Source organism: Nothobranchius furzeri, chromosome 1 (genome assembly GCF_043380555.1).
Source record: "Nothobranchius furzeri strain GRZ-AD chromosome 1, NfurGRZ-RIMD1, whole genome shotgun sequence".
Lineage (NCBI taxonomy): Eukaryota > Metazoa > Chordata > Actinopteri > Cyprinodontiformes > Nothobranchiidae > Nothobranchius > Nothobranchius furzeri.
Window position 1 is genome coordinate 86309860 of NC_091741.1, and position 123203 is coordinate 86433062.

Sequence of the window (123203 nt, forward strand, 5' to 3'; positions counted from 1 at the left end):
GTGGAGCAGAAGCGGTCGGGCCACGGCAGATGAAACGTTCCTAGCCTACATGAAGGGAAACTGTTTAATTGTAACATTAATGTGTTACTGGACACGCTGGTCTGGTTGGTTAGACCAGTGTTTGAAGTGGAAAACACACACACACACACACACACACACACACACACCAATTAAAATATAAAATAATGCTGATAGCGTGGACTAGAAGACAGGTGATGGTTTATGTATTTAAATGATGATCAGGCTGCTGTAAAATGTAATCTCCATCCACATCCAGACACAATTATCCTCTAGTCTTTCTCTAGTCGCTCTGCTCTTGTCTGGGCTGATCAGCTGATGGTGCGCGCGCGCCTAACTAGCGGCTGATGCACATTTTACGCATTTGGAGAGGTGGGCTGGATGCTTTGCGTTTACTGGAAGATGGTCCACTTAACGCACGGGTGTAGACTACATATTAATGACAAATGAATGAAAATTAAATTGTGAGTTTTTAGTTCATATTTTAGAAATAAAAATGACGGGGGAACACATTTATGACATCTTTTTAAACGAAATTTTCTAGCGCGACCTGCCTGCTTCACTTAAGTCACTGCTTATTAAGGTCCGTCCAAAATTACCGTGGGAAACGGGTAATAATGGTTCTTTGATGGGAACAGGGTGCCGACCCCTGGATAAGATCTGAGCTGGTAAAACAAAAATCCTCATCAGCAGGCGTTTTTGAAAGTGGGGGGGACACAGCTACCAATCACAAATTTTGCCGGGGACATGTCCCCGGCGTCCCCGGTTAAAATGACGCCTATGGCTATCTCCCTCCCTTTCTGTCTCCGGCTGCAGCACTGGAGCCATGAGGAAATTGCCCATAAATGAAACAACTGTTGACACAAAGAGAATTATTATTTTTACCCTTGCTTCACTGTACGGGCAGTGGATTATAAAATCCTGTGATCCGCCCTGAGTCCTCAGGCCTCGGTAAACATAAGCTGACACGTGGGGAAAAGGAATCCCCGTAGCCTGAGGGCCAGACTGCCTCTTGCCAAAATAAGCTGCACCACACCACTTTATTGGAAAATGGATAATAGGAAAAGGGGGCTGGGTTCTGAGGGAGAATTTATCTTAATTATGCAGTTAATACCAACATTAGCCTAGCAGGTTATCTTAGATAAAATCAAATCTTAAAGTACCTGAATAGAAATAGAAACATATGTCAGATCTAACAATTTTAATTTAAAAATGTAACTCAGAGAAATCAGAATGGTTTTCTTCCCTCTAATGCAGTCATTTGTTAGCCTTGTCATGAGCCGGGTGAGCTTCACTTCATTCACAACCTCTGAGCTCTGGTTGCAGGAGAGGGAGCAACAGCTGTTCCTCATCAGCGGGCCGGCTTTATAAGGAAAAAGGTGACCATGCTACGACGCCAAATGATTGCAACTAACTGGTAGTCACTTGCCCTTCGAGATTTGCTAAGACTGCTTAAGATTTTTCGTGTTTGGATTTTTGATTACTCGCTCATGTGAATTTTGGTACTTACCTCAGGTTTCTGGATCCTTGGATTACTCGCACTCTCTAAAAGAAGATCTCCAGTTCGTTTCCTGCTTCACCTCTCTGCCAGTCGATCTGCTCTCCACCATGCTCACGCTCCCTCTCCTAGTCAGCCTCCTCAACCATCCTCCATACATTCATCCTCTTGGACCGCAACCGCACTTTGGATATCACCCCGGCTCACTCCCCCTCCATTTTCCGGCTGCTCTTCCACACAGTAAGTCTTCACTACAAACAAATTCCCAAGAACTACAACTCCCATACTCACCTGTTTTTCCTGCAGACGCCGCTTCCTGATTTGAAACCGCTGGACTTCAGTGCGCCCTTAGGCCCTGTCCACACGTAGCCGGGGATCTGCCAAAACGTAAATATTTTTCTACGTTTTGGCCTGTCATCCACATGAAAACGGAGTTTTTTCACACGAAAACGGATCTTTTTAAAAACTCCGGCCAAAGTGAAGATCTGCGTTTTCTCCGTTTTGGGTGTCTGCGTGTGGACAGACAAAACCGAAGTTTTAAGGACCGCAACGTCACTTTCCGCGACAAAAAATGCTGACATCACGTGTGCGACCTGTGTTTACACTAGCCGACAGCATGGATGCCCTCAGAGCTGCGCTCGCTTTATCAATTGTCCAAGCGCTTTTTGCTTGTTTGTTTTTGCAAGCGGAATTACTGCTCCTTGCGGAAGACCACAGACGAAGGACGAGGTTAAGAACGGGGGAAGTACTGCCGCCTACAGGTCTGGCATGTCCTTAACAACGTATTTATCCGGGTTCGTGTGGACAGAGTTTTTTTTTTTAAAACTAGGTGGTGTGGATGCAAGTTTTGGGAGGGGCGGATATTCGTTTTAAAAAACCCCGGCTACGTGTGGACTAGGCCTTAGTTTCTCCTGTCAAAAATAAAACATTTTACTTTTTACCTTCATACTTGCCTTTGATCTCTGATTCTGCATGTCTTGGGTTAAGCACATACCTCAGAACATGACAAGCCTGGCAAGCCAGACTAAATAAATGTATTATTTACTTATATTACAATTAAATTACTTATAATTACTTAAATTATTATAATAATTTGTATTATTAAAAACTTTGCAAAGCAAGAATTTGGTCTAGTTCACTAGGCTAGTCATTTGTGTTTGTGATCAACAATCAGACAGAAGGTCAAAGCTTGCAAACCAATAATCATCGCCTGGTGGCTCGTTTCCAGCCTGAAAGCTTATCCCATCTGGCCCACAATGTATTAAATTATTAATAAATTATGCACAATCTGATGGAGTTCATTGTACTCCTGCTCAGAAATGGTTGATGACAGTAGTAGCTCGACCGATCAGAGCACTCGAGCACTGCAGTGATCATGGTGAAACCGTGATAAAAGGAAATGGAAAAAGAATCCCTGTTTTTAATGAAAACAATGAAATCTGTGTTTTTCTTTCTTGTAATTATTTGTCCGTTATCCTTTGGCAAGGTAAAAAAAAAGCAACAAGAATATTGACCTGCTTAAGAGTCTATGTTAGTACATAACTGTAGACGTACATTAGCAGTAGCAAAAAGATGCTACTGTGTAGATCGGTCTAGCCGCGGTCTCATCCGAACCAGGTGACACCAGCAGCAACAAAAACAGGTAGGGATTTGGCTTTTTTTTTTTTTTATTAATCAGCTCCAGTGTAAAGTGAATGCTGTTCATCACTAATGTTAAAAATCCAGCGGGCTGAATTATGGCAGAATCAGCAACATTAATTATTTATTTATTTTTTTAAGCACAAGTTTTAAAGAAACAAAGTTTCTTATACAAAGCACAATAAAAAGAAAAGAAAGACAAGTAAATAAACAATATTAAATTAACATGCATGGAGTGTTAGAAGCCAAAAAGGCTTTTGAAAACACCACTTATTCTCAAAAAGATAGACAAACCACAATTTCTACTAATTTATGAAAACATTATTCTATAAGCTTACATTTAAATAAATGCAACAAGACAGAGGAGAAAAAAGAAAATAATCAAAACAGATATTGTTCAAATCAAATCAACCAATCAAAGATACTTTATTAATCCCAGAGGGAAATTAGAGGTTCAGTACACACAATTCAGAGATCAGACATACATGGGCAAGACACATGACAAGAATTGGTGACTGTGGTCATTCACAACCTGAGTTGTGCTACTTTAATAGAGATGGTAACATGAGGATTGGTTCAGGAGGAGGGAAAAAAAGGCACTTCACAGTTTCCCTCCCACCAGGAGGGCAGCTTTGCTCTGCAAAAAACCACCTCAAAAAATATGCAACAGAGCTCATACAACACAACATAACATGAGACTCCAATAGGAAGGGGGGGGGGGCTGGGATCCTGTTTCCCCCAGCTAGAGCAGCCATCTACGGCGCTCATCTGCTGTACAGTAACAGGTGGGAGGGAGATCTTGAGAGAAGCGAAGAGCACATTGACTCCTGCAGATTGATGACCTCGCCAGGCTGAAGTCCACCAATCCGAAGGCGGGGTAGGTCTGGTTTTCATAGCATCTGTCTGCATTCCTTCGTGGGGGTTTGTTGCCCGCCGCTCAAGGCTACCAGGGCGTCAGATTCAGATAACAAGAATTTGTTTGGGTCAGGCTGAGATAATTTTCCTCTCTGCCTTCAGTCTTTAAACTGATCATTCCAGTCCTTCAGTGAAGCCAATTTTGAGTTTTTAAACCTGTCCATACCGTCCGGTGACTCTCTCCAAGATGACATCCATTTTGCGCACTAATGCCGGTATTGCAGCGAGAACATTGTCCAGCTTACGATTCACCTCGAGTAACGTCCCAGTCTGAGAAGTCTCCACACGGACGGTGCTTTCCGTGGGTGCGCGTCACCCTCCAATCGCTCCCGTCTTCCCAAATTTCCAGAAAACCAGATATCCTCCCACTCCAATCAGGAAAAATCCAGTGATCATCAGGCCGAATATCCACACGTCTTCGATATCCTCAATGGATAGCTGGCTGAGGCATATGATCTTCCACTCCTTCCAGGAATCCAGCATATATCCCACCGGGTGTGTCCGCTGTGGACATGTGGGAGCCCCCTGCTCCGCTCTCATTGTTGAAAAAATCTTATCAATCGCATTGAATGACCAATTTATCAAATCCATGGTTAGTAAAAATAGGGTTTTTCAGAAGAAATGTAGAGAAACGCTCTGTGGGCAGACAGGACAAAGAGCCTTGGGAAAAAAAAAAGATAAGGGAGCAAAAGAGAGAAGCGTCTGTACTCCGCGAGTGCCTTGAAGAAAGAAAAGTAATGGGACAATTGGCTTCTCAGCTGTTCCATGGCCAGGTGTGTGTTTTTCCCTCATTATCCTAATTACAATGAGCAAATAAAAGGGACAGAGTTCATTTTAAGTGTGCTATTTGCATTTGGAATCTGTTACTGTCAACTGTCAAGATGAGATCCAAAGAGCTGTCACTATCAGTGAAGCAAGCCACCATTAGGCTGAAAAAACAAAAAACAAAAGAAAGAAACCTATCAGAGAGATAGCAAAAACATTAGGCATGACCAGAACAACAGTTTGGAACATTCTCAAAAAGAACGAACACACCAGTGAGCTCAGCAACACCAAAAGACCCGAAAGACAACGGAAAACAACTGTGGTGGATGACTGAAGAATCCTTTCCCTGGTGAAGAAAACACCCTTCACAAAAGTTGGCCAGATCAAGAACACTCTCCAGGAGGTAGGTGTATCTGTGTCAAAGTCAACAATCAAGAGAAGACTCCACCAGTGTGAATACAGAGGGTTCACCACAAGATGTAAACCTTCGGTGAGCCCCAAAAACAGGAAGGCCAGATTAGAGTTTGCCAAACAACATTTAAAAAAGCCGTCACAGTTCTGGAACAACATCCTAAAGACAGATGAGACCAAGATCAACTTGTACCAGAGTGATGGAAAGGGAAGAGTATGGAGATGGAATGGACCTGCTCATGACCCTAAAGCCTGATTTATGCTTCTCCGTTTGCATCAGTGCGGAGACACGTAACGCCATTATCGGTCCTTGCGTAGGGCTCTGGCAGGCATGCAAGTACGTACAGAGTCGAGCCCACTTTTTAAACATCCGTCGAACGAGACGGATTACGCAAGCTTGTGATTGGTCAGGGCGCCGCTGTTGTTTACAGCGCCGCCATTGCAAAGAGAGCCGAGGATAACTAGCGGCAGACACGGAGAAGCTTGAAGAATACCTCGCGAAAAAACTCTAAAAATATGAACGTTTCATCCTCCCGTGACTGGAGGAGTGAAAAGATGCGCAGCAAGTGTTTTATTTGTGGACGGAAATGACAGGAAACGTGGGTTTAGAGGTGGGGAGCGCATGAAGAGGTGGGAGAATGAGAGACAAATATGTCCGTGTTAAAAGTCTCTTATATACACAAAAAACAATATAAACCCACTATCTTGGACCGATACATGACAGGATACCACAGAACAGCGCTACGCCCTCTGTTGTCCTGCCGGGCAATTGCTTTGCGACACTCTCCAGGAGACTGAGAAGTATGAAAGCAAAACGCTTCCGTCAATCCGTGCGTGTCTGTCCCTTGCGGAGCTGATGGAGAAGCATAAACCAGGCTTAAGCATGCCACCTCATCAGTGAAGCATGGTGCTTGAAGTGTCATGGCTTGGGCATGTATGGCTGCCAGTGGAACTGGTTCTCTTGTATTTAATGATGATGTGACTGCTGACAAAAGCAGCACGATGAATTCTGAAGTGTTTCGGGCAATATTATCTGCTGATATTCAGCCAAATGCCTCAGAACTCATTGGACAGCGCTTCACAGTGCAGATGGACAATGACCCAAAGCATACCGCAAAAGCAACCAAAGAGTTTTTGAAGGGAAAGAAATGGACTGTTTTGCAATGGCCAAGTCAATCACCTGACCTGTGTGTGTGTGTGTGTGTGTGTGTGTGTGTGTGTGTGTGTGTGTGTGTGTGTGTGTGTATTTATGTGTAATGGAAAATAGTAGAGTAAGGTGGGCTAAATGAATTGCTTTAGAAGCTATTTATTTCTATTGTCATTACATATGACCAATAGCTGTAATACTCTATTAATTATAGAATATCACCTTGCTTGGTCTTAGGATAATTATTTAGAAGGTTCTAGGATTCTTTTAGTTATTAGGGGATTGTTCACACTTTGTTTATGATTCAAGAACCAGTCAGTGTTTGCAAACAAATAAGGATTTGTTTTACAAACAATTAAGACTTGACAAATGGTTTAAACTATTATGCTGTAAGTGGATGGAACTAAAAGATGGGTGTCTGAAGACTATATGTGAATATGAGATGATTAATCAGTGTCTCCGTATCTTCAGATAGGTGTGTTCTGGATAAAAGAATTTGGTTTGCATCTAAACTATAAAGTTGCTATTTTCAGAACCACATGCAGACGCTATCTCGTTGTGTCTACCTCACCCATTTGGAGACCCCGACTGGATCCAAGATGTCCAGGAGCCGACGACCCCACTCCACCTAGTTCGTAGAGAAACCTCGATGCGACCAAATCAGTCCTCAGATGCCTCTGGGTCACAACGATAGATGAATGGAACCAAGCGTCTTAAAATTAACTCTGAAGGAGTTTGAGTCAGCTTTGTTCTGCAGGAAAACTATCTTGATGTTCAGCTTTGCAGGTGCGAAATAGCTTTGAGCCATTCCGAATAGTTCAGAAGGTCACAATTGAACTTATTAATTAACTTGTTTACATCAGTGAACAGCGGCAGGGACAACATTAGCTAACATTTGTAAGCTAGCTAACATTTAACAACACCCTCTATGAGCCCTACTTAATTGTGTTAAATCTTCCCACAAAACTGGGCTTGAACCATTAGAAACCAGGCTAAAAAATACTCTCAGTTGCCACTTTTCTTCTCTGTTCAATAGGTCTTGTGATCACACGTTGCATTCTGGGATGTGTGTGGCCATGTTGGAAGGCTGACGAGTGTAAACACACCATGAAACAAATGGCACTGTTAAAGAGAGGAAGCGGATTTGGGTGAAAGAAAGTGTTAAACATCATTATAAAATCCCCAAAAAAAGGATGCAGAATACACAGGGATAGGTTAAATAAAGACGTTGGGGACCGGTATGTGAACAAAATCAGCATTATAAATGGATTTTATCCACATAAAAGACCCAAGACTGGAGCACTGATGATATATTGTTGCCACCGCAGTTCTGCATAATGGGCATTTTTGGCTTTCTTGTTTGTGGTGTGAGCGGGTTACTTGTTTTTATTCTATTGTGCATGTTTTTATTGATGGTGTGCTTTTAGTTTGTTTGGTGCAACATTGCTTTCTGTTCTGTGTTAATTACCCCAATCAACTACACCTGTGGCAGAGTGTGGCCTGGACTGCCAATCAATGAACAGAACATGAACATCCATCAGCTCCCTGCTCAAAAAGGCCCAGCAGAGGATGTACTTTCTGCGGCAGTTGAAAAAGGCCAAGCTGCCGGCCCAGATGATGGTGCAGTTTTACACGGCCATCATTGAGTCCATCCTCACCTCCTCCATCACTGTGTGGTATGCTGGAGCCACAGTTAGGGAGAAAAATAGACTGCAGCGCATTGTGCGCTCCGCTGAGAAGGTGATTGGCTGCAGCCTTCCATCTCTCCAGGACCTGTACATCTGCAGAACTCGAGGGCGTGCAGGCCGGATAGCAGCTGACCCTTCTCTCCCGGGACACAGACTTTTCGAGCCGCTTCCCTCAGGCAGGAGGTTACGGTCCATCCAGACCAGAACCTCCCACCATAAGAACAGCTTCTTTCCATCTGCCGTTAGACTTGTGAACAGCTTATAAATACACAACCATGTTCGTCTGCTGTACTTGACATAACGTCACGTTATCGGCCATATTACCATTACCTGCCTTTTTTATAGCTGAATGTTTTATGCTAGTTTTATTTTATTTTATTCTACTTATTCTATTTTTGAAATTTATTATTTATGTTATATGTAGCACATTAGTACCAAAACAAGTTCCTAGTTTGTGAACTGCTTGTTCACTGACAATGGCAATAAACCTTTTCTGATTCTGATTCTGATTCTGAGATGCAGGCAGGAGGCGAAGGTGGACAGGGTTTTATTTAGGAAGGAACGTGTGGACCAAGGAGAGAGAGACAGCTGGGATGGCAGACAGGAGGGGGTTCACCAGCAGCATGGGCAGCAGCAGCAGCGGAGGGAGATCCACGGGCAGAGAAGCCAGTGCATGAAATGGTAAATGGCCTGTATTTGATATAGCGCCTTCTAGAGTCCTGGAACTCCCCAAGGTGCTTTACAACACAATCAGTCATTCACCCATTCACACACACATTCACACGCTGGTGGTGATGAGCTACAATGTAGCCACAGCTGCCCTGGGGCGCACTGACAGAGGCGAGGCTGCCGAGCACTGCCGCCACCGGTCCCTCCGACCACCACCAGTGGGCAACATGGGTTAATTGTCTTGCCCAAGGACACAACGACAGCGACAGACTGAGCGGGGCGCGAACCTGCAACCTTCCGATTACGGGGCGAGCACTTAACTCCTGTGCCACCGTCGCCCCAACATGACAGGTGGGCAGAGTTACTTTGCCCCCACGCGTAAGTAATTGATCAGTGTCTGGCAGTGTTTGGAGTTCGCTGTTGCGCTGTGCGTGGTCTGGTGCCGGGGACCTTTTATTGGCGAAGTTTTTGTGTACCCACAGTGGCTGGGCTGAGGAGGAGGATTGGATCCACCGTGCGGCGATCCTGTGGCTCCCTGAGGACGACTCGCACAGCAGGAAGGCGGGGTCGTAAAGGCTTCCCTGTCGAGAGCTCAGCAGGTCTGGACGGGACTGCTTTGTCCCCTGAGGCCCAGCACAGACTTATTTAAGAGTTTATTTTGGCATCATCATCATCTGAGCTTTTGGAATAATTTTCCTTTTAATTTGCTTTTGTGGTTGCGCTGCTTGCCTTGTTTTAGAACACTTTGATAGTAATATTTTAATTTTTGTACCTTTTTTACTAGTTTTATCAGAGGACCAGTCTTAAACTTTGGTGGCCTTGTAGATTTTTTTTTTTCCTAGAGGTCCCACTCCTGTCACATTTAGTTGCCTTCTAGCTGTGAACCAAGTGAGCCGCCTCTAAGCAGGAAAACGGTGAAAAGTTAGCTTGTTTTCCACCTTTATTCCTCTGGCGATCACGGGAAGCCCACAACACAGCAACGATTTACTATAGTTGCGTAATATAACTGATAAACCGAATAATAGATTCATTTAAGCCACAAGAACAAGACTGAGCACACCGTTTACAGTAGCAACAAGCAAAAAGTAAGGACTCACACACTTCTAAAAGGGTGGACGCGTCGGTGATTACGTCACAATCACAAGCCCAATACTCCCATAATTCACTGCTGCCCCACCTACATACTTCATCCAATAACTAAATTGGGCTTGAACCATTTGAAGCCATGCTAAACATCATAAATAACAACGACAACAACAACAAGACAATCTCAAGGGCTACTTTTCTCTTTGTTCAATGCTCGTTTTGCACACTGTTTACTATGTTCTTGCCATCCGATATGTTGGACCCATATGATCTGGTAATGTAGGTACAAAGGGTTTATATATTTGTTTATTTAGGATGCCAGGCTAAGACAATGTGGGTGAAGGTCTAAAAACACATTGGGTTGCTTAGTCTCTGAGTAATTCTTTTATTTTTCTTATTTGATGGTTATTTTTGTTCAAGATTTTGCTGTATCATTCTTTCACGCTAAACCCTAGCTAATATCCGTACTTAATAACGGTTTAAATTATTCTGATGTCATGATTTATTTCTGCAAGTACATTTCTAACATCCTTAACAGTTTCCACTTTAAACTTGTTTGTACAATTTAAGTGTTAATTCAAATAAGCACGAAAAAAATCCACAAGTCGTTTGCTTTTCTTTGGTGTTTTGACAAGAGACAAGGGGCATCCTGTCTGTTAAAACATTTTCCATCTTCCACTCTGCCACGATCAAAACTGTAGCTCACTAACTGTTGGGCGACAACGCTGATCTTTCTATAAACCCTCTGCAGATCATCTTTGGCAAAGCAGTAAAATAATTATGCGGTTTCATTTTTGGTGTTAGAATAAATATTTGACTTTAAGTTGTCTGTTTCATACGAACAGTGATTATTGGACCATTTTTCCCATCTTTGAGCACAAGTAGCTTGTTTAAAAACAACTCCTGGAGTCAAAAAAGGTTTTACATTTGACTAGAAGTGAGGTAAGATAATCAATTTAACATTTTAGTTAATCAATGGAGACATTCTGACAGAAGCACTAATCCTTAAAGGAGTTTGTCAGAAAGCAGTAACACAACCTGTTGAAATGCTTCCTCACAGAGGATTTATTATAGCAAGTTGTATTGTGTTAAAAGGCAGAAGAGCATTCAAAACAAAACAACACAGAAAGGTGGCTAAACCTTTCACTGCTTTCATACAGATTGAAAGGCACTGACTCCATTTTAGTAAAAGTAGAAAATTGTATCCTTTTCACTTTAGATTATTGCAGTGAGCAGCAAATTTGTATAAATAAACAAATGACCTCAAACATTATCTCTATTAAAAGCTACATGAAGGATGTGAAAGCAAATCAACAAGCATCCCATTAAATTTAAAAATGTCGCACAAACAGCATGCTGTCACAAAAAAATGATTAATTATTAATATGATGAACCGCTAACAACAGCAGGGCAAAGACACAATATACATGGTTCAGCACAGCTGATTTTACATTTTAAAAGCACTGGTTTAAAGGGATAATTCAAATCTTTTGAAATGACGGCTTGTATAAAGATCATGAACAAGGAATGACTCATGTTATACGACACTTTGTGAATGACGTCAATGTGGCCTTATGTCCATCCTCTGCTGATTCCGGTGTAGGTACCATATCTGTTCGGGATGCCAGATTGGTTCGGCGTCCTATGCCTGCCGATGACGTCACACCAGAGGTTTGGCAGGCCTTTTGAACATTACATTACTATATCTGTAAAAGTTACGTTAGCATGTTGAAAATTAACCCTTTGATGCATAATGGTCACTTCAGTGGACAGGTACTCAAAATTGTTATTTATTTATTTATTTATTTGCTATTAAGCACAGCTGTTCAAGACTTAATTGCATTTGAGCCCATCCATTTGGACTTCAGTAAGTCAAGCCAACGTATTTCATGTTCAGAATACACGCTGTCCACTGAGGTGGACATGTAATGAATTAGTTGTAAATTATTAAATGTTACAAAAAATATTTTTTGAAATTTGTTTCATTCACACCTAAAGATGAATGAAAATATTTGTTTAAAAAAATCATGGTTGAAGATTTCATAATTCATGCATCAAAGGGTCACGATTTTGATTGGTTCGGACAAATTTGCGGTCATAGTTCTTCGTAGGAAACTTAGACAACTTTTACAAAGATCCATCATTACTAAAGCTTTTGTATCCACCCACCGATCCATTTTCGGCCGCTTTTCTAGGGTCAGGTCGCGAGGGCTGCAACCTAAGCAGGGAGGCCCAGACTTCCCTCTGCCCAGCCACTTGGATCAGTTCTTCAGGAGGAATCCTAAGGTGTTCGCTGGCCAGCCGTGAGACATAGTCTCTCCAGCGTGTCCTGCGTCTTCCTTTAGGCTTTCTCCCAGTTGAAAATGTCTGGAAAACCTCACCAGGGAAGTGTCCAGAAGGCATCCCAACTAGATGCCCGAGCCATGTCAACATGCTCCTCTCGATTTGGAGGAGCAGCAGGTCTACTCTGAGCCTCTCCCAGATGACTGAGCTTCGCACTCTAAGGAAGATCCCAGCCACCCCGCAGAGAAAACTAATTTCAGTCGCTTGTATCCGCGATCTCATTCCTTTTTTTTTATTTATTTTTTTTTTACTCAGTATCTCATTATCTCTCAGTCTTTCAGTCACTACCCAAATCTCATGACAATAGTTGATCGTTGGAACGTAGATGAACCGGTAAATCAAGAGCTTTGCCTTGTGGCTCAGCTCTTTCTTTACCATGACAGATTGGTACAACGACAACCAGATCGGTACAAGCAGATGCAGCGCCATTCTGCCCTGTCAATCTTGCATTCCATCTTTCCCTCACTCGTGAACAAGAACCTCAAATTCCTAAACTCCTCCACTTGAGGCAGATGCTCATCCCTGACTCAGAGAAGGCATTCTATGTTTTTTCGACTCAAGACCATGGTCTCGGGTTTGGAGGAGCTGATTCTAATCCCAGCTGCTTCACACTCAGCTGCAAACTGCTCCAGTGAGAGCCGGAGATCACATTCCGATGAATCTGCAAAAAGCAGAGACTCAATCCTTTGGCCACCAAAATGGATCCCCTCAACATGTTGGCTGCGCCTAGAAATCCTGTCCATAAAAGTTATGAACAGAGTCAGCGAGAAAGGGCAGCCTTGGCGGAGTCCAAATCTCACCGGGAAATGAGCCCGACTTACTGCCGACAATGTGGACCAAGCTCTGGAACCGGTCATACAAGGACCTAACAGCCCATATCAGAGGGCCTGGTACCCCATTTTCCCGAAGTACCCCAAAGAGCCCCCAGAGGGACACGATAGAACCATTTCTCCAAATCCACAAAACACATATAGATCGGTTGGGCAAACTCCCACGCACCCTCCAGGACCCACTATAAGGGTATAGAGCTGGTCCAGTATTCCATGACCAGGACGAAAACCACACTGCTCTGCTCTGCCTCCAACATGCCTCCATCTAAAATACTAGGCTATCCAGAGTTATCTCTGTAGTTATGGTGCTATGTGTGTGTGTACACGCACTTGTTTATGTAAGGTTTCTCTATAGGAGCGCCCAATAGAGAGTGTGAGGGGCCACAGATCTACCTCCTAACCATGTGAAGGAGACGGAGGGAGATCCAAGTCCCAGAGATCCAGGAGCTGCCCCAGAGCACAGGGACCCCAGGGAGACTGCGACCAGAAAAGCCCCCGCTCCCCTCAAGAGGCGCAGAGGATCGCCCCGGGGGGCCATAACCAGCAGTCGGCAGAGTCCCGGGAGATATCGGCGGCAAGCCCACAGGCCCACCCGCAGCCTCCCACCCCCTAGCCGGCCGAGCCCGGGACCCAATGACCCGGGACCCAGGGGTGACCACCCCCGCTGGGGACCCAGCAGAGCCCAGGGACCCAGACCCCACCACGCAGCCACAGTGATTGGTCAGGCAGATGCCAAAAATCTTAAACTCCCTGACCCGGGAGCCGTGACCCAGGCAGACAAAGGCAATGCACTCCACACCAGGTGTGGCAGGAAGAGGGGAGACGAAGATCTATATCATCAAAATAAGTCCCAGGAGAAGGGAGGAGTCAAAGGCCCCACCTGACATATACAGTTTATGGATGCTGTTAAGTAAACTTTTCTGTTTGTAGCATGGGACTGCCGCTCAGTAGGAACGGGAGAAGAGAGCTGTGAATGTATGTGTCCCTGTCCTCTGCATCGGAGCTCTTGTCCCAGCGAGCCAACAGACAGCTGCTCTGAGGAGAAAACAGAGTGTAACTGTTTATATAAAACAAAGCTGTCAGTTTGCCACAATGCCGTATTGGCATCATGGACCTTTAGATTGTTTATAAGTAGACAGACCGTGGTGGTAATGTGGCGCGATTGTGTCTTTTTTTTTTTTATAAAAGATTAGGCGATGGCGGCATAAAGAGGGTATGGGGCAGTTCCTGTGATGCTGCAGACCAGTTTATCTTGGACATAACTTGCTTTTTATTGTGATTGAAGCCATGATCATTACATTTTTTTTAACAAGCCGCTCCTAAAGGTGTCCATCTCCATCAATCCCTGTGCAGTCTCTGGTGTTTTGAGCTTCAGCTCTAACAGAGAGACGCTCGTGGAGCGTTGTGGCGCTCCAGTTTGCTGTCTCAGCTGATTTTGTTCAAAAAGTGAAACTTATTGCCCCTGTTTACTTTCATTTTCAATATATTCTCCTGCCAGAGCTCGGCAATAACTCCCCACGTCATCACAACACCCCCTTCTGTTGCGCCATGTCGCAATGACCTTTTATTGCACAAACCATTACCACAATATTACTACCAAGCGAGGTGGAACAAATGCAGCAAAATTCGCACAACACCATGCACGAATGGTGCATTTAAAACACACACCAATGCGGTAATATTACGCCAATTTGCCAGCATGGTGTGTCTTGTAAAAAGGGCTTGTGTGTGGTCTGCAACAGCTGATGACAAGATTATGAGAAGGGCACGCACAGCATGTTAATAAAATAATGTGGTTCAGTCTCCAAAAGCAACACAGCTCATGCCCGCCTTTGTTTATCTTATTATGGACACCATGGACTTCCCCGTGCATTACAGAGAAGTCTTTCGGATTTATATGTGAACACTACACCGCCCGTACCAGACCAAACTCATGCCATTCAGCCCCGTCAAGCCCCAACCGTTCCGACGCTAATGTGTAAGCGGCATTAGAAAGACCAATTAACCTGACAGTCATGTTTTCAGACTGCGAGAGGAAGCCAGAGTACCCGGAGAATACACACGCATGCACAAGGAGAACATGCAAACTCCTTGCAGAAAGCCCCTGGGCTGGGATTTGAAGCCAGGACCTCCTTGCTGCACAAAATGAAACCCACTCTGAAAAGTTGACATAAATTCTTACTTTTTGAGATATAATTTGTCTGGGTAGTCCAAACGATTTGAGTGTAGCAAAAATCTGTTTACAGTAGATGTGAAGTTCAGAAGTTAGAGTGCGGAATCTTCAGTCAAAACTTTAGAGTGGGTCAGAAACATTTCTTAAAATTTAAATATTCTCTTAACAAATGACTGCTATGACCACAGTTTTTGGAGTACATTCGTGAATTATAGCTCTAAACAAAGGTAGCTGTAAGCCAGCATACTTCTCATTTGAATCTGACCTATGGTTCTCTCAGCACAATGCCAGAAATGGAGCAAAGGAGGGTCATGGCTCCTATCTCTTCACATTCATTTTTGTGATTTTTTTCTGAAAATTCCAAGTCGTACCTCATCTTCTACCTGTTATTTTAGAAAAATAAAATTCGTAAAATATATCAAGAAGATATTTCTACAAGTTACAACCAAAAGTCTTTTCAGTGTGTTAAACTTTGAATGAAGTCTCTAAGGTAAACTTGACCCTATAGAATTTTAGGTAAAAAAAGGTGACTGAATTTTGTGGAAAATTGACCAATCCCATTCATTTCAACGGGGAAAAAATCTCAGAAAAAGTCGAATAACTCAAAATATATTAAAGATATCAATGCCAAAAGTAATACCCAAAAAGAACTTGATGAGCTGAAAGTTTTGATACCAAATTTGCTGAAATAGCAGAAATTTTGAAGGAGTTGAAACTGTTCAAAAATGTACAGAAGCTGAATAAAGAAAAACAGGATCACTCTAGTTTGAATTCTGCAAACAATGAGCACAAAAAACACCTGAGCTATTTCATTTGGTAATTTTACAATCAATGTGTGTTTTTTTTTATGTAACAACTCCCAATTCCCATTGGATCAAAAATCAGAAGGTGAAAATACATTCTGCTCACCCCAGACCACTTGCTACCAAATGCACAATTAGAGTATACTAAACAGCATGATGCACTTTCCAAGTCTAAGCGCTCATTGCACAGAGGGATTTGAGTCTCCCAAGGAAGTCAATCCTCTTTTTCCCCACGTTTTCGCTTACAAAGATATCTGCAAAAGGAGCTGCCAACCTCCTGCAGCACCTTTCGCCACCTTTAACGCCAAAGGCTTTGAAGACAGCTAATATTCATACTAATTTCTTTCTTTTCCTCCTCCCCTCACCATAATTCCAGACCAGGTGTTAGGCAAGAAGACATGTGTCGCTTGATCTAATGGCGGAGGTCTAATTGCATTCTCGGATCCATGTCTCGAATTCCAAACTTTCAAAAAAGAGAGAGCAGGTTGTGCAAGTAGTTTACATGCAACATGGAGACAATTAATAATCATCCTTCAGGGGAGAAAATCTGGACTGTCCAGCTTCCCTAAAGAGTGCACAGCTGCCTTTATTGATATCTGTAGCCAGAAAGAGACAGGCCTGACAACCCCAGGCAGTGTGACCCCACTGGGGCTCCACTGTGACTAGACTGTTATGAGGCCAACTTAGCCAGCGTGCTCCAATCATAGGAGCACAAACAAGCCCCTAACCACACAGAATGCTAAGCCAGATCAGTCTCGGGGGTGGTTTGTCAGGTTTTGCAGGGATAACATAGCATGAGATTATTTTCTCTCTCCACCGCTCATGCTCACTGACTCTCTCCCTCCTGTTCCATCTCTGTGTCTGTTATTTTGAATTCATATCTCTCTGTGGAGTAGAATGCCTTCTTGACACATGCTGACACACATGCACGCGCGCACACACACACACACACACATACGCTCTCGCTCTCTCTCTCTCTCTCTCTCTCTCTCATCCAGTGGCATGGACACACACATGCCTGTGTGTGCTTACACCCACACACACTCTCGCATCCTATCTACCCTCAACACAAGCAGCCGAAGCATTCAAGGTCTCCATTTCTACGGTTCAGCTGTGAAATTAAGATGAGGTGTTGACAAGCTAATGTTGAAATAACTAGACCCACTAATTTGCGGCCAGGCTTATGGAGCCCGTGTCATCAAATGTTCCTGAGGCCGAGTATTAAGGTGATGAAGTGTAACGTTTTAAACTGGCACAATCATAGGGCAAAGTCCTCATTACCACAAGCGCACTGGTGGCGTATCATGAAGAGCAATAAACGTGAACCTCCCTCACACTTCCGCATCTATCAGACAGACAACATATGGGTTCCCACAGGGGTGGCTATACTTACCCGCCTGGGGTTTGCAAACAACACTGTCATGGTTGGTGTAGAAACCTGCTTTTTCACCAGCGTGAAGTCAACTTTTGTTCGAGTGAGACACGATGTTCTTGCTAAGATCTTATTGTAAGTAAAAATATGTGCGTCTGTTCGAGATGTGTTTGTGAGATTGAAAAAAAAAACACCTGGTAGAGCTGGTGTGTGTGTGTGTGTGTGTGTGTGTGAGCACTCCTGTTGAGAGGAGAGATCTCTCTCTCTCTCTCTCTCTCTCTCTCTCTCTCTCTCTCTCTCTCTCTCTCTCTCTCTCTCTCTCTCTCTCTCTCTCTCTCTCTCTCTCTCTCTCTCTCTCTCTCTCTCTCTCTCTCTCTCTCTCTCTCTCTCTCTCTCTCTCGCAGCCCATTCAGGCTAGTCAGGATTTAGAGTATTACCACGGCTAAACCAGATGCAGCCGCTTAAAACATTTTGGATATTAGATGAGATGGACAGATTAGGGAAGGGGGAAAATCCCAACAATATGTTTTCATCTTCTTGCATTTCCCAGCTTTTAAACATACAGACCTTGTTAAACATATTTTACCCAAAACTGACACACATCGCCACCTGTATCACATGGTTGACCTTAGCACCAATTTACAGGCACAGCCAGAGGCAGTGACCATGACGTCTCCGTTCACCGCCTCACTCTGAGTGAGCGAAAACGGTACACAGCAAGACTAATTTGTCTTGACGAGAAAACAGCTGTAAACACCCCCATGGGGGCTGACAAGATAAGTGGCATGTTGCTGAGATAGCATCAGTTTGCAACAATGTCCCACCCAAACTACACTTTCGGGGGTTCTAGCCTCCTTGTTGTGCCTTTTAATCAGAGCTGCTGGATATAAAGAAAAACACAAAGTTAATTATCATCACACCAGGTGGAAGGGAATGTATGGATCTAGTTGATCATGTTGGAGTATTGGGTTTGATTATCTTTTTCTGTTTTCTCTTACGTTTTGTTTCTTCTTTCATGTGGGCCTAGGGCTCCTAACAGACAACTGATTTTGCACACTGGAGTAATCAGATCAACGTGAAATCCCGAGCTCAGGAGGATTGTGTCAGTGATTACATGCATTGTGCTTCATGCTATGGAAACGGGGAAATGATGTTAACCATCATAGATGTAAAAGCCAGGCATTCAAAAAACATGCAGCTCACACACACACACAAAAAAAAGAAAGAAAACTGCAGTCAACAAATCAGTGTTGCTTTAAACCACCAGGACTGGAGCTTTTTACTTCTTTACCAGCTCGCTTCGCCTAAAGCATTCTGAGCTGTGAAATTTTAATTTTCTATATCTGGAATGTTTAAGAGAAACGTTCAAATAGGTCAGTTTTTATCAGGGGAAAACAACCATTTAGTTTTGTGGAAGAAATTAAATTATGCAAAACTGTGAAGTTTATCCCATTTTTTTTTACATTGTGGAGAGCTGCAGGTCATATGTCCTGTGCTTCTGAATATATAATCAATCTATCTCAAGCTTTTTTGTTGTTTTTGTCACTCTAAAAAACCCACAGGCATTTCCATGCTACCAGGCTAATGTCTGTGTTTGTGAAAATGAAAATGATGATGTTGATGCTACTGAACTCATCCACTACATTATTCTGTTTGCAGTAACTGTAAAATAGACATTTTTGTACAAACATGCCACACATTGAGACAGTTACTCTCAAAAAACCAAATGGATGTTTTGAATGTAAACAGGTTTTTAGCATGCAATTCTGAAACTGAAACAGTGAGGCAACATGTAGTTGAAACCACTAGACGGTAAACACAGTCTATTAATTGCCAGCTAATGGTGTAAATTGTTAAACGGAGTATGCGCAAATTAAACAACTTGTCTTGAATGTTTCATTTCAGAAGCAAATGGGTCATTGAGTTACAAATTATTAATTGTTAAAACATCAACATACTGCATATTGAATTAGTGCAGCGTTTGATGATCAACAGACACATGCAACTTCAAACAGACATGTTTGACAATTTGCTCATTTGCATGTGCATGTAACGAGAGGCACCTTTGTTCCAACATGAGGCCATCTGCAACTAATTTCTGCTTAAAAAGCTACTCAATCATCTTTGTTGAACCTAACCAAGTAAACATTTAACTGTAAATGATCATGGATGAAAACCTTACAGCAGTTTTTAAGAGCTGAGGAATGATTTGAACTGAGTCAGCAGGAGCTCTGAGGGGAGTTTTGTTCTGTACTAACGCTTCAGTAAATACGACTAGACCCTGCAGCAGCTTTTAAACAGTCTGAATCTGTTGATATGTAGTATTTTTTTCACTTTCTTATGTTTAGAGGCATAAAAATAAAAAATACCTGGGAGCTTTCTAGTTGCAAAAGGAAAATAATTTCCCTTTAGGCAGTGGGAGGTGTCCAGGTCAGCTCGTTTTTCACTTTTACTTCCACTCACACTTTATCCAAACAGGTTTTAACACTAAAAAAATAAATAAATAAGAACATGTCAATGTTCCAGCAACTCACGAAACAAATGAAATCTTGATTTCGTTTAAATATCATTTACTCTAACATTTAAAACTGACAACTTAAGATGTTTTTATAGGACCATAGCGTTTGCAAAACGGGATTTGCCGTGGCTCCCTGGGGAGGATTTTGGCATTTATAGTAGCAAAGCTGAAGCTAGAATAAACTGCCATTGGACACGTCAGACTGATGGAATTTCTTTTTCAGGACCTTTAGCTTTGATGTGACCTGCTTTTTGTTCCACTTGATGCCCCGCTCAGCCAGTGTTTTCACCACTCTGTCTACTAGCTGGCTGTCTCTCACCGTTCCCATAAAAAGGCGACTAATCTGTTCGTCCGCTCGCACGGCTAAAAGCTCCATGGTCTCCGCGTCCGTCCAGTTTGCCATGTTTTAGGTGGTTGAAAGATACTACTGAGAGGCCATGTTTATCTGTGTTCATATCCCTTCCGGCCGGCACTTGGCGCACAGTATACATCACTAACGCGACCACCCTCTTTGAGGCGGGGCCTCCCACAGTCGCTCCAAAGGGATTAGCTGGGCTGACACGCATTTAGCTGTCAGAGGCGAGGGGCTCATGCGGCAATATTACTATGAGGCTAAGCGCATCAGAATCGAGTTTTATCACCTTTCCCCTTTGCTCCTTGCCGTATTTACGAGACCCACAAATTCGGATTTATCACTCTGTAATGACACGATGGTCTGTCGTATAAAAGAGGCTTTAGAAGCCGTGGAGGAGGCATCAGGTTTCACCTCTCCAGCACCTACAAGGCAGTTCTAAACCTGATTCCAAAACAGCTTCAGGTTAAGAGTATTCAATTAGATTTTTTTGTTGGGCCAAATTGCCATGAGGCTTTTCCCAGTGGGTCGCTCATTTCCCTGTACTACATCTCTTGTATTATACCATTGTCTTTTCTTTTTAGTCGGTGTGCATACAATTTAGAGAGATGTTGTAGCTTTCCAAGTGAAAATCACACAACTTCGCTTGTAGTTTCGAGTCGTGTTTAATTTTGTCTGTTGAGTCCCTGAGTCTGGTGGATATTCATTACCAAATTTGGCGCATGTTGTCTTGAAAATTGTCTTCTTAATCTACCGAATAGATGACGTGATGGACAAGGCCTGTGGGTTTTCCCATAGCATTTTGTATGTGTACGTATTAGTCCAGTCGTCATTAGTTTTTCTATTTTTGCTGTCAACTGTATGTCTCTTCTCTTTTGGATGCAATTTGTTTTCCTAAGAAACCGCTGTTGTAAACTTTCCATCACCAGTGCAAACTGCAGCATTACATGTGTCAAAATATAACAAAATGTTGTAAAATGTTGTGCTTACAGTTAAGTCTTAGCTTAGCAGCAGTAGCTCAGGTGGTAGAGCGGGTTGCCTCATGATCGGAGGGTCATGGGTTCGATTCCAGCTCCCGCCAGGGGTTTCCTGCTGTTGTGTCCTTGGGCAAGACACTTCACCCAACTTGCCTGTGTTAGTGGTGGTCAGAGGGGCCGACGGCGCCAAATGGCAGCCTCGCCTCTGTCAGACCTCCCCAGGGCGGCTGTGGCTACAAAGTAGCTTACCATCACTAGCAGTGTGTGAATGTGAGTGTGTGAAAGCGTCTTTGGGTGTCTAGAAAAGCGCTATATAAGTTCAATGCATTATTATTAAAGAAATAATTTAAGAGGCATGTGGGCAACAGGCCAATTCAAAACAACTGATGAGCCAGTTGTTGCCCTTGGGCCACCTATTTAATAGGGCTGGTTTAGTTCTCAGCCTTCTGCACATAGTCAAACAACCATTCTAACACAATAGGTCTTAATGACATCAACGACTCCCCAGGAGGTAGGGAGGAGGGGTATTCATATGTAGTCTCTGCTCGCTAAGCAACAATAGACAGCAACAGTTTATAAACTTGCCTCTCCCATATTCCAGTCAGAATTGACAAAACTCCTTGGTTGAGAAGTGACAGGTCTTCAAGAAACCAAAGAAGTCCAGTTGCCTTGATTAGAACCCTTCGGATTACCATGACGTGGATGACTGAGAACCTTCACCAGCAAACTGATAGAAACTCCTGTTTATTTCCAAAAGGGGTTACAGACTTTATTTGCACATATGTTGTGAAGACACAACATAAACCTTCTTTTTAATGGTTCCATTTAGGTTTTACTGAGTGTCAACAAAGGAGGTTTGAAATGATCTGTAGAAGTAGAAAAATCTTAGAACAGAAGGAAGCAAAAAGACACAACCATATTCTTGATTTCTGTTCCATTGTTCACAGAAAAAAGGGGGGGGGGGGCACAGATGGTATTGAGTTGCATTAATAGAAAGCTAAGCTGTGCCTGCTGTACTCTTCCTTCCTTAACTCACCCAATGGCTCTAGGCCAGGGCTTCAGGGAAATTAGGATTAAAAACAGGATTAAATTAAAACTCAAACAACAGTCACCAATGCAACAGAAAGGAGTTGCTGAAAACCCCAAAAATAACATATTTTCCTGTCGAATCACACTTTAACCACATTGCTTTGCCCAGGGGACTCTAAACTTTCAATAAATGGTCAAATTTGATACTAATTAATGAATGTGGAATGAAGTAGAGGGCATGATGTCATTGACTAGAGGCCCATAGATTAAGCCTGTCAGTTTCCCTTCCTGCGCCACTGGCAAGAGGGGCTCAAGAGGAATAAATGTTTTAAGTAGCCGTATGGGTGAGGATCATAATAATATCATCATCTTCAGCTGCAGCCAAAATAAGCATGACCATCTTGCTCATTCAGAATCAATGTGCCAGTGTCTCTGTCATCTTACCCTAGCTCCTCTGCATCTTTGCACGGGCCAAGATCCAGAGGCATGCAGTACTCAGTAGAGGTGATAACGCAAGCATCAGTCAGAGGAGCTTAGATATTCCTTTCCAAGCAAGCAGTAGGGACAGACTACAGACGTGTGCCATTTCTTGGCAGCAGAGGAAAAAAAATACTGATATGAAATAGAATCAGTCATTCTGTGTGTGCTTTCAACTGCACTGGTTCAAGCTTCCCACCACAAATGCTTCAAATATGCTCAAAACTGAGGCAAGGTTCAGAAATTCCCATGGACTTCAGTAGCACTGCTCTGCTTTCTGTCTTCAGGTTTTACAATAAAGCTCTGCAAAGCTCTAAATCACACTCAGCACAGTACCATGCTATCTCAGGAAATACATGGAGATAATATCTTGAATTTCACGTGAAAAAACTACCCTGTGATGATTGATGGTTGAGTTTTTCCTCTAAAATATAAACTTGCATTGATGGACAGAGGAGAGTTACACATATCTCAGTGATGTTAACACTCTTCAGATAATTTTATTCCTTCTCTGCCTGTTTTTCATCCGCTAAACACTTCAAAGCTCCATCAAGGAAGAAAAGTTTTCCTCATTTTTTCCCCCATCACAGTCTTGATCAGCAGTTATGACAAGTACGTAATAGGCATTAATTGTGACTTTGAAACTTCACTCAGTTCTACAATTTGTTGTTTGTTTTCTTCATATTTTATATTTACATCAAGTCTTCTGCAAAGGGAGATAGACTGTTAGATTGTGAGAAACAGAAATGAGATCAAGACAAAGTATCTCCAGCTAGATTCTTCAAAGCTCTACAGACTGACAGTTTGATGAAACGTTAGAAACATCCAAACAGTTGATGATAAACTGTCAATTCGAGTCTGCTGAAAATGTAGGGATTTTAAAATAGTGGTAAAATCAATAAAAGACACAAAGGGATGTCAACAGAAGGAAATACAGCCTGGTGGATTGTAGCCCATAAGTGAAATACAGCACTGAAAGGAGGAAACATGCATTGTTGTTAAATTACTGTCGTAGTTTATGATCGTCCGAGCTGCTCGGGCCTGTGTTGGCTTGGCTGCAGAAGGAAAAGCATCTGCAACATTTTTAACCCTCCTAGTTCTCCTTGCTGCATGGTTGTCCAAATGTGAGAAGAAATTTAACCTCAATAATTTGGCTGATTGCAACTGCTGATGGATGCAGCTCTGTAGTATCGCGAGGACATGGGGGGCAGTTCAACTGGATTGGCAGTCCGGAGTGGTGGTCCCCCTATTATAAAAGTTTGACCGCAGGGTGTGTTCCAACTACAGGGGCATCACACCCCGGAGCCTCCCTGGTAAAGTCTATTCAGGGCTTCTTGAGGGGAGGGTCCGTCGCAATCTCGAATCTCAGATTCAGGAGGAGCAATTTGGTTTTTGTCTTGGCTGTGAAACACAGGACCAGCTTTGTACCCTTAGGGGAGTCCTGGAGGGTGTGTGGGAGTTTGCACAACCAATCTTTTTTATTGTGGATTTGGAGAAGGTGTTTGATCGTGTCCCTCGGGGGACCCTGTGGGGAGTACTTCGGGAGTATGGGGTGCCAAGCCCATTAACAAAGGCTTTTTGGTCCCCGTATGACTGGTGTCAGAGCTTGGTCCGCGTTGCCGGCAGGAAGTCAGACTCAATCCTAGTGAAAGTTGGACTCCGCCAAGGCTGGCCTTTGTCACAGATTCTGTTTATAACCTTTATGGATGGGTTCTCTAAGCACAGCCAAGGTATTCGGGGGATTCATTTTGGTGGAGTAAGGATTGAGTATCTGCTTTTGTTGATGATGTGGTCATGTTCGCTTCATCGGATCGAGATATCTAGCTTTTGCTCGAGCGGTTTGCAGTCGAGTGTGAAGCAGCTAGGATGAGAATCAGCTCCTCAAAATCCCAGACCATGGTTTTGAATCAGAAAAGGGTAGAATGCCTTCTCCAGGTCAGGGATGAGATCCTGCCTCAAGTAGAGGAGTTTAAGTAACTCAGAGTCTTGTTCATAATTGAGGGAAAGATGGAGCGTGAGATTGACAGGTGGATTGGTGCTGCATCTGCAGTGATGCAGGCATTGCACTGGTCTGCCTTGGTGAAGAGAGAGCTGAGCCAGATGGTGAAGCTCTCGATTTACTGGTCAATCTACTTTCCAACCCTCACTTATGGTCACGAGCTTTGGGTAGTGACTGAAAGAACGAGATCACTGATACAAGCAGCTGGAATGAGTTTTCTCTGCAGGGTGGCTGGGCTCTTCTTTAGAGATAGGGTGAGAAGTTTGGTCATCCGGGAGGGCTCGGAGTAGACCCGCTGCTCTTCCACGTCGAGAGGAGCCAGTTGAGGTGGCTCAGGAATCTGGTCAGGATGCGTCCTGGACACCTCTCTGGTGAGGTTTTTTGGGCACGTCCAACTAGAAAGAGGCCTAAAGGAAGATCCAGGACACGCTGGAGGGACTATGTCTCTTGGTTAGCAAGGGAACTCATTAAGATTCCTCTGGAGGAGCTGGTCCAAGTGGCTGGGAAGAGGGAGGTCAGGCCCTCTCTTCTTAGGCTGCTTCCCTCGCAACCCGACCCTGTTATGATTCGCCCCTTTTTGTGTTTGTGTTTAACTTTTTCTCTGTTGTTTTTGTTCAGGTCAGCTGCAGCTCCTCTCAGGAATCCTCCCCTTCCCTGTGAACCTCCTGGAGTGCTGTAGCTGAACCACATCATCTTGATTGCCCTCACCCTATTTCAGGCCACTGCTGCCAGTCATCAGTGTGGAGTTGTCTTTGCTGAGTTGTACTTGTATGGATTGAGTTTGGTTTTGGTTTTTGGTTCCCACAGTCAGTGGAGGAAGTTTTGTTTATTAAATCTTTTTTGAACTCTGGATAAAGGATCTTTATTCCTGCAAATGGGTTACTGCAGAGGCAAACCGTGACATTACAACTCCACCAAGATGTCTGACCCAGCAGGAAGAACCCAGAGACAAGACCCTTCCTTACCTGCCTCTGGTGAGAGTGCTGCAGAAGAAGCCAGCCTTCCTGTTCTGACCCAGGAGCTCCGCAGCTGCATGTCAGGGTTGCAGCAGTTGCATGGACGTGTAGCCAGACTGGAGCAAGCGCCTGCTCCCCCTCGACAGGTTCGTTTGGGTCGTCCTGAAACTTTTTCTGGTACCACAGAGGATTGTCGACCATTCCTCACCTCCTGCCGGCTCCATTTTGACTTTAATCCAAGCGAATTCCCCTCGGAGCAGAGCAAGGTGGCTTTTGCCTTGAGTTTCCTGATGGGCAGAGCCAAGAGGTGGGGGCTGGCTGAGTGGGATCGTGGAGCGGAGGTGGTTCGTTCCTTCCGGGCCTTTTCCACTCAACTCCTCGTGGTGTTTGATCCCTCAACACCGCACCGCGCGGCTGCTTCTGAGCTGCTCCGGCTCAAACAAGGAGATGACAGCGTGGCGTCCTATGCAGTACAGTTCCGGACGCTGGCGGCAAGCTCCCGCTGGCCTGATGATGCACTGGTCGACGTCTTCCTTCAGGGGCTCTCCAGCGAGCTCAAGGACGAGCTAGCCGCGAGGGAGGTTCCTGAGGAGCTGGAGGATCTTATCGATCTGGCTGTACGCATCGATCGGCGGAGGATGGAGCGCCTTCATGATGAACTCCGCCCACTGACTTCTTCACCTCGTCCTCACCCGATTTCTGTGAGTGTTTCTCACCTGGGCAGTGACGCCCCGCCCTCGGAGCCCATGCAGCTAGCGGGTCGGGTGTCATCCTTTTCTCCGCCCTCACGACCGCCCACCAGTGTGCAGTTGACATATAGGACGAGACACGTGAATATGACAGCCTTATTGACTCCGGCTCTGATGGGGATCTGATGTCCCAGGCAGTGGTAAGCGAACTTTTGATTCCAGTCGAGGAGGTGTTTCCTGCATTGTCCATCCATGCTGTAAATGGTTCCCTTATCCACAAGGTGACTGCACGCACTGTTCCTGTCACTGTGACGGTCTCTGGGAACCACACAGAGCGGATGTGTTTTTTTGTGGTTGACTCTTTAGTGCCTCCTGTGATCCTGGGTTACCCCTGGCTAAGCAAACACTGTCCCCATATTGACTGGGTTTCTGGCCGCGTGTTGACGTGGAGTCCTTTTTGTTTATTGAACTGTTTGTCTGCTGCTCCTGTTCGCCCTGTTTCTAGCCAGCCTCCCTTGGAACCACCTGACATCAGTAATGTCCCCCCCCGAATATACAGACTTGGCTGCGGTGTTCAGTAAGGTTCGTGCTAAGAACCTGCCCCCTCACCGTCCTTACGACTGTGCTGTGGACCTCCTTCCTGGTGCTCAACCTCCTAAAGGCCGTCTCTATCCTCTGTCCATCCCTGAGACAACAGCCATGGAGGAATACATTCAGGAGGGCTTACAGGCAGGCATTATTCGGCCATCCTCATCACCTGCGGGGGCAGGGTTTTTCTTTGTGGGCAAGAAGGATGGGGGTTTACGGCCGTGTATTGACTACAGGGGTCTGAATAGCGTCACGGTTCGTAACACTTACCCCCTGCCTCTCTTGCAGTCTGCCTTTGACCAGATTAGAGGGGCTCGGGTGTTCACTAAGCTGGATCTACGGAACGCTTATCATCTGGTGCGCATACGGGAGGGGGATGAGTGGAAAACTGCCTTCAACACCCCGTGCGGCCATTTTGAATACCTGGTGATGCCTTTTGGACTGACAAACGCACCAGCTGTGTTTCAGTGTTTTATTAATGATGTGTTGAAGGACATGATTAACAGATTTGTGTACGTCTATCTGGATGATATTTTAATTTTCTCCCCAGACCGTAAAACACATGTGCAGCACGTCAGGGCCGTTCTGCAGCGCCTACTTGAGAACCAGCTCTTCTGTAAGGCTGAAAAGTGTGAGTTTCACACCACCAAGACTAAGTTCTTGGGGCATGTGATCACGCCTGGAGAGGTACAGATGGACTGTGACAAGGTCAAAGCGGTTCTCGAGTGGCCTACACCTACTGGTCGGAAGCAGCTTCAACGCTTCCTGGGGTTCGCCAACTTCTACAGGCGCTTCATCAGAGGTTTCAGTGGCGTGGCTGCACCCCTCCACAGACTCACCTTGGCTAAGGTACGTTTTGTCTGGGACACTGCTGCCGACATGGCCTTTGCTGAGCTCAAAAGACGGTTCTCTGCGGCCCCTATCCTGACCCAGCCTGACACCTCCAAGCAATTCATTGTGGAGGTTGATGCGTCTGAGTCAGGGGTGGGTGCTGTGCTGTCACAGAGAGCGTCTGATAATAAAGTACATCCCTGCGCGTATTTCTCCTGCAAGCTCACTCCTGCAGAGAGAAATTACGACATAGGGAACAGAGAGTTGCTAGCTGTTAAGCTAGCACTCGAAGAATGGCGCCACTGGTTGGAGGGTGCTGAGCAGCCGTTTTTGGTGTGGACCGACCATAAGAACTTGGAGTATGTACGGACTGCCAAGCACCTTAACCCCCACCAAGCACGGTGGGCTCTGTTTTTTGACAGGTTTAACTTCAACCTCTCCTTCCGTCCGGGCAGTAAGAACATTAAACCTGATGCCCTGTCCCGCCAGTACCAGCAGGAGGGTGAGGCTTTGGAGTCAGAGTCCACGTTCATCGTGCCGCCCGACTTGGTCCTTGGGGTCTCTCGTTGGTCCTTGGAGCGCAGGATCAATGCTGCAGTCCGAGACCCCACTACCATTCCGTCTGGATGCCCCCCACACTGTTTGTTTGTTCCCCCAGGTTTTCGCCCGGCGGTGTTGAAATGGGGGCATTCATCACGCCTGGCCTGCCATCCTGGGGTAACCAGGACTGCCTTCCTGGTAGCGCAGCGGTTCTGGTGGCCTACGGTGTCGTCTGACGTTCGAGCTTTTGTCTCCTCTTGCCCAGTGTGTGCCAGCGTCAAGTCACCCAGAACTCCTCCGGCTGGACTCCTGCAACCTCTACCTGTTCCCTCCAGACCTTGGTCCCACATTGCAATGGACTTCATCACTGGACTACCCAACTCTAAGGGTAAGACTGTGATCCTGACTGTAGTGGACAGGTTCTCAAAGATGGTGCATGCTATACCCCTGCAGAGATTGCCATCGGCTCAGCAACTGGCGGAGGTGGTGGTGCGGCATGTTTTTCGGCTGCACGGACTTCCGGAGAACATCACCTCGGATCGAGGACCCCAGTTTGTTGCAGCTTTTTGGAAGGAGTTCTGCAGACTCCTTGGAATAACGGTCAGTCTGAGCTCTGGTTTCCACCCTCAGACAAATGGTCAAGTAGAGCGCTTTAACCAGGATCTGGAGACCACCCTGCGTGCTATGTGCCTGAAGAACCCCCAGACTTGGTCCTCTCAACTCCCCTGGGCTGAGTATTCGCACAACACCCTGGTTAATTCTACTGGCTTCTCCCCCTTCCAGGCTGCCTACGGGTACCAACCGCCTCTCTTCCCCCATCAGGAGAGGTCGGCTTCCACCTCCGGTCCTGCAGCATTCGTGAGGCGCTGCCGTCGTACATGGACTGAGTACCGTTCCCGACTGGTTCGGAACCAGGAACGGTTCACCTCCGTGGCTAACCGCCGGAGGTCTGCTGCTCCGGAGTACAAGGTGGGTGACAGGGTTTGGCTCTCTTCGGCTGATCTGCCACTGAAGGGGGGTGCCAGGAAGATGCGGCCCCGATTCATCGGACCCTTCCCCATCACCAAGGTCATCAACCCAGTAGCCGTCAGGTTGGAGCTCCCTCGGGCACTGAGAGTCCACCCTGTGTTCCATGTGAGCAAGCTGAAGCCTGAGAAACTCTGTCCCCTGCAGACGCCACCTGCGGTCCCTCCAGCTCCCCGCATTGTGGATGGCGGTCCTGTCTACAGCGTGAATAAGCTCTTGGCCTCGAGGAGAGTGGGCAGGGGCGTCCAATACCTCGTGGACTGGGTGGGTTACGGCCCGGCGGACAGGCAATGGGTCCCAGAACGCCACATCCTCAGCCGTGATCTGATCGATCAGTTTCACCGGGAACACCCCACCCAGCCGAGGCGTCCGTCTGGGAGCCGGACTTTGTGAGGGGGGTTATGTTATGATTCGCCCCTTTTTGTGTTTGTGTTTAACTTTTTCTCTGTTGTTTTTGTTCAGGTCAGCTACAGCTCCTCTCAGGAATCCTCCCCTTCCCTGTGAACCTCCTGGAGTGCTGCAGCTGAACCACATCATCTTGATTGCCCTCACCCTATTTCAGGCCACTGCTGCCAGTCATCAGTGTGGAGTTGTCTTTGCTGAGTTGTACTTGTATGGATTGAGTTTGGTTTTGGTTTTTGGTTCCCACAGTCAGTGGAGGAAGTTTTGTTTATTAAATCTTTTTTGAACTCTGGATAAAGGATCTTTATTCCTGCAAATGGGTTACTGCAGAGGCAAACCGTGACAGACCCCAGATATATGGATTAAAATGAAACGATGGATAGATACAGCTGACTTATCTTAAACTTTGAAAATAAGACAAGAATAGAATCACAAATAATTGAAAGACACATCAATGTGTCCAACTCTTAGCTGTTCCTCTCTTGTACCACCTGTTTATACAATCAAACAGACGCCGCAAGCCTCAGTAACATGGCATCAGACTGAGAAAAGCAGAGTGTACAACGAGCTCTGTAGTACACATGGCCGTGAGAAAGCCCCGAGGATAAGGGAAGTCCCCTGCCGCTGCCTACGGTTGTTTAACTTGCTGACATTAAGAATTTATGAGCTTAAACTTTCTTCTGGCACTCTCCTTATGTGGTGGAAACATGTCTCAGAAAATGTTGCAGTAGAGCAAACAAGTTTCTTTGTTGATACTTGCCTGTTGGTTCAGATGCAAATGCATAAAGCAAAAAAGAAGAGAAAATATTGCCACTAAAGTCATCCTCAGTCTGTGAGGAGATTTGTGAGTTTGTTTCATTGTTTACAAGTGATTCTGTACTTTGATGATAATGAATGATTTTGCTATAATAACATTTATGATATTGTTTAGAAGTGTACAAATAGATATATGGTGTTGTGAAAGTGTTTTTTTAGCCTGGCAAGCCAGACTAAATAAATGTATTATTTAGTCTCCATTGACGGCTCTCGGTTGTGGGGCGGGTTCTACCATTGTCTTTCAAATGATCTCCGCATTCCACTGGACAATGAATGTGGCGTACTCTTGTTTCACTCTGTTGCATCATCCCACCCACCAGGCATATAGAGTGCCCTGATTGGCCCACAAAGCGGATAAAGCTCTGTGATTTGTTCACTAAGCAGATAGAGCACAATGATTGGCCCACCACTATGGACCAATCACAGCTCTTTATGTGTTTGAAACCCCTCTAGAGAGCTGTGATTGGCTAGCCAGAGTCCTGGTAGGAGCTGCGGAGGTTCCAAAGGAGCATGCCTAGACCAAACTTTGCAAAGCAAGAATTTGGTCTAGTTCACTAGGCTAGTGTTTTTTAGCAGTTCAGAGGAGAAGTTATTGGTTTGCTTTGTATCATTGTCCAAATGCAAGGTTAGAAACTAATGGTCAGACATTGTCCTTGAGGAGTCCCAGAATTCCTGGGCCCATCAAATACTGCAAATTATCCATGTCCTGACAAAGCAAGCAGCCCCAGATTATCACACTTCCACCACCATGTTTAATTGTTGGCAAACTGTTATTTTCAATTAATGTTTCCTGTGGAAGATTTTTAAGAAAGTCTTGGGGATCATCCATGTGTTTTGGGCAAATACGAGATAAACCTTTGTGTCACGTGTTGGTCAAAAAAGGCTGTTTGACCTTGAAACTCCAATATAGCTGTATTTGTTGTCCCATCTCTTCTTTATTGTTGAATCATAGACCCCAACCATAATAGAATCCAAGAGAAGACTATAATGTTATGGGTTCTTGTGTCCTTGGGTTTCTTTAGAGTGGGATGTTTTGTTTTGCTCTACAGATCATTCAGCCCACATTATGTTGTAAGAGATTCTACTGAAGTGATTTCTTTATTCTACCAATCTTGTAGTAATCAGGTCTTGACTGGGCTATTAAAACTTAAATCAACTATCCAAATATTGTGGTTAATCACAGTTAAAGCTTGGTTTCAAGAGGGGGTCAATTTCCTTTCCATACAGGAGCAGGTTGGTTTACATCGGGGTGCCTAAACTTTTCAAAACAAGGGCAAAAATCATCAGGTTAAAAGCCCTTGTGGGTTACAAAAAGAAGAAGAAGAAGAAGAAGAAGAAGAAGAAGAAGAAGAAGAAGAAGAAGAAGAAGAAGAAGAAGAAGAAGAAGAAGAAGAAGAGATCTTTTCTATAAAGCTCCAGGAGTTGACGTCACTTCTCCCGGCATGCAACAGTTCAAATCGAAACGGCGCCATTTGGCAGGCAGAAGCCCGCAGCTGGACTATTTGTTATTGTCAGAAAACTCAATCAAACGGGAAATATGGTAGATTCCTGTTGTGCCCCAGGATGCAGAACAGATGCGGACGACATAAGGAATGAGCCATCTACAGGATTCCCCAAGATCCGGAATGCCGTAAACGTTGGATCGTTGTAATAAAATGCGCTAGTGACCGGTCGAAAATGAAACTGTGGGATCCCGAGAGTAAAGGTTTTCACTTATGCAGCGACCACTTCATATCAGGTACTTAAACCAACGTTTCCTCAACTGTGTATGGTATTTATTTTAAATGCTTTTATTACGATTCTTAGTGGGCTTCCTAAGAAGAAGTGGGCGCCTTATTTTGGCGTGGCTTTTTCTGTCTTATTACTCATAGCAGCAAGTAAACATCACGTAAAACGTTTCCTCGTGAGTTCTGCGTGCTGCCGTTTCCGTGTTTTATGATGACAGCAATTAACCGGCTAAGCTGTATTTTATTTTTAAGCAATGGTTGATCAATTGTCAGATCACACATAAAAAGCACTTTGGATTGCTATTATCTGTCTCACCGAGACTACTTACGTGTAAATCTGTTATTTGTCCGCCCATCAATCCATTTTCATCCGCGTATCTGGAATCGGGTTGCGGGGGCAGTAGCGTGACTTCCCTCTCCCCAACCGCCGGAGCCAGCTCCTCCGGGTAAATCCCAAGGGGTTCCCCGGTCAGGTCCGGTGTTGTGCTGGTAAGAAGCCCGCTCCGACAGCTTCTGGCGTTTTTAAAAAAGTATCCCAGGGGCACGGTAAGGGTCAGAGATGTTTAGTCTATTTAATTTCTGACTATATAAAACGATTTCTTCTGTTTTAAAGTGTGAAGTAAACTCCGACGAAGTAAAATTCAAGCGGATCCCATTCATGTTCATGGTTACATCCGTGTTTGTTTACCTTTTTTGCATGCCAAAATGGCGTCCACTAACTGAGAGTCACGTGGGGTCCGGAGCTCTATAGCGTCTCTCAAGATAAAAATCACGAGGTGCTTCACAAAAACAAAAAATGTAAAACTATAAAAAATAATTTAGAAAATGATTAAAAATATTTTTAAAATGAGCAAAAAATAGACAAGTGTGATTAAAAATGTAAAGAAAGAGAGTGAATAGGAAAGAGGGAAATCAATGGATCCTGAGGAAGGTGGAATAGGTGGGGAGAGCAGAACAAGGAGAGGGTGATGAAGGTTATCAGCCTGAACAAGTGAGTTTTCAGCTGCGTTTTAAAGGAGACCACTGAGTCCACTGATCTCAGGCTCAGGGGGAGAGAGTTCCAGAGTCTAGGAACCACAGCAGCAAATGATCTGTCACCTTTGGTCTTTAGCCTGGTGCTGCACAACCAGTAGGCTTTGATCACTGGACCTCAGGGACCTGCTGGGGGTGTAGGGACTAAGAACATCACCAATGTAAGATGGTGCTTGTCCATGTAAGGCCCTATAGACCAGAACCAGGATCTTGAAATGAACCCTGAAGTTGACTGGCAGCCAGTGAAGCTGGAGGAGAAGTGGGGTGATGTGGGTGTGTCTGGAGGACTTGGTCAGAAGCCGAGCACAGGCATTCTGAACCACCTGTAGACGGTTCAGGGAGGTTCTGCTCAGACACGTGAAAAGAGAGTTACAGTAGTCTAAGCGTGAGGAGATGAAGGTGTGGAGAACTGTCTCAAGTTCAGAGCGGGACAGAATGGGACTCAGCTTAGCAATGTCCCTGAGATGGAAGAAGGAAGAGCGAACAAGAGAACTGACATGAGAATCCAGGGTGAGAGCTGGGTCAAAGGTACCGCTCAAACAAGGCTAAAACAGGCGTGGTTCTCGCAGGAAAACGTATGTGAAAATTTTTGGTCTTTAGGGTAACTCCGAGATGAGTTTAGCCTGACTGTTCATTGCATGGTTGTTTATTCTTTTTCATAAAAAATAAATAAATAATTGACCTACGCACCTGTCACAGTTTTGTTGTATTTAGGAAACAAACATTTCAGGGAAATAGAAAAGTTATTTCAGTTCTTGTTTCGAATTTTATTGTTTTAGAATTTCAAAATTTAATTTGCCTGTTACTGTCCCAACAAAAATATCCACAATATTATTGGAATTTATTATTTGTTTTTGAAAATGGTAAGCCTTATCCATTTACATTTTTAAACTTAAACTGTGATTTATTACATAAATTATTTATTAAAATAAAATATTTTATTGTCTATCATGTTAATACCTTGATTAAAGAAGATTAATGCATGGTTTGTGTGGGCATGAATATGATTTATTGAAGGGGGTGGGTCTTCCCTTGGTTGGCCAGTCGAGTGGCCAACAATTTTCCAGGGGTGGCCATGATCCCCCCGGCAACCCCCTGGGGGCGCCACTGGTGCAACATAATGTTGTTACAAAAGTGTCTACATAAGTCTACATAAACAATCTTCTGGAGAGACAAAATTCTACTATCCCAGAAATGCAAGTGGGTCCACGCAAAATGAGGACTGCAAATGGCAATTTGGACATGCCTGGTTTAGAAAAAACAATGAGGAAACCACATTTTCAATTTACTCAGGTTTGTCTGATATTAAAATGTTTTAGTGATCTGAGAAGGTGACAAAAAAAAAAGGCTAAGCTCAAACTTATGTTCACAAAATGCCTATAGATATGCCTCAAGTGTTTAATCGACAGCTTGAGCATCTCAAATCAAACTATTATTAACAGGTAAATAACATCTCCATATTGCAGGGTAATGATATTTTCCTAATATCCATTTGGAGTTAAATCACTATTGATTAGGGCTGATAGGATCTAAAATTTTCATCATGAACAGAATATTAATTGTGGTCAAACTGCAGGCTTCTCCTCCAATAACAGGAGGAAATAGATATGCTGGTGCACTTCATTAATATTCCTGCGCTGCTCTGTTGTTTTTCATTGTTCGTCTGTGTGTGTGTGTGTGTGGGGGGGGGGGGGGGACGAAATGGACAAACTACAGTAATAGACCGGAGGAGCGACTGCGGACGCTAGGTGTCACCCTTGTGACTTTGAAATCCTCCCAACCCGACAGGATGTGATGGCGGGTGAGCAGACTGTCTGCAGGTTGTGTGTGTGTGTGTGTGTGTGTGTGTGTGTGTGTGTGTGTGTGTGTGTGTGTGTGTGTGTGTGTGTGTGTGTGTGTGTGTGTGTGTGTGAGAGAGAGAGAGAGAGAGAGAGAGAGAGAGAGAGAGAGAGAGAGAGAGAGAGAGAGAGAGAGAGAGAGAGAGAGAGAGAGAGAGAGGTGGGTCGACTGTAAGCGTGTGTTGCTTCTATCAGGAAGAGAAAAGTGAGATTTCAAGGAGGGTGATGACAGTCTGCAATATATGCTCTCAGAGGAAGTTCATATTCAGTTCCTGTACGTTTTCTTCCTACTGGGCTCAGAGGAACACTCATAACGTCACCCTGAATTATTAGGAGATAAGAGAAAGGAGATTATTCGACTTAGATTATAACTTAATTGATGTTGTTCCTTTTATTATAATAATGAGCCTTCAGTTCACCTCATTATTAAACAATTAGCACACCTCCTTATTGTAATGGAATCACCTTTTATTATTACTTGATATGAGCTAATTATAACTAATTAAGCAGGTTGGAGGCTGCCTAAATCAGTCATATGTTTATTTCACATTATCACGTTTGAGATCAGTTTGTACCACCATTCTGTTTAATGTGCATTCAAAGCTTAAATGCATATTTAAGTAAACGTTTAGATTGTTATCGATGTTGGAAATCACAACCATGTTTAAACTGGTTATTGCAACAGGAGCATGCTGACTTCGTAACATAAAAAGGTGACAGGAAAGTATCTATTTCACCCGTTTAGCGTGTTATATGGTTGTTTTTCAAAACCGTAAATCAATTATTTACTGGGGAAAAAACGTTTAAAACTAAATACTAAAAGCTCATTGGCTCTGCATGCAATGGTGCTTTCTATGAGTGCATGTTAGTGAGACTCGGTAAAAATGTGTGATGTGAAAGCAAAGATCTTACAAATAGAGGGGGATAAAAGTTGCGCTTATCCTCATGCTTCTGTGGAAGCAATAAATTAAAAATAAATAAATAAATAAATAATTTAAAAAAGCCCACGGGAGTCTTTTCAAAAGCTCCCCACCTTCCATGAGTACCCCAGACCCTGCTTTTCGCAACCAGCTCACGACCATCAAAGACGCCGCATCAACCCTATAATTGCCAGTCGAGTCCCCCATCTGCAGGAGAACAGGTAGTTTCGTTGCTGTACTTTGCCCCACCCACCAGCAGCTCCAGCCCTCCTGTGTAACCCCTGATTGGCTGAGGGGATTGCGGGTCCGGAGACTGAGCGCTCGGCTTGGAGCTGCGCGTCTGACAGTGTGCATCAGTGAAGCGAGCGGAGCGCTTGTTGGAGTCAACTAGACAGCCTTCTGGCAACGCGTGTTGATTTCCTTTTTTCCTTTTTTCTTGCTGGATATAGGCTTCTGCGCCTCAGTTTGCTGCGGCACAATATTAAATGAATGTACAGAAGGACCTGGCACCGTTTCATCCCACTGGCTTTGGGCTGCATTTTCAACGGATTTTCCTGTTTGTGTTTCATGGACTAATGTCTGGGATCCCGGCTTTCCAAGTGAGATCCGAGGGAATTCATTAGTAAGTGAAAGCTTGAAGATTCTGCGGAAAGACTCATCCTGGTGGAATAGGACGGGATTCAGGACTTGAGTGGTGTGAGAAAGACGCACAACTGCACCCCTCTTACAGGCAAAGAAATCAGGACTTGGGCTGTTTAATATTTTTTATTTCTCTTTTCATCAGATGCGCCTTTTATCACTCTACCAGTCGAAGGAAGATGCAATGTAATCACCGCCTCTTCAGATTTTAACCATCAGTGTGGTGAAACCCAGACTTTCTGAGCGCCATCACTTCATCTGCACGGAAGATTAAGATTTTTGTGGACTTGCTCACAGGATTTCTCATTCTGACTCTAAGCAGTCCTCCTTTTCCCCTTTCAGCTCACTTTGGAAATGGACAGTTCATCGCATGAGTCATGTGTGAGACCGGTCTGCTGCCTGTGAAGAGCTGCCCGGATTTACTCCGCTAGTTCACAACTGCGAGAAGCATCAGCATGTTTCTACCATCCTGTCGTCCTCATTGCTTTTCCCGCTGCAGTAGACCGAAGGATGTGCTGCGCCTCAGAAGAGCCAAATAAGACGGCACTTGTTTAGAATACTGATTCGGATCATGATATGATTCTCATATAGAAGGAAAAATCCCACAGCAACACTTTTTAAACGGACATTTTACTGAGATGATTAGTTTGTATAATTTCCCTAGTTATCTTTGACGCGCATTTTTGTGCGTAATTAGCCTGATCTTTATTCTAGGCGCAGGGGAAACAAAGAAGAAAAACTCAACAGGTACGACGCAAACGACGGAGATGGAATTAATACAATTAACTGCTCTGCTCCTCTTATTTTGGGTCGGGACTGAGGCTGTGATCAACCTGAAATATGGAATAAACGAGGAGATGAAGCCCGGGTCGGTGATTGGAAATGTGACAAAGGACGCACTAAAGCAAGGATTTCAAATTGCACCGCAGCCCCCTTATTTGAGGGTTATTTCCAATTCGGAACCACGGTGGGTGGAACTGAGCCCAGCCGGAATCCTTACAACCCAGATGAAAATAGATCGGGATGTGGTTTGCAGACAAAACCCAAAGTGCATTATTTCCCTAGAAGTGATGTCAAACTCCATGGAGATCTGCGTCATTAAAGTTGAAATCGAGGATTTGAACGATAACGCACCGAGGTTCCCAACGAGCCATATTGACTTAGAAATTTCTGAGAATGCATCCCCTGGTACCAGGTTTCCCCTAGAGGGGGCAAGTGATCCGGACTCGGGGATGTTCGGAGTGCAGTCTTACTCCATCACCCCAAATGAGCTTTTCGGACTCGAAATAAAGACCAGAGGGGATGGGTCCAAAATAGCTGAGCTTGTTGTGCAGAAATCCTTAGACAGAGAGACCCAGTCCCATTATACATATGAAATCAGTGCAGAAGATGGAGGAGACCCTCCAAAGATAGGTGCGGTTCAGTTAAATATCAAAGTCATTGATTCTAATGACAACAACCCTGTTTTTGATGAGCCTGTCTATACTGTTAATGTGATGGAGAACTCCCCCATCAATACATTAGTCATAGACCTGAATGCGACGGATCCTGATGAGGGCACTAATGGGGAGGTTGTGTACTCATTCAACAGTTACGTCACAGAGAAAACGAGGGAGGCATTCAAAATTGATCCCAGAACCGGGATCATCACCGTTAACGGGGTTTTGGATTATGAAACCACGCAAATATATGAGATTGACGTGCAGGCCAAAGATTTAGGTCCCAACTCCATCCCGGCTCACTGCAAAGTGACAGTGAACGTGATGGATACTAACGACAACCCACCTGTCATCAGTTTGCTCTCACTGAACACAGAGATGGTGGAAGTTAGTGAGAACGCGCAGCGTGGCTATGTCATCGCGCTGGTGCGAGTGTCGGACAAGGATTCAGGGGCCAACGGGAAAGTGCAGTGCAGGCTGCAGGGCAACGTTCCGTTCAGGCTGCAAGAATATGAGAGCTTCTCTACTATACTTGTAGATGGCAGGTTGGACAGAGAGCAGAAGGACACATACAACCTGACCATCCAGGCAGAGGACAGCGGCACTCCTCCATTACGCGTCACTAAGTCGCTGGTGGTTAAAGTCACGGATGAAAATGACAACCCGCCCCACTTTCTTAAGCCTCACTATCAAGAGATGGTGATGGAAAACAACCTCCCAGGCTCGTGCCTGCTGGCAGTGTCTGCAGAGGACCCGGACCTGGGGATGAACGGCACCGTTTCGTACTCCATAGTCCCCGGCGAGATTAAGCATATGGATGTAAACACATATGTCAGCATCAACCCATCAGGGCGCATTTACTCCATGAGGTCATTCGATCACGAATACACCAGGACTTTTGATTTTAAAGTTTTGGCCCGAGACAACGGCAACCCCTCCTTGTCCAGTAACGCCACCGTGCGCATTGTCGTGCTAGACGTGAATGACAACACACCTGTTATGACCAGCCCCCCGCTGGTGAACGGCACCGCGGAGGTGTCCATCCCCAGAAACGCTGGGGTGGGTTACATGGTGACCCAGGTGAAAGCTGATGATTACGACGAGGGGGAGAACGGCCGGCTGACCTACACCATCTCCGAGGGGGACAGGGCTTTCTTTGAGATTGACCAGGTGAACGGGGAGGTGCGCTCCACTAAGATGTTTGGAGAAAACGCCAAACCCACCTATGAGATCACGGTGGTGGCGAGAGACCACGGCAAGCCCTCTCTGTCGGCCTCGGCCTACATCGTGGTGTACCTCTCCCCTGATCTGAACGCGCAGGAGACTATTGGAGCCGTCAACCTGTCCCTCATCTTCATCATCGCGCTGGGTTCTATCGCAGCCATCCTGTTCATCACCATGATATTTGTGGCAGTCAAGTGCAAGAGGGATAACAAGGAGATCCGGACGTATAACTGCAGGTACTGAACTGTGGGTGTGTGCGTGCGTGTGTGCGTGCGTGTGTGTGTGTGACAATGCACTGCTTTTATCATGCAGCATGTAGGCCCTGAGTGAGGACTGCAGATCTTTTTCTCCCCTCCCCTCTCTCTCACAGCTGAGGTAGACTTAAATGAACCGGCTGCTTTAAATCACACCCGTTCTGCTGAGGCCCACTGTTCTGGGTTGGAGAACCCTGATTGATGGATTAAATCCTCCCATTGTAACCAATTGACTCATAAATACAACGGTTCAGCTGTCATGTTCAATTTGCGGATGTGTTGCCGGACAATTAACGTCCCACTGACTCAATGGAAGTCCCAGACATTTATTATTTAACGTCCACCGTGGCTGATTGGCTGTGATCAGCTTTAATCTGGTGTGATTATGGACAGTCCTCCAGGATCACTCACACGTCTCTACATCAAAGCACACCAGCAAAACCATAATATTAGTAATAATAAACATGAAAAAAGAAGGTTCTAGCCCTTCCCTTTATAACATCTGTTAGATCAGGAGCTGTTAAGGAAGATTTACAGATTAAAGCAGTTGAATGTTTTGCAGATCCAGCTTTTATGAAGACTGTTTTCTTCATCGATCGGAACGTCAGCTCTGGCTTTGATTTCCCTCTGTGTGCCACGTTACCACTGTAAATTTACATATAGATTGGATTTGAGAATTTAACCTGAAGCTATAATCATATTTTATTCCTCGTGTAGTTTTGTTGATTTGAGGTTAACTTCATTTTTAAGCAGTGGTGGTCGTGAAAAAGGACAGACATTAACTCAATATCTATATTTTTATCACAGAATTGACTAAAATAGGTTTCTTTTTCACTTGTTAAATGTCATGAAATGTTTGCTACTCTACTTCTTGACACCCTAAAATACTTTTTATTGATTGGTAATAGAGGGAAATCAATTAGGTGACTTTTTGATTAAAACTGTAGCTGATTTTTTTTAATGACAATCATGCTACCTCCCCAATAGAAATTAAAAACAAAAACAAATTCTGATTACTTTCCTCTCCTCCTGCATGTCCGTCTCCCTGCTGGGAGCTTTAATCAGCACTGATGTGCTTCTGCTTCTCAGTCACCACCTCAAACATGAGGAGCGGTTATCTCCAATTTATTGCTTGTCCTGTCAGTCTGACTCTGAAATTCCTCCACCCAGATGATAGAAAAGGAAATGTTGTATTTTCCATCCTTGCAGCCGATTTCTTTCTTTCTCATTTTTGTTTCCTCTGAATAAAGAGGGGATTGGAGCTGCTTCTTAAGATGTAACCTAAAAGATTCAATGGAAACAAACTACAGTAGTCATTGTGGATGTGGCAATGCATTTAGGTTAAAAACAAAGGCAAGTGAGGATTTGCATGAAAAGTAACAAATAAAACATGAATACTTTTAGCTGAGTGTAAGATACTGTACTGTTCTGCATGGTTTACCAAACTACCAAATTTCAAAAGATGCTGTAAATAAATATAGAAACTGTCCAGTGAAGTTTGTATTTAGCTTATGTTATGCTTAAAAAACTGCAAGGCTGTGCAAAGAGTGAATATTTCCCCAGTCTGGTGATCCTTTGATAAAACACGGCAGTGTTGCTCATTTGCCCTTATTAAAGTCAAAATTCCCAGTTCCAGTTTGCAGAAGTCACAGAGAGCAGCTAAATTAATCCGAATCTGCAGTTCTCTTGCTTTTCGTCTTGCTTGTGGGCTAAATGAAAAAAAAAAAGAGGAATTAGACGAGGCTTTGTGCTTTGAATATGATTGCATACACCGGTAGTGCTCAGCATCAGTGTGCCCATTTGCTTTGCTCCTGTGGTTTTGGCATGTTTGCATTTTGTCGGCCTGTTTGTGTCAAGTTGATTGTTGAGCATGCAAATGCAAACAAACAGAGGATTATAGTTTTGTTGTAAGCTGGGTGCAGGAGGTCACGTATGTGAGCTGTTCCTCACCTGAGCAGGGGCAGAGAACCTGTTTCTGGCACCCGTGGTTGAAAGGCACCCAAGTTCGCATGATGGGTGAGCTTTCTGACTGTCTGAAGGGTGGGGGAAGACAGAACACTGCTTTATTGAGTCTGTTCAGTTTCTTCTACTTGCGCAGGGTGGCGGAGTACTCATATGGCAACCAGAAGAAGTCCAGCAAGAAGAAGAAACTGAGCAAGAACGACATCCGCCTGGTGCCTCGAGACGTCGAGGAGACAGACAAGATGAATGTGGTGAGTTGCTCATCTCTCACCTCCTCGCTCAACTACTTCGACTACCACCAGCAGAGCCTGCCACTGGGCTGCAGGCGCTCCGAGAGCACCTTCCTCAACGTGGAGAACCAGAACTCACGCAATGCAGCTCCCAACCACGGCTATCAGCACCCATTCACAGGACAGGGTCACCAGCAGCCAGACCTGATCATCAACGGCATGCCACTGCCAGAGGTGAGATACAATCCAATGTGCTCTGTCCTTGATCCTTGGCTGGTCTGCTTTAGCTGTCAGGCATAAAATAAAACCTATTTAAAATGGCTTCCCATGATGTAGTATAGTCTAACAGCTAAGAAAGTCTTAGCCATGAAAAGGTTAAGTCCCCATAATTAACAAGCCTACTTGATCAAATTGAATCATTGCACAGCGGAGAAGCTAGTTATGGAGCTAATGCAACACATCTTAAAGTCTAGTGATATTTAGCACTCTGTTGCACCAAAAAGCATGTAGTGTCAGTGAAAAAAAATTGTGGCTGATAGAAAAGCTGAGCTATTTGAAATGGGAACGTGTCAGTCGAGTGGAATCCTTCAAGGCAATTCAAGGTGCCCAAACAGCGGAGCTGACCTGTGATGAGAATGCTTTGCCAAGCAGAATTTGGAGCCCTGACAAAGTGGATTATTTGGCCCCTCTTACTGCACTTGTTTTCTTTTTTTTCTTTTCTTTGTGCGTGCTGAGCTGCTGCAGAATGAGCAAGAGTTTGTGCACCTGCCAGATGTATTGACTCGGCTAATCAGCTCCACCACACATCATTTCAGGTGCTAACAGAAAGAGTAATCATTGCTTAAATCTGTATGTCGTCCATTTGGCAGCAGCGTTGCTGCATGGCTGCTCAACGCAGCAGGCCATTGAATTACCCTGACATACCACGAGTGGCTTTAGCAGAGCAGCGAACATCTGACTTGAAAGATTATTCAAGCTGACAGGTGTATGCCAACCAGCTGATCTTTAGTTTATAGATTTTCGTATGTATGAGCTCTTCTCTTGGATTCTGTTTGGCAATGTCTACTCTTTTTGTCCATGACCCACTTTCCTCATGGGAGTGAGGGATATTTATGTTTGTGTGTGTGTGTTGTGTGAGGAATTGCATCAGTCTGTGTGTTTTTACGAGTATTTGTGTCATGCTTACTCATATAGACAGCAGCAAAACATGCATGCTCATTGCACACACACACACACACACACACACACACACACACACACACACACACACACACACACACACACACACACACACACACACACACACACACACACACACACACACACACACACACACACACACACGCTGTCGTGAAATTGATGAGTCCAATCTCCGTTTGACATTCAGTGAGGAGAGAGAGGGGTGTGTTGGCTTGGGAGAGGGGGTCTTAAAACAAGAAAAGCAAGAAGGATATTGATATATCGACTGGGTGATCCAGAGAGATTCAGGCACTATTGGATGCTGAGGGGTCAATGAGACCTACTTACAGGCATGCTGATTTACTGGGCCTGTCGGAACCGCTTGCTGTGTGTGTGTGTGTGTGTGTGTGTGTGTGTGTGTGTGTGTGTGTGTGTGTGTGTGTGTGTGTGTGTGTGTGGGAACAACACAGGTGGAACCATGGGCAGTGTTTGGGGAGTGTTGTCTAGTGGTGTTATGCCAACTTGGGGAATTTTCCACATGCAAGCAGTAACCTGTATGCTGCAATTGTGGTTGAGTGCTTTGCTGCATTTTGCAACTTCTTTCTAGCCAAAGGAATAAATAAGGATGTGAGCACAGAAAGCTATCTTAAAAAGATCGTTCCTGGCTATAGCATCCAATAAAAACCAAATGAGACTGAGGATTAGGAGACTCCGTATTGGTTTCAGCTGTAGAAAAAAACAAGAAGGAAACAAATACAGGGGAAGATTGATTTTGATGATTCATTATGCAAAGCCTAAAGCTGTCTTGAAAGAGAGGTAAGATGGGAAGGGTGAGTCCTGAGTCTTAGTGCCAGGTGCCTTAGCCAAGACCACGTTCTCTCATTTTCTTAGAGGCATTTGATTGGCTTGATAGAGGCTGGAGCTATTTAGCATGCAGCTTTCGCCTCTCTCCGTCTTACTCTTGATGTTGACAAACATCTCTTTGACCCAGTCTGCACAGTTTATCTGGACTGTGAAAAGAGGAGTATGTGTGTGTGATTGAGGAAAGTAGGGAGAAGTGGTGGCATGAGCGTAACCCTGCACACCAGTTGTCATTGTTTTCTCTCCTCCCCACTGTGACATTTGCAAGAAGCAGAAGCTATGCAGTGAGTGCAGATGTTGCTCTTAAATAAAAAATGTGTTTGGTTTAATTAAAATGCCATTTATAGAACAAACAAACAGCAGTGAAATGACTGATAATTACATTGTCACAGTGAGCAGGCTTGGGCTTGAATCACTTGACTCCACAAGTCCTCCACCTTCCCATCGTCTGGTCTGGACTCTCACATGCCGTACTATTGGGATTACTGGGATCTAATTTGACCTACAAAATAATCGTCCTTGGTTTATTTATCAAAGTTTGATCAGTAGTTGTTTTTATGCTACATGTTGATTTCTCAAAATGATGGTTAAGAGTTTTCATGACCATGGTGCAAAGAAAAAATAGTTTTTATTCTAACATTAATTCTGGGACCATTCTTTTAGGTGATGTGTTTAGTAGTTTTGACTGAATGTTAGAATAGAATAGAATAGAATGTATTAATCCCACCGCAGCCCATACAATTAGAGACAAAGAAGAAGAAAAAATAATAAGGTAAGCACACAAAAGCAATAAGCTATTATTGTAACCTTCAGCCACTAAAACAATTAATTAAAAGGTAACTTGGTTTTTCAGAACTATGCAGCAGAAGGGAAACAGAATGTACATTCGAACAAATGTACATCTGGTATTGCACAAGTATTTAACACATACTGAATATTGTGTTGATGGTTTTGTGTACCAGGATAGTGCCAGTACCAGCTAAACTGAGTAAGCTAAACTTATGTCAGAAATTAAATATTTACAACATGACATTCCAAGTTTTAATCAAAAATCGATTATGTCTGAGATAAATATTTAGATTTTATTGTTTAATACGTTGTTTGGATGCCAGTTATTATTTTCATTCTTATCCAAATTCCTTTCAACCTAAATCTGGTCAATTTAAAACTTCAAAAAACTGTCAATTTAAATCTAATTTTGAAGAGAAAAATTTTGCTTACCCCGGGTTTCCACGGGAGCCGTCAGCAGCACATTACTGCAGCAGCACGTCTTGCTCGCGTAAGCTGCTGCTTGGCCCTTCCCACACGACGCGAAGCAGCAGGGGAGCAGCTGTCACCGACCGAGCACGAAGTCACACGAGTGACTTCGTCAGTAAACACAACAACAAGCAGGAGAAAATTGCAACATGGTTTGTGTTTTATGTTCTGTCTGTTTTATAATCGCCAATACGGACCTGAAAAACAAAGGAGACCGCTAGCTAGGTGATAACTTCTCAGTTAGTAACCTTTTTAAAAAGTAAAGCAACCGGAAGGCAGTACGTTCTTTATTCTGAAAATCTCGGTAGCTTCTCTCCATTTCCGCGTCCGATTTCCTGTCTTTCCTTCCCCAAAAATGTCGAACTTGACCCATTTCAGAGGCGTCGCGCGTAGAAAATAGAACCGGTGCGTAAAGGCCGCGACATGCTGCTCCTGAGACGCGGCTGACTCGCGCTGCTGACGGCTGCTGACGGCTCCAGTGGAAAAGGTTCTGTTGACCACAGCCGTTCCTATCAGCAGCTATGACGTGCTGCTGCAGTAACGTGCTGCTGACGGCTCCCGTGGAAAGCCGGGGTTAGATGTTGAGACAGTAAACCAACCCTGCCCCACTTCTAACATTGACCCAGTGCCGGTGTTCTGACAGAACAACATACATATCAGAGCAGCACACATGCAGTTCATGTGCATGTGCACACGTGCACCTTCATCTTGTGCTTTAGCATGCAGATGGCAAAGTAAGATGAAAATGTTTTTCGATTGTGTTCGCCCTCTAATTCTAATTAAACTTTTTTTTTTTTGAGAAAATAGAGCTTTGAAATATACAAAATGACAACCAGGGTGTCATACGGTTGTTGAAAAAGTGTATGATAATCTGATGGGTAAACTGGCACATCACAGTGTTATCCAGCTTAAAATTATATGATGACATGGCAGTGTATATGTGCTGTCAGATAGGCATATGCTGAAATATGTTTATGCCTGTCTGACAATGAATGGTGACTGGACAGAACGCGGGGTTACTCAACTAACCCAAACCGTGGCAGATTTTATTGTGAAGCTATTTGTAATTGATCTGAAGCTGTGCTCTTTTGTTAGTTTATGGGTTTTTGGCATCCTGCTCAAAGCAGCACGGTCGCACACAGTCCGACGTGGCCAAGACAACAGTGATGGGCCTCCCGTAAGGCTTCATACCTCTCTAGATGCATTTTGTACATTGCATTCTCCCTTGTGAGAACATAAACTAGTGCCTACCTCCTTGAACATCACTCTCTGTTGTTTTAAAAGCATCAGCTGTGAGATGTTTGTTAGACCTGCCTGTGGTAGGACTAATATAAATGCTCACAGGAGAATAGAGCTGTCTTCCATGGCTTAATTATAGTGAATCACTTGGTAGGGAGACAATTATACAGTAAAGGAATGGCCTTTGGCTAGAATGAGTTGAATTTGCAACATGCACGCAAGCTTTCCCCCACCTGTGAATTCAGCTAATGAGCCAAGGAGGAAAATGAGTGATTTCACTTTATCGATTAGACTTATTCGGGCAAGAGGATGTATGATTTTTTCGTTGGAAGGGTGATAAACCAACTGGAAAGAGATGATGAATGCATTTAAAAGAGGCGGTTGGTCACTGTGCAGCACGGTGTGAGATTTTTTTTGTATTCAGCTGAGAACTTTCCCATGAGAAAAAGTTATTTGATAACTGAAGCATTGAGTGCGTTTACATGCAGCCAGTAACCCTTTTAAAACCCGAATATTCACAATAACCCGGTTCCGCAGGTCCATGTAAACACCGCCAGAAACCCGGCGATGCTCATAACCGGGTTTTTAAAAACCCAGTTACTACACCTGGGGTAACCCTTTTCTAACCCGAATGTTTGGTCGTGTAAACGCATACCGGGATGTCCCCATCAAAGCGTGTGTTCTGCGCATGCTCTGTTCACAAGGAATCTTGGTCTTTTGAGTAGCGAGACGTCTTGTATGTGCCAGAACACCGGAAGTAAACAAGTTGGGAGCAAAATGGCGAGTCGCGGCACAGCACCACACTTTGAGTGACGAGGAAACTAAAGCGCAAACAAACGCGGTCGCTATCTCTTCCGAACTGGGAAACATGTTGTTGTTTTCACGGATACCGGAACAAGAAGAACCGGAAATGACGCATGTTGCGCCTGGACGTAGTCCATACGTCCTGACGCTACCCCAACGTCCGCATTTACATCGGGTTATGCAAGTTAGAGGTAACTCTTTCTATTTATGCTGGTAAACGGGTTATTCTGATCAACTCAGAAACCCGAATACCGACCTTAACCCGATCATAACCCGGATATTGGCTGCATGTAAACGTAGTCGTTCTTCCTCCAGATGCTCACCACATTTGTTTTTCAAACGTGCTGCTGTTGCATAAGGCTTTAGTTATTGTAAGTCGTATTCCAAAATGAAAGGAAAACATTCAGATAATAATCAAGAATATATTCTTCAACCAATCAAAGAGAGCCAAGTGAGAACCCAGTAAACAGAAGCATAACGAGACAGTACTGGTCCTGTTGTTTTTTTAATTTTCTGTCTCTCCATAATAAGAAAGATGTTCTGTGAGTGAAAGACTACAGGGAGAGGTTCCAGGGAGGCAGCATATCCCTCTCTATTTCTTCACATCAGGACAATATGCATGAGAGCATTCAAACATGTCATATTGAGCATGCAAAATAGATGTCATGCTGTCAGTGCATACCACACATCTGCTAAACTGCCAGTCTCCCTGCACACACCCACTCATGAATACACACACAGACATTGTATTTCTTTTGTGCTGTCACATTTATTTGAAATATGTGTTGGGACATTATCATTTACATCATTATAAGTCTAAGAAATCTCAGAGAAGCAGGAGAAAATGAAGCAAACATTTTCAATAATCAAAGACTGCTGAGATTCTGCATTTAAAGTACTTTGTTTGTGTTGGTGTGATTATGTTAGCGCAAAGTTAAAGATGTGTTTAGGACATAATAACATTATTTTTTGTGCCTCACTTGTGCTCGTAAAAATGCAGCATATTTATAAAAGTTATATTTGCATAATAATTTTTTTCCACATTGTATTCTTTAGTGTATGCTGAAGCTGCTCTTCCCTCCTTATCTCAGTAGCTTTGCAATTTAGTAATAAAACCACATTAACATTTTAAGTCGTGTGTAGTCGCTGTGTGGATTTTGAGTGTTTATTCCAGCTGCGTTTCCTCTTTGAAGACGGAATCTGGCAAAACTGTTTTTGGTTTGTTTGTTTGTTGTCTCGAACAAGCCATGATTGACGTAAAGTGGAGGACATTGCTGCTGGTTGAAAGTGTCACAGATACACAGAAAAAACAACACAGGAAGTACAGCATCAGAAATTGAATGCTAAAGCTCCTCTTATCTTGTCTTGTCTCTGGAATTGTGGATGGATCCTTCTGTACTGCAGCTGGAGACATTTTAAAACTCTTTGAAAATATACAAGTTTGTCCTGTTATTTTAAGGATCTTTGTTCTGATATAGAAAACGGAAAATTTTATAAATCTTAGCATAGTGTTTATTGATTTCTTTCAGCTTAAACTTTTTTCTTTGACTTTCAGTGTTGTATCTTTTGGAAAACAAAATAAGTACAATCTGTTTTTTCATGTATTTGGATGTCTTAAAGGGGCATTATGGAAGTTTGACGGCCAAAACATGTATAGAAATAATACATTACTTCTTAATACATTCTCCTGCGATGCAATGGTCCTGTAGAATGAGCCCTGGCATTTTAACTGTGATTGCCTGTTTTTCTGTAAAATCATTGAAAAAGAGAATTGCTCGGGTCGAGCAGGCTGCTTCATGCGCGTTCACGCTCAGGCACATAGCCCTCTGAACTGTTCTTAAAATGTACAGATACAAGAAACATCACTGGTGTGTTAGCTTGCCTGGTAAGACGTCGGACTTTCGTGCAGAAGACCCGGGTTTGATTCTGGATGTGAACATACTTCATTTAGAGTTTCTCTTTTACATTAATGGCATATATTTTTACAGTAAGATGCCCAAATTTTTATTTGAGACTCGCCGAACGGCATTTAATTCACAGATAAAAAAGATGTGGGTTCAATTTTCATTTTGGAATAATTTTTCAAGCAAGGGAAGGGCATGATCTGAGCATGCAGGAAGACTGACCCATCATAAACCTTGGTCGGCTGTGCTGAAGAGAAAGGTACAGAACCAAATTATTTAATTAATTAGCTGCGTGTTCTCCTGTCCTCTGTCCTCCGGGCCACACACACACACACACACACACACACACACACACACACACACACACACACACACACACACACACACACACACACACACACACACACACACACACACACACACGGAGCTGACTGTCTCAGCTGTTAATTTCGTTAAGGAGTGTGCACGTACAGCATGTGCGCCTCGTTCACGAGCCTCCTATTGAAGCTGCCATTACGCTTTTGGCCTGAGGGGGCAATCGCGAGCATAAAAATTCAAAAGTCCGTAAAGTCCCTTTAAAGACCAGGTTCGCTGAGAAATAGTTCTTACTTATTACTTTTAAAATACGATCGGTCACTCAGAGTTTCACATGCATGCTGAACATGAAAATGGTCTTCTACCCCTTTTTCCAGTATTAATCACTAAAGACAATAGATGGGGAAATGCTCAAGTCTGAAAAAGCCAGTCTGATTTACATGACACTATAATTCAACATTCATAGACTCACCCATCTTGCCTGGTGAGGAGGAAGGCTGTTGCTGATTTAGTGTCCAGGAGAGAGCAGAGCACGTCTCAGCTAGTAGAAGCTAACCATTAGCAATAGCATTACCAATGTTTTATCTTGAGGAGATGGAACATCAATGTTGCAAAGCAAACAGAGTCAGTAGTAGAGTCGTGTTGCTGTTAGCTAATCAGAGGTGAGATACTATAGAGTCCAAGACTGCAAATCCTGCTGTTTTCTGCTCTCCACTCATCCAGCTAACTTCAACGTCCTGAAACTAGAGCACCAGAGCTTTTGTTTCCCCACAGAAAATTACTCAAAAGGTAGTCATTTATATTAGATGGCTTAGCAAGCCAGACTATGGATGTGAATATGTAGTCTGGCTATGACCTATTGGTGGCTCTCAGTCATGGGACTGGATCTATGGTTGTCTTTCAAGTAGTCTCTTCATGCTATTGGATAAAAACAATGCAACATACTCACTGCTACAGATGTCAGTCAGTTGGGCAGCATAAAAAGTCCACAGTTGATGCCAAGGCCTTTTCAAAAAATTAGTGGCTATCTTTGTTTTTTTGCTCAGTTGCAGTAACATCCTGCCCACCAACAGAGGGATGTGATTGGCTCACCAAACCAATAAAGTGCTGTGACTGTTATGGATTTCAGTGAATGGGGAAGTCCACCATACATTGTCGAAGAAGATGCAAACCAAACTGATCGAGTGCTGTGATTGGCCAGCCACCGAACTGACAGGGGCTGCTGAGGTTTCAATGGAGCATGGCTAGACCGATCATTTTGCTTCAGCAAACTAACGGTCTAGATTCCTAGACTAAGAGACCACAGCAGATCTATGAATTAACAAGTGAATGAGTCTTTTAAAAGTTTTGAAGGTTGTTTAAAAAACTCAATCACTCATTGGTTAATGATAAAGTGAATCTGTTAATTATTCAGAGGTCATTTGTGTCACAACATTTTACATTCTCTGTCTTGCAAAGATACATTGTGTGTAATGTGAAATACTGCTGTCCATCAAAAGTAAATTAGCAGTGTGACAGTGATAGATATACACCCAGAGCCCTCCGCTTCTGGCTCCACCCATCATATTTAACTCACAGTGGGGGTGTGGCTAAAGGTCATTGAATGGCATTACGCAACAAGATTGTTTTCAGGTCATGTGCAACCAGTGCTAGTTTGACACTCGGGTGGATTTTTATAGCCTTGATTCCAGCCCACAACACTCCATCACTGCATGTCACTCTTTATAATGCTGAGGTGCAATGAAATGACAGGACATCCTAAGGCAGCCAGTCAGAAGCACCCAGGCCCGCCGGGTTGCCACCCCTCTTGTTAGAATCAGAGCATTCAGCCAGAAGAGCTCGCCCATCCAACACATGACTGACAGCATCACGTCACTGTAAGTGTGTGTGTGTGTGTGTGTGTGTGTGTGTGTGTGTGTGTGTGTGTGTGTGTGTGTGTGTGTGTGTGTGTGTGTGAGAGAGAGAGAGTGTGTGATTTGCACAGACTGTACAGGGATAGGAAAGTGGCATGTCCTTACAAATTATGTAGACGTGTTAGCAGAGGAGTAGGGATAGTTCTATTTATAGAACACCAATCATTTTTCTCCACCTGTATTTCTGCAGCCTGAAACATGTTATTACTTTTTCTGGTAAATTCAGTGTTAAAATGAGGAAAAGATTATTTCCCACAAATCACACTGACCTTTCCTAAAAGCAGTCGTTTTCTTTTTCCACTTTTGCCATACACCATGTTCATTTGCTTTCAGCGCCCTGTTTCTTTGAAATCTAAACAAAAAGCACTAAATATTTAAAATCCCTTCATTGCAAAAGAAGATCGTATACAGAAGTATATGAAAAAAAGAAGTTAAATGATCCTCAACCTTCTGATCATTTTACTTAATTAAAAAAAACAGCAATAAAAAGCAGTAAAAGAGAAAACACTTTAAATTAGTTTTAAAAGCTCTATCAAATAGACAGAATTGGCTTCCTTGTAAACCCATTAAACATGAAAGGAAGGGGTTGAGGTGGGGAGCCAAAAATAGTTACGTAATGGTTGTAGTCATCCAGCAATTTATGTTGCGCGGTCTTTATAGGACGCAAATCTAAATGCAAGAAGAGGTATAATAGTGTTGGGCTTATAGGTTGATGGGTCCACCAGCAAATGAGAAAAGGCTAAATGGAGTGAAGGGAAATGGACGTAGTGATGATGTTTATCACTGGGGAAGGGGACATCATTATGTACCTTGTTAAGCCCTGCAAGCAATGCTGCGTGGATGTAATTACCCATTTAAATTAGTTTCTTGCAGTGTATTTTTTTTGTCTTCTTCAAATTAAACTCTCCGGCACAAATGCATCGCATTTTCTCTTCTCTAATGGAGATCCCTCAGCGCTCTAGACCTAACACAGATGTATGAAAATGCTCCATCGACATAGGTGTTTGTTGAAGAGGTCATCTGAAGGCTCTCAACACGTATATTTTTTATCAAAAATAATGTTAGTGAGGCACAGATGACACACCCACACTTTAATGAGCGTATTTCTATATCCACAAGGTGTGTTTGATTACTTTGGTTTCTTAAGGTAACCATTGTGGGATTTGTTGGGATGTGTAAATATTAGTATATGTGTTATCAATGAACACTAGGTGGCAGTAGAGTGCTGCTAATATCTATAGAGGTGTAGTGTAGAGTTCAGGTGAAGTTCTGCTGATGGTTATGAGATAAATGCTGTGTGTGTGCTTGTCCCTCCTGCGGTAATAAAGTTCATATGGATAAAGTTACTTCCTGCCTGCTTTCTAACAAAAAAATGTAAAAACATTGATTGTTTTCTTCTTTCTTTTCTTCACAAAGAGTGATTTGTCAAGATAGATTTAATTGTAGTTTTAGTTGTGTTTGTAAAAAGTTTATATGGTCTTTTAGCCCAGGCTCTGCTGCCATGTTAGAGGTGCAGCTTGATGATATTTATTGATAATGTAGGGCATACATTGTGATGTTTTTCCAGCCTTCAATTTGGGCGCTGCATATGGGAATATATGCTGCATATATGTTGCATATAGGCGCTTTGTCTTTTTGTTTCTCATTCATTAATTGTAGCAACAACAACAACAATAATAATTATAATAATAATAATAATAATAATAATACTTTAAATTCCTACCCCTAATATGACTTAAATACAGAAGTTATATATTAATAACTTACATTATTTTTACCTAATAATGTCATCCCCACAGCATGCTTGCTGGGCCTACTCAGTGTTATAATTTACTTTATACATAATCTTACATTATAGATAATTGAGAAATAGGTAAAACACTTCTGTAGATTTTTTCTTCCAATACATTAAAAGGTTAATATATAACTTCTGTGAGGAGAGTGCTGCAAACTAAATACATAAAAGTTACCCACCACCATTCCCTCTCTCATTAATGCAATTCTTTCTGCCTATGTTGGAAATGCCTGTATTTACATGAATGTATAACAGAAAAGGTTAACTTGCACATTAAAATGCACACAACCCAACAGTTTCTTCCACCAGGAGAAACATTTATTTTCAGCAAGCGCTTTCAATGTCTGTTCCAAATGTGCCTACTTCCATCCCTGTATGTAGATTAACAAACATCTCTATCACCTTTAATTTTTCAGTGCATTTTCTTTCTAAGTACAGAGAAAAACCTATGAACGCATTTTTGTTAAACAGTAAAATGTAACCACAACTGTTCTACAACAAATATGTTTGTCCTAAACTCATTCCATCCAAGTGCACATAGAGGGATTTTATCGATTAGAATTATCTGTGTGTTTTCCTACTTCTAACCATGTTAGTGTTTCCCAGGCTTTTTTTAAGCGCTGTTGCTCTGAATGACAGGGAAATGGGGGGAGGGAGTTGTTGAAATGTAACAATACTCACAATGAACAGAAACTTTTCCAAGAAGCCAGCTCTGACAACAGGGAAGAATGACCTTTCCATGTGTCCTGTTTTTTTCTTCTTTTGCTTAAAACAATGCAGAATGAGGAGGATGTTTTTAGCATTTCCTCCATCAGATTAAATGTCAACTTCTGCATGCATAATTGTTGGGAGGAGGTTAAAGTGATCCAACTTGCTGTTGGAAACATGAATCTCGGGCTCAGATTGTTGCAGAACTGCAGAAGTATGGGTATGGGTTTCACCTCCTTTACAATAATTATAACATCTAAATCCAGCAGGAAACAGAAGCATTACCCATTTGTCACATTTCTACCTTTTTGAAGATTTGAACGGGAACACGGCAAACAAAAGGGAGCAAACCTCATTGTGTTACGCAGACAAATGCTGTATTATACCTTTGTATTGTTCACTTCACTTGTGGAGAAGGCTCCTGTTTTTCATCTTCTTTCATTCCAGCAAATTCATACAGTGCTTTTGTTTCTAGACGTAAACCTGGATTTGCATTAGGGAGTGCATGTATGGTCTGTTGGATGAGCGCAGAGGCTGTTGGCAGGCTAGCCGCTGCAGCAGCAACATCAGGCGCCTCAGAGGCATGCAGCAGCATGGCTGGAGGAGCAGCAGGGTAGCGTAATTGTGCATTGTTCATCCACAGAGCTGAGGAAGAGCATGTAATGAGCCTTAGCATTTTCACCCAGCCAGCCTAATGGGCTATGACCAAGTGTAGGCCTCTCGGAGCCCTCGCGTTCCCTCTGCCCTGTGTGGCCGGTGTCTCGGGCCTCTGCTTTTCTTTTCTCTGGCTCCCCCATTCTTCTCGGCCCGATCAGCGTGAGTCACTCCTTCAGTCCTGTTATCCGGCTCCTTTATCTCTGCTCCTTTCCCATTGTGCTGCTGTCTGAGGGGATGGTGGGACCCCTAATGTGTGCAGTGTGTGCCTCCCTTTTCTCATTCATGATGTCTGCAAACCTCTGAGTGCTAAGTCTGATTCAGGCTGACATAAATCAGAATGGCTCATTGATGGTGCTCCGAATGCGGCGTGATTACATTAAAAATCCAAATGCTGAATACAAATAAAGTTCAGGGGAGAATTTGCTGATGTTAGTTGTAGGGGATTTGTTAGCACTCGGCTCATTTTTCTATCAAAAGCTGTTTTGCATTTTGATTATCTAATTTTCCTGAAAGCAATTCAGGTGGGCTTGTGCTTCACTCAGGTTTGTTTTCCTGGGATTAGGGCTTTTACAAAGTGCCGAGGCATATTATTTACACCCATACCCAGTTTCCACAGAGGCGGGGAACCATTTCTTTGCTTAAGTAATACCAGGTCGAGTCGGAAAGACAAGAACGTGGACTATGCAATACATTAGACACTCTTGAGAGGGTGTGGAAGTAGAAAACACCACTAACCAAATGATATTACAGATAATTGCCTTACTTCACCTACATCTTTGTGCTCAGTGCTGAGGCTTAACATCGCTGTTTTTTTTTAAATTCATATGTCCATGTTTTGAAATCACAAAGCACATACGGCCAAGTTATTGAAATTAAAGTGCTTGGCCTCTGTCAGGCTGAGAACAGAGCGCCGGATATTCCCCATCCTCCTTTGCTCAGCTGCTCCCAATTCAGATTTGTGGAAGCCGAAGAGTAGGGAAGGCAACATGTCTGTGCTTGTTAAAGTGAAGATTGCTGCTAATGTTGGTGCTTTAATAACGTAGATTGACTCCTCCTCTGGGGAGCACGGCAGGAAGGTCGCTAAGGAGCCGAGTTGATGCTTTCACTGGTCCGGGGACTGTTTCATCAAAGCACGCTGTTTTGCATCAATACGTATAATACATTCACATGCATGCACGCACACACACACACGCACACGCACACACACACACACACACACACACACACACACACACACACACACACACACACAGAGACAAACGCTGCTTCAGGCTAAAGCAAGGGTCGGCAATCCGCGGCTCTTCCATCCATCAGATGCAGCTCTCTGTGCTTGTAAAATAATGAATGGATATTTAAATAAAAAGCTTTAAATTTTAATGCATTAATTTTACATATGGAAGCTAATTCTAAATGTAAAGATTGTTGGCGTAAACCTGAACAGGTCACACTTGTGCGTAATCATATAGGCTCTTTCTGAGCTGAAGAGGATGTGAGATTCTGGGATTCTCCTCAGACAGTCTCCTGGATGTGTCGCCACATTGGAGACAGGAACAAGCGCTATTCAGCCAAAGTTTCATAATCAGGGAACATTTTCTAAGTGACAGGTCTCTCTGAAAGACAGGGTTTGGAAAACGCTCGCTTCAGTCGGAGGAATCTTCCCGCATGCGCTCTGGTTCTGCGACACGCTCCAAGCCCCTCTCCACATCTTCAGCTCGCTGTGCACCTTATGTAGTACACGCTGACAGTGAGCTGCGCTGAGCAGTGACCAGCTCAGATGTTCAGATGGGAATCATTTCTTGAGTGATTTAGCTACATCTGCGATGTGCGTAGAATAAAGTGTCAGTTCGTCTGCATGTGCCGGGGTAATTCTTTCTATTCTTTCTCCGTCAAAATAAACGGTCAAATACGGGAACTATCCGGTCAACACAACACAAGCCCTACTTTTAACTGTTCTGTTTTCTTGTGAAAATTGTTGCAAAGAGATAAAATTTAACTTGATTAACACCGGAGCCAGGCGCACTGCGCCGTTATCTCCGTCACTGTAAATGAGGAAAAAACAAATTGATCGGATCCTTTTCTGACCTTTCCCACCTACAAAGTTTAATTACAACAATCAAACGTGACAGAGCCTGGATTTGTATTCTGAACAGTCTAAACATGTTTTAAAAAGGAACGTATGACAAAAGTTGCACCTGCTCAGTAAAACCACCAACAGGGTGAAAAATATCAAAATATTGGAGGCAGAGACGGACTACAACTTCTGGATCCACTTTATATAAATCGTTTTATTGACTATCGTCTTATGAAAGATAACTTTGACGTACACACGAGCGACCGATACAGGCTGCTGTCACCTGTTGTGATTGGTTAAAGCAGCTCTCTGCTGTCTGAGGGTAGGCCCCGCCCACAACGCTGCGGCTGCTGTGGCTCCCAGTGTTTTCTTTACTGTGGGAAACGGGTAATAATGGCTCTTTAATGGGAACAGGTTGCTGACCCCTGGGCTAAAGGCTTCGTGATGTTCTTGAAGGAAGCCTTTGCTTTGGTGTCGTGTTTGGATGAAGATTGGATGAAAGAGGAGCTTGCGCTGATCTTGGAGTCTCTGCAGCCATGGGTTTTTATTAATTATAAAAAAGGTATAACGTCAAACCAGTTACACACTAGTCCTAGCATTCGGTGCGAAGAACGGTCTAATATATATATATATATATATATATATATATATATATTTTTTTTTTTTTTTTTTCTTTTTACTCGGCTAACCTAAGCAGCAACTGGCCCAGGCTTTCAACTGAGTGTAGATTTAAACATGATATTTCTATTTTCTGACTAAAACAAATATTCCATGAGATGCCTATTGATTAAATTATTAATTCATCCATTTATAGCATGTTTTTTCTTATTTTATTTATTCTGTTCCAGCTTAATTTTAGGTTTCTGGCCAAATTGTAGTTCTTCAGAGATCAGTGTTCTCTAAATGCTAATGTGTGGCTTCTCCTTTTGTGTTTGTGAGTGATAATAAAGCCAGTAGTGTTAAGGGAAGACAGACACGGGAGTGGTGTTCTGACTTTTCATTTGTTCGCTGCCCAGTAATGATTATTTTAGCCTCTAAGCTGCAGATTTGGCCTTGTTCTGCTGTGGGAAGCAGCATCAGCAGGGATGGAGCAGCCTTGCCCTCATTGAGAAGCTTGTCTGCAGCTAAGCTGGTTGGCAACAGGAGTCAGGTACACATTTGGTGCGTAGTCACAGGAGGTCAGAAGGGAAGTCAAAATGGAGAAAATGATAGAATATCTCCACGTGGGCATGGCTCTGGTTTAGCTACAGTTACTTTGTGAAATGGTGCAGCGGCTGAGTGTGAAGATTTTCTAATTATAGACCTTCATCGTCTGCCTTGTTCTTGGGGCTGGTAACAAGCCAGTCGCCAGCTTGCATGAGCAACTGCAGAAAGCTGACTTTTGGTTTAATTTAGAGGACTAGTTATAATCCAGACTAAATCCTCTAAAGATGAAGACTCCTCCCTCCTCCCACCGATTTGGATTACTGGAGTGTCTTTAAAAGGATAAGGACATGCTCATCACTGCTTCCCTCAACACTTGTTTGGGGTTTTCAGATGTGGGGGTGGGTGGGGGCTGAGGCTCCGTCATCACTCTGTGACCAGTGTGGTTATGAGTCATGGAGATTATGCATCTGACAACTGTAGATCAATGATAATCACACTTTATAGTTTTTAGACTCCCGCAGCCGCAGAGACATATGGATCCCAGCATATGCCGCGGTTCCCGCCTCGTAAATTTCATCTGCAAGCTTCAGCTGACGGAAGAAAAACTGCTAAACTAGACGTCCAACAGATTGTTGTCAGTTGGGTTCATGTTGGTTTTAATTATTTTCACACCTAGATGCACATAAAATAGTGACACAAATGTTTCAGCTGTATGTGTGACAAAAATACTAAATGAAACCCTCTTCGTTACGGAGAAATCAAGACCTTTACCCAGAGGAAGTGATCAAAGCTTCCATAAAAGATTTATTTGAAGTTAATTCACATTTATTAATAAAAAAATTAGGCAAATTTTCATCCTTTGAAGCGCACTGCCCTAGTTGTTCACACATTAGTAGCAGGTGTATGCTCCACTAATCACTGGTGATAGAACGGCCACTGCATGTTTATCATGTTGCTTTTGCTCTTTCTGAATTAGCTTTTGCTGTATTTTTATTTTCTTGAGTTTAGACATCTATTTAGGGGTGAGCTGACAGACCTACAAGGATACATCTAGTCCAAGAAATATTCTGGCACAAAATTCTGCTTAAAACTTGCTCATTTCAGACTTCTTTCCATGCCAGATAGAAATATTGGTACTTTTAGAAGTGTCTATGGAGGATTTAATACATTTATTTTTGCTTTATTTGGCCTTGTATCCTGCTTCCACTTTTATTGCTAAGCTAAAAGTGGAGTGGCTACAGATTCACACTTCTGTCATTTAGAATAAGTTGGATTAAAATTAAAACTAAAAAAATGTGTTTTTCTCCAAATGTTTGAAAGGATGTTCTCTTTTTTTAAGTGGGTTTCTTTGGAAAGATCATGAACAATTATCTCCTTACCTGTTGTGGATAGATCTTTGAATAGCCTCAATCAAATCTAAAAAAAAATTCTCAAAGCTTCTTTCATAAGCAAAACTCACATAGCTTTATAATTCACATTTGCTTTAATTTCTTGAAATTTCTGGTGGAAAACCAAAAAATACAAAAGTAATGAAAGAGTAATATTTCATTGAAAGTTTTTTTTTAACTGCAATGAAACTTTAGGGATTAAAGATGTTTAAATCTACTTAGTTCTGATGTGCATGTTAACGCACTGAGTAACTATTTCCCTAAATAAACTGATTTTGTTTGTTTTATTAATGCATGTAAACACTTTAGTCTTGCTGAACTGGTTCCAACTGTGCTGAAGCACCCAGACATGCGGTAGGAATCTGACTGCATCTGCATTTAAACGACTCAGTTGTGTAACTTTGGTGAACTCTGGAAGTAACGAGATTACGGAAGCGGACTTTTGATAATATCATCGCCATAAAATAACACGTGTAACACCATCAAACAGTAATACATACCAAATAAGCTGTGCTGCAGCGTTGTTGTTGTTCATTCCTTTGATCATTATCCTGTTTTAAGTTTGTCTGCTGCAATCCCTCCAGCATTCATTATTTTTGTTGCTAGAAGCTAACCAGAAGAATGCCAACATGAAAAGGCGCATGTCGCTACCTACTGTACTGGAGTGCAACAAGCTTAATTTGAGAATTTGGTTTTCTAACAGGTATACTACAATAAAGAGTCCCAGTTTAATACTTTAGTTTAGATCAACCAAAATCGACTTAGACGAGCATGTAAACGCACTGACTAGCCAGGCTGTGATCTGCCGTTAGCTTGTCAGTATGAGGTCAGCAACACTTTCTATGTAATTTAAAAGTTGTCCACAACAACAACAAAACCGCCACTTTCAAAAAAAATCTCACATTTTCCTTTAACTAGAGCATAACTGCAGTACGATTACAGCAAGTTTTAACTTTTTACAAAATGTCCTTTTAATTTTGTTTGTTTTTGAAGTTGTGTAGTCTAGAAATGAGTTAAATGTGAAACCCACTGAGCTGTAAAACAGCTAACACGATGCTCAAGTGACATACAGAAGCTACAGAAAAAATAGCTGGTCCCATCAGTTTTGGGTGGTTTGTATCTCTCACTGCTAAAGAAGTGTTGTTTGGAGTGGTGGGAGTTTGGAAAGGGTGTTGTGTTGCCGCACAGAGACCAATCCAGCTCACATAAGCATATGTGCTGTTTGAGAGGCTATATTTAAGCATGAGGTTGTTACTTATCTCATCAGGGTGCGATGGTGGTGAGACTAGGGAGCTGAGCGAGCTCCTAGTGGACCCAGGCTGTGAACCCTGAGCTCCATGCTTAGGAGCAATCTGGGAGCAGTGGAGAGAGCCGAACCACACGGGGGAGCATAGAAATAGAAGCACCTCTGTGCGTGCGCTTTTTTACCGTTGTGTCAACGCTTTTGACTCTGCTCATTAACCCGTGCACCTGGGTGGATCAGAGGATCTCTTGTCTTTCTGTCTCTCCCTCTTACGGTCTTTCAGAATTAATAGCACCGAATAAAGGTAAACACTTCCAAAGGTAGCTTGTGATCAGATGCAACATAAGTTGACGGGGCGGCTATCACACCTCCACAGCAGTGAATCGATTTCAGCCGATACCAGTTAACGTATAAACCCTGTAGCACTTTCCTCAAATCTAATCATGGATCCATTTAAACTGTGTTAGCGGGGAGTCTGCTTGCCATTGAAATGGGTTCTCATTTTCTGATTTTTTTGAGAGCATTAGCTAAAAATGTGGCAAGTGCAGAGGTAAAGCATAGACTACATGCCCTTTATAGGAGATGCCACACTCATCCCAGCTCTCCACTCCTCTCCGCCCATTACCCATGCAGCCAGCATCCTCTCTAAATTGTTTTGCGTGACCTTTGCTACAGTAGCTCTAATTATTACCATCACAGAGGCCCTGTAAGGCACACGGCTAATTATGCCGGATTTATCTGTAGGGACACTGGTGCCATTCTTCATAGGCGTGTCTTGGCTACCGTCGTTGCGGGGTGATCTAAACCAAGAATAAGGTTAATTTGGATAATACAGTAATTGTAATTAGAGTCACAATAATTACAAGCGTAGTTTAATAGCAGTGAAGACAAGTCCATTAGTAATAGGGATCCTAATGAACTTGTTGCACATTTGCAATACCTTTTTGTAATTGAGAAGAATGGAAGTGCCAAAAAAGACACAAAAAAAACAGAAAGGGTGAGAAATGCTGTGCAGTGTTCCTAATGACATTATTACAGAGCTGGATTGTTTCTGTTTCCTTCCCGTCGCTCCGAATCGATGCTTGACAGTTGTAACTGAAAGATGTATTTTCAAAGGCATTGTGGGATTATCCGTTAATGTAGGTACCAGGACCTGTAGTCGGTGCATCTCACAAAGAATTTTAACTAGAGGAAGCAATATTTTTCAAAGCTCCGACATGAATAAAGAGGGGCAGTTGGAGCCGTCTTTTGGCTGGCGGGCAACTTGTGTAATGAGCCTAAGAGGGTTCCAATTATTCCACTTGCGATCAAAACGGAGACGGAGATTACTTCCCTTGCCTCTTTTTTCTTTGACATTTTACACAGTAACATCTTTTGATAGGGGCTGGGGGAGAGAGGGAGAAAAAACGATTGCCAGTGAGAGTCTGGTAGTGTTGAACAGTCTCCAGCAGTACAGTCCTTCCTGTCTAGCAGAGACGAGGCAAAGCTTTAGCACTTGTTTAAATGTATTTGTAATCTAGTCCATGATACATTAGCTTCCCCTCAGTGTTTCACCTGCACAAGGGGACATGAATGTACACTTTGGCTACAGAAGACTTGATGGTTGCTCACCACCATTTTTTTCCAGAGTTATAACAAATTGTGTGAAGGTACACACACGCGGCATTTGTTTTCTGCCGCTGCTTAACTGTGTAAATGATGCTCCTAAGGTCCAAAAAAGTGAGTTCCTCTTTACCTTTGTGCACAGAAATGCATTTTTGTATCTTCCCCATACAGTATTACAAGTAAAAGCACATTAGATGCTGCGGGGGGAACAAAAAATATTTCTCTTCTGCAGGACATCCAACTAGATCAGGCTTGGAGACACAGAAGATGAAAAAAACAAAACAAGACACAAATAATATTATGTTCCACCGCACTGAGACAAAGAGAACTCCGCCAATCTGCACCAGCGCGGATAAACATCCACCCCTAAGATATGTTCTTAGTAGATAACAGCTTAGTGCGGGTGTTTGCAACACACACCAGCACAAGCACACAAGTACACAGCAGAGCTTTGATAAGCACCAAAAATTACTACATGTTGTTTACAGAGGCAGAACAAAATGATTCAGGGTCTTCATTTCAAGAAATCAAGCTAGGGAAAAGAGGATGCGGGCACTAAAATGCATGTCAATGAGGCGTATTTGACTTGATAATATAGTCATTATTGGGGAGAAACAAGATATCCGCTTGTGTGTGTATGTTTGTGTGTGAGCAATTATGTGTGTGTGTGTGTGTGGCTGTGATTTGAGAACGCTGTGCTTTCCGTTCCCCTGTGGATCCACTGCAGGAGTGTGCAAGAGAGATCCACCGTCTGTTGCTGTTTTCCGTGACCCCGTACATCCTCCTACAGTGAAAAACGATGTTTGCCCCCAAAGACGACCCTAATACAAATTAAATTAAATGAAGCCTGTGCGGATAATCCCTGTGTGTTTCAGCTGCCGAAAACCCCCCACCCTCCCTCGCGAACGAGTGCATCTGGACCCGTCTCCACTGGCCGTGCTCTCAAGCTGCCAGACTCCCCGCTCAGACTTTCTGCCCTGCTGCGACCCTGTGTGTGTGTGTGTGTGTGTGTGTGAGAGAGAGAGAGTGATTGTGTGTGTGAGTCAGAGAAAGATAAAAAAAATCTGTTTTCCACTGTATATTTGTGTTTGTGACTCACTCAGACTGTGTTCTCTTTCCTTTGTTCTGCCTGTGTGTCTACACGTATGCATTTCTTTAAAAAAATATGTATTTTTGTTTGCGTGTGGCTTACACACATCTCTGAGATTTTCTTATGTTCTCATCCCTCTTTTTTAGTTGTTTTTCTGATCTCTCCTCTGTTTCTTTGCTGTTAAATATAGAAAACAAAGAATTTATATGTTTGCATGTTGCAGCTGTGTACTGAAAGTAGTGGTGTAATTGAAAGCGAACGGTAGGACTGGACCACAAAGCGCCGGACGTTGTTTTGTTGCTGCTGCGCCCTGATGGGGTTCTGTCTCCATCCTGCTAACAAGCAGTGTTTACAAATCTGCAATCAGCTAATACTCTGCTCTCAATCCTAGCACAGACATCTGCTCAAAAGGACAATCCTAAATGTAAATCACCCACAAACAAGATCAAAAAGACAGTCAATCGTCCAATCAAGGATCTTTAAAAGTACTTTGATTGCTGTTGTAAGCATTAGAAATGTTTAAATTAAAATGTTCCATTTATAATGTTTTTACTTTTGGCATCAAGCCACATCATCTGTCCAATTTGAGGACCAGCTTTGGTTTGCGTGACTTAGTTTTAGCTGCTGGTGTACTCAGATGTTGTGTTTAGTTGTGTTTAGTGTTTTGTGCAGACTTTGAGAGTATTTTCATGAGCTGCAGCCTCAGTAGAAGTTTGTATGTTTGTGTAATTGTGTGCGTTACAGATCCGAGCACCTGCACACATGCCCTTTGAAAAGCTCCATCACCCCTCCATCCATCCAGCACACAGTGTAAACACGCTTTGTTTGAGCGAGTGGCCTGGGGTTGTTAGATTAATGAGCGCTGATGAAGTTCCACTTGTATCCTAGGTGCTGCCTCCCCTGTTTGCTGGAGTGGCTGTGATGTGGTAGTGTGTCTGGAGGCGGTGACTCATTCCCTTTACCCAGTGTCAGATTAAGGCATGTCAATAAACAGACCCACTCAATCCATCTCCGAGTGACTGCATCCGCTCACAGAGCCTCCCAGTCTGTAATGAGCTGCTGCAAATCTCCATCAAACTAAAATGTCTGGAAAGATGCCTTGTCACAGTGAGCGAGAGAAAACCCAGAGCGGGAGGGCAGGGGGAGACAGAGTGACTACAGCTGCACCCTCGTGAGTGGCAGCCACCTTTAAGCTGCTGAAGGGGGAAAAAAAGCATCCTCCAAGATCCACTCCTCTCCGCCGAAGAGCCGATTTGCTCGTCTCGCACATTTCTCTTGTCCTCGTTGGGTTACATTAAAAATTAATTATTTGCTTACTGATTTCAAAAGTGAGTGAAAGTAATGCTGTTTATTCAGTCACTGCTCTCATGTAAGCATTTAAGGGAAATGTGTTTACATAATCTGCAGTGTTTCTGAGTGTTGATTTTCAAGGCCCAGCCCAGGGGAGGTAAGAGGAACCTTTGGGAATAGCGTGTGCACAAATTTAACATGCCCCTCCCCCCTTCCTTCTCAGTGCAAGGCTGATGTAGGCCAAGGCTGAAGAGAGAAATTACTATCTAGTAATTCTCCCAGTGAAATAACAACGACTGCTAAAAACAGGGGGGGCAGAAACCACAAAGTCTACCTGGATTAGATAGTCTCCTTTAAGTTCCCAAAGTCTACTCAAGAAATAACCACCTGCCTCTCTTGTGGCGCCATATATGCATATTAACGGATTTTAGGATGAGAGGAGTGAGGGAACTTTTCAGTCTGACATCCAAATTAAAGAAAATCCCTCCAGACTTGCCTGAAGGGGAAGTTCCTGTTATTTGAGTTTGATTGGGCTCCACGGGCTTTAGGAGAAGTAAGCCAATTTCTTTCAGGAAGCAGTGCGGATAGTTCAGAACCTTCCGCTTCTCCTCGACCATAAAGCGCAGAGACACGAAGGTGTGTAGGTTTTCTGTCCGACCCACAAAGAGAAAACAAATACAGGCTTGAACACTGACCAGGTGTTAAGTGAAACTCTATTCCCTCTTATGAAGGAGTGCAGGCCCCCACTCACTCTAATGGACATTACAACACTATCTGAAAGGCTTAAAGCCACAGCCTTGTATCTACAGACGAAGACACAACAAAAACACCGACCCCGGACGCCACGCAGCCACCACCAGCAATTCAGAGCACGTCGGTCCCAAGCGGTGAATCCCTGTAAGACAACAGCTCTCACTTAAGCCTCTTTAGCGTCAGCCGTCTTCGCTGGAATGCAGACGTCTGCAAACAGCTCCTATTATTTAAAATCTTTTCATCATGCTGAAAGGGAGGGAAATAGCTTTGACGTTGAGCAGCTCATGAATAATGAATGCTGTTTCTATCAATGTATGTATAATTCATCACATCTCCACTAACCGGACTTCTGTGGAGCCTGTAGTCCTGAGTGACGTGGAGACTGGTCTGCACCATTGTCTCCGCAGCGTGATGAAAGGCAGCAGCATGGTCTGCAGGTTTTTACGTGGGTGGGATACACAGGTGGCACAAGCAACAACATCTCATCCTCTTTTTTTTTTCTCCCCCCTCCCAGAACAGCGGCTGATTGTTTTTGGTCTGAATGGGCAAATATTTGCACTACTTCACGTGGGAAAGGCAAGAAATAGGAGGAAACACCAGCAGGAAGTGCTGGTGTGTTTCACATATCTGTTATTTAGTGCGTTCGCGCAATGCAGCTCATTGTGGTCAGGGACGTATACGTGACCTCATGGCAGCGTTTAGTTCACAGAGTTTATTTTTCTTCTCTTAGCTCATAAAGGCCGCTGAAATGCGCGGGCTGCACCGGGGCAAGGAAATCATTTTAAAACCCTCTCGACAGAATCCCTCACTTTCATAACATGATGGATTTCCCAATGAGCGGCTGGGTTTGGGGTGAACTTATGGGTGATGAAGTGAAATGATGCAGAGAATGTGGCAGGTTATTCGTCACACATGTACCCTTCTGTCACAATTGATTGTGTATAATTTGAGTTTGCAGGGGAGCCAGTTGATATTAAATGGTAACAACTCTCTGTATTCATCATGCCGGGCTTCTTTTAGAGGCAGAAATAGAAAATGTAATCCCATCCACATCCATGGCTCTGCCTCAGGCACTCTTTCACCCTTTCTACTGCTGATCCTCCCTCTGGGGCCCTGCCCTCTCTAAAGGAAGAGAGAAATCTATAATCTAGCAGATGGCACAGGGTCTATGGGAAATCTTATAATCAAGTTGAAGGTGTTGATATTGGTCACTGGGGTAGGGAGCAAAAGGTCTGACATAGTTGAAAAGCATCTCTTTTCTCTTGCAACACAAAACAAAATGTACGTCGACCCTAAACAGGTGCATTCAGCATCCACGTTGTAGCGATGGCTGACTGAATCCGAGCTGCTCAGAGGCTCTGCTGGGTGCAGACCCAGAGGCGGGGACCGCGGGCGCCAGCACAGACTTGCACGTCAGGGAATGTTGGAGCAATGCTTTCGTGGCAAATGGGAAACAGAGTCTGTGTGTGCAAAAATGGGAATGTGCTCTAAGTTACCTACAGACTCAAACACTCATAACCCAATGCAGCATTTCATAAAAGGAGTACACACAACTACAGACTACAATGTTATTTGCTGGCAGTCTGTGCAGATTATTTTTGCTGCAGCTTCTTCTTTTCAATCACATCTTTACCCATCTATTAGCTTTACCACAACCACGCTTCATAACTGTGGCTGTTTTGTCTCATAAACCCCCCAAATGTCCCCCGCATCCTCTAGCTTGCTATAGGAAATCAATAAAAAGGAATGTTACGAGCAACATTTCCTTCCTGGGCAGAGGGGAGTCTCTGTCCATGCTGCGGCACCGAGGCACAGCCTCACGCTGCTCAAACACAAAACAAAGCAGACAAATTTTATCTGACAGTCTTAATGGATTCTGTCTCATCTGTTGTCCTGTGTGTTTAAACTTTGTGTGTTTTTGTCTGGCAGTAAGAGCATTCTCTGTCCACAAGAAGCATGGTTGGATGTTCTTTGTCAGCTGAATTGATGATATTAAATAGTTGTATCCATGACAGACATGAGCAAGTTTGCAGTAATCGTTTTATTCGTTAATCGCTGAATGTTGTCCCTCCCGTCTGTCATATTAAAAGTTATATATGTACAATTTAAAGCATATTTTACAAATTAAGTATTTCTGTGCAACCATTATACAACACTAGAACTCACCAGTTTTAATAAACTTCTTGAACAAACTCTGTTCAGATAAACAGCTGAGGAGCTACTAGCTAGCCTGAGTGAAGCCAAGCCCAAAGTGTAATTTTGTTATCTTAGAACTGCTCCAAGTTTTATTTTCTATTCTATTTTTAGAGCCTCATTTTTTTATTAACCATTTACATTGTTCATTATTTAGCATTGCACTGTTTTTTTTTACATGGAATTAAATGGTCTTTTGCATAAACAATGGCATCATCAGCAAAATGTAGCACTTTTTGTGCATGCAGGGGTCAAGATAGGTCAAAATGTCCTTATATTTCTACTGAGATTACAATGTAATGCAAAACGTATGATCATTTAAATGTTTATAAAATAACATGCATGAACAGTAATGACATTAAGGGAACTGGAATTGATTTTAGGCAATCTTCTTTTCATGTGGGTCCGAGTCAATTTTCAGCTCATCAGTGCAGTTCATATAGACCCCAGTCTGCTGCAGTTTTAAAACTGCTCAGTTGTCCTAAATTCATGCAAAATGTTTGTACAAATCTTTATACCTGCATCAATATTGCTTTGTACTGCAACTGGGGGCAGAAATGTTTAGAAATTCTTTCTAGACTTGACCCTTGGATGTGCTAGGTGTATGTTGCTGCTGGTGGTGATGCTTACTTTTGTAAGTAATCAGATAATTCAGTGGGTATTTTCAAGAATAAGATAAATAATGCTGCCTTTAAATTGGACTTCTCAGTAAAAAGATATTGCTAATGCCAGCATATGTTTTTTTTAAGTAGCATATTGTTAATGCTCACCCTTTACACATTTTTGCAGCTTGCATTCTGTTTTTAATCTATTATGTTAAATCAGACTTGATGATACATACAGTAGACCAGCTGTGTGACTTCTTTTTCTCTTTTTTCTCTCCTGTCTGTGTGACATCTGCTGAACTTGTTGGGTGTTTACTGGTGTAACAACTGACGTCTTCACCCCCACCATCCTCCCTCTTCTCTCTTGTGCTCCCCATGCCCCCATACAATGAATACACTTGCATCCAGACTACCGAACCAATTGTCACGCTGGGAGGAAGGCAAATCAAATCTCATGGCAGCAACTAGGCGAGGAGATTGCTTTTCCTCTCAGTCACAGAGAAGCAAGTTCAGCGTCCCTGTGCCTCAGGTTTTGATGGAGAGAAAGAAGCAAAAGAGTGAAAAGTGGAAAGCTACTGGGCTGTGGCTGCTGGACTGCAGCTCTCCTGTTGGTCAAGTTGCACCCATGTACTCCCCATTTTCAACATTTCTCGCTCTACGAACTCTTTCCACCCATACACCCCCATCCTGACACTGCCCATAAGTCACTCTGTGACACCAGGGACTACATTCCTGCCTCCAGATCTCTAGATGAAGTGGAGCAATAATCATGGGATAGAGTGGCTTTGGCCGCCGAACTGGGGCCGCTCAGATCACAAACGTATTGTCCAACCTGATTAAGTAGCCATTTGCGGCATCCTCGTTGTAGTTAAGCAGCCCCCATTGCCTGAAACTTGACCTCCCGACAAGATACACTGACATGTCCTCCACTTTGAGGTCGGTCGTAAATGTGAGGAAACCCATAACACATCTTTACAGGAAGTCTGGGCTAATGTATCTGATTTTCACTCAGAACAGACACTTCTGACTCACCTGTGCTTGATGCCATGCCCTCACATGCTGATTTATTGTTTGTTTTCTTTGATGACTTGATAAATGAAGAAAATAGATAAAATGCTCTGATTTGTTGAGGAACGGGAGCTTTAGAGACACTGAGAAACAGTTTTTACTTGTTATTTATGAAATGAGTTTAACATGCAGGCTAAACGTGAAAATATTCTTCTACCCCTATTTCCTGCAGCCGCTGATAAAGAAATAGACAGGGAAAACGCTCAGATTAGAAAAGCCACACAGATCTCATTACACTGAAAATTACCATTCACAGACTCACAAATTTTGGCTCCTGACAGGGAAGGCTGTTGTTGATGTAGCGTCCTGGAGAGAGCAGAGCACGTCTTGGCTAGTAGAAGCTAACCATTAGCATTAGCAACTCTATAACACTCTCCTTCAGGCTTTTGTTATTTTATTTTTATTTCATTTTTATTTTTTTCACCTTTATTTAACCAGATAAGTCGACTGAGAACCAATTCTCTTTTACAGAGATGATCTGGGCCAAGAGGCAGCAGCAACAGACACATCATTAGCTTGTATTTGTGGAGATGAAACATCAACGTTGCAGAGAAAATGGAGTAAGCATAAAGCCTAGTTAATGCTTCTGCATCAGCTCCGTGAGGGAGAAACGCACAAGCATTGAGAAACGTTTTGCTCTTGGACTTCTCCATCACCTGGGGAGTGTTGCTAAGCATTTCTCTGCCTGGACAACAGAGGGCGTAGCACTTTTCTGAGGTATCCTGTCTTGTATCCGGTCCAAGATAGTGCAATTACTACTGTGTTTTTTGTCCTTTATAGACTTTTTAACACTAACAAATGTGTCCCTCATTCTCCTCCACCTCATCATGCACTCACCACCTCTAAACCCATGTTTCCTGTCATTTCCATCCATGATAAAACGTTTGCTGTGTATCTTTGTACTCCTCCAGTCACGGGTGAATTAAACGTTTATATTTTTAGAGTTTTTCCCACGAGGTATTCTTCAAGCTGCTCCATGTCTGCCTCTAGTTATCGTCAGCTTTCTTTATTTTTTTGAGGGCGCAATGATACTGTTGACAAATTTAAAGGAAATGGTGTCCTGACCATTCACAAGCTTGTGTTCTCCGTCTTGTCCGACGGAAGTGGTCTCGACCCCACCTTCATTGGAACTATTGTAGATAGCTCTCGCAACGACGAATAATATCATTGTGTGTCTCCATACCAACGCAGATGCAGAAGCATAAGCTTTAGAGTTGTGTTGCTGTCAGCCAATCAGAGGTGAGATGTCCAAATATCAGGAAATAAGACACCAAATCCTGTGGTTTTCTGCTCCCCTCTCTTTTCTAATTTCTACTTCCTGAAACAGGAGCACAAGGATCACAAGGCATTTGTTTATACTAGAGACCACTGCAAATGTATAGTAAAAACAAGTGAACTTGGTCTGTAAAGAGGAGCTGAAGAGAAAGAGAGGGTGATGCATACGTTTTAGGAGCTGCACCTGTGTGAGCACTTTACGTGAGAGCAGAATAACTTTGTGAAAAAAACGTTCCAAGTCAGGACAGGAGGACGTTTTAAGGATCAGGGGGCTCGCTGTCTTCCTCTCCAGGCTGTGCTCACCCAAAACCTGCCAACCAAACCAATTACAGACTTCTGCCAGAGTGACATTCACAAGAAATGTTCTATCTGGTCTTTTAAATGAAGTTTTCCTCTTGTTACTCATGCCTTACATTTTCATTAGTCTCTCAGTGGATGTGCAGCTACTGTGGCAGATGAGGCAGTTTAATTTGTGAGTGCTGGGATCAAAGCAGAGCACAAGTGCAACACAAAACGTTATGCATAGACTATACAGTGGGTAATTTCTGTATTATATACACATTACACCATCCATACAGTGAAACCCCATGGCACAAATGTTGCTGCTGAAAGTTCTGTCAAGGGATCCGTACTGTTTAATGAAACACCATATGGATGTGCGCTGGAACAGCATGGTGCTATTTTTATAAGTTAATTAAATAACAGTGTAAATCTTTAATTATTGATTAATATGTGTTGCAGTATGTTGGCACGACTATTACCTTTGATATTTAATGGAGTCAAGCTGAAGGGGAACAAAGGGAGGCAGGGACAAGAGAACAAACACTCTGTGCTCCAGATTATTGGATGATGCAAAAATGTTAATTAGATTCCTTTTCATAAATTATCTGGCGTATAGCGCTGGGTTAAAGTGTAATTAGGGGTAAATAGTAAAAAGAAGAAGCCTTGATGATAACCTTCGACTCAAACATGTTGCTTCACAATTTAGCGAACCCCAATCTGCGCTCCGATCTGTGTTGTTGCTTATCTTGATGCAACTTTCCTCCAGAATAATTAGGAGTAAATTAGATGAGAAGACAAGCTGCAGTGCAACTAATGATTTGGGGTAGATTCGGGCACATGCGAGTATGGTGGGAGACGAGTGCACTTCGGATATCAAAACAAATGAATTAGAATGAAAAAGCCAATACTAGCATTCATTTAAAGATGTCATACCTCTTGCTCTAAGCCTCACTTAAACCAGGAAGTAAAGCTTTTCTGTTTCAAGATTAAAACAATGCAAAGTGTTGTTTGTGGAGTTTAAACATGTTCAAACCAATAATGATTGCTTTTGCCTTCATTTAAATTCAGCTGTGTGTTGCCACAGCTGTGCAGGCATTCAACAGCAGGCCTGCGTCAAACGGTCTGTCCACTCGATAATCAGATTCAGGCTCCAGCAGCAGCGGTTAACCTTTCCTACCATCAGGGTGACTTTTGTTTGATTTTTTTCCCCAACAAGTCTTTGATGCTGACACTTTCCTGGGAAGACACCTATACACACTGGTTTTATCACACAGTACCTGCATCATGGAATTTTAGGAGTTACTCATTTTTTGCAGAAATGCCTGCATCATATCAAACTACTTGACGAGCTTTATCTTACTCAAATCTGACATGGGAGAATTCCTCTTGGAGGCTTAGAGGAGATGAAGAGCAGACCTGCTCCGTGCACTCATACTCCTCTGCTATTCTTCCAGCTAAATGAATGTTGAAAAAATGACCAAAAGATCCCTTTGAACTGTGTTCTTCAATGTGGGTCAGAGATCCATTGCATGCATATTCTGAAAGCCTTTTCATCTGCAATTGCAGAGTTAAGATTTCCCCCGATACACTCTTAATTTCAACTACTTCTCTTACAGTTATTTATTTAATATTTCCACATTAATGTCTTCTCAAACACAGTAAAAGTGAAGAGTTCAGAGAAGGAAAAGGGAAACTTTTTTTCTCTTTCTCTATCCGCATGATCGTCTGTCCTCCCTCATGACTGCACGTTAAAGACAGTGGGTTGACCAGCGGTGTAGCGAGGGCTCACGGGATGGAGAGCAGGGAGGGTGAGGAGGAGAGGAGGGGAGAGGCCATGCTCGCTGCAGCTCTCTCCTTCACTCTCAACTCCCAGTCAGCCGCTCTGTGTGTGTGCTTTGAAAGAGAATAGGAATCAGCCCTTTGAAAGGCGAGGCTGCTCACCAGGGCCTTTGTGTAAAATAGAATTTCTACTGAAAGCCAATTACTGCTAACATTATTTTGGTTGCTTCCATTATTAAAAGTACCTCTCTGTTGCCCCCATCTTCCCTCCAACCCCCCCTCCCCTTCATCACTCTCTTGCAGACGGAGAATTATTCCATTGATTCCAGTTATGTGAACAGCAGAGCCCACCTCATTAAAAGGTATGTCTTGATTAGGAATTGTTACCAGCACCTCATTACCATTGTTATCTGTAATTGTTTTATCTAATGAGAGCACAGCCACAGTTGGTGCAGTTTGCATGTGAACCTGCATGTTTCTCATTCCGTATAATTGAAGTGGGAGGATAAGATTTGGAGATAAACAGTATTACTCTATACTGCATTTAGTGGAGACATGTAGAAACGAGCCACCAACAGCTGTTTTCAGATGATCCAAAAATGTCGGGCTGCATTATATATTAGAACTGGTCATATTAAAAAGAAATCTATTTGTGTTTTTTAGGCTTGCTTTGTATCTCATTTAGACCTAGATCATTTCTGAAGTGTGACAAAGGAGCCTGAAATTCTTACACTGAGTGCAATCATGTAAACATTTGATGTTCAAACTGCATAACAAGTGTAGAGAACCAAGATCTGGTTTTAGTGGCTCATTAAGGTCAACATGATAACCACACACACCTGTGTCTTTCACTTCCTGCTGTCTGTTAATTGTTATACAACAAACCACAACCAAACATTCCACTATATTTTACTGGATCTTATGTTTTATGTTTTATTTATTTGGCAGACTCCTTTATCTAAAGCGACTTACAATTTATAACCTATAGGGCATGTTGTGATCTTCACAGCTTGTGCATGTCTCCGTATCACCAGACCGTCTCAAAAGGACCACTTTCCAGGGACACCCCGAGTACCTGTGTTCTTATGCACCAGAGATGACCTGGTAGAGTCGCTGGGTGGGAATTGTGGTTAATACATGCAGTTTTGTTTGTAAAAGTGGAAATTCATGTCAGCGGATGTCTCCAAGCATTTGTAAAGCTGGAAGAGTAGCTGCAGATTGGAAGAATGAGAAAAAAGCAGCCATGGAGAATACAGTAGAAATCCCCCCACAACGTTGTTGTTTACGCAGGGCCAGCCCAGGCCACTGTGGGCTCTAAGCGAGTTTCTCTTTAGGGCCCCCCATACCAACAAGTCAACACCAGATGATTCATCATTCCTAGGCTACACCATTTGTGAAACATGCCCACCAACATTGACGTCTTTTGTAATTAGCTTACATTATACAGGTGTTATTGTGGATATTGGTTTTAACATTACCGGAACAGCAAACCAACAAAAACATTCTAATTAATTAGCATTTTAAAATGCAGAGTGTTATTTAAGTGTGGTGTATTAATTCAACTATTTGAAAGAAACAGCAGCAGACAAACACTGAATTTACAGTTAAAAAGTTAGCTTTACTATCCTTTGTTAATAAATTTAGAAACGTGTAAAAAGTGCTTCCATGCAAAATATAGCCAAATGACACTATATAGATAAATGCTTTTTTTTTCATGTGAAATATTATTTTGTTTGTCGTTGTCATCGTCGTTGTCTTCCTCCGCTTATCTGGGTCCGTGTCACGGGGGCAGCATCCCAACTAGGGAGCTCCAGACCGTCCTCTCCCCGGCCACCTCCACCAGCTCCTCCGGCAGGACACCAAGGCGTTCCCAGACCAGATTGGAGATGTAACCTCTTCAACGTGTCCTGGGTCGACCTGGGGGCCTCCTGCTGGCAGGACATTCCCGAAACACCTCCCCAGGGAGGCATCCAGGAGGCATCCTGACCAGATGCCCAAACCACCTCAACTGAATCCTTTCGATCCGGAGGAGCAGCGGTTCTACTCCGAGTCCCTCCCGAATGTCTGAGCTCCTCACCCTATCTCTAAGGCTGAGCCCGGCCACCCTACGGAGGAAACTCATTTCGGCCGCTTGTATCCGCGATCTCGTTCTTTCGGTCATTACCCAAAGCTCATGACCATAGGTGAGGGTTGGGACGTGGATCGACCGGTAAATCGAGAGCCTGGCTTTCTGGTTCAGCTCCCTCTTCACCACGACAGATCAGCTCAGCGTCCGCATCACTGCAGACGCCGAACCAATCCACCTATCGATCTCCAGATCCCTCCTACCCTCACTCGTGAACAAGACCCCGAGATACTTAAACTCCTCCACTTGAGGTAGGACCTCTCCCCCGACCTGGAGTTCGCAAGCCACCCTTTTCCGGTCGAGAACCATGGTCTCAGATTTGGAGGTGCTGATCCTCATCCCAGCCGCTTCACACTCTGCCGCAAACCTACCCAGCAACAGCTGAAGGTCAGAGCTGGATGAAGCTAGGAGGACCACATCATCCGCAAAAAGCAGAGATGAGATTCTCCTGCCACCAAACTCGACACACTCCACACCACGGCTGCGCCTAGAAATTCTGTCCATAAAGGTAATGAACAGAACCGGTGACTAAGGGCAGCCCTGGCGGAGTCCAACCCTCACCGGGAACAGGTCCGACTTACTGCCAGCTATGCGGATCAAACTCACGCTCCTCTGGTAAAGGGACTAAATGGCCCTTAACAGAAAGCCACCCACCCCATACTCCTGGAGCATCCCCCACAGGGTGCCCCTGGGGACACGGTCAAAAGCCTTCTCCAAATCCACAAAACACATGTGGATTGGTTGGGCAAACTCCCATGCCCCTTCCATCACCCTTGCAAGGGTATAGAGCTGGTCCACAGTTCCACGGCCAGGACGAAAACCACATTGCTCCGCCTCTATCTGAGATTCAACTATCGATCTGACCCTCCTCTCCAGTTTGGAGTAGACCTTTCCAGGGAGGCTGAGGAGTGTGATCCCCCTATAGTTGGAACACACCCTCAGGCCACCCTTCTTAAAGATGGGGACCACCACCCCGGTCTGCCACTCCACAGGAACTGCCCCCGATGACCACGCAATGTTGCAGAGATGTGTCAACCACGGCAGCCCTACAACATCCATAGCCTTGAGATACCCAGGACGAATCTCATCCGCCCCCGGGGCTCTGCCACTGTGTAGTTTTTTGACTACCTCAGCAACTTCTGCCCCAGAGATTGGACAGTCCATCCCCAGGTCTACTGGCTCTAGTTCCTCCTCGGAATGTGCGTAGGTGGGATTGAGAAGCTCCTCAAAATATTTCTTCCACCGTCCGACTATAGCCCCAGTTGATGTCAGCAGCTCCCCATCCCCACTGTAAACATTGTGAGCGAGTTGCTGACTTCCTTTCTTGAGGTGCTGGACAGTTTGCCAGACCCTCTTTGGAGCCGATCATAGTCTTTCTTCATAGCCTCACAAACCTCCTCCCACGCCAGAGATTTTGCCTCAGCAACTGCCACTGCTGCACCACACTTGGCTATCCGGTACCTGTCTGCTGCCTCCGGAGACCCACAGACCAGCCACGCCCTGTAGGCCTCCTTCTTCAGCCTGACGGCTCCCCGAACCTCTGGTGTCCACCAGCGGGTATGGGGGTTGCCACCATGACTGGCACCGGCCACCTTGCGACCACAGCTGGCAACAGCCACCTCAACAATCGCAGAGTGGAACAAGGCCCACTAGAGTCAATGTCCCCCGGACGCGGTCAAAGCTCTGCCGGAGGTGGGAGTTGAAGACCGTCTTGACAGATTCTTCTGCCAGGCTTTCCCAGCAGACCCTCACTATGCGTTTGGGTCTGCCAGGTCTATGCGGCATCTTCCCCTGCCATCTGATCCAACTCACCACCAGGTGGTGATCAGATGACAGCTCCGCTCCTCTCTTCACTCGGGTGTCCAAAACATACGGCCGCAGGTCAGGTGAAATGACTACAAAGTCTATCATCGACCTGCGACCTAGGCTGCCCTGGTACCAAGTGTACCGATGGGCATCCTTATGTTCGAACATGGTGTTCGTTATGGCCAAACTGCGGCTTACACAGAAGTCCAATAACGAAACACCACTTGAGTTCAGATCAGGTGGGCCGTTCCTCCCAATCACACCCCTCCAGGTTAAGCTGTCATTGCCCACATGAGCACAGGCGCAGGGAAGCTACCCTCTCGTCCCCCGGGGTAAACCCCAACACGCAGGCAGAGAGTCTTGGGGCTAACAAAAAGCCAACCCCAGCCCTCCACCTCTCACCCGGAGCAACTCCAGCAAAGGAGAGTGTCCAACCCCTCTCAAGGACTTGGGTTCCAGAGCCAATGCTATGTGTCGAGGTGAGTCCGACTATATCTAGCCGGTACCGCTCAACCTCTGCCACAAGCTCCTGCTCCTTCCCCGCCAGCGAGGTGACGTTCCATATCCCTAAAACCAGTTTCCTTGTCCGGGAATCGGACCGCCAAGGCTCCCGCCTTGGTCTGCCACCCGATCCACACTGCATCGGACGCTTCATGTTCCTCCTGTGGGTGGTGGGTCCACAGTTGGATGAGCCCATGTATCCGGTTCGGGCTGGGCCCGGCCGGGCCCGATGGGCGACAGCCCGGCCACCAGGCGCTCACTCACGGGCCCCAACCCCAGGCCTGGCTCCAGGGTGGGACCCCGGTAACCCTCCTGGCCGGTACTCCGACTCTTTGAATTTACATTCATGAAAGATCCTCTGATTATTTTGTTTGTATTATTTAAATTTATTAAAACATTTTTCCTCGTGTCATCTTGGTACTCTTGGGGGCCCCTTGGTGGTGTGGGGACCTAAAGCAGTCGCTCAGCTGGCATATGTCTTGGGCTGGCTTTGAGTTTATGCAGCTATTGTGATATCCTACAGAGTGCTGTGAAAAACTTCCTCTGGGAATCATGCTGCTCTTCCCATCCCCTGAAAGAACTAAATTACAGAATACTTTGACAGAATAGAAGTGTTTCTGCTGAACAGTGACATCGCTCACTGCTAAAACGGTCGTGACATGCCGACATCTTAGCAAAATTATTAAAGGGCTGAGTTTGTATGGAGACACAATGACTGAGATAACCGGACCAGGCTATATTCCCCTGTCTCCTTACCCCTCTCCCATAAATTCCCAGAACTCCTAAAGTGCTGCTTGTGTCACAACTCACCTTTCTTTATTGACGTAATATTCAAAAATTGTTTTTAGCCTCCGGAGTGCAAAATCAGATCTAAATTCCTGACTGTATTTCAGACCAGTGCGATGCATCAGTGACACCTTTAACCCTCTTCAACAACCTGCCAGAGACAAGTGTTTCATAAAGAGTCCCCACCTGAAATCTTTGTGAGGAAGTAAAGAATAAATGTTTCCATTGTGCATTGTTGCTCAGGCCTGCTGCTGTAGGATACTTGATAGGTTTGCAGGAATTCGGTGACACGGTTGTGATGGGGGGTCATGTCGAAATTCCCTCAAGCTATAGAGCTTTTTGTAGTTTTTACCTGCAGCTGTAAAAAAACAGAATGCTTTCTTTTGTTAGAGGTCATACCCATCTTTTGAAAACTCATTACGGGTTTCCCCCCCCCCCCCCCCCACACACACACAAAAAAAAAAGAAAGAAAGAGATTATTTGCATTAACATGAACAAAGAGCATTCAAGTGTGGGCTTCTGCATTATACTACAAAGAAATCCCCTCAGGAGCCAGTGAGCCTATGGTCTGGGACAGGTGCAATTACAGTGATAACAGATCAGAGAGCCAGCCTTACCTCCACTGCAGTCCTCTCTCCCAGGCCAGAAAATTTTATGGCTTTAGTTGAGCTGCTACCTTGTACTGTCCTTCAGTCCCTCTAATTTCACCCTCACTTTGTTTGCACCATTTTGTTTTTTTGTTCCTTTCTTTTCCCTTATCGTCACCTCCATACACTTCTCCTTTTGCATCCCTCCTTGCACGGTGCATGCTCTTTCTCATTTAGTGTTGTTTGTAAAGTAGAATTTGTTGCAGTGGGGTGGAAATCAAATGAAGGGAAATCACGCTGTTACTGTGCAGCTGTTGATTGTGCCCCCACACCCCACCATCTTTATTGACTCTGAGCCCCAAACAAGACAGATGCTCCGCTTGTATGCTTCCAGCACTTCCTCCATCCGTCTTCCTTCCAGGAATTCCTGATTACTGCAGTATTTGTTTGATTGCAGTGAGTGAGTGCCTCCTGTTTGTTCGTACTGATGTCCTTGAAGTCAGCGCGTCCCACCAAAATGTCCCTGTCTGAAGCGTCCCGTAGTTTCCCTGTGAGGCACTTAATCCTAGAAAGCTTTTAATTTTAAAAGATTTGCTTTTTTTACCTTTTGTTGCTGCAATCAGATGCCTGGGTCTTTGCTTTTTTTCAAAAGTGTAGTGTTTCATAATAGACTTATAGAAAATATCTATTTTTAAGCTTTGATTTTATGTAAATTAACTGTTGAAGGGTAAAAAAAATCCCTGCAAAATATTCAAAACGCTGACAGGGATTGAAAGACGGAAAGCTCATCACAAACCATCAGAGACCTCGCTGCGAAGGACACTGTGTTTGAAAAGGTGACGTGACAGTTAATCAACATTTCCCTTTTCTCCCTGCTGGCCCCCATGTAGCACATCAACATTCAAGGACCTGGAGGGCAACAGTCTGAAGGACAGTGGGCACGAGGAGAGCGACCAGACAGACAGCGAACATGATGTCCAGAGAGGACACTATGTTGACACGGCTGTCAATGACATGCTGAACATGACTGTCCCCCCTAATGTTTGCCAGCTGCCAGACCAAGGTAAGGAAAACCTGCTTGTTTATTTGTGTGTGTGTGTGTGTGTGTGTGTGTGTTAATAGGTTTGCAACATCCTTTGGAGTCTTTTTTTGCTCATTCTAAGATAAGACCAATATGGATTTGTGTGTGCTTCAGTCTGTTTTTATCCTAGTGGATCATCCTTTAAGATCCATTATGCCCATTGCAGGTCTCAGATGTGTGCGAATAACATCATGGTAGCCTTTTTTTTTGTCTTTGATGTCCTGCACTCGCAGCTAATGTGAGGAATCTCTGACAGCTAAGGTTACCCTTTGATACCAGCTTAGGCAACTTCATTGACTGATAGTAGCCGCGTCGGCTCTTGAAGCCGGGCTGACGTTAGATGTGCCTGAATGGCAGCAATTAGGCTCACAAAGGTAGAAGGTGGAAATCTACATATCTCCATGTGTCCTAATCTATTATTCAATGGGATAATTTAGCAAGGAATTAAAGTTGATGTTTCAATCTTGACTCGCCGTTTAAAAAGACATCTACTTGCTTGGCAGAAGTCAGTGGAGGGGGTTGTGTTCATTTTAAAGACCGCCAGTCAGACTGAGAAAAAGAGAGGGGTCAGTTGAGCCCTTTTCAGATTGACATTCAATATGTGTGGACAATTCAGTCCGGTTTTTAACCAGAACTGTTTACAGACACACCACTTTTGCACCTGAACTTGTCCTTTCGGCTGCCTTCACACAGTAGGGAAAAGTTCCAGATGTCTGAGGGGGAGGGGTGGAAAGGCTGAACCCAGATATTGCGGAAACATAGTGCGGCGGGCGTACATGTGTCATTTACCCAAACAAAGCTATTCAGTCAAACATGGCCGACGAAGAGATAGAATTCCTCTCACTGATCAGACTTATGTTAAGCATAATTCTGCGCACACAAAGACGCATAAGAGGCCTGGATGATGAAGCTCAATGGTTAATAAAGAAATCACAGAAGGGGTGTGAAGCACTCTGTCACGCGTCTAGGAGACGGTACCGTAGGAGGCGAGCTGCCATGGTTTGCCGCATGCTACAGGAGTGAGCTATCTCACTCCCCCCCGTACGGAACTCAACCTCACCAGTCTGAAGCAGCCACCTTGTCCGTGACAAGTCCGGTACTTTTACTAGGGGCTTCGTCCGGTTTAATTATGCAAAAGGTTATCCGGATGTTTGTACTCAGACACAAAAGTCTTAAGGACAGAGTCCCGAACATTTCCGTTTTTCATGGCCTGTCTGAAGGGGGCTGACAGAGAGGAGAAAAAGTGGGATGAAGATGTCTGGAGCAGACCGGAATGTTACCGTATGCACACGGGGATGCTTATGGAGCTCAGAGGGAACTCCACGCACGCAGGTGCAGCAGCTCGGTGGAGTAAGAGTCAGCATGTGTGAAAATCACAGGCATTTTGGGAGGATTCCCATTAGCACATTGAGTCACAATTAGCAGGAGACAACAGTGTTTTTTTTATCAAAAGGACTCCTGTGAGGTCGTGTTTGCTGCATCTGAACTGTTCCATCGTTTAAAATAACAATAATTTGAGGTTTGTATATCGCTGCCCTGAAAAAGCTGCTGTCTTTCTACCTCCTCATTCAGGGGGGTATTTGAAAAAGGCATTAAGAGTGAATTTGATGTGATTGATATAAAATAGAAAGTGGTGTGTTTTTATCCAGGGCCTGTGAAGTGTGTGGGTGTGGTTTGAAAGGCAGTATTATTTGCCAGTAGGCTCGTTCTCGTCTGGTCCCTGGCACGTTTAACCGACCAGATGCTTCGCTTGGAGCTGCTTCGCTGTTTATGTTGTTTGTCAGGGGAAAGATAACACTAGACAACCTGCATTTTATGTTCATGGAGAATGGAGTTATAGAAATGCATCTGTCTTCCTGGCCGGCAGCATCTCCCCCTTTGAAACATCTTAGCTGAAAAATGCAGATCGTCAGGAAGATTGGTGACCACTGGAATCAGCTGGTCCTGTGCATTTTCTCCCCAGCAGCTTGGACTGTAATGAACGATGAGAAGTGAGTTTGCTGTCTAGTGGTTGCCAGCTTTAATTACTTCACAACCAGCAACAAATAAATAAAAAACACTATTTCTATGCCTCTAATGCACGCTGACAGGTCTTCTGGTATTGGGATCTCATTATTGGAGACAATTAGAAATGATGTACATGAAGAATATTACAAGGGGAGAGCTCTCTGAGGCGGTGCGTTTTTCATTAACACCACCAATGATTGTATCTGTTTCAGCAAAATGGAAGCATGCCTCCTGAATGTGTAATGCAGCACAAACACGGCTGGTAAACACAACAAGAGGCTATTTCACAGCGCCGTCCATTCTTTTGACCAGAACAAAATAGATGATAACAAAGTATCTGTCTGGAATTACAATGTGTTTGCTTCTTATTGGCTTTTCTCCTTTTTTTTTATGTGGATTTTACGCTGACTCGCTTCCACCCGGCAATTTTCTTCAGTAAAACCCGCGACCTCTGTGGAATCGTTCTGCCTTTGTTTTTGTATGTCTGCGGGCTGTAGTGGGCTCACCAGACGGGCCTGTTGGTAGTCGTTAAATGATTTGACCAAAGATCACATGCAGAAATATAATGACACGGTGAATGCAATTGTCTCCCTGTTAGCATCTCAATGGTCTAATTATGCTGTGAAAGGGAGGACAGGGTGGCAGTGATGGGCAGATGATGCACAGCTGAATCTGTCTCTCCTGTTTTATGAGGATTTTACATGATCAGAACTTCACTCCTCGGGATCGTATTCCTGCTACTTTATTCCCCTCCTCTCTGTAAAAACCAACCTGTTCATTGAGACAAAGACAGAATCTTTGGGGGTTGGGGAATACTAGAAGTCTCATCACGATTTTGTATTTCAGGATTTATGACAAATTTGGATTATTTTACAGCTGTGTTAATTTTGTTGAAAAAATATTTTCGTTTTGATTTTTTTAAACAAATTAATGAATTTTTGTGAACAAAAACTAAAACTTAAATTTGTACTTCTAGTGAAGATTAAATTCTGACAAATATTGATCGATATTTTCCTCGACAAATGAAAAACAACAACAAAAGTTTACAGTAACGAAAATTCAATAAGAAAACGGAAAAGATGGGAGAACGAGAGTCAAAAAAGAATGAGCAAATGGAACAGGCGGGACAAGATGAGAAAAGAACCAATCAGAGTCCAGAGCCGGCCGTCAGAGCTTCTATTTTCATTTAAAAGTCCGATAAAATTAAAAACTATGATTCTGAAAGTGAAGCCTACCACAGATCTGCTATTGTTTGCATAAACTAGAATTAATGAATTATGTATTTGTGAACCAGGAAGAAATCTATTTAAATATATATATTTAAATATATATATATATATATATATATATATATATATATATATATATATATATATATATATAATATACATATTATTGCTTCTCAGCAAAGATGTAGTCTTGTACTTATTAAATAAACAAATAACTGAATTTACCACTGACGAAGCTGACACGTCTGTAGAGACGCGCTGAGGCTAAAAACGATCTGATTTATCTTTCTAATTGACAAAAACAGATACTAGTCTGTAGAGTGAATGGCTGAAATAAAATAAAAAAGTAATTAGGCAGGTTCACTAAATGCCCTGCTGTTAAAATGTCTTCTGGAAGTAAATCTGTTGTATGGTGTGCCTACCCTGTCAGCTAAAACAGAAAACAAGTTGAGAGGCTGCAATTGCCAAAGGACTACAACAACACACCAGCTGAGGGTAACAGTGCCTGGCTTTCTCTCTCTCTCGCTCTCCTTTTTTTATTGTGTGTGATTTTTATTGTTCTGTTTTCTTGTGTTAAGTGCCGAGAACAAAAGGAAGCTGGGAGCAGAAGGGAGGAAGGGTTAAACTCCCGGGCTTTCACCACACAAATGTTTACCGTTCCCAGTGCCATGTAAAGGCGCTGTTTGCCCAGAAGATGAGCCGTCGTTACCTTTTGACAAAAACCTGCCTCCGTGTCAGAATGTCGGCTTTCATGTGGGAATGTTTTTGTGTGACGAATCTGTGCCGTTAACTAGCGCAGGACCACATCACAGTGGCCCTTTTTTTGTCTTTCTGAAGCATTTTAGCAGTTTGATTTCTGTCTCCTGTCCAGGGGTTACCATTTACTTCCTACTGTTGCCTTTGCAGCATTGTAATCCCTTATTTCTCCACCAGCTACTACCAAGGGAGCTTGTGAAGAGAGTTTTCACTTCTATCTAAGCAAATGTTTCTGCTCAATCTCTTCCAAGCATCTAAAGCAGCATGTTAGCTCTTTTTTAAACCTGACCTTAAATATCCTCACCCACTGGATTAGATTAGCAAAGTATCTGAAGAACAAATTGGCCAGCGTCTATATTTAGACACTTCCACTCACATCATAAACGATGTCAGTGCGCTGTTTCACAGACTCTTAGAATTACAGGATTCCACCCAGCCAATCATCAGAGATCAAGCTAGTCACAGTGCGTACGATGGCACTGTTTCATACCATACCATACCATACCATGCCATACCATACCATACCATGCCATACCATACCATGCCATACCATACCATGCCATACCATGCCATACCATACCATGCCATACCATACCATGCCATACCATACCATGCCATACCATGCCATACCATACCATGCCATACCATACCATGCCATACCATGCCATACCATACCATACCATACCATACCATGCCATACCATACCATGCCATACCATACCATACCATGCCATACCATACCATGCCATACCATACCATACCATGCCATACCATACCAATTTATTTATAAAGCTCCATTTCAAAATAACATGGCAACTAACCAAAGTGATGTACATAAAAGAGCCAAATGCTTGAACAAATCAACAAAACACAATGAAAGCATGAAAATCACATAAAATACATAAAATCATAGCATAAATAATTAAGGATAAAAAAATTCTGCTAAAAACAATAGAATAAGAGAACAGTTGACACCACTATCAAAAATAAAAATAATGTAACGAATGATAAAAACCATTTGAAATGGCAAAAATAAAACCAGAAAAGCTACAAGATGGTGCGAGGTAGGTGTTAAAAGTGAGCTACTGAATCATAAAAACTAATTTAAGAAAAATAAACCCGGTGCTGGATTTTCATGTAAAGTGTCACGGAAGGAAGGCAATACAGAAAAAGTGTGTTTTAAGGGCCGACTTGAATCGTTCGACCAATCAGCGCGGATCTGTGATGCTCCAAACATGGGTGTGTCTGCAGAAATGGAAAACTGCCTTCCTTGAGCTCGTTTTCATAGTCGGATCTCTAAAACTAATGATGGTGGAGTCATGAAACTCTCACATCACATGGTTAAGTAGTTGTGCTAAATAAGGATATATCATCATCGTTTCATAGCATGAAAACCAGAGCTGCCATATTTGATCCTGTGCCCAGAATGAGTAAAATAAATTATGGATATTTTTAAAGTAAAATGTATTGTTTTTGCAACATAATCATCATATTGATGTAAAAGTAGGGACAAAAATAATAATATTGAATTGAATCTATGAGAAACAGAGAGGGACAGCTTTTGTGCCAGTCAATCTCACCAGCGGTGATGGTGATGAAGAGGAGGAAGATGACACTGAGACAGATCTTCAACCATTCTAAAATATTCTAATATTGTATAACTGATCAGACATTATATATATTGTTCAATATCTTTCAAAAATGTTCTACAGTAATGAGTTTTTATAAGAATAAACTGTATTGTTTAAATCTTTACCGAGTAATGGCTCTCCCGTTTCTGCCGCTGGGATAAAAATGGATGATATGGTCATAACTATAAAAGAAGAGCTCTATAAAAGGAATTTCTCTTTATCTTTACAGGAATGTCTGTGAAGTTTGGGGGGATTTGGATGAAATGTGCGGCTTGCTAGCTTTGGCTCCGAGGAACTATTAGTGTCAAGGGAGAAGCAGAGGAACAGACTCAGAGGGGGCTGGTGACAAAGGGAGATTAATCTATTTTTTTTACTTTCTTTGATTGTTGTAACTCACGTTGTAATTCCTCTCGGATATAGATGAGCCGTGGTTTTCAAGGATTAAGATTCCCGTATTGTTAAATGGCTTGAGTTATCTCTGTGGGTGGGAGAAGGGGAGCATTGTGTCATTTTACAGCATCCCATTCCTGGCTTCAGAGGCTTGTGGCCTTGGATCTGGAATTGTTTCCAGGTCATTGTATAAGTGCTCATCAAATGAAATCAGCACTTCTAGGGTTATTAGACTCAGAGGGATACACGACTGCTCAATTAGTTAGAGCAGGGAACAGGCCTCTTTTATTTCTGACACATTCCTTGGCCTCCACCTCTGGAGAATATCTCTCATCTATCTATTAGCTCCCTGTGGGTGTGTGCCTGAAGCTGGAGCCCAGGAATGGAAGCCCCCTCCGTGGGCCGCAGATTTCTCCATATTCCCTTTCTCCATCAGCAGATCCACAGGGTTTCACAGTTCCTAATTGATTTAAGCTCTCCCTCCATTTCCCTTCACCTTTTCCTTCTCTTCCATATGTCTCCCCCCACCCCTTCTCCACCATCTCCTGACTGCAAGCATCTCCAACCCACACGTCCTAACTTTGTGCCAGTCAGGCACTTCCCTTTCCCTGTTGAATTAGAAAAAAAAAAAGAGTAAAGGCACCTCACATGTTTCTGCCGCGAACTTGCCCTAAATTCACCGCGGGAACATTTCTAGTTTGCAGTTCTCTGATCTACTAACGAAAATGCTGACAGGTGTCAGAATCAGGAAGGCAACAGGAATGGGGCTGTGCTGACAACACGGGAGGAGGAGAGTGTGTGTGCGAGCGAGCGAGACAGAGATTGAGAGATGAGCTCAGAGTCTAGTAAGCAGTCGTGGTGAGAGAAAATAAAAGGAGAGGAAGAAACAATCTCTCTGACAGGCAGAAGGGTTTTTTCCTTCTCCTCTCTCACTACGAGGTAGCTGTGAATTTGCCAGAGGACGTGAATGATTCTCAAACAACATTTGATTGAATTAAGCATCAGAAGTCTTCTTGTGATTTGTGCTGGCAACAACACGTGTTGCGTTCTGATACTTTATGATTAGATTAACATACAAACTCTGTACTGGGACCATCCATTTTGATTTGGATTTGCCTAATCTAATGTGGAACCGGTGGAGGTAAAATGGCTGACAGTGACAGAGAGCTCAGTGCAATACAAGCATTAAGGAAGATCGAGTGCAAACACACTCCACACTCAAACACACCAGAGATTGCTCGCTAGCAGGTGTAGTGGAGTCTGTAATGAACAACCGAGATGCAGATTCTGCCTCCGAGTTGTGGAGACTTCAAATAAAAAATAAAAATAAAACGAGGAAGGAAATAAAACGACATTTCAAGCTGTGTCCATCTGGGCTTATCTTTTGTATTGTGCTTATCAGTGAATGCAATTGAGTTACACCGTGAGGTGTCTGGCTCTGTCATATTGAAATTAGATCTAATATAATAAAATCAAGCTGATTGATATTGATTTTTCACCTTGTAAAAAAAAAACCAGAAGAAGGCCGATATGACGAGAAGGAGAGATGTGATTTTCCTCTTCTTTTACCTCTTTGCACGTTTCTCAGCGTGTGAAGATAAACTGTCTCTGCTCAAACAACACTCCTGGATTTTCCCTTTTTTGTTATTATTTAAAATTCTCAGTGGCCTCTGGGTAGTATTTGTTTGCCGTGCTTTCGTAAGTAAACTGTCAAATTCTTTAAAAAAAATCACATGAAAGCACATTCTTGTAGTTGAGTTTATTGCGGAGAGATGGGAAGAACTAAAACAAATGTGACAGGTTCTGATTCTCTGACTGGTTTTTTTGCAAGCATCGCCTCTAGCTGCTCTTCCTCAACTGTGCACACAAGCAGAGACGCTAACAAAACGGCGCACAAAAGGTCTGCATTTCCAAAAACATATACGGCAGCATAAAGGCATGCCCCCGACCCTCATGCTGTCAGAGCTCTTCTGAATATATACTCAGTGTGTTTAATCAGCTCGAGAGGGGACTGCTTATCTCTTTGCACTTGTCATGGATAGCGTATTGAACATATCAGAGAGAGGAATGGGAATGGTTCATTATTTTCTAGAGCTCACAATGAGCCTGATGTATCTCGTTGCAGGCCCTCCACTGACAGCTCATTTTCTAGACAATCGTGGCATTCATTTCACAACGTGGCAGGGCGAGAGAGAGAGAGAGAAAGAGAGACTTAAAGAGAGGGAGGAAACACAGAGGCAGACAGAAAATAGGTCTCCGGATCTCCATTGCTTATTCATGATGCTGTGGCATGCTAGGTGTGTTAATAATCTCCGCAGAAACCAAGTGAAACGCTGTTGTTTGTTGAACACCTCGCCAAGCTGGGTCCCAATCAGCAGCAGATGGGAAGACAGGGGGATCAGGATGATCCCGGACAGAGGGACTGAGATTAAGAACAGGTAATGTGCAAAAGTTGATGGGGGGCCGAGTGTGTATTAAAGAGAGAGAGAGACAACCTGAATCTTAAATACATTGCAGAGTGTGTTCACAGCATATTGAGCATGTGTGCTCACAAGTGTGTGTCTATAAAGGTTAAATAGAAATGAAGTGGGAAAGTGAGATGGGGAGGAAGATGAGGAGATGGCACTGGAGAGAAATACTGCAAGTTTGGGGGGAAACGAGAGAAATCCTAGAAGCAGACCTATGGGGTTGTGTTCAGTCGACGTGCCTTTTGTGGCGGTGATTGATTCTGATTTTGTCTGAGGAACTGAGGCCACAGACATTTTTCTAACCTCACTGCATTGTGTTTTTAGTCCTTTGAGGTCACAGCTCGGACACAGCCCGCTCTCCAAAGTAACACAAAGCAATAAGGAACCGTGACTGTGGCCCAACTGAAGTTTGCAGGACTGCAATAAGGAGTGTCTTGTTTTTGGTTACAATGTTGGTTTACCAACAAATGAGTTCCTTCAGATGTTTTACATGCTTGCAATTTTGTCCAGAGTGCTTGGAGCATATTGTAATTTACTTTTAAACGTATCATCTTCCACACAAGCTGAAGCATCAAAATTAGGCCCCCGTGGATCGAAAAAGACTCTGCTTGCATGCAAAATATATTTCTACTGGGGCCGAGTTATGGTTATGATGTCAGCGTGATTTTCATACACAGATTTGAAATAATATGTTGCTGCTGTCGTTGGTGCCTTTTCATGCGACTGCTCAGCATTTGCAGGGAGGTTTCTAAAATGTCTTGAAATTTTCACCAGCACAAGTCTGAGGGTCTGATCCATGAGTTGCTTGGATTTTTAACATGTTTCAAATTTTTGCTAGTCAAAATCACAATTGTTGCCATGGGTGTCTTGAGCTCATCTGATTCTAGTCTCTGTGTTTATGTTTATGTTTATTTATTTCGCAGATGCTTTTATCCAAAGCGACTTGCAATTTATAACCTATAGGGCATGTTGTGATGTGTGGGGGAAACCGGAGTACCCGGAGGAAACCCAAGCATGCATGGGGAGAACACGCAACTCCACGCAGAAAGGCCGCAGCCGAGTTTCGAACCTGCAACCTTGGTGCTGCGAGGCAACAGTGCTAACAACTGCGCCACCATGCAGCCCATTGTCTCTGTGAATCAGAAATGGTGAGAAAGGTTAGAGAGGGTTTGGCAACTACATTGTAATATACATTTCTCACCAAATTGCAAAAAATACACAACTGTGTCATGTACCCCGTGTGACCAAGCTTTCTTTTTAAACATGCTGTAAAAGGTACCAATTTATAAGGGGAGGAGTTAAGTGACTCAGGGTTTTGTTAGAGAGTGAGGGAAAGTGTGAGATCGATAGGTGGATTGGTGCTGCGTTTGCAGTGATGCGGGCGTTGTATCGCTCTGCCATGGTGAAGAGAGATTTACCGGTCAATCCACACTCCAACCCTCACCTATGGTCACAAGCTTTGGGTAGTGACAGAAAGAATGATTGTGGACACAAGCGGCCAAAATGTTTTCTCTGCAGGGTGGCTGGGCTCTCCTTTTAGAGATAGGGGGAAAAGCTCGGTCCTCTGGGAGGGGCTCAGAGTAGACCTGCTGCTCCTGCAAGAGGAACAAGTTCAGGTGGCTCAGGCATCTGTTTAGGATGCCTCCTGGACACCTTCGTGGTGTGGTTTTCCAGGCATATCCAACCAGGAAGAGACACCAAGGAAGACACAGGACACATGTCGCTGGAGGGACTATGTCTCTCGGCTGGCCAAGGAACATCTTGGTATTCCCACGGAGGAGCTGGCCCAAGTGGCCGGGGAGAGGGAAGTCTGGGCCTCTCTGCTTAGGCTGCTGCCTCTGCCACCTGACTCTGGATAAGCGGATGAAAAGAGGTTGATGGATGGATGGAAATGTGAATATAAGTAGAAAATTGTAAGAATCTTTTCATTTTTTGGTCATAAATACTCACGTGAGATGAATTACTTTTACAGCAAAACTATCAAGTGATTGATTAGATGATTAACAAGTTAAACATGGAACAGTACATGAGATGAAAAACGTGATCAGTGCTCATCTTACTTTAAAATGAGCCACAGAGACATACTAAACTTGATATAATTATTGTAATTACAACACTCTTCCGAGAAACATAATCTTTTTCTGCATTTCTCTTCCACCCGTCTGATATGGGCATTCTGCCATGGACAGGTGATCGTAATCTGAACACAATTTGCCCCCCAGAGTGATAATCTTATCATCATTTGCTGTCAAGTCAATATAACCAGGCACTAACAAAGAATCTTCTCACAAGTGCCATTCTTTATTTACACATTTTACACCACAGGCATTTGCAGCAAATGCTGAGACTGCTGCACACACACCTGTCGTGATGACAATACCTGCAAGGAGACAAAGGAAGCCGTTACTGCATGAAATAAACTGTTGCAGATTCTTAATCGCTGCAGTCCTCATATGTGTTGAATTTCACATTCATGGAGGCGCCTATAGACAATCATCCAAAGGAGAATTACAACACGTCGGCTGCACCAATGTTGTTTCAGCAAATGTCAATTATGTTGAAGTGACAAAGCTCTCCAGTCTCCATGGTAATTTGGCTGCAACAAAGAAGAAAGGAAAGTAATATTAATTTAGAGAAAAACGAGGAGGGAAGAGCTTCAGGTATGATTTAGTGACATTTAACCAGAAGGCTAAACTTGTTTACTTTAACTCTGAACCTATTATTCCAAACATGGTGATGAGGTGTATCTCTGAATCAAAAATAGACACATTTAATGTGTTTATAGGACCAATTTTTGCACAGTTAATTCGTTTTAGCATAGTTTATTTGATTGTACCAACATGGATTCTTGGCCAGCTGTTGTCTGCATCGTCTAATTTTGAGTTTTAGTGCAACTCTGGGAGTGATACTGCTGTTCTAAATCTAATGGCTTTTATTCAGCTTACTGGAAAAAAAAATAAAGTGCTGCTGGGGGAACATGTTCCCCATCTGATCAGCCACTGTTGATCTTTTATATAAGTAAGCCATCTCTGTGTATAAACTGTTAAAGGGGACATATTATACAAAACTAACCTCTTGCGTTGCAATGTGGTTCTCTTAACTTGTCCATTCATTTTCTGTCAGTGCTTGGTTTTGGGAATTATCAGCCTAAAACAAGCCATTTAAAAAAGTAGCTATTTGTGACATCACACACAAGGAAATTAGCCTATCACTGCCACTCACGCACAAGAGAGCAGCTCTAATCTGAGCCCCTCCCAGATATCTGATGACCTCACCTCATTGCAACCAGTTAGGGAATAAGTGGGTGTGGCCATAGTCTGCTTGTTTTGTTAAAGTGACAGAGCCTAAAATGCCTCATTCTGGAAGGTACTGAAACCATCAAGAATGAAACAGCTAAAGTTTTTATGCAAAGAACTTCCTAAACATGTTTTGTATCAACCATAGATTCATAATGTGTCACCTTTAAGCTTCCCTGTAATCTCTCTGCCCTGAATAGAAAAAGTAGCAAAATGTGACTGCACATCCTGCTCCTATATTCGTTTGAGCCCATTCAAACACAAGCTTGCTGATGAAATGGTTTGACTGTGGACTGATACAATGTGGAGTAAACAAGTTGATGAGGACATACTATACACATAGACTGGTTGAAAGGAGCCTCAGTGTGTAGCTGGAAGTGGGCAAGATAGTCACAGAGTGACTGCCAAAGCAAGGCTTGTATTACAGGGATCCCAGGATATCAGGCAGGGCAAAGTCTGGCATCTGGCCCAATGCCTAGATAGCTATAATCAGCTCCATTACCTGTAGCATGGACGCCCAGTTAGGAGCCCTCGTGGTGGAACTATAGCTGCACTGCGGGGATTAAGGGTGCAGAGGAATTTAGGAAAACTACAAATAGTGTTGAGTCGCACAGGTTCTGGCTACACCTGCTGCAGACACACACACACACACACACACACACACACACACACACACACACACACACACACACACACACACACACACACACACACACACACACCACAAGCATGCAGTGAATAGGGGGATATTTTCAAGACATTATGAGTCTTGGCATGAGGCACTTGTTTTATCATCTCCTGTTCTATTCCTGTGAAAGGAAAGATTAAAAATACTCAGCTATGTTTTAAGGGGGTGAAAAAATCTGCTGTTTTCTGACAAGTACACTGTAGCCCACCATTTCTGTCAAAAATAAAAAGAGACATTTATCACCGCAGCTATTACTCCCCCCGTGGGAAAAATGCTTTACATCCCTCCTTTCAAATCCATTTGGGATTTCCTTTGTTTAATATTTTCTTTTATTTCACTCCCTAATTCCTTTTGCCGTTTCTATTTTTATTTGATCTCAGCTCGCATCACCTCAGTTTGCCTGACAACATTATTACTCAAATGGAATATGAAGCAGTAATATGTACAGTTATGTCGTCCTCCTCAGTTGTGGCAACAAAAGGTTACTACCGTATTTTCTGGACTATAAGCCGCTACTTTTTTCCCACGCTTTGAACCATGTGGCTTTCAATGAGGTGCGGCTTTACTGAAGATTTTCCTTCACCTGCCAGGGGGCGCTTTAGCAGAAAGTGAAACAGGTGGAAGTCAAAAGTGGAAATCGAAGAAAGTGCTCATTTTAATTTAGCACATGCAAGCAGCCGGCACGACGAAGAATTATTTTCAAATCCATATCCCCTCATCATGGTAACTACACGTATGAGTTCATATGTTGCCACATTTAAGTTGAAGGCCATCGATCTGGCAGTAAAGGAGGGAAACAGTGCTGCCGCACGTAAGCTTGGCATGAATGAATGAATCCATGGTTCGGTGCTGGAGACGGCAGCAGGAAGAACTCATTCAAGCCAGCTTCAACCGGGGATGATGACAGCAACACGGACAACGACACTGACATCGCCACAGAAAAGGTATGTGACGAAGCTCTTCTGAGGCTGTTCAACTCCGACACTGAAGAAGAGGACTTTAATGGCTTTAGTGCGCAAGAGGAAGATGAGAGCGGATGACTTTTTCTGGTAGGCAAGTGTGTTTTATTTACTAACCAGGCATGTTTTGTGAGCAGTTTTTATTTTCTAATCATCCAGGGCTTACTAATGCTGTATCAGCGCTGTTCTTTTCTTCTAAACATGCATGCAAATTATCGGTAATAATGTGTCATTTCTGTTTTTATTTTATAACCATCCAGAAATATGAATGCTATCAGTGCTGTTGTCTTTTCTAAACTTGCAGACACGTTCACCCGTGTGTAAAATTCATTTTGTTGAATTAAAACAATGAAAAACCTCCATGTAGCGTCTTTCTGTCTAATTATCTTATGTTATGGCCATACATGCGCTGTGCGCCGGAGACCTGCATGTGGCTGCTGTGCCGTAGATTGTATTCGAGTGTGGCGTGTGTGTGTAGAAAACCGTCGTCGTCGTCGTCTTCCTCCGCTTATCCGGGTCCGGGTCGCGGGGGCAGCATCCCAATTAGGGAGCTCCAGACCGTCCTCTCCCCGGCCTTGTCCACCAGCTCCTCCGGCAGGACCCCAAGGCGTTCCCGGACCAGATTGGAGATGTAACCTCTCCAACGTGTCCTGGGTCGACCCGGGGGCCTTCTGCCGGCAGGACATGCCCGAAACACCTCCCCGGGGAGGCGTCCAGGAGGCATCCTGACCAGATGCCCAAACCACCTCAACTGGCTCCTTTCGATCCGAAGGAGCAGCGGTTCTACTCCGAGTCCCTCCCGAATGTCCGAGCTCCTCACCCTATCTCTAAGGCTGAGCCCGGCCACCCTACGGAGGAAACTCATTTCGGCCGCTTGTATCCGCGATCTCGTTCTTTCGGTCATTACCCAAAGCTCATGACCATAGGTGAGGATTGGGACGTAGATCGACCGGTAAATCGAGAGCCTGGCTTTCTGGCTCAGCTCCCTCTTCCCCACGACAGATCGGCTCAGCGTCCGCATCACTGCAGATGCCGAACCAATCCGCCTGTCGATCTCCCGATCCCTCCTACCCTCACTCGTGAACAAGACCCCGAGATACTTAAACTCCTCTACTTCAGGTCGGACCTCTCCCCCGACCCGGAGGTGGCAAGCCACCCTTTTCCGGTCGAGAACCATGGTCTCAGATTTGGAGGTGCTGATCCTCATCCCAGCCGCTTCACATTCGGCCGCGAACCTACCCAGCAAGAGCTGAAGGTCAGAGCTGGATGAAGCTAGGAGGACCACATCATCCGCAAAAAGCAGAGACGAGATTCTCCTGCCACCAAACTCGACACACTCCACACCACGGCTGCGTCTAGAAATTCTGTCCATAAAAGTGATGAACAGAACCGGTGACAAAGGGCAGCCCTGGCGGAGTCCAACCCTCACTGGGAACAGGTCCGACTTACTACCGGCTATGCGGACCAAACTCACGCTCCTCTGGTAAAGGGACTGAATGGCCCTTAACAGAAAGCCACCCACCCCATACTCCTGGAGCCTCCCCCACAGGGTGCCCCTGGGGACACGGTCATAAGCCTTCTCCAAATCCACAAAGCACATGTGGATTGGTTGGGCAAACTCCCATGCCCCCTCCATCACCCTTGCAAGGGTATAGAGCTGGTCCACAGTTCCACGGCCAGGACGAAAACCACATTGCTCCTCCTCTATCTGAGATTCAACTATCGATCGGACCCTCCTCTCCAGTACCTTGGCGTAGACCTTTCCCGGGAGGCTGAGGAGTGTGATCCCCCTATAGTTGGAACACACCCTCAGGTCACCCTTCTTAAAGATGGGGACCACCACCCCGGTCTGCCACTCCCTAGGAACTGCCCCCGATGACCACGCAATGTTGTAGAGATGTGTCAACCATGACAGCCCTACAACATCCATAGCCTTGAGATACCCAGGACGAACCTCATCCGCCCCCGGGGCTCCGCCGCTGTGTAGTTGTTTGACTACCTCAGCAACTTCTGCCCCCGAGATCGGACAGTCCATCCCCAGGCCTCCCAGCTCTGGTTCCTCCTCGGAATGCGCATTGGTGGGATTGAGGAGCTCCTCAAAGTATTCCTTCCACCGTCCGACTATAGCCTCAGTTGACGTCAGCAGCTCCCCATCCCCACTGTAAACATTGTGAACGAGTTGCTGCCTTCCTCTCCTGAGGCGCCGGACAGTTTGCCAGAACCTCTTTGGAGCCGATCGATAGTCTTTCTCCATGGCCTCACCAAACTCCTCCCACGCCCGAGATTTTGCCTCGGCAACTGCCACTGCTGCACCCCGCTTGGCTATCCGGTACCTGTCTGCTGCCTCCGGAGACCCACAGACCATCCACGCCCTGTAGGCCTCCTTCTTCAGCCTGACGGCTCCCCGAACCTCTGGTGTCCACCAGCGCGTACGGGGGTTGCCACCACGACTGGCACCGGCCACCTTACGACCACAGCTAGCAACAGCCGCCTTGACAATCGCAGAGTGGAACAAGGCCCACTCGGACTCAATGTCCCCCACTGCTCTCGGGACGTGGTCAAAGCTCTGCCGGAGGTGGGAGTTGAAGACCGTCTTGACAGGTTCTTCTGCCAGGCGTTCCCAGCAGACCCTCACTATGCGTTTCGGTCTGCCAGGTCTACGCGGCATGTTCCCTTGCCATCTGATCCAACTCACCACCAGGTGGTGATCAGTTGACAGCTCCGCCCCTCTCTTCACTCGGGTGTCCAAAACATACGGCCGCAGGTCAGATGATACAACTACAAAATCTATCATCGACCTGTGACCTAGGCTGCCCTGGTACCAAGTGTACCGGTGGGCATCCTTATGTTCGAACATGGTGTTCGTTATGGCCAAACTGCGGCTTGCACAGAAGTCCAATAACAAAACACCGCTCGAGTTCAGATTAGGTGGGCCGTTCCTCCCAATCACACCCCTCCAGGTCAAGCTGTCATTGCCCACGTGAGCATTGAAGTCCCCCAGCAGGACAATGGAGTCCCCTGATGGAGCACTATCTAGCACTCGTCCCAGGGACTCCAAAAAGGGTGGGTACTCTGAACTGATATTTGGCCCATGAGCACAAACAACAGTCAGGACCCGTTCCCCGACCCGAAGGCGCAAGGAAGCTACCCTCTTGTCCCCCGGGGTAAACCCCAACACACAGGCAGAGAGTCTCGGGGCTAACAAAAAGCCAACCCCAGTCCTCCGCCTCTCACCCGGAGCAACTCCAGCAAAGTAGAGTGTCCAACCCCTCTCCAGGTCTCGGGTTCCAGAGCCAATGCAATGTGTCGAGGTGAGTCCGACTATATCTAGCCGGTACCGCTCAACCTCTGCCACAAGCTCCGGCTCCTTCCCCGCCAGCGAGGTGACGTTCCATGTCCCAAAAACTAGTTTTCTTGTCCGGGGATTGGACCGCCAAGGCTCCCGCCTTGATCTGCCACCCGATTCGCATTGCACCTGACCCTTCATGTTCCTCCTGCGGGTGGTGGGTCCACAGTTGGACGAGCCCATGTATCCGGTTCGGGCTGGGCCCGGCCGGGCCCCATGGGCGAAAGCCTGGCCACCAGGCGCTCGCTCACGGGCCCCAACCCCAGGCCTGGCTCCAGGGTGGGACCCCGGTAACCCTCCGGGCCGGGTACTCCGACTCTTCGTTTTAACCGCCATGAAAGATCCTTCGAACTGTTCTTTGTCTCACCCTTCACCTAAGACCAATTTGTCATGGGAGACCCTACCAGGGGCACTAAGTGCCCCAGACAACATAGCTCCTAGGATCATTAGGGCACTCAAACTCCTCCACCACGATAAGGTGACGGTTCAAGGAGGAGGTGTAGAAAACCTTTTTATTTATTTATTTTTTTTTTTTTTTTGCTGGTGCAGCTTATATTGAGGTGCGTTCTATAGTCCGGAAATTACGGTACCTATGGCGGAGAGCTGTAATATTCCCATGTCTTCCTCATCTCATGTATATTCAGGGGGGATGATTTCTCCTGCAACACTTTACAGCTGTTTAAATGCAGGATTCAGATGCCCAGCACAGCAGAATGTTGGATTTGTGCTCTGCAGAAGTTAAACGGAGGTTAAAGAGAAGGCATCCAGACCTTCTCCGTCATTACTATCTTTCATTAGTGTCAGTGTTCCCTACTCTGTCCCCCACATGACCTTGCAGAGATGAGCTCAGAATGTTGTAATTTAACATTTTTAGTCAGGTCCCAGTAGTGAGAGGCACCTTATGTCTGCTAGTGACCCACATTATCAACTATTGATGAGTGACGGAGGGAAGAGTAACAGAGGGACGGAACCTTCTCAGGTACGGGAGGAGCCAAACAGCCTCCCTTATCCTTTTTCTTCTAAATCCAGCCTGCATTTTGTCTCTTAACACTCCTTCATAAAGATCAGCCCTCTTTTTCCTGTGCTCCTTGTGTTCCTATCTTGCATTCGACTAATTCAGATGAAAAAAAAAACCCACAAAATCCTGCTGATCTAAACTGAAGATCAAAACTGTACTGTGTGCTTAGCCTGAACAGCAATTGCTGGGCTGTATTACTGTGGCGTAGACACGTAGTAATCCTCCTGTTTGGACTTGGTTCATTTGTGAGAAAGGTCAAGAGCCCAACAGGATCTGGGGGGTCTACTTTGTGGCATAGCTGGTAGGGGTGGATAATCAAATTAGAGTATATTCATCACCATTAAAAACATTTGCAAAAGCCCAGAATGTTTCTGATTTGATGCTAATAAGTTTCTTCCTATAGGCAACCACACATCTTTCTGGGCTTTAACCTGATTATCATATCGCACTAGCGTGTTTAGTTTACTGTGAAACACGCAAAACATGGCAGTACCTATTGCATCTAGCATCATATGTGGAGAAATTATATCAAAAATGCTTTTACAAAAATCTTGTTTTCAATCAATCTCTGGATGTTTTCTGGTCATTTCTACTGAACGTTGGTCAGTGGGTGCATCTTGCTGTCCAGATGTGACTTTTTTGACCCCCGATCTTAACAAGGAGGATGAAAGGTAATGCGAGAGGTGGGCTGTTGAGTTTAATGGCACACAGGAAAACCCAGAATGGCTCTTTTTAATGATGTGCCTCTTCTCATGCAGTTCTCGTTAAAGATGAGGCCAGAATTCTTAGAGAGGACAGGGAGGGGTCTGTGTCCACGCAGACGCTGCACATCCTCCCTCTCTTCATCGTCTCCGAAATCTGCAGCAGGGAGTCTGACTCCTTTGTGCGCTCTCCTGTGGCCCCGCTGTATTCAGCTCGCATCAGCATCAGAAAATACCGTAAATAAACCAGGCAATCAGGCCGTGACCCCTTATATACACAGCCCCCATCCTCCTCCGTCTCCTCTGCCTCCCCTGCTGCACTCTACATAACTTTAACTCGCTTGGATTTGCAACTGAATGTCAGGCATGGTGTTTGGCTTCACCACGGGGCAGGTTGTTCCTCGGCTGTCTCTTGAGAAAGGGAACTCAAGGATCGAGAAGAGCAAGGGAATTGGATCTTTGACACCTGTCACTTCCACTCTGCTGCACCTTGCTCCCTCGCCACACATAAGGACTTTTCATGTCACTGCTCAGCATGTTATCATGAGCGGGCACAGGGCCTGAGAAATCCAATTACTACCACTGTGTCAGACCCCAGCCACCATCCTTATGTATGCTGTAGTCATGTTCCTCGAATCAGAAAAGATGTGACTATTAGTTCCCTCTCCTCTCTTCAGACCGGTCTCCCACCTCTGTTTTAATCTGTGTGTCTGTCGGCATGAGCCGGAGATTTTCTCCTGGACGGCCTTTTCACTGACAAGCCTCCGTACAGCGCGGCCCGGGCCCGTGGGTGGCTAATGCCATGGACATCGCCTCTGACTGTGTTTTATTAACTGGTATCACGGAACAGACCTCACTGTGCTGGGTAATGGAGAACCTGAGAGAAAATCAGGATGCCTCCCAGGTGCTAAACAGACCATCTTTTGTGACGGTGAAATAAGAAGTCTGTTAGATAGCGTTAGACCCAGTAGATATAAATCTAATGTATCTGCTCTCAGCGGGGGTGTTTTGTCTTGTATTTTGTTTTTCTTTTATCTGCCCTCATCCCTAAGTGACACTGAAAATGTTGTTCAGTGGGAAACAAGAGGGTTGTTTGTTCAAGCCATGATGCATTTCCCAAAGGTGGCCCGCTTCGCCAAAGTTACACCTGCACATCGTATCATGTGGCGCCTAAATCGTTATGGTTTAGATCTGATTTCTAGGGCCTGATACACACATAGAGTGGATTTTTTTTTTTTTCTTTCAGTGAAAAAAGTAAGGACATGTGAGAAGGCTCCATGCTGGTGCTTCTGTGAAAAGATAAGAAAGAATATAAACACACAGTCCTGGCTGACACAAAACGATTCTGACTGAATGAGAAGCCACATTGTATTAATTATGTAAGGACGATCGTTTGAGGCGAAGCAGCAGCTCTCAGCAGGAGAGGAAATCCTTAGATATTAGTTTGCTGCATGGTGTGTCACAACTGGTTTGAACTTCGTGACGAGTGCTGAAGAGCTGTATTTATTTCAGATGTGAAAAGGAAAGAAAAATGAGAAACACTTCTTGTTAGTGCAAGAATGTCTTTGTTTCTTTGTTGTGGTTGATTGTGGAAACTTTTTAAAAGCCTTGAATCTGCTTCAACAGCATATTCTTGATTTTTTTCATTGATTTTTAGACAAATTTAGATTTTACAAATAAAGATTTTGTCATTTAAAAGCACTTCAGATTATTCATGATTTGCCCGTACATTTATAGTCTTTGCTTTCTGATTTTGCAGAAAACTGCTTTAACTTTATATACCTGTGTGACTGCTAGCTAACACATATGGCTCATCTTCCAATCACATAGCAGCAGCTCAATGCATTTAGGCACCTAGATTTGTTGAAGGTGACTGTTATTAAAATTGAGCATCAGAAAGTAGAAGTGCCTTTGAGTGATTCAGATGTGAAATTTTCATTAGGATATTTATGTCCAACCATCACTTGGGTTTACAGAGAGTGGTCAGGGAAAACAGAAGACACCCAGTGAGTGGCATTTGTGTGGATGAAAAGGCCATGTTGAGGCCAGAGGTCAGAGAATGAGCGGACTGGTTGTAGATAATAGAAAGGGTTTTAGCACGTAATGTTTAGCCCGCTCAGGCTCAAAATAAGTTGTGATAAAAGGACGAACAACTGAGTCCTTCAGGGGTACTTCTGAGTTAAAAAAATGCTCATGAAAAATGTATGTGGAGTAACCAGGTAGGTAGGTTTTAATGTTGCAAATCTGCAACGCCTGCCTCCCTTAAAACAGATGAACTCATAGCAGAAGACCGAGCCAGGTGTCCTTATGTATGCTGTAGTCATGTTCCTCGAATCAGAAAAGTCCAGGAAACTGAGGACACCGTTTACCATCCGTCTATCCAGCCATTTTCAGCCGCTTATCCGGAGTCAGCACGCGGGGGCAGCAGCCTAAGCCGAGAGGGCCCAACTTCCCTCTCCCCAACCACTTGGGCCAGCTCCTCCAGGGGAATCCCAGGGCGTTTCCTGGCCTGCCGACAGACATAGTCCCTCCAGCGTGTCCTGGGTTTTCCCTTGGGTCTCCTCCCAGTTGGACGTGCCCAGAAAACCTCACCAGGGAGGCGTCCAGGAGTCATCCCGACCAGATGCCTCAACTTGTTCCTCTCGACATGGAGTAACAATGGGTCTATTCCAAGCCCCTGTCCCTATCGCTATGGGAGAGCCCAGCCACCCTGCGGAGAAAACTTCTTTCGGCCGCTTGTACCTGCAGTCTCGTTCTTTCGGTCACTACCCAAAGCTCGAGACCATAGGTGAGGGTAGGCACGTAGACTGACCGGTAAATCGAGAGCTTTGCCTTCCGGCTCAGCTCTCACTTCACCACAACAGATCGGTGCAACGCCTGCATCACTGCAGACACAGCATCTATCCACCTATCGATTCTCATCCCAGCCACTTCACATTCAGCTGAGATTGAGAAAGAGATTGGAAACCTTTCATCTGACGAATCTCTCAAGATCAGCTGCAACATTCAGAAGGTCGGTCAGAATTTGGCGTACGCAACACCAAAGCATAGATCCATTCTGCCTTGTATCAACAGTTCAGGCTGCTTCTGGTGGTAGTGTAATGTTACACCAAAGCATAGATCCATTCTGCCTTGTATCAACAGTTCAGGCTGCTTCTGGTGGTAGTGTAATGTTTAATGTTTACTGTACTCTCCGAGCCTCTACTGTCAGCAGATCTGAATCTATTGCTTCACCTTTGGGAAATAGTGCAATGTGAAAACTGCTTCATGGATGTGACACCAACAATCTGCTACAGCTGTGTGATGCTGTCATGTTAATGTGAACCAAAGTCTGTCAGGATTGTTTACAACACTTTGTTGAATCTGTTCCTCAAATAGGGCTCCAACACATAACTATCAATATATACCTCATAAAGTGACCACTGTTTGTAAATCTTTAGTGTTTTTTAGGGAAATCTGTGTTCCACTTTTCCTAGAAATGAAACACCCCAGTTCTGTCTGCATAAATTTGACATGAGTAATCACAGTCCTCAGTGGTGCCATCCTTGAAAAGTCTCTCTCCTCTATCTCCGTTGTCTGTATAGCTTTCATCTTCCCCCAACCCCATTCATGGATGTAATTTAAATGTCTCTCTGCCCCCATTGCTACTCCCAGACTCAAGGGTTTAGGAGGAAATTAGCTCGCCAGCTCGGTCAAGCTTAAACACAGAAATACTGCATTTGTTCCAGTGTATTTAAAGATGTCCTCTGCCGATGTTTTGTAGACGAAACGAGCCAAGCAGACAGAGGCAGGCTGGCTGGCGTAGCGGAGTGAGCGGGTCTGCCACTGGGACGCCAGCAGGCTACCGAGCTACATTTAGGGAGCGCATTGTGCTGCTATTGTGAGCTAAACAGCCTGAAAAGAGTCTGAAGCCTTTCATAGTGGAAGTAAATATTCTACAAGATCCTAAGAAGTTAAAAACAAATTGCAGGTACAATTTTTTTTCCTAATTCATATAAAGTGCTGTCCAAAAAATACTATTTAAAAAGCTTATTGTGGATATTTTGCTTTAAATACATAACAGCAGAGTTTTCTATTAAAGTGTCCTTTCTCAGCAAGCCTTCTAAAAATGCTCTTTTTTCTAAATCTGAACCTCTGACGTAACCAAAGGGAGTTAGAAGCTTGGCGCTGCCTCAGCTCAGTGTGCAGAGTGGCTAGTTTTAGGGTAGGGAGGTCATGTGATCCAGTCAGTGTGTGTTTACTAGTGTTGGATTGTGTTAATGTTGATAAACTATAGTGTGTGAAGGCTTTACCAACTCCAGCGTGTCTGGACATCGAGTCCACGGGTTTCCAGATAAGAGAAACAATGCCTCTATCTCCATGCCTGAGGGCGTTTTGTGCAGCTGAAAAGACGGACTTCTGTAGCCCGCATCGGTCGGTACCGGAACAGGGAGGTCCGTGCTGGGCTCCGTAGACCCGTGGTGGGGTTTAAAAAATTAAATGCGGATTTCTGGAGCTCAGATCACCGCCAGAACCAGGTCAGAACCGATCACCAGAAGAGTTGTGCGGCTCAGCGGGCCAGCTGGTTTCTGGATCGGAACCGGATCATAACCGCCGCCTGGACCACCAGGAGAAGATGCACAGCTCTTAAAAATACCAGCTCGACTGTCTCGCTCGTGTTTGGGTCAAATCCAGCTCACAGAAGCCCACATGAGCTCCAGAACCGGATGACAGGTGTCTCTCTCCCTCTCACTTAGAGCTAAACTACTTTACGTGAACGGATATTAGTGAGTATGAGACCGCTGACAGACGCTCATTACTATTAATATTATATTAACTGACTGATACTATTTTAATTGTCTGGTACACGATAGTAATCAGTACAATATTGTGATGTTAGCACACAAGTTTAAGCTAACATGGTTAACTCACCAGACACCTGCGGCTCCTCCTCCTTAATCTCTCTGCTTTGGCCGATGGTTTCTCCCTCTGGTTTGTCTCTGCTCTCTGGGGCGAGCAGCAGACTCCTAACTTTATGGATTTGGTCCATCATGAGTATAATTGTAAACATTTAAAGTTTCCTCTATGTCAGAGCCGGCATTAGATTCCATACTTTTCTCTTTTCCATACTTTTCCATTCTTTTCTGGATTAAGCTAAATGGACTCCCTCAGCTGACGTCACTTGGTTTGGCCAAAAAAAACTCTCACAAAAATGACTCTAAAAGCCTAAATTATTCATGTATGTGTAAAAAAAATGTTTAACATCAGTTTCCATTATGTTTCTCTAAACATTGGTTCATGGGAGTCTCTAACCTGCAATATGCTTTTTAAAGAGGTAAAACAGCAAATCTATCTCAAAGAACTAAAAGCACTCCTCCAATAAACCAATTTATCACTTTCCAATTTTCCTTCAGACTTTATTTTAATAGATTCCACCCTGTGAGATCTTTCCTCCAAAAATTCAATTTTAACAAAACATGGATCAAATTATGTGAACAAGGTGAGCTGAAGTTTCAGTTTAAATTGCACTGTAATTGTGTTTTTTTATTTTCCTCCATCTTTTGTAATATAAAATTATTGTCTCTTTGTAATGCACTAAACCTGAAAATGAGTTTTCTCTTATGAAATTCATCATGTAAAATATACCGGATTAATTTTCTCTCAAAAGCATTCTATATGGCGTCAGAGTCATCTAAAGGTACTTCTCGTTTGTACCAAACAGATGGAAAACACAAGTTCTCTTCTATTGCTTTGTTTAAAACAAAACACATAATAACCCCACACTCCTTTTCTTTTTCAGTTTTAGTTTTTATTATAGTTCTATGGTGCTCGTTGCTTTTTGGCTGTTTTGCATATAAAATCTTAAATATGAGTCAAAAGTTTTTGTTTGAGTAACCTTTTTTTTCCCCCTTACCCCAGGGGAGCCAATCATAAGGCATAAAAGTTTGGATGATTCTAATGTCCCACGACTGACAGGGGCCGAAAATGTATTTTTGTAATTTAATGTAATGAAAAAAATTGAAAACATTGTCATAATTAATCATTTTTCACAGGACCCAAATCCCTGATGGTGCTCCCTACGATAACCTTAACCTAAATGATAAAATCCTCGACAGTGATGATGGTCTGTTTACTGTTGTGACAAAATGAAACCGTGTTTTTGTGGCCAGTAAAGAATTCATGCTGGAAGTGAATCTCTTTCTCTGTAAAATCTCTGCATGTTGTTGTGTTTGGCAGCGTGCTTGAACAGTTGGGTGCTTTTCAGGCAGAGATGAAACTATCCGTCCCACAGGCTTTCTGGCGTTGGGCGGCCACAAACGTTCATTGTATTGATGCTGGAGCGTTTGCTGAGGACCTCTCTGCTACCTCTTTAACACAGTTTAGCTTTGTGCAGCCATGCTTATCTCTGTCTGCCGTCCTGCCTGGGTTAAATCCAGTTCAGAGTGCCTGTTGAGAGAGTTAAATGGTCACTGGCTCATGTAATGTATGAAAAAAAAGACATGATTTATAATGCTGGCTGGTTTAAATGAGCGTGGATCACACAAGACCTCACTAAAGCAAACCCTTGCCCTCTTAAGTGATGTAGATGCTGTGATACGAGTCAAGGGTGATGCTTTTTGATGCTTAAAGTCTGTTACTTGGAAATTGTGACCCTTAGGAGCCAGTCAGGAAGGAAGAAGGGTGCATCAGGGTGAGAGAATCCTTCCAGCAAAATACTATTTGTTTCCAGGGCAGTGAAACCAGACCACCCACGTATGTCATCATGACAACCCGCTTGCATTGTTTCCACTACATCAAGCAGACCATTGGCTAGGGGTCCTGCTTTAGAACAAAGCAGTGCTCGGCGATGACACAGTGATTTATAAACAGCATAGCGATTGCGTTTTTTTCCCCCTGCTGTTGTTACACAGCTGTTAAGCAGATGCTGTTTGTACCAATTTGGAAGCTAGTGCATTGTTTGTCAACACCAGTTTAGAAATTCATTCTTCTACCAGGACCCAGTTACACAATGCACTGGCTCGGCTGTATGGACGAGCTGCAGGAGGAGGAGGAAGAGGAGGGGAGTAGAGTAGGAGAAAATAATGGCAGAATTTGGTTTGAGCTGTTAGCCTTTCAAATTATTATTGATGTGTTCTTATGAAGAAATGCAACTTCCTTAGATCATCTTTTGGGAGGACACAACTCACTGGTGGAAAAGACCCTTACACGAGACTTTCTGCAAATCAGAACAAAATAAAGATAAAGACGACTTGTTCAATGTGAACCCATAAAAATTCCTAAAACAAGCATCGATCTCATTGGTTCAAGGCTGTTTAAAACAAATTACAAATGACATTTGCAAGAGCTTTTAAAAAGGTTTAGAAATATTCTCAGTGTCCTTGTTTTAGAAACACGGCCTTGCCTTCGTTGCTGGAATTTAACTTTAAAGGAAATGGAGTTTACAAAAAGCATCTTTCTTAAAGAGGTCCTTCACTCATATATTTTAAAGCATCTGCACTGGTCCATTAGGAATGCATGCCTTGTAAGTCACATTCTGGGGGCAAAGCTCAGACGCACTTGTTTTAGCATGGAGAAGTCAGCTGGAGGAGAAAGTATCTGCGGACGACAGGTTTTGCAGTTTTATTTCCTGATATTTAGACATATCACATCAGACTGGATAGCAGCAACGTGACTCTACCACTAGCTCAGTTTGCTTTGCAACATTGATGTTTTATCTCTACAAAAAGCACAAGCCAGGAAGAGTTCTGCCATGTGGTGGAGCTGCTAATGCTAACAGTTAGCTTCTACTAGCTTAGAGGTGCTCTGATGATTCCTGGATGCTAAATCAACAACAGCCTTCCCCGTCGTCAGTCATGATGCGTAAATTCATGAGAGCTGACCAGAGCCGACCTCAGTGAGTGTGTCAGTAAGGCTTTAGTATGTCAGCCTGGTATGTTGGTGCAAGGCCACTTTAAAAACAAAATACAGGACCTTAAACCCGACCCTAAACAGGACAGAGAGCCAGTGCAGGCGTGCGAGAATTTGGGTGACCTGACTTCCACCGGTTTGTATTGCTCAAGAACCTTGCTGCTGCGTTTTGGACCAACTGCAGTCTGTTTATGGCCGAGGCAGACCCACCGACAAGTAATGAATTAGCATAGTCTAACCGAGAAGTGATGAAGGCATGAGATTCTAGATGTCAGTTTCAATATAGATTTCTAACAAGTGAGACATCACAACTGGAAATTCATATGTCCTCACCACTGTGTTTATCTGGTCAAAAGCTGGGAAATTTGGGACCACTGGTGTGCAGGTTAGATTTCTAGGGTCAAATAGAATTGCCTCACTGAGTCTTTGCCTCATTCAGTTTCAAGAAATATGCAGAAAACCACGGCAGCAAGACAATCTTATCTGCAGCGAGGTGTCTGCTCCATCAATCGCCACATAGATCTGGCAATAGTCAGATAGATAGAAAGTCACAAGTGGTTTTCTTTGCTTTTGCTGACCTCAGACAGACACAGATATTCATAAAATTAATTTGATTAGTTTTTTTTATTAAAAAAGACCAGTTTTTGATATTCAAAACTCCATATTCAGTGATTGATGAGTCGAGTTTTTAACGATTTGGTGCATTTTCCATCATTGGCAATGTTTGGCTATAGTTGATCCAATGCTTAAGAGTAACGGATGTACAAAGTATTTTTTCCTAGTGAAATTAAGTAAGTAAATTGAGAAAAAACAAATGTGTAAAATGGATTTCATAGACTTCTGCTTGTGCAAAAGAATGTTAATTAAACTCATTCATGACAAATCAGGAAAATTATGAAAGATTTTCAAAATAACCCTTTCATCTTACTTTTTTTTAGACAATTTTGAGAAGAATTGTCAACTAATTGGAGGAAAACAAATCATACATTTTTAGCAAATTGCAAACCAATTTGCAGTAATGTTGCAGAATGGTTTAAAATCATAAATTGTCATAATTATTAATTCAGTGTAATTCCAACTTTAAATCTGTCGGTGTTTGTCTTGAACTAGTCACCAACAGTTGCGTCCCTGTGAGATTCTCTCTTACGGCAGCACACTGTGTCTTATATTCCTTATAATAAATATTTCAATGACAGAGTTTGAACAATTTAGGTCATGCAGGCAAAAATGTGAGACAGTGATTTTTCTATGTGAAGGATTAATTTAATTACATGAATATACGTGAGGCGGCAGTACTGATCAGGAGTGGAGGACAGAAGGAGGAGAAACATAAAGGATGGCCTTGTGCGCTGAGCTGTGAGGGATGAATCGGGGGGTTTCTGGGGGGAAGCTTGATGTGACTGAGCCAGATGCTGTAGGGAGAAGGAGAGAACTCGGTGCTGTGCGGAGAATGATGGCTTACGTGGCGCAGGAAGGGTGCCCCTCTACTGTTTGTAAAAACAAGACCATCACACTCCATCTTGCTGCTCCCGCAGGAGCCAAGCCTCCAGGCTGATTTATGGCCCGCAGACTGAGTTGGCTGGCTGGGATGACAGCAGCGCTTCGACTCTCCCTGCTTGGCCGAGCTTCAGCCTCAGCTGGCCGTACTGCCCTCAGATAGAACTGGCTGGATGTTGAGCTCCATTCGCTGTGTAAGGATGAGGCAGGATCTGGCCTGTTAGATCTCAAACATGCTTCAGACTCTGAACACCAACCAACTGCAGAGGCCCGCTGCTGCGGGTGCTATGTTATCAGATTACTTTTGCCACACTGTGATCCTTTCATCAGCATCTGAATCATGGGCTCCATCAAACCTCTGTAGTAACAATTTAGCTTTAATCAATCTTTGCCATATGACTGCTAGGATGGAAAATTAATATGGAGAGCAATTAAAAAACAGACATCTCAGTGTCAAAGATAGTCTAGAATACCGGCATGAGGGGAGGAAAGTGGAGGAGCGGCTTTCTGCAGAACACTTGCTCACAGTCGTGGTCATTTTATTTCGTTTTCCTCAGGTGTCACCTCACGCCGGAGTGAAACCAGGGTACAAGAGTGATGATAGCACTACAGAGCCTAATAACTGACTTTGTGTGATAGGTTTGTGTCAGCGTTTTAATGGTGCTCGCTATCAAAGATGCAGTGGAAGCAACAGGAGATCAAAGAGAATTTGTAAAGTCTGTGTAAGCCATGAAAGAAAATCACTTTCAGCTTTAAACTGCTCTAAATTATTTCCTTTTGTGACATGTGCAACACAAGAAGATGCATATTGTTCTCTACTGTTGTCTGGAAACAAGAATTTCTTTTCCTATGACAAACCGAATCGGGACATTACTGCTGCAAGCAGAATGTCAGTATTTAGAGGAAGCACAGGAAGGCCAAAGTAGCAGATATCTTTATCAGGCCACACTGCTGCTCTACGTTCTTTTTAGGGTTGGTTTGCTTTACAACCAGACTGACTGAATTGTGTCACGCTCCAAGTACTCGTGGCCTTGCTGGTCTCTGGTAAGCAAAGGCACCCAGACTGAAGACTGTTGCTTGAATCTGAGTCCAGATGAACTCAGCCCTTTTGCTGGTCCCCCCTTATGTCTGCCAGGACTCACTCCACAGAAATGTCTCACAGCTGAAGCCTGGTGCCCTGCCTTTGGGAAGATAATCGCCTGTGTTTTCCAAGACCGGGTCCACACGCTTGCCAGAGATGACAAAAAATAGCTGATGAAAGCTCGAGGAGTTTTACGGGGAGTTGCCTTTCCCTTTGAGAACATCCCTTTTACTTTTGTGTCAGAGGATTTGAGTCTTTTGCTGATTCCTCGTTTTTTGCTACATTAACAACAAACAAACAGTGCCTGCAGGTGTATAACAAGAAGGGATCATTATATGCTGTTGTACACAGGGCTGCACTGAGCAATAGGCGAGTCAGGATGCTGGATTTCCATGGTAAAACTAAAGATCTGTGAGCTATAACTTAAAGTTCACATGCCTTTATCTGATCAAATGAAAGAGACAGATCTGCCTCTGCAGCGGGCAAGCTGCACATTTCAGATAAAATGGCAGCAACGGTGTGGGTTTGCTCCCTGTGCTGATGCTATTTGAGGTAACTATAAACAGAAAAACATGGACAGTGCTATCAGGAGGATTGGGCATGAGCGTTTGTTGTGGTATTATGTTTTTTTAATGCCTAGAGACCTTTTCCGTCTGCATTTTACAGCCATTTGACCTCCTTTCAGTATTAAATGCAATATGTGATTTAATGGTGTTTATTCTCTGAATAGACAGATTTTTATTTATTTATTTATTTATTTTTTACCATTGAACTATTTTACCATTAACTGGTACTGGCATTATCCTGTTACACAATAACATCAATACAATGCAACATTTAGTATATGTTACAAACATGTGCAGTTCCAGGTGTGCATTAGTATGTCTGTGTCTCTTATGCTGCATAGTTCTGGAAACACAAGTTTATTTTTATTTGTTGTTTTTAGTGGTTGAAGGTTACATCTTAATGCCTGTGTGTGTTTACTTGTAATTTTGTTATTTTTCTTCTTCCTTTTCTCTAAGTGAATTTCCCCACTGTGGGATTAATAAAGTCTATTCTATTCTAGATTACGTTGAATTCTGAATTCATAGCAGAAACTAAACAAAAGCATCTTTTGCCTCCCAGTGAACCACGCTCGTTAGGTATTATGATGTGATCGGAAACACTGACATCCTGTTGTACTTTAGATCTGTTCTGACTGGCAAGCCTTATTTCCTGACTGTTCTCGATGACTTTGAATACAAATTCTCTTTATGAGGTGTCTTCACTGCCTTGGTATTGACTCCCAATAACTCACCAAAAGTGCTGCTGTAAAAGCCCTTAATTCATCTCTTTCCATCATGGTTAGCTCTTTCTTTTTTTCTTCTTTTTTTTTTGGGGGGGGGGTTAGAGGAAGAGATTAGGTTTTTGTCAGAGGTCGATGGCCTGTCACATTTTCTATTTCAATTTTCTCTCCATTTTGTTGTGAGTCTTTCAGAGAAACATCTGCGTTTTATGAAGCTCTGAGCAGAGGCAGGATGTGTGTGTTAACAGCACTTGGCTTCTATAACAATGTCGTTTACAACCCAGTTGCTCTACGATAGACCCCTAAAGGAAAGAAGAGAAAATGGCTTTCACTGCATATGCATGTTGAGAGCATGCAACTTGTGTATAATTCTTTGTGCCTTAAGGCTTTTCATTCCTCAGAGGGTGCTTTAGGCTGTAGAAATAAGCCAAAGTGTTTGGAGGAAATTGCATTCATTACCAAGATGCTTGTAAATTTTTAATCGACGGAGGAAGAAAAGATCTGTTTTATCAAATATGTCAAGCCAGCTATGGCTTGAATTTTCATGACTAAATATAGCTGAAATGTGGGTTTTGTGTTACGTACAGAACTTAGATTCGATCTCTGTGTTGACAAGAAGACTGAATGTTGGCTTTTTGATTCTAATGGGTGAAAATAAAAAGTTGTCACTCAAAATGTGATTACATAGGGTTGAAGAACAATCATGGGGTTTGTAAATGGCTTAAAATGAGTAGCAGTTTTGCAACATTAGTTACCCATTATCTACAGTTATGTGTGTAGTTGTCGTTCGTTGTCCTTCATTATGTTCATGGTAGCTGGTTAAGAGTATTTCCGGTGATTGCATTATTACATCCTGATTGCATACCTAAAAAAATAGAAAGCCTTTTGTCTCCTTGATTGCCGCCACCACAGCTCGCTGGCCTAATCAGCATGCATTTATATTACACAAGCTTCAGCTACTGGGGATCATAGTTTTGCTTATTTGTTTTGTTTAGCTTCATAAAATCTTTTAGCTCTACGTTAGCTTCATATTTATGAATGATGTGGATGACAGATGCTTCACAATGTGTGGATTTAGGCAGAGATAAAAAAAACCTTCCAAGAACCCTGTGTGTTACTCTGAAAGGGTCGCATTCATGGTCCACCCTGTTTGATTTTATTTGTATGTGTCTAGCCTAGAAATCTAGACCAGCTGTAGCAAAATATTTTCCTCTGCAGGTCTCTCTAGCCATGTACAGACACATATACGTAGACGCCCCGTGGACTGGCGCTGCCGTAGTGGCTCGCTGCCATCTTGAATGGGTCTCCATTCAACCCCAGTGCATTTATTTCTCCTGAGGAAGGTGCTCATCCAACATAAAAACACATTTTTGTTAGATTTTTTATAAAATCAGACATATAGTGTGGCATGATAGTTAAAATATGAATATGATTAAATAAAATGAATTAAAATATAAAATCTCAACAACGTGATCTGTTTTTAATAGTATACCAGTTGTTGCAATCGTAGGCTGCATGAAAACAGGCATATTCTGAGTTGACTCAATTTGGGTTTGGAGAGTGAGGAGACCTACCCAATATGGTGGTGACTCTGTTATGCACTCCAGCGCCCAATGGAGCATCTACGTAGTCATGTCTACAAGGCCACACTCCATTGTAGCCTTAGCAGGCCTACCATTGCCTCGAACAGTTTTGTGTCTTGCCAATCACAGCACTCTACATGTATGGGGCAGTTTTAACACCAGAGCTGGGGCAAAGAAAAACTACAAACATGGTGTCGGCTCATGAGTGGCATTTGTTTGAAATGCCTTTGAAATCAACTTTGGACGATTTAGATTTAGACTTTTCTTTGAGACAAGAGCGGGTAAAAGTTGTATCATTTATTTTGATAAAGGAGGTATTTGCTTCTTCTTTGATGATAAACTAGTCTGACCAGCCAGACCCAATGCTTCCTTATGGGAACTGGGTATGAGAACTGTTCTATTCAAATAACCCCACCCCCTAACTGAGCCAATCAGCGCTGAGCAGTGTACAACACACACCGCAACGCTGAGTTTGTGAATTGGACATGACTTTAAACCACAAGTAGAAGCGCTAAAAGTTTTTCTTCTAAAAAAAAAAAAAAAGTTTGCGCTGTCACCAGACACCATTTTTGACTACAGCTAAAAAACTACAGCGTTGCGCGGTACAGTCGACATTTCCACCTTTTTTCTGAATGGTTATTTTTGAGCTGGCTAGTCCCGCCCCTCATGTGCCTCTCTGCCTGTGAGTAACCAGAGTCTTTCTCTGTGTAGAATTAAACAGAGGAGGAGTCTGGCAGGCCAGGCCAACGGTGAACTGCCCTGTTGACTGTTTCAGTAGCAAATAACATGTCACGTTGTTTGTTGCTCTGATTGGTCCTAGTGCTGTCCAATCTTGTGTGGAGACAGTTTTGAAGACTATCATAGATTCCGCCACATGACTGGGTTGTTTTAATGGCTCGTGGCCAGACTATATGTTTACGTATAGGGTGGCTTGCCATTCTAGTTTCAGCTTATATTTGGATTCAAATTTCCACTCAACCCCCCTTTTCTCACCCAGTCGGTCTAGTCATTTCCACACTGTCTGTCAGTTCCATCAGTTTATACTTTATGAGAGACAGCTTTGATATATCTGTTCCTGAAAAGCCCATCTCCAATCTTTAAATATCGATCCCCAGGGCCTTAGCAGAGGTGCCTCTCACAAGTGCAGAAAAGAAGGGAGAAAAACAGATCATTAGTGATTTTAATTAGGTAATCTTTCAAGCTGCGATTGCCAGATGTAAGCATATGCATTTGGGTCGATCGCAGTCCCTCTCACAATTCCTTTTTTGTCATCTTGGTACTCTGAAACAGGATGTCTGCCGCTAGGAGTGAAACAAGCAGTAGGAAAGCACAAAAATGTGTCATTGTGCATGTGTGTGGCAGGTTCATTTAGAGATTAAAGCAAGTAGAAGCACTCTTAGAAATCAAAGGGGGATTTGGGGGAAATTAGCTGCTCCATTTTCTTATGTCAAGTCATTTTCAGAGTTACTTCTGATGTTCTACAAAATCATGTCTGTCAACATCGATTTTTAGATGAAGTCCACAAACGACAAATGAAAAGATAGTTGAATTTAGAGGACTTTCAGCACCCAGCTGCCTGTTTTTGGTGGTTTTTCACAGTGATCATGGGGAATGTGATACTTCTAACAGAGTTTTGCTGCAACTGCTAATGCAAAAATCTTCTTGAAAGTTTTCTCCCAACACAACAAAGTGCAGAGCAGTTCCACAGACTCAGACAAATCTTTTTTTCACTCCAGCGTTAAACATCATTACATATTTATAACTTGGCGCCAGATGACAGAGACAGAGAGGGGGCGAGACACGGACCAGGCAGCAACACCACAACTCGTCTGGTGTCGCTCTCTGACATGTCTGATTGCTCTGTTTAAACCTGCTTTTTAGCCATCGTTGCCAGAGGAAACCCAATTACACAGGAGCTGCAAATGGACTTTTGATTTGACAGTACATAATTTAATTGGCATATTAGATGTGCCCCAAACATCCAGCTCCTGCTATCAATGAGTTGGGTAAAGGGAACTGCAGCGTTGAGTGGATGTAGATCGTCCTCAAAAGAAGAAAATCAAATTATTAGGAAATGTCACGTTTGGCTTGTTTGAACTAAAACATAATGCATTCTTTTTGATTTATTTTTTATACAATTTGGATAAATGGATCAGATAAATAGAATGTGTATGAGTGGTCACATTAAATTCTGACAGTTTGATTATTAGGTTTACTTTTGAGACAAATCTAACTTTGTGTTTTTTGTTCTCCACAGATCCAAGTGAGGGTTTTCACTGCCAGGATGAGTGTCGCATCCTAGGTCACTCTGATCGCTGTTGGATGCCTCGCGTTCCTGTCCCAGCACGTGCCAAATCTCCGGAACATGGTCGTAATGTCATTGCTTTGTCTATCGAGGCCACCACAGTGGATGTCCCACATTATGAGGATGGCACAATCAAGAGGACTTTTGCCACCTTTGGCAAGGATGGGCCAGAGGATGTTGAAAGAGGAGAGATAAAAGGAAAGCGGACTCAGGAGTCTCAGGTGTGCAGCCCTAAAGCCAATGGAGGGGCTGTACGTGAAGCTGGCAACGGGCGCGAGGCTGCCAGCCCCATTACTTCTCCTGTGCACCTGAAGAGCCCCGTATCCAAGCAGTCATCCACTTACAATACACTGAAATGCCGCGACGCAGAGCGAATCGCCAACCACAGCCTGCTGCGGCAACCTGAGGGGAAGGACAGTGAGCCGGCTGTCAGGGAGATCAACACGCTTCTCCAAGATGGCCGGGACAAGGAATCTCCCAGCAGCAAGCGCCTGAAGGACATTGTCCTTTAGCAAGCATCTCGATAACACACACCTACACGCATACACAGTGTAAACTCACATATATATATATTTACCCCGCAATAGCTGTGTGTTCACAGGCAAGCTGTGGAAGTGTAGAGACACAGCCATTTGCAGTACACAAAATTTAAGAACCAGCTTGGGCCGAAGATAACGAGCTGTAGAGTGCTGCAGCTAGGCGTGTGCTCAAGCCCCAGTAGTGGATGTGGCTTTGTTGTAGTTGCGGTACTTTTTTTCCTCGTTTGCTTTTTGTTCAGTTTTCTTTCTTTTCAGTCTGCAGCAAGTGAACAGGCAGGTTACTGTTGACTGCATGGACACGGCCAGTGGGGCTCTCCAGCCCTCGAGCCAAAGCAGGACACTAAATGTGTTTGGACACCTGAGGTGCCGATTCATACGTACTTATGCCTTTTGAACTACTTTTGTATGACAAACTGACATTTGCCTTCTTTGGTTTTGCAGACTGTTTTAGCTGCCAAAATCACTCCTTGTTCCTTTGTATAGTGAGCTCTGACACTGTAATAAACACAGATGCACACACACATTCACTCCTTCAACAATTTGCTGTGCATTAAGAAGAAGGGATCAAAGGCCCTTCTGTCCTGTTTGCCCATCTCCCTGACTAATAAGAGACACCGTTACCCAAGGACATCAAGCAGCATCAGACTGGGTCCTTAAAGTATTTATATTTTATCACGGAAGGAGCTTAATGAACTTCTGCAATCTCCAAAACCACTCTGAACACTGGAAGTGGGACAGCCAGACCTTTGTGTTTGAAATGAGCTGTGTGAAAACAGACTTGCTACTTTTGAAATATCCGTTGCCCAACCTTGATTGTAGCGAGTGGAGCACAACTTTAGAGCTATGTGCTTTGGTCTTGTACTTTTTTGACTTTTGACTATGGGGCTAGGATAGAAGGGATCGTCACTCATGTCTTGCTCTGTGAAACCCTCTATAGGGTTTATTATTATCATTTTTAATAACCTGTTGTTATGTGACAATCCCTTTAATGTTTTGTTTCAAAAGGAAAAAAAAAACAAATAAACATTGGTGTTCAACTGAAGCTATGGTAGCGTTTGTTACACAAACACAAAAATAAAAAAAATATAAGCCAAAATATATTTTATAAATAATTTAAAATGTATAATGAGAATATTTAATGCTGTGTAGTTATTTTATGAGTAAGTTATACTTGAAATTAACTTGCTTTGGTTCATTTGTCATTTGCTTTTATATTGAACATGATTTTAATTTCTTTAGCTTTTTTTAAAAATTAATTGTTATTTTTTTATTATTCTTTTGCTTTGTTTACTGTGTGATCCCTGGCAACCGTTGACTTGCAGTCTACCTTGTTGTAAAGAGTTTCTTATTGGTCAGTTCTTGTGCCATCCAGTTTCTGTGTGGGCTAATAGAAAATGTAAAAGGACAAAAAAAAATAAAACAAAAAAACAAACAAATAAAAAAAATCATCACAAAAAAAGCAATTTCAGCACCAACATTAGTGTGTCAGTTCAAGAGCTTAGAGTGAGATAGCAAAAGAAACCAAAAAAGATGTACCGGTAAACAAAACTGTACTGATCGGAGGGGATGTTCCTTAATCATGTGTCTCAGGAGCAGAAAGAACAGCTTCCAGAGTTCTTCCGGCTTTGACAGGTTTCCACCTGTATGACAGCTTTTGTTCTGGACTTCTTTTCCAGCTGCAGCCGAGGGCCTTCTGACACACAAACTAGCTTTGCTCAGCATTGCTATCACCATGTGCCATCTGTGTTCATCTGATCTTAAAAGCAAGGTTTAGACCACAGTGGTAGAAACAGGGCTCTCCCCTCCCACGAGCACCACACTACAGACTGGGTGGAATCGTGTTTGAACAAGCGAAGGTGTTCCAACAACCGTGTTGCACATCAGCAGTGGGGTTTGATGTTGCTTTACAGTACACAGTATGTATAATGTGGAAGTATATGAATGGAAATGGACAGATTGCATACAACAAACTAGATCTTGTAGCTGAATGTTTTGCTGGTCTCACCCATGGCTTCTGGCAACATAAAAATCGGAATAATCACTGAATGTATACAGCAGCTTATGATTAAACTATTAAATGTTTTCTTCATGGTTTCCTTGTCTTTACTTGACAGAAGTGAGAATCAAAGATGAACTGGTAAAACTTTGCAATAAAAGTCACCCCATTATCGTTGCTTAGTGCATTGATATGCTATTAAATAAAATGTAAAAAAAGCTTATTATTAATGTAACGCAGGGTTTGCCCCAGCGCTTTATAAGCCTGGCATGCCCACAGACCTTCATGAAAGTGAAATGACCCCCCCACCCCCCACGTTCACAGACAACACATGGAAGCGAAACGATCCATACACTAGGAATCTTTTTTTTATTTATTTATGCTTAATAATGCATTAAAGTTAATAAAGGAACCCCTATTGTAAAGTGTTACTCTAAAATTATAATGTACAATAAGTGACTCATTTCCCCTCTCCCTTCCCTTACATTTTTTAAATTTATTTGATCATTTTAAATATATATTTTAATAATTAAACAAAAATCATTTAAATTTTTTTTTTCTGTGAAGCGCCCCGTGATTTTTATTTTGAGAGGCACTATATAAAATACTGTTTTCTAATTCTATGTAGAGTTCGGGTTAATAAATCAGATTGCTGAGGCAGTAACAGTGCTTAAAACTGTTACGATTGGAGCGAGAAAAATGATTAAAAGAATGTCAACGTAATAAAAAAACAGTAAAGTAAATGTTTTTTGTTTCAGGAGCAACGCATGTTTAAGATGCAATGACAACAGCAGAGGTGGTACATTTCTTGTTTTTGATTAGTGCTTTTTCTTCTCAAAGAACTCCAAAGCACTTTACAGCACAATCATTCACACACTTATGGTGATGAGCTACGATGTAGCCACAGCAGCCTGTGAAGACATTGGAGCCAGACTGTTGTATACAGGCACCTCAGGTCCCTCCGACAACCACCAGCAAGTAAGGGGATAAAGAGTCTTGCACAATGACACAACAACTGGAACAAACAGAGCTTGGGTTCAAAACCACAAACCACCGGTTACAGGGAAACTCCTAACCTTCTGCTAAATCAATATTGCCCTCAAACATTGCTCACAATGCCATTGTGCCACATATTTGTCAATATGATGCAAATAAAGACTCACATACGGCTTTCCAAGAGGAAATTTTGACATTTTTTGTGTTTTATTTAAAGGAGTGCCGCACTCATTTAATAAATACATCTGCAGTGATCTTTAGTAGGAATGAATGCCCTGTAAGTCATACTCTGGGTACAAAAGGGGCGTCTGTTTCAGGATCAGCGGAGCAGCAGCAGCAGCACAAGAGGTGGAGTGGGTTGTAGTAATTGGTTGTAGGTCTGATCCCAGCTCCTGCCAGAGAATGCTGCCGTTGTGTCCTTGGGCACGACACTTAACCATCTTTGCCTGCTGGTGGTGGTCAGAGGGACTGATGGCACCTGTGCTTGGAAGCCTCACCCCTGTCAATGTGCCCCAGGGCAGCTGCGGCTACATCGTAGCTCATCACCATCAGCATGTGAATGTGTGAGGGAATTAGGGATGGAGAGATTCACCGATCTGAACTGGTGGTTCGTTAATGACGTTAACAATGCGATTGCACTGGTAGCTTCAGTCTGCATCGGTTACAACTGACGGCTATATTGTTATGCGGGTCACTCGTTGGTGAAAACCACGGTTACATCGATTACTTCTTAGTTTACCTGTCGTGTCTTCATTTTTTGAGGCGCATTGAATGCCTCATCTCTTTCAGTGGGACCATTTTGGGACACCATTAACTGATGTACATGCTTCCTGTCTCAACTTGCCAAAATAAAATAAACTTCTATGTGACACGGTCTCTGGTTTCTGCAGCAGGGTATTTGTAAAAGCATTCTTACGGATCTACACACCTGAAGCTTTGTGTGAGGTGATTTAAGATAATTCCTTATTTTTGTAACATTTGTGCAGAACTAAAAACCTCCAGAAGGAATGACATTTTCAGTGGCTCAGAGAAGCCCAATAAAACAGCTGAGGTATACTCACATCTCCCTGCATCTCCAGCATTCACGTTTCTCCCAAGGAAACCGTAACTTTAGGCTACAGCAGCTCTCACAATAACCCCTTATGGATCATTACAATATTTAAAAATTATGTTCAGATGCTTACAGTGTTTCATAATAATTTCTAATAATTACAAGATGAATGCTAATCATTTTCTGATTCTGTTGATTTATTTTTCTGAGCACAGTGACTGACTAAACCTCCTTTCAACCCCAACAGAGTATTGTAGCCATAAAAATATGTATAATATGTAATCTACAAATAATAACATTGTGATAAAGTGACAATGTTTAAAAACCAGATGTGAGCTCGTAAATTATTTTTAACATGTTGAATTGTTTAAAATCGCATCATGAATTGTATCGAATCAAAAATCGTTTTCAAATCAACAATGAATCGTTAGCAGGGATGGGCAGGCTTTCACCGTATTGTTAATCCATATCTAGATATGAATAGAATTGGCCTCAGAGGTGGAGATTCACATCCTATGACAATTACGGGTAATTTGTCATCTAGAAGATTACCAGATCAGAGCTGAGCTTCAGATTTAAATATTTTGAGTCTTATTTCCTGATATTTGGCCATGTCATCGCTGATAGGCTAACAGCAACACAACTCTACCACTGACTCTGTTTGCTTTTGTTTTATCTTCACAAATAACACAAGCCTGAAGGAGTTTTGCCGTGTGGTGGGGTTGCTAATGCCAAAGGTTAGCTTCTACTAATGGAAACATTTTCTGCTGTTTCCTGAAACAACAACAGCCTTCACCATCACCTGTCAGTTTCTATTTTATTGGGTTAACACAGATAACTAACACAGGAAATGAAACACAAAAGCTGAAGCAAAACAAGTGTCCTCTTGTGGATGATTCCAGAGAAAGTTTCAAGTTCTGCCTCCTACAACTTTGAGCTGACTGGAAATAAAAAACTAAAACAATCACATTTGAATTTTAGGTGTTGCTCAAGCTGATTCAAAGTCTTAATCCTGCTCCTCTATGACCAACTGTTCATTTTCCCAGTATATTTAGTTGCAATAAGTTAATTTATACTTTTTTTTTTAAATCATCCAGATACCTGTAAAATGGGTTGTCCATTTTGGAATAGACCAATACCTGTTTTATTTATTGTAAATATTGATGCCTCAATAAAGCAGGTTTAAACTGCTTGTCACACCCTGTCCTGTCTCCCTGTTTTGGTTCAGCCTTGTGTCTCGTTAATTGCTCCCACCTGCCTCGTTTCCCAATGACCTTAGCTCCCTGCCCTCCTGTATTTAAGCCCCTTCTGTTCTGTGTCTTGTGTCTGTCCATTGCTTCATTGTCCAGCGTGTGTTGAATAAACCAATGTTAGAAGTTCTTACCTGTCTGCCTGTCTTCCTCCCCGCGTGTGGATCCTCACCTCCGCTCACCTCGCCCACACGCCGTGACACTGCCCATAACTTCTAACTAAAACTATTTAAGATCTCAGTCCAACCTATTTGCACAGGCCCTTGACAGGTTAATGTTGAAAAAAAAAACATATAAATAACTAGTAGCAAGGCCATGCTTTGGCAGTGATGGACAGTTCTGGTCCTTGCGGGCCACTATCAAACAAGCTTTAGTTTTCTCCCTGCTTCAACACACTTGATAATGTTTCAATTACCTGTTCTGATCTCATCACACTTTTCCGAAGCCTGTTAATCACCAACTGATTAAAATCAGGTGCACTGGAGCGTAGAAACCTCTGAGACATGTAGGATGGTGTCTCTGTGGACCATGACTGGACACCACTGTGCTATGAGAAGTTAAAAAGCAGCTTGAGTCTTTACCTCAACAGAAAATAAGAACATTAAAGTACCCATCATCTTCTATTGCTTTTAACAATAGTAAAAATGCACTGCTAACTAAACAGTCAACCAGGTGTACACACAGACATAATATGCGTAGACACCCCGTGAATTGGCACTGGAGACCTGCCCTAGTGGCTGGCCGCCATCTTGGATGGGTGTCCATTCTCCCCCAGTTCATTTTTTACTACTGAGGAAGGTGTTTACCCAACTGGAAAACACGCTTTTTCACAAACTCTGACACCTAGTATGGCATGATAATTAAAATATAAATATAATTAAATACAAAATAAATTAAAATATAAAATCTCAACAGGTAGGCTAGAGAAGTCCATAGTAATCCCATGTGATCTCTCTTCAATAGTATGCTGGTTGTCGCAAACGTGGCTGCACAGAAAACGGGCATAGTTGCTCACTCTACGTTGACTGCAGTTGGCTTTGGAGAGTGAAGAAACCATCCATAATGGCGCCAACGCTGTTATGCTCTCCAGCACCCAAAGAGGCGTCTATGTATTCACGTCTTTGGGTGTACAGTTGTTAGCAGGTTGCAGGGATAGTTAATAGGTAATTGCCAGCTTAAATCTAGGCTAGCCAGCAGTGGGAATCACACATAAATCATGTGGAGAACTACCGACCTATCTTAGCCTAGTGAACTAGACCAAATTCTTGCTTTGCAAAGTTTGGTCTAGGAATGCTCCACTGGAACCTCTGCAGCCCCAACAGCATTCTGGCTGGCCAATCACAGCTCTCTAGAGGGGTTTCATTTACATAAAGAGCTGTGATTGGTCCATAATGGTGGGCCAATCATAGTGCTCTATCTGCTTAGGGAACAAATCACAGAGCTTTATCCGCTTTTTGGGCCAATCAGGGCACTCTGTATGCCTGGTGGGTGGGATGATGCAACAGAGTGAAACAAGAGTATGTCACATTCATTGTCCAGTAGCATGCGGAGATCATTTGAAAGCCAATGGTAGAACCCGCCCCACAACCGAGCACGGTCAATGGAGCATTGCCAGACTAAATAATACATTTATTTAGTCTGGCTTGCCAGGCTAGACCATTCTCTCTCCTCCCTTTCCTGTCCAAAATCATTGAAAGGGCGGCTTTCAAGCAGATCACATAATACCTCTCACAAAACTGTCTGCTTGACACTTACTAATCTGGGTTCAAAAAGAGCCACTCCACTGAAACTGCTCTGTTAGCAGTGACGGAATCCTTAAAAGAAGCTAGAGCAACTGCCAAATCCTCCGTGCTTATCCTGCTTGACTTGTCGGCTGCATTTGACACTGTCAACCATGGCTTCCTTTTGTCCACACTCTCTAGCATGGGCATCACAGGGAAAGCACATGCCTGGTTTGAATCGTACCTTACAGGACGATCATTCAGTGTATCTTGGCTTTGACAATCCTCTACCGTGCACCATCTTGCCACAGGAGTTCCCCAAGGCTCTGCACTAGGACCTCTTCTTTTTGCCATATACACCACCTCACTGGGTGAGATCATTCGATTACATGGCTTCTCCTGCCACTGTTATGCAGACGACACCCAGCTCTATCTGTCATTTCCACCGGACGACCACACTGTCTCTGCACGAATATCAAACTGTCTCTCTGACATATCAAAAGGGATGAAAATCCACCATCTCCAACTCAACCTCTCTAAAACTGATCTACTTGTCATCCCAGCAAAACCATCCATACAGCACAATATCTCAATCCAAAATGACTTCCTATCTCTGGCTCCTTCAAAGGCAATCTGAAATCTGGATGTTGTGATTGATGAGCACCTGACCTTTAAAGATCATGTTGCCTCAGTTGCTCGTTCATGCCGCTTTGTGCAGTCTAACATACGAAAGATCAGACCATACCTAACACTACATGCCACCCAGCTCCTGGTGCAATCTACTGTCATCTCCCGCCTTGATTACTGCAATGCCCTTCTAATAGGTCTTCCGGCCTGTACTGTGAAACCTCTTCAAATGGTCCAGAATGTAGTGGCGTGTGTGGTCTTCAATCAGCCAAAAAGAGCACACATCACCCCTCTGTTCATTGAGCTCCATTAGCTACCGCTAGCAGCACACATCAAATTCAAATTGCTAACACTAGCATACAAAATCCGAGATGGTACGGCTCCCATCTACCTGAATCCTCTCGCAAAGGCTTAAGTCTCGGCCCGGCCGCTCCGGTCATCACAGGATTGTCAGCTAGCAGTGCCTACACCACGCTCAGGACAATCCAGACTCTTCTCATGCATCGTTCCACAAATGTGGAATGACCTTCCAAGCACTACCAGAACTGCGGCTTCCTTTTCAATTTTCAAGAAACTCCTGAGGACCCTGCTCTTCAGAGAGCATCTTCTTAACTAGCACCTTCCCTGCACCTGCCCCCTCTCTCTAATGTCCACTCCTTTGTTCCCTCCTCTCCATGATTCATGTCAAGTTGTTGTTATTGTTGTTGTTAGCCTCAAGGGCAACATGTCGATTATCACTTGTAAGTCGCTTTGGACAAAAGTGTCTGCTAAATACATAAACATAAACATAACAGGATCCTATTATCCTAACAGAAACAGCTGCTAGCAGTTGGAGCTGCTTATCGACAAAGGTAAGCTGTTTTTTCTACTTATCAAAGCACCATATAGTGAATACACTGGTTTTCTTTGCCTTATTTTCCTCTTTCATATGTCAGAATATATTTATAACTTCTTTTTAGAATTGTGTAATGGAGTTGGATCTCTGACCAGCACATAACATCGCAGAATGCTGGCCATTGTGTTGCGAGATTTGGGCCTCATCCTATTAACATATTCAGAGAAACTATTCATTAAAAGAGAACAAAGTTAAAATGCAAGAACCAAGTTATCTTTAGGTCTTGGGAGGACACCTTTTTATTTCTTCTTTTGCAAAGAATTTGTGAGAACAATAATTTTTAAATCATCTTTCTCACTAAATTTTCAAAAAGTTTTTGGGAACCTTTAACAATTGAGGTGACTCTGTGTTAGAATATTTTTGTTATGATGTGTACTCTTATCAGCTCTTCTCAGTTGCTAGATGTCCTTCCTGTAGCGTTTAAAAAGGCCATGTGACCATGTTTCTACCAAAGAACCATATCGTAACTGCTGATCAAAACCAGGTAACCTGACGTTTCACCAGTAGTAAACTGCTTTCACAGCTGACAGTATGATGTCATTAAAACACCAGATCTCACTTGAAATATTGATTTATCAATCAACTTTTTTGCTGAAGGGTCTAAAAAGCTATCAAATAGGTTGAAAGGCAAAAGGAGCTTGGCTCTTTCTCAACAACACTTTCAATGACATTTTCACTCAATAAAAGCTCTACTTTTCACCTCCCCCACAGACAGCAGGTATTTCTCTTGAGTAACAGTACGAATTGATAAGAAAGAAGCTGAAAAAAGATGTGGAACAGGACACATTCCAGCACTGGAAGGGGAAGGAAGCAAACAAATGAGGGGGAACACACAGCTGCCACACAGCTGCCCTCTACGATAAGAAAAAGAGGCT

General features: G+C 43.6%; 1 protein-coding gene across 8 annotated transcripts; it reads left to right on the forward strand.

The window, feature by feature from the left end:
- The first annotated feature begins 37313 nt into the window (after window positions 1-37313).
- pcdh19 (protocadherin 19) lies at window positions 37314-114065 on the forward strand. 8 transcript variants are annotated; one of them, XM_015947598.3, is made up of 5 exons: window positions 37314-39611; window positions 41710-42055; window positions 72545-72603; window positions 78937-79109; window positions 113206-114065. In XM_015947598.3, exons 1-5 carry the CDS (start codon window positions 37480-37482, stop codon window positions 113763-113765), a joined length of 3270 nt encoding a protein of 1089 aa, XP_015803084.3. In that variant the 5' UTR covers window positions 37314-37479; the 3' UTR covers window positions 113766-114065. The 8 variants fall into 8 exon arrangements, with proteins under 8 accessions (XP_015803084.3, XP_070407096.1, XP_054595136.2 ...); XM_070550995.1 differs by having other exon boundaries at window positions 72545-72602; window positions 78924-79109; XM_054739161.2 differs by having other exon boundaries at window positions 41710-41842.
- The last annotated feature ends 9138 nt before the right edge of the window (window positions 114066-123203 follow it).

Excerpts from the sequence above, each read along its gene's own strand:
- pcdh19 (XM_070550995.1), top strand. The coding sequence starts at position 37,480 with ATGGAATTAATACAATTAACTGCTCTGCTCCTCTTATTTTGGGTCGGG. Across the intron at positions 72,603-78,923 it reads CAGAGCCCACCTCATTAAAA|GGCCCCCATGTAGCACATCA; the intron begins GGTATGTCTTGA and ends TTTCTCCCTGCT. Across the intron at positions 79,110-113,205 it reads TTGCCAGCTGCCAGACCAAG|ATCCAAGTGAGGGTTTTCAC; the intron begins GTAAGGAAAACC and ends TGTTCTCCACAG.